This window comes from Anser cygnoides, chromosome Z, assembly GCF_040182565.1.
Source record: "Anser cygnoides isolate HZ-2024a breed goose chromosome Z, Taihu_goose_T2T_genome, whole genome shotgun sequence".
Lineage (NCBI taxonomy): Eukaryota > Metazoa > Chordata > Aves > Anseriformes > Anatidae > Anser > Anser cygnoides.
The window spans coordinates 81,319,624-81,438,595 of NC_089912.1; the positions used below are offsets into that span (position 1 = coordinate 81,319,624).

General features: G+C 40.3%; 1 protein-coding gene and 1 long non-coding RNA gene across 2 annotated transcripts; both read right to left on the reverse strand.

Annotated features, from left to right (window-relative positions):
• Positions 1–6,919: 6,919 nt before the first annotated feature.
• Positions 6,920–79,692, reverse strand: MAP1B (microtubule associated protein 1B). Its single transcript, XM_066988815.1, has 7 exons — positions 79,396–79,692; positions 74,625–74,726; positions 30,133–30,215; positions 26,185–26,325; positions 14,675–21,302; positions 12,389–12,627; positions 6,920–11,652 (listed from the first exon to the last, which is right to left on the reverse strand). Exons 1-7 carry the CDS (start codon positions 79,571–79,573, stop codon positions 11,497–11,499), a joined length of 7,527 nt encoding a protein of 2,508 aa, XP_066844916.1. The 5' UTR covers positions 79,574–79,692; the 3' UTR covers positions 6,920–11,496.
• On the reverse strand, positions 66,675–74,592 carry LOC125180608 (uncharacterized). Its single transcript, XR_007159321.2, has 2 exons — positions 69,147–74,592; positions 66,675–67,346 (listed from the first exon to the last, which is right to left on the reverse strand). It is a non-coding gene; the product is annotated as an uncharacterized lncRNA (long non-coding RNA).
• Positions 79,693–118,972: the final 39,280 nt, after the last annotated feature.

Consider the following 118,972-nt stretch of genomic DNA (forward strand, 5'->3'; position numbering starts at 1 on the left):
GAAGCTGAAAACAAAAACTAACAACTGCAGCTTGGAAGGGGACTAGGGGGGGAACTCTTCTTTCTCGTGGTCTCTCTTGCCTGCTAGCTTTAAGCCAGGTGAACAGTGAAGCAGGCAAATTGTGAGACAAGGGCACTTGGAGACCATTTGGGACCAGTGCTCTGCAGGCTCCTGCTCAGCTTCTCAAGGGAGATAACACCACAAATGCAACAGCATGAAAAATGAACAGAATAGCAACTGAGCTTGCCTTACCTACTTGTCTCCTTCCCACTGCAGGAAAAATAGTATAGAATTGACTTCCTCCCCAGCTCCACTTCATAAATCACATTGCACGCACACCTGTTTTTCAGCTGCTTCCTAGGGTAAGCTTAACAAGGAGATTGAATAATTCTGTCCAATTCTGTCATGAATTCTGTCACAAAAGTGACTCGGGACATTCTGCAATCTCAGATCTCAGTCTGTCTCAGCTCACAGCAAACTGGAAATTTGCATTTGTTTTGTCTGTTTCCATAAACCAGTAGCATTCATCTTTGCCTTAATTCTCAACAATGATTAAGAATTAACAATAGCACTGCTAGTAGTGAATACAGTCTTAACAATATTATGATTAATGTCAAATCTATTTTATCTCGAACCACATTTTATTTTTTTTTCAGTCTAATTTTTAACAGATCCTTGATTTCTTCTGTCCTGGCAAGTTTCACGTGAGAATGATGTATCCAAGTGTTTTTCCCTGTTACAAGTACTGGAGAAAAGGAAGTTAACAACACCAGAAAGAGTCTTTCCCACCTTGGGCTTAACTGGCTTTTCCTTTCATGTACTTTAACCTGCACATAATCTGCTGGTTCACAGAGGTGCATTTTCCCTTCTGAGGGCACTGGTTGCTGTAGCTGAGCTTGGCGTTGAGAAAATTTTATCTTCTTCTGGATCTCTACCACACTGAGTTAACCTTTCATCCCCTTCCAACAAGCTGGTCTTTGTTAGAACGTAAGCATTCAGAATCTGCAAATTTCTCCCAAATGATACCTCAGCTGGAGTTAATGCTCTCTGGTTTGGCTTCTGTCTTCTGTGCATTGAAGTGACTGGTAAGGCATCTGGCCACGTCAGACTGGTTTCTGCACAAATTTTAGACACAGTGCGGTTCAGGCTCTGATTCATTCTTTCAATTTTCCCTGACGATTATGTGTGGTAGGGTTATGCAGTTGTTGGGTGATACCTGATGTTTTGTGTAAGCTTTTTAAAACCTGGGCTGTAAAATGGCTGCCCTGCTCTGAGTTGATGTTTTCTGGAGCTCCAGACCTGGTCACCACATCTTTTAATGGGAACTTGACTGCTTGCCATCTGCATTGCCAGCTGGAAGAGTCTTCTCTTCAGTGTGCACTGCTGGATGCATCACGCTTCTTTGGGAGGTCTTTTCTGGGAGGCTGATAGCTTCTAACAAATCCTTGATCTGCTCAGCGTTTGCTCTCCAGCCACTGCTGGAGGTCTGGAGGTCACAGAACGCCTTTGTTTCCACAACTGTCCTGTCCTGTAGCGTGGCAGATAGGTACAAAAGCATATTTCAGGTCCATGTAGCTGTTCACATCGTTCCCTTGTGCTTCCCTGTGGGCTTCCGCCAGGGCTGCCAACTCAGCTGCAAGAGCATCGTGTTTGGGAGAAATAGGCTCTGCGATTAGCACCTTGTGCTGAGTCAGGAGGGCGGCATACCCTGTTAGTCGCCTTCCTTCTGATCCTAAGGTGATCGGTCTACAGAAGTCGGGAGTTGGCAGGGCATGTCTGTAAGGTCTGCTCTTACCTTTCCTCAGTTTTGGGTGACCTCTGTGCTGTCATGGTGTGGTTCCCCATCATCCAGGTTCAAGGTGTTGCTTCTCTGCTGTCAGCAACAGCAATTTGTACTTCTGGAGTCTCTGAAAACTCAACACCTGCGATGATTTAATGAACCTCAGTTCGACATCATGTGGGGCGATTACAGTCAGTGGGTGTCCTAACACAATCTTCCCCTATTTTTCTGCCATCAGTGCTTCTGAGGCTATTGTTTATATGTTTATGGAATCAGACAAAAACAAAAGCAACTTTCCAGTTTGGTGTGAGCAGAGATGGACTGTAAACAAATACAGAATAATGATTGGGTTAGGCAAAAAAAAAATAACAAAAAAATCCCATCCTATTATTCTACAATCAAGAGCTGAAAAAACACTGTGTAAAAAGCTGTTTGAAAAACAAAAAAAAATTAAGTTCAAAACTGCCCATTAATCAAGCCAATTTTACAAAGCACCACTATGATGTCTTTAAGAAATATTCACCCAAAGCCATTGTGATGTTACATTTATCCACACATCCTATTGTAACTCTGTTAATTTTGTTGTAATTCTGTTGAATTTAGTGACCCTGCTGTTTCTGTGTGCTGCTTGCTCGCACATGAAAACGCAGCACCCATTTTCAAAAAAGTGCTCATGCAGTGATATTAAAGAAGATACAGGCCTGGATGGCCACAAGAGAAGTGGGGACTGCAGGGAGGAGGCGAACCGCTCTGCTCTGCCCTGCTCTGTGTGAATTGCTCTGCAGGGAAGAGCTGCCTGTTTCACCTGGAAGTTTGGCACCACTTGCTTTGTCTCTGCCAGCGCCACAAATGGAGGTGAGCTGTGGGGCTGGGGCAGTGGTGGGACCGCATGGGCTGTGGGGTGTCGGGAAGGGGATCAGACAGAAGGCACCGCAGGTTTTAACTGGGGCAGGGGGGGCGCTCTTTCCCATCTCCCTAATGGAGGAGGGGTCCCACAATCATGGCTAAAACTATTTTTGTGTTCTCTACAAATGCAAAAAGCTTCTGAGTTCTTCCAGTCTTTCACCCTGGTACTCGTTAGATGCAAGCTCACAAACCAATTAGCACTTCTTAACTGGGAGACATTTTTTGGAAATGTTGCTGCTCCTTGCTGCAGCACTTCAGGCAGCTGCCTAGACATTTCATGTCTAGACACACATGGATGGGACTGTCAAAATATTCCCTAGAGGAGAGAGACCACAATCTTTCTTGGTAGTAACACTATGTCCTTTTTATCAATATCCTCTTCTAGAAATGTTCCTTCACATCCTGTTTTCTTTTGTGATTACAGATGTGATTTGAATTAAAGCTATTGCAGTTTCTCCCTTGTAAGTATATTTTAAATCATTGTAGTACATCTTCCTTCATAAAGGTTTTTGAATAATTTCCCTGCTCATTATCCTGTTGCCTATATAGCTGAAGGCACAGGAAAAGCTCTCAGTACTGAAAGTAATACATTTACATGCACAATCACAAAGTTGTGAAAGATGGTGACTACCAGCCTAAATTCCACTTGCCTGCACTGTCACCCATGGTACAGCACTGTCAGGCTTGCACATGCTTGGTAGTGCTAACAGCTTCCCCATCCTTCTCCAGGCGTGGGAGAGAGCCTTCTCTCTGCAGCCATAGCCAGAAGAAACAAACCAGTTCAAAAGCAAAGCCTGTTTGGTATGTTGGCATGAATTTAATTGCTATTGGGAGAAACACCAGCACTTTAAGGGTTAAAGCTCTCCCTTTGAATGCAAAAAGCAACTTCCAAATTCAAATCCGTGGCAGACAGCAAATACACTGCTGATTAGGTAAGCAAATATGTAACTCTTCCTCCCACAAGTGTCACTGGCAGAACACTTCCAGCAAAGCATTGAAGGTCATTATACATTATTCACAAGAGGAAAATTACATATTTATTCCCTTGCAGCTCAAATAAATGTTGCCTGAAGCCTTGCGCAGATGGGCTCTATTTACAGTAACACCCGACCATGTCAAAATAAGGTTACCAGATGCACATGGGGCTGTCCACACTCTGTTCTATGCATGGTGCTGGTACCGAGTCCCTCCTTAAAGTTGTGGGACCTGGTCCAGGACCTAGTCCCAGCTGCAGAGGAGGGCTGGCTGGTACGAGGGGGTTTCTGACCCCATCTGTCCATAGCTGTGCCACCGACACAGGCAGAAGACATCCTGGGACACAGGTTAGCAAGTGTCCTGCTTTCCCCCACCTCCTCAGAAAGCTGGAGTATTTATAAAAAGGAGTTGCACTGTTGACTTCAGGTGATGCAAGTTCTGGTTTGCAGAACACCATCTGATCCTGCAAGTGCTGCCGCTGTTTTTTTGCTGGGGGTGTTTATGCAGAAACTGCAATTTAACTTCACAAAAGGGTCTAGCAACTGCTTGAGGACATTTGTGGAAAGTAAAGTTAAATTTAACTTCCTAGAAATGTAATTGTAGGAAACGTTACTATCAGGACATGTCTCTTCTGCTGCAGGAGAGAATCTACTGCTGCAGAAGTGACAAATGACTTTAAGTTGGGACAGTGATTCCTTCAGAACAAAACTTTTGAGAATGAATTGTAGACCAAGAATTAGTTACAAAACATCAATTCAAGAGGAAAGGTAGTAAATGTGATGCTATCTACTCTAGGTCAGTCTCCTTATGGAAATACACACAGCTTTCAGTAGTTACAAAGCTTGGCCCAGTCTGCAACCACCATGGTACTGACTGTTACTGCTCTTAAACTTTTCTGATATATCAAGACCACCCAACTCACCATAAATTGCAGATATCCCAGGCTCAGTAATAGCGCTGCAGCCCCATTACACTTTAGATTATCAGGATAAAATTCAGCTTTCAAAATATCTTGTTTATTGCAAATCCTGACAATTCTTCCCCTAAATGAACTGGGAAAGAAACTATCAAGTCTATTCCGCTCTAACATACAATGTAGCTGCTGCTATAATTATATCTTTGGAAACTGTAAACTCTTGCTGGAAATACTGAGTTGCGGTCCAGGGGGTTCACATTAAGTATTGAAGTGGCTCAGTGGTTTAGCTTACTTTACTGTTCAAGCTCAGTAACACAGCTGGGCTGGGATAATGTGAGGTTCACTCAACATGGGTCTCTGCACCTTCGCATGTACACAGGATGTAACCACAGTTTACCCAGAAATTGCCAGCTTTGTTTATATCAGGATATACGTTCCACCTACTTCGGTTGTCTTCTCTGTGTAATTCACAACCACGGGTGATGGGCAGAGCAGCGGTGCGATGTGTGAATCGTGGCATATGCAGCCGTTTTGGCAGCGAACCTGGCAGCAGATGCACAGTCACACTCCACCTCCTCCTTGCCAGCTGTTCACACTGGGGACAGTAATGCTGGAGTCGCAAGGTGGGGAAGCAGCTACATCAAGTGGCAAGGATCTGTGAAAAGCAGCTCACCAAGCACAGGCAGCCTACAGAGCTCGCTGATTTAGTTCTTTAGTTCTCCTCAACATTTAAGGGAATAAAAATACTTTAATTTCTGGTAGAAAAGGTGCTGAGCATGTGGTCAAAAGCCAGTAAATCCCCTGGCAAGTGCTGAGGAGTTTGGCTTTCCTCTGCCTCTATAGGGTTTGGGCTGAATATGAGGAAAACACACACAACAGAACAGAGGACAATGCTCTGTGGGAGCATTCATGCTAGCCTGGACTAGTCATATCTGTTGGAGGTGGAGGTAAGGAGCTCAGCAGCAGTCAGCAGTGAAAGACTCTTTGCTGGGTGAAGGCCATGGGCAACGTTCGTGTAGCAGAATCACCGTGAGCCTGGAGACACCCCCTAGGAAGTCAAAGAGCTTTGCTGTAACCCTGGGAATGAGCTGGATGTGCCACCACGGATATTACTCAAAGGACCCTTGCACACCTTTTTTCATTCCATTCTAGGAACCAGGAAAAGCTACAATTTCCTCCCAACCATAAAGAACTAAAAATTATTATTAAACAGCCTACAGGTCTGGGGTGCCACCAAGCAGATTCCTCATTTTTGAGAGACCCAAGTGGCCTGAACCATCATTTTCCTCTGTCTTCCATAATACTTCACAAGCTGACTGAATGTGTTCATTAATAACACTAGTGGAAATCAAGTGCTTTGAAGATGAGTTTTCATTTGGCCCCTGGAACCAGCAAACCAATGCTAGAGACCGAGCTGGTGTACCCTTTTGACAGGTACAAGGGGTGGTCCCACCAGTGTTAAGCCTTACACTGCAAGTATAGATGAATAATTGGGATTGAAACCTGACCTGGCCTATTCTACATGTTCATTCTAATATATTTTAAGGCACATATGTAATATTTAATACATCTTAAGGCATTTTTTGAGCACAACAGCTCAGAAAAACTTGACATAAACATACTTGAGGTATAAGATTCATAGCATTCGCTCCCCTCATCTGGTCTTCATTTTCCTCTGGTTAGCTGCAGTCAGCCCAATTCAAGCCAAGCACAACATTTCTTATTAATATCATTGGAAGTTATAAATGAAACCGTGGAAGTTGGAGACAGAAAGGGGTGCACAAGCAGGACTGCCGTCTGAGGGGGAAGGAAACCACTCAGGGACACAGCTTCTCTGGGGAGCCAGCACCCCCTGCTCCCCGCCGCCCCAGCCTTGACCTGCTGATGGCCATCACCTACTGGCTCACTGCTCACCAAGGAGAAAAATGGGAAGGAGCAATTCACTCTTGTTAAACTGCAACAACTCCCTGGTTTGGAAAAGATCTCTTTTCAAACCAGGGACGGTTTGGGTTGATGTAGCTTTATTGGGTATCATCTCTGACACAGCCACTTGAATGCGTACTTACTGAAAATGAGGTGTTTTCTCATGCTGCTGGGGAATACAGAAATGAGAACAAAAAGAAGCCACATCATGGTACATCATGGTAATGTTTTACACCACGAGAGATAAAAGTAATCTTCATTTATTTTCAAATTTCTAAATAGAGATTGGTTCTAATCTAATACTTAAATAGTCACTGATATTTTGAGCAAAACCCCATATAACAGGCCATCATGATTGAAGGAAAGGGGAAACTTACAAATGCGTACACACACAAAGACAAGAAACATGTCAACACCACTTTACCACTTTTGTATTTTATTGTGGAACTGAGTTTGTTTCCTTTACATCAAATATCCTCAATGGAAGAGGGGATATTGCACACAAATATCATAAAAGCACTACATATTACTTTCACTGGAAACTAATTTTCTACATTAGATATGACTGGATAGAATAGAAGTGATGCAGGATTATAAGACATAATACCATACACAGCTGCAGACTGACACAAACACCATTCAGAACAAGAGAGAGGAGGTGTGTGAGGTGCTTCTCAGCCAGCAACAAGACTGTTTCTTTCCATGATTTGGAAGATAATGGCTGCATGCAAATGCGTGAAAGCATATTTCAGATTTGCTCTTTTACAGTTGTGATTACAGCCCAGTCTTGAAGAGGTAGCTCCTGTCATTTGGAGCTCCTAGCAAGTCTAGTGCAGAGAAGCTTTGTATTATTTTTCTCCCTTTTTTTTCTCTCCTTTCAATATTTTTATGCAATTGTTTTATTTAGTTATTTAATTTTTAGATTTTTTTTGTAAAGTCACAACAAACAGACTATTTTTTCTTTTTTTTTTTCTTTTATTTTAAATAGCAAACATTTTTAAATCAGGTGAATAGTATAATTGCATTCTAAGAAATGCTTACCCTTAGTTGCTTTTAGTGTTTTGTTCAATTATTAAGTGAAAAGATGAAAGCTTACAGTTTCTTTCAAGTGTAAGTATTATACTTTTTCCTTTTCTAATAAATCCAGACCAACAAAATTACTATTTCTCTCAAAACATCATTACTGAGCAAGAACCTCTGGCGACAGATGAACAGAGAGAAGCATATGACGTAAATGTTCCAAATGCACAGTAAGCGCTCTTTGGAGCTCACTTGCTTGTGGCGGGAGGGACTGAAAATTCAATTAACAAATCAATTAAATCTTACTAAAATGAGTACTGGAACTCTCCTAAATAGCGTAAGCTATTGCAGGCAATTAAGAAAAAAAAAACATTCACATATACGGTTAGCTCCATTCACCACAGCATGTAAGGTAATTAAAAAAAAAAAAATCAAAAGTGAATTTTTGAAAGATGGGGTGAAAAGTAGAGGTCAATGAAGTCAGGCCCACCACAGGACTTTGAAAAGGCATGCAAGAGAGGCCCTGTCCAAGTTCAAGAGTGGGAGGCGATCTCTAAAGTTAATTCTTCATTGAATTTTATTAAGCAGTATACTTAGTAGCATAAAGATCATGACTGGGATGCTATTATGGATAACACCATCATTTAAATGGAGTGTCCTTTACACTCAGACACTGAATCTTTATAATTAGAGTAATCAATAACAAACCATGCTCCTAGAAATCTATGCCAATCAACAGCACTCATCGTTAATGTACATGGTACATTTTGATGACTGTTCCTAAGCTAATTGTGTAGTATTACAACTAGCACAGTTAGATTAGTTCCACAGGCAGGAAAGACATTAAGGGCAAGAGGAGCTAATGGAGGAGGGAGTTCATCATTTTGTTGCACCCAGGGGTGGTTGCCATTTAAAAGGGAATGGATGGAACAGGCATTACAAAACCTCGGAAGAGCCAGGCTGAGCTTTTAATATTATTGTAGCAGCAAAAAAAACAAATGCACATTTTAAGATCAGCTGTAACTACTTTTTTTTTTTTTTTAAGTAAAACAAATGCTTGAGCCATCACAAACTTGCTTGGGGAGATTTAAGGCTTAATTCTAATTTAATTTACAGTAGGATTGAATGACTGTAACTTCCCTGATTGTAGTGAAGTTGCTCTTGATTCACAGTGGTGTGAGATTTATCTCAGGACCACTGCTGTACTTAAAACAGATTTTCTACCAAAGCAGAGGTACAAACTGTTTCAGATTTTGTCATAAAATCAGAAAATCTGTTAATCTGTTCCCACTCAAAATGTTTGAAATCTTACCTATATAAGAAAGTAGACAAAGCAGAAAGAATTGTAGAAACAATACAACTATTCTGCCAATATTTTGCCTATAACTTCGAAAACTATGTATTACTAAAGTAATTTAAGTAAATGATTATGAGCCCAGCAAACATGCTTGCTTTCACAATACATTTCCACCTGCCTTTTGTGCCATAGTCATTCTGAGTTATTCTTAACAGCTTAAAAGGTATAGCAATAAATAAAACAGCATTGCTAGAGATACCTAAAAAAAGAAGACATTAAAAATAAATCAAAAACCCCAACAGTTGACAAACAGTAATTCACAGCATTAAATGGGCCTCAGGAGCCCATATTTAAAGGGCCCTAAAGCAGGATAAAAAAAAAAAATCATAAAAATTAGGAGTGCAAACATATACCTATTAAACAAAAATATCCTAACTATGTAAATTTGAAATAAATTAGAAGTAAAGAAAATAAAATGAGGTCATAGTTCACTACATTGTGAAAATTAATATCAGCCATAACATTGAATCATACAGACCAGCACATATCTCCATTTCAGAGGCCTTTATACCTTCTTTAAATTCTGATTCGCAAACCTTCTACAAAGTAACTTTTTTTTTTTTTTTTTTTTTTCCATTGGGGTAAAACTTCTGAGACTAAAAAATCCAAACTGTCTTAAATTATGGAACTGTTCTACATGCTGTTCCTCTGCAGGCAGTCTAGAGAAGGAAAGAAAGGGGAAAAGAAGGGAGGAAAGGAAAGGAAAGGAAAGGAAAGGAAAGGAAAGGAAAGGAAAGGAAAGGAAAGGAAAGGAAAGGAAAGGAAAGGAAAGGAAAGGAAAGGAAAGGAAAGGAAAGGAAAGGAAAGGAAAGGAAAGGAAAGGAAAGGAAAGGAAAGGAAAGGAAAGGAAAGGAAAGGAAAGGAAAGGAAAGGAAAGGAAAGGAAAGGAAAGGAAAGGAAAGGAAAGGAAAGGAAAGGAAAGGAAAGGAAAGGAAAGGAAAGGAAAGGAAAGGAAAGGAAAGGAAAGGAAAGGAAAGGACTTATTTTAGCTTATTGCTTATTCTATCTTTTCTCAAGATCTTGTGAGGGTTGAGAATGTAGACACTTGTAAATATTAGGCAATCAACATTTCAAATTCTATTTTCTTTCAACATGAATAGATTAATTTTATCATTAGGGTGCCCCCTCTGCACCTATCCCCAAAAAAGGTTTTGGCAGTTGACTATTTTCAATAAATTTTAGCTTAATATCCATTCTCACTAGAACCTTAAACAACATTATTCATTTATCTTACAAAACTACTAAAAAAACTGCCTTCACCTGAAAAATTTTTCTTTGCATTTTCCTGTAAATGAAAACTTTTGTTAAAAATTCATCTATTAAAAGTTCACACATTGCTAAAAAAAGGTTTCTGTACATTTGTTCCCATATTCACTCTTAAATTAAACAAATAAAATAATGTAAGACAAAGGAAGGTTGAATACTGTACAGACTCGCAGGTAACCTTTTTATCATTCTGAAAATTTCACTAAGTTTTGCAACTCTGATACTGGACACCACTTCAATCCTGCTTCCACAGTACAAAAGAAGCTTTCAAAAGAAATGCTCGTCTTGCCTTCTTCAGCTGTCCAGGTGCACCAATGAAGTGTTCTCATGACTAAGATATGTAATTCATAGCACCAAGCCATTTGACCAGTCAGATAGGTTTCTAGTACCACACATGCACACTCACACTTCTTTACTGGTGTAACTGTGATCCTACACTGGTGTTTATAAATTTGCTGTCTCAACAGTAAAAAATAAGTGCATCGAGTTTCTTTGTACATTCAAGTCACTTCCTAAGGCAAATTGTCTACTGTATGTACTCCCAACTGCTTTGGTATTTTGCTTCGGTCAATCAACAGTTGACATGGGTGTTTAAGCATGTGGACTGGTCAATTCTGAGTGGAGTAAGTGAACTTTTGCTGGGAGTATGCCTTAGACCAATAATTCTGGATGTTAAAAGGAAGGTTTTAGAGTTCTGGATGGGGTTCAGACAATGTGCATATTTGGCCTATGATTGTTATGGTATGTCAGTATGCAGAGTTCAAATTAAAGTGGAAAACTGCTATGAGAGTTTAAGTTTTATGTCGTTTCCTAGCCACGTTCTGTTTCTTTACATTTTCCAGCTAACTTAACTCTGTAAAGTAAGGACCCCCTTTGCGATAGCTCGGATTGATACAAATTTAAAACTTTCTTTTCATATGAGAGCATAAGCAGACTGCAGTAAGCGATACATCTATTGCCATGAGACTAATGCAGATCTAATTATTTATTACTTTCTCCTCCTACCCCTCTCTCTCTTTCTCTCTTGTTGTGTTTCTTTAGAGGGCAAATGCCTCTACCTGGCAGAAGTCAGTTATGGTTGCTAGTGCATGGTTTCTAAACGTTCAGCGGAGATGAAACTGGATCTGTATTTTCGCAGTAATTTGAACCCTACTATAGGAATACTGTTACTTCCCTTAGCAATCAGCAAAGACTGAAAAATATTAGTGACTTGCATCACCGTGACACAGTATAGCATTTGGCAGGTATATAGTTCAGCAGTTGAAATAGATGGGTTGAATTTTTAGAAAAGGTGTTTTCAAACTGAAGAATTTCTGGAAACGAAGTTTAACGTTGTGGTGCGTGGTCTTGTTCTTACAGTTCAATCTTGCATGCAGGAAAAGATTCATCTTGCATAACAACCGTGCTGCTGCTTGCCAAAACCATGATGTTGAGGTCCTGCTGTTTCTCATGGGTCTCTTGGTACCATTCTCTCATCACTTCTGAGTCATGTGTTGGGATTAAGGTCACCTATAACATGAAAAAGGAGAGCTTCTCAGGCATGAGCAACAAAAGAAAATTCTAAGAAAATTGTCTTTGTTAAAAGTGCCAACCAGCAGTTACATTTCCCTTTTGGAAAGATCAGATCTTTATGCAGTAAGTAATAAGATAAATTTATGGATAAAAAGAAATAATAATTAAAAAAAAGTAGATAAGATAAAATGACTGTAAAGAAGCAGTTTATCATAATAAAACCTTAGTTCTGTAAGGGGCTCAAATACAGCTTTTCAGAGAAGGAGCAAGGTATAGTCTGCACTGATATCCCTTCTGATTATGGCCTATTTATTTATTTATTTATCACATTGGAAATGCACAAGGAGTTTCCAAGTGTACGTGGTTGCTGTACAAACAACAGAATGTTAATTTTTTCTTTCCTACATGCAAACTGAAAGGTTCTCAAACCCAGATCATATATGGTATAATAATAACATGAAACAGCCAAAAGGCCCTGTAAATAAGGCATTTTCAACCATATTATTCTTCAGGACATTCAGTCAGAAGGGCGAGGAATAGAGGCGCAGCTGACCACAGCTGTACTTCACTCGTGTGTCCTCTCACTGGTTTCATCACTGATGAAATGAGGTGCCCTGGCTGGGAACCTCCTGTCCACAGCAGCGGCTGTCCACTCCACAGGTGCTCTGGCTACCCATGGTTGCTTCTCAGAAAGGTTTTAATTTCCAGGCAGAAATACTAGCAAAGAGCCTACCTGCATGTTGCTCTCCCACTGGGCCTTGCCCTCCAGCAGGGAGTCCAGAACAGCCCTGCTTGGCTCCTCGGCTGCGGCATCATTCCCGCTCACCACGTAGTAGGATGACCGCACCCTCTTGAAAAACTCAACGTCAACATTCTTACTATTGCTGTGGTTGGGAATGTACACCAGATCCAAATACACTGGAGGTCCTGGAGGCACTGCCGTAGATTTTGCTGACTTAGTAGTCCCAGGTCCTTTGGAAATTAAACAACAAAAGAATACATCCCGAGGTGGTTAAAAACATGCATTTATTAGTGACCATTAAAATCATTGAGGTGATACTCCTTAAAATAGCTACTGCTGGTTAAGTGTTACAGCTGTACTTCTGTGTCTTGTGAAACAATTATGGCATTACCCTCCTACACTTAATGACATGCTCGAGCTTTGTTGAATCCAAATACTGATTGTACTAGGAGGAAAAAACCTGAACACATGTAACTATATATTACAATAAAAACTCACTGCCACATAACCAACAATTGACTGAACATTTCCGAGTAATATGCTACTATTATCCAACAATTACTACACAAATCTGTGATTACTGAATTACCATTCAATAAATGGCAGCCTTAATTTTTAAGTTAAAAAGCATAGCTTTTTGAAAGTCTCAGATCTGCGTGATGATGAAACATAGGGTTGCATAGGGAACCATGCAGATTTGAAGCTATATTTATTTACATACACAGATTGGCCCCATCACAAAAAGCAGGGGGAAGAAGCTGCAATGAATAGTGCAGTGGCTAAGATGAATTTCATTCAAAAGGAAGTCCAAATTTTAAACACTCACATACTTACAAAAAAGCTGCTTTTGCCACACACTGGATCACAGTGTGAACTGGCAATCAGGGTTCAATCAGTAATCGTATTCAGATGATGGCCATTTATCGATTACTAGCCTCCTCATGATGTTATAGAAGATGATGTTCGGTAAACTAAATTATCTGAGCAGTACACTTTATTTAGGGTCACATATTGAAAGGCCAGGAAAGTCCATTACAATTGTCTAGCTTGATCTAGCTTGATTCATCAGAGGGCAATATGCCAAACAAGCATCATAATGTGAAAATATTTCCTGATTTAGAGCATTTTTAACTATTGGGTATGTTACAAAAATTTTTACCATCTTTTATCACACAAAAAATAATAATAATAATTAAAAAAAAATCAATGATACATCTGGAATTGTGGACGCTAACTTTGCATACAATATTGGGCATTATATTTTAAACCTAAATGTCAATATCAAATGAGTCTTGTCTTAAGCTCTAGCATATGCCTGAGAAGTATGCTTCAAGGAAAAAAATCTAATATAGAGGTAAAGTTCTGGAGAAATGTACAGTGTGAGGAACTAAACTGCTGTTTTGAAAGGCATCTACTAGCAGAGACATGCAAACTATGGTATAAGAAACGCACAGTGGACTACTTCAAATGGGAGAGCTACGGACATGAATGTTGGTTTGCTTGTACTGAATCCCAGACCTGCTGGGAGTAAAAAGCTTTCAAGAGAATGTCAGTCCTGTTGATAACAGTAAAATCGGAGTATCCTCAAAACTCTGTAATAAGATCTGCTGGAAACAACATGCACAATGCCTTCTTCAGTAATTTAATTTGTATTTTATTACTACTTAGAAGGCACAACAGTCATTCAAAATGACATTAACTTTCCACATTTTGAGTCACCACTGATGGCATAAGACTAACCGGATTATGTGATATATATGCTTAGCTCACTGAAAGTGCTCTTACTACTGTTATATATATTTTTTAAATACTCTTTTTAAAAATAATCCAGCAAAGTAATAAGAGCATACAATGTCCTACAGCATCTTGCATCTCACAACATTAAACTGTGTTAGTTTTTGTTAAGAGCATTGTGCCTACATGATTCTGGAAATGAATAAAGTGGATCTCTCCACTGTTAATTTCACTTCACCCACAAGAGCAGTACTTTTAATTCTATTAGTCGGTTAACAATTTAGACAGGTGGTATTAAGCTTTTTTGTACTTGATGTGCTTGAACTAATTCTTTACATCTCTGCAAACTGACTCATCAAGTTGCTCAGATTAAAAGAGTTAATTCAGAGAATTTCATTCATTTAAATTTGTCCTTTACATCCTGTATTTGTATCTAAAACATGGACTTTCTTTGTGGGGTTGCTGAAAACCACATTCCCAACTGATATAAAGGCAATTTAACTTCCCTGTCTTAACAACTAGAGAGTTCCTATATGCTTTTACCTGTGGTTGCAGTCTTTGCTGACTTGGATGCTGTTGTATTTGCTGCATTCTTGGTATCCTTATCTTTCTCTTCCACTCGGGACTTTACTTCTGGATTAGAGATATTTTTGGTTGCCTTCTCCACAGACTCCTTCTTTTTTGGAGAAGCTGTTTTGGAATTTTTTTCTAAAGATTCTTTCACAGCTGGCTTTGGTGAAGCCACTTGTTTCGATTTACCATCACTTTTTTTGACAGGAGAAGATGACTTGGTCTTAGTACCCTGTTTTTTTGTTTTCGTCTTTTCCTTGAGGTCCTTCTTCAAAGGTTTACCCAGATTCTGGTCAACAGGCAAAGCCTCTGGATCAACCATGGAGACATCAGGGTGCCTAGGGGAAGGGCTGCGATCCTGCATCGGGACCGGCGGTGGGTCAATGTGTTTGTATGTAATTGTCTTGTCTGTTGGAATGGTTTCTGACTCATCTTCTGAGTCAATGTTAGCATCTGCAGTGATGGAAGGGCATTCCTCAGTCTCGGGGGGAACATCTGAATCCGTCTGAGATGGGGCAGACTCGCTCACTGAAGTGGGAGGTGTTTCATCGCACTGCCGACCCTGCTGCTTTCCCCCGGAGGGTGGCTGGGCTCCCCCAGACTGAGTTAATGGCTTTTCTTGATCTTGAGACTGCTCTTCACTTGCAAACCACTCGAGGGGATTAGGGTTGATAAATGAAGGTGAAAGTTCAGTTTTAGGATGCTTATATTCGCAGGAGGACACAAGGCATAAATCAACATCTTGACGAGATTCTGCTAACGATTTTCCCGGAGTAAAATGTGCGCTTGCTTCATAGGAGTAGCTAGTAGGTTCAGGTGACCTGGTGGCTTGCTCAGTTGTCTCAAATGAATAATCTGTGGCTTCAGGTGAGCTAGTGGATTTCCCAGTTGTGTCATAGGAGTAAGCTGTGGCCTCTGGTGACCTGGTGGTTCTCCCAGTTGTCTCATAGCAGTAGCCCATGGCTTCTGGTGACTTAGTGGTTTTCCCTGTTGCTTCAAATGAATAATCCATAGCATCAAGTGATTTGGTAGCTTTCCCAATTTTCTCATAGGAAAAATCTGTGACATCAAGTGATTTGGTGGTTTTCCCAATTATCTCATAGGAATAATCTGTGGCCTCAGGTGATCTGGTGGTTTTGCCTGTTGTCTCATAGGAATAATCTGTGTCCCCAGGTGACCCGGTGGTTTTTCCTGTCATATCATAGGAATAATCTGTTTCACCAGGTGACCTGGTGGTTTCCTCTGTCATCTCATAGGAGTAATCTGTGGCCCCTGGTGACCTGGTGGTTTTCCCCGTCATCTCATAGGAGTAATCTGTGGCTTCAGGTGACCTAGAAGTTTTCCCTGTTGTATCATAGGAATAATCTGTGGCTTCAGGCGATTTAGTAGATTTTCCAACTGCCTCGTAGGAGTAGCTAATATCCTCTGGTGATCTAGCAGTTTTTTCTGTGGCCTCATAAGAATAACTAAGGTCCTCTGGTGACCTGCTGCTTTTCTCTGAGTCTTCTTTTTCTGGGCTGAATAAAGGTTCTGGGCTGTGCTTTGCTAGGGGTTCCTGTAATGTCACAGCCTGGTAACCAAAGGCTTTGTCAGAGGACATTTGCAATGACAAAGAAGATGCATGACTAGCTGATACTGCTTCTGTGACTGCAGGAGGTGAATCTGGAAAACTAGGAGAGTATAGAGGAGAAGATTCCCTTGGACTTAATGGAGATAGATCAGACTTTGGTGACAGCTTTTCTCCTAGGCTCTGCACCTTTTCTGAGGTAAGAGGAGAATGAAGTGACATATCTCTGGGTGGAACGGCACCTGCAAATGTTTCCTCTGGCAGTGGAGAAGTTACCTGGGAAGGAGTATGAGCTGATGAACTTGAAGATGAAGCTTCAATTTGAGAAACTGAAATAATTTCTGAAATATCCTTCTCTTGAGAGTAAGATGTCTGCTCCACAGGGGAAATCTTCCGTGCAAAAGTAGGCTCCTGTATATCTGAAGGGCTATAATCTACTTCTGTTGGTCCATTTTCAGATATATGGTGTATACTAGTGCCTACAGGAGGATATTCAGGAGATTGCCTACTGAAGTCCATCGCTAAAGACTGCTCAGGGGATTCCTGACCAAACTCTACTGACATAGTTGACTGTTCAGGAGATCTGTGATCATGCACTGGGGTTCTTGATTTTGCAGTTTTAGGTGAGAAATCTGGTGGAGAAATTGACATAGGTCTTGGGCACTCCTCCTTAGATGGAGACATTTCTGTTTCCTGAAACGTCGTTGGTGTTTGTACAACTGACACTGAAAGGGAATCGTCAACTTCTGTAGAGTGGGGTGATCCAACCTCAGCATGCAAAGAGGGGGATACATCATCAGTAGTTGGTTCTGGAAATGAACTAGTAGCAACAGATGCTGTGGAGACAGAAGCTACTCCTTCAATATGGGAATACGTGTCTTCTGCTACGACCTCATCAACAGGAGTTGCAGACTTATCAGAAACAGTGCCTTCAGAAATTGACATTTTTGTGTCCTCTTTTAAGGAACCAAACTGACTGATATCTATTTGAGTAGGTGAGAGATCACCTGTCAACTTTCGCTCATCCAAGACCAGTGAAGACTGGGAGCTGCTGGGTTCTGTATCCTCCATTCTTCTCTCTAGGCTGAAGCCTTCCTTAATTACCATAAACTCCATGCTTTTTTCATCTTGTTTTTCTTGGAAAAGCCCCACTGAGCTGGCTTCAGAAGCTGGGCTCATTTGAACTGGTGATTTTTCTTTTTCAGGTTTCTCCTCAGAAGGACTTCCATAATCTCTGGTGGGAGACTTTACATCAGCACTCAAAAATGTATCATAAGTGGTCTCTGAACCTATCAGTGGTGGACTCCGTAGAGGTGAGAGAACCTTTTCAATAGGAGATTCTGAATCTGGCACAGGCTCATCCATAGGGCTTATTCTGGGTTTTGCAGACTCATCTTTGACTTCACTGAATTCAAAGCTAACTGGAGCTTCTGTTGACTTTTCACTTGTTTCAGAGGGAAGCTGACTGGATTTTTCATCAGTGGGAGACTGATAATAAGGTGTGTGACCAGCACTACCAGCAGCAGACTGTGAGGGAGATGCTACTTCTAATGTTTTATCTTCAGGGCTTGCACAGTGCTCTTCAGCAACTTCTTGACGTACATTGGGCAATGCAGCAACGGGGACAGGCTCAGCCAAGACCTTGATCTCATTAGGAGTGAGTGAAAAGTTGACACTGCGTTCACCCAGTGGTGTTTTGGCAACTGGTGATGGAGGGGACAAACTATCAGCTGGACTCTTGGCTGGACTAAGTTTTCCAGAAACATCTTCTGGACAGGTTTCTTTGATTTCTAATTTGGCAGTGCCTTGGATTTCACTTTCTTTTTGCCGGTACACATCCTGGAACACGGATTTGCAGAATTTGTCTTCCTCTAATGAAGAAGGTGGTGAGATGGTAGAAGCTGAGGCATTATAGTCTTTACCTTCTGTGGCCTCTGTTTTGGATCCTTCTGATAATCCATTAAGAGCATCTGGAAGTGGAGAAAGTTTAGGCCTACCAAACTCTTGAGAGTACAGTGATGTCTCATACTTGGTAATATTCACATACTCCTGAGAAGGTGACTCACTTTCCTCGTTGTTAGTTTCATCACTCATGACATCCCGGGGCGTAGACATTTCATCCATTGGAGTTGGTTCGCTAGATATTTCAATGGTAGACTGTGTATAACCCGAAGTAGCAGTGAATTCCTCAGGCTGATCTTCTCTATTTTCTTCATCAGAAACAGTGGCTTCACTTTCTGAACCACCAGGTAATGTCTCATCATGGATTGAAGAGGCTGGTTCAACAGCTGGAGACTGAGGCTCTGAGTGTTTTGTTGGTGTAATGATGAGTAGGCCATATTTATCTTCAACTTCACCAGCTTCTGCAGCTTTGTCTACCACAGCCATCACATAATCTTCTTCAGCTTCTGTTTTTTCAGTCTCCTCTTCATCTCTGATGTCTTCTGCTTTGTCTTCTTCCTCTTCTTCAGTCTCTTCAGTTTCTGCCTTTTCTACTGCTTCTTCCCTGTCCTCCTCAGCCCGTTCATCTGATGCCTCATAATCTGCCTTTTCAATATATTTTTCATCTTTGATATTAGCATCTGTTTTGGCCATTATTTCTTCTGCACTCTTACCCACTTTTCTAGCTTCTTCCATGTATGGTTTTGTGGTGTCAAATGGTGTCTTTTCTTCCTCATCTTCACCTCGTTCTTCAGCTTCTTCTGTCTCTGCCTTCTCCTCATAATCTCCTGCTTCAGATGATTCTTCCAAGCCAGTTCCCTCATCTTCAAACTTTTCATTGTCATCAACCCTGTGCTTTTCCACAGGTTCCAATTCTTCAGGTGTCTGTTCACACTCACCCTCAGCCTCTGTGGTAGTTATGCCTTCATCAGAGGACTCAGCAGGTCCTTCATTGTCTAATTTTTCCTTTTGGATATCAAAGGCCTCTTTTTGTTCTTTGCCAGAGAGCTTCAGTTCATCCTCTATGAGTGCAACCTGAGGTTTTGTTGCTTTTATTGTTTCCACTTCTTCAGCTTTTAATTCTTCAAAATCCTTTGTTAAATCCTCTGGTGAAGACATAAGGGACCTCTCTGCCTCAAGTTCTTTTCCACTAGCTGTAATTTCTGCAGCTGCTACAGCAGCTACAGTTGTAGCAGCAGCTCCAACGGCTGCAAGGGCAGCTTGTGCTCCACTGACTTTGATCTCCTTCTTCACAGTCTTAATTTTTCCCTTTTCCTTTGGTTTTCCAGCAGGTACTGCTTCTTTTTTAGCAGGCTCCTCCTTCTTTTGTGGTTTAGGTTTTGCTGCTGGCTTTTTGGTTTCAGCTGAAGGAGTGGGTGTCTTCTTTGTTTCTTTAGGAACCTTTTTGATGTCCTTTTTGGCTTCTTTTTCTTCCTTCTTAACTTCTTTTTTCTCTTCTTTTTTAGCTTCTTTCTTCACTTCCTTTGGTGGAGCTTCTTTCTTCACTTCCTTCTTAATTTCCTTCTTCTCTTCCTTTTTCACCTCTTTTTTAACTTCTTTCTTGATCTCTTCTTTTTTGGGTTTTTCCTCTTTTTTGATGGGAGTTTTCTCCTCTTTTTTAGAAACCTCTTTCTTTGTTTTTTCTTTTTCCTCTTTCTTTTCTTCAGGTTTTGCTTTGACTTCCTTTTTCACTGGCTTCTCCTTTGTCACTTTTGGTTTGACATCTGTAGCTTGTTTTTCAGGAGTTTCAGATTTCAGTAATTGTTCTTCCTTACTTGTTATATCTTTTTCTGCCACTATAGGTTTGGTTTCTGGTTTTGCTGGTTTCTCTTTTTTAACTGGAACTTTTTCTTTGCTTTCTAATTTCTGAGGCTTTTCTGGTGCTGGACTAGGCTTTGCAGGCTCTGGAGTTTCTTCTTTAGATTCTTTTCTGACAGTCTTGCTTGGTGGTGTCTTTGCAGCAGGCTTGAGACTCTCTTTGCTGTCAGTTCGCTGTTTCAACTTTGATTGTTTCACAGCCGGACTAGCAATGTTTCCAAGTAGGTCTTTTTGTGTAACCATTGGTTGTTTAAGGAAGTCCAAGTGTTTGAGTTTTTCTAGTCCTTCTAGAATATTATATTGGGTGCTGTTTCCAGGAAACAGAACTCGAATTATTTTTTCTGAAGGATTAGCTGGATGCCAAACAATCAGGGATGAAACAGAAGTGAAATAGGATAATGGAATGTCTAGTTCTTGGCCATTTGGTAGCAGAAATTCAGCTTTATCTCTGTTAGTACCACTCCACTGTTGCATAAAATATTGCATCTCTTTGCTACTTTTGACAGGATTAAGCACATACATCTCAAGTTTACCAACTCCCATTTTCTGAAATAAAATAATGGGATCAATGGTATTTCCCACATTTCTGAAAAGAGGTTCTGGTTTCATAGACAATTTATTTAAATACTGAAGAGTAAAGCAAGCTTCTTCGACACTCCTTTTAACTCTGATGTTAGGATCCAGATTCTTCAGGTTCTCAGGTACATTAAGGAATACAACTCCTAAATCCGGTGAGATCAGATTTTTCATCCAGTCACTGTTGGTAGTAGACCCTTGAGACTGTTCCTCTTCTAATTCAGCTATTTTTCGCTGAAGCATGCTATTGATTCCTGGCAGGTTATCATCTCCGATGTGAGTGAGCAGAATAGAATCTACCCTGTCCAAATGCCGGATAAGCTTCCAAAAGCAAGATTTTCTTTCAGATCCTCCATTGATAAGCATGTTGAATCCATTCACTGCAAACAATGCAGAGTCTCCTCGTCCACCCGGGAAAATATAACAGCAGGGTTTGGAGAGTTTCAAGAAGCCTCCTGAGGTTGGAGGTTCCAAAATGTCAAAGGGTGATGGCACTTCTACCGATTCTGACAGATACTCTGTAAATTCAGAAAGTCCTTCCATTTCAGGCAATATGGAAGATGAGTTGAGTTTAATGTTAATGAAGTCTTGAAGGTTGTGTCGGTCAAGATTAGAATTTTTCCAGTCCCCTTCCTCAGGGCAGAAAAGAGTTAAGCTGGCTTTGTTGGCAGGGTGTGTGGTGCTCAATAATTCACCAATCTAGGGTTGTGAAACAAAAACGCAAGATACACATAAATTAATTTTTAATGATAATTAATGACAGAAAATAACATTAGCTAATCAGATAGATAAGACTTTTGTTAGACCTTCTGCATGGGTGAGTACTCATCCTAGAAGCCAAGGAACTTGTTTACACTATTAGTTTACTACTGTATTATTATTATTATTATTGTTATTATTATTTTAAATACAAAGGAACTGCTTACTCCTGATCCCTTCCTCTCTGCCCAAAGGAGGAAATTACCCCAAGGTTCTCCCTTCCTTCCTTCACCCTTTATAGTAGGATGGTAGAAGCTTTTATATTCAGAGGGGATGAGAGCTATGAGTTTAAAACTGCAAGCGCTGCCACCATCTCTACCACTGGCTCATGAGCCTCTGTGCTGCCCCAATCGATCTGGAAGAGCCATGCAAATACCTATGGGAAACAGCACATCCTCTGAACAGGCTGTACTGGGCTCATTTAGCAAGGTTTTGGTAACAGAGTGCTGCAGGGGTGGCCTCTGTGAGCAGAGCCCAGCAGCTGCCCCCATGTCAGATCAGAGCCATCTCAATCTGGTTCCAAGAAGGACCCACCACTGGCCAGACCTAAGCCAGTGAGCAATGCTGGTTGGGCCTCTGGGAGAGCAGATTGAAGACAGGGAAAAATGGTGTGCTACAGCAGCTGAAAATGAGGAGTGAGAAGCAGCCCTGCAGCCCCCCAGGTGAGTGCAGCAGGAGGGCAGGAGGTGCTCCAGGCAGGCAGCAGCAGTTCCCCTGCGGCCTGTGGAGAGGCCCCTGGTGGAGCAGGCTGTCCCCCTGCAGCCCACGGGTCCCACACGGAGCAGATCTCCATGCTGCAGCCCGTGGAGGAGCCCCCGGTGGAGCAGGTGGATGTGGCCTGGAGGAGGCTGTGACCCATGGAGAGCCCCCGCAGGAGCAGGCCCCGGGCCGGAGCTGCAGCCCGTGGAGAGGAGCCCACGCAGGAGCAGGGGGTCTGGGGGGAGCTGCCGCCCGTGGGGGACCCGTGCTGGAGCAGTTTGCTCCTGGGGGATGGACCCCGTGGTACGGAGCCGTGTGGGAGCAGTTCTTGAAGAGCTGCTGTCTGTGGGCAGCCCCCGCAGGCTCAGTTCGGGAAGGACGGCATGCCGTGGGAGGGACCCCATGCTGGAGTTGGGGAAGAGAGTGACCATGAAAGAACAGCAAAGATGAAGTATTATTGTAACCCCCATTTCACTACACTGCTCAGGGGTAGGAGGTAGAAGAGGTGGAAGGGACGGAGGTGTTCTTAGTGTTCTTAGGTGTTCTTAGTTTGCTTTTGCTTTTTTTTTTTTTCCACTGTGGTAATCTGTTAGCAGTAGGCGACAATATTAATCTCCTTTATGCTGAGTCTGTTTTGCCCGTGACACTAATTGGTGATTGATCTCCCTGTCCTTATCTCAACCCATGAGCCTTTTTCATCATATTTCCTCCCCCTGTTCTGTTGAGGAGAGGTAGTGAGAGAGCAGTGCTGAACTACCTATTGATGTTAAACCACCACGTGCCATAGTATGAAAGGCTATTTTTCTGTTCCAATGTGATCTAAAAAACAACGTTTAATTGTTCCAGATCAGTACACAAAAAACATGGAAAAGTATAACATATTTTAAACCTTCTGCCAGTTAGGCAAACACAGCCCATCTCTATTCTATTTATTCTTAACAAAGAAAACACCAAATTATGTAAAACTCTTCTTTAAAGAAGTAATTCAGATATAAAACGTTGGTGTAAAATACGCCCACACAGTATCATGGAAAATACCATAATCTTCTTTACAGACACTCAACTGTCAGTTGAGCTATAAGAACAGTGTCTATTATGCCACAGCTGAACAATTTGAAAGTCTTGGACCACAAACTGAATCAGCGGAAGAAATTAATATATGTAAATTAAAATGATGTTTGATTGCAGTGATCTCTGTGGGTCTCTGTGTGCCTATGTCTAACTTCCTTTCTTTGTGTTACATTATTTATTTTCAGCATTTACCAAAAATAAAACTCATCAAAGATGCAGTGGCTGTTATCCAAACAAAAATAATCCAACCAATACCTAAATAAAGCAGAAAATAAATATTTTCTATCTTCCTTTGTCAGCCTTACATAGTATCCGAACCATTTGACAGGAGTCTAAAGAAATTTCACTTGTATGTCAGACATGGTTTTGTCTGAAAAAGAACAAAGAAAAAGGCAAAATAAAATGTGTAAAGATGGAAGAGGGTAAATGACAACGAAAATAGGAGATCCATTCCTGCTGTTTATCACAGAAATAAGAGTGGCAGCAAAGACCACAGCTCTGAAATGGATTTAGGATCTTCAGTATAGTCCTTATGCTGTCTCTAGTCAGGGTTGAAAATACATTATTAGGGAGAATTAAAAGTAGTAAAAGATCACTTCCTTTGGGTGAATAATTCAAAGCCCTTTGCATACATAAGGTGATAGATAACTTGTGTACAGACTGTTTCTCATGGAGGGCCAACTTTCTGGATAGACAGAAAATCATGTAGTAATACAGTGAGCTAATTAATATACTGGCCCAAGGTTTGCAGTTAGTCCTGTCTAGTTTATATAATACCTTATTTGGATTTCTGCTTCATACCACTAAATTCAATCTCCGTTTCCTCTTAAGAGCTGGCACACGTAATGCAGATACTGTCAAGCTATTGGTAGCACAGGCCAATGAAAAGTTGGAAAAAAAAAATCCAGGCATAGATCATATCTGTTAGGAATAGCAAGCTCAGGAATGCCCCAGTAAAGGCTTTAATGGATTTGTATTTCCAACAATGACACAAAGGGCATTGACAGCTTCACTGCTTACATGATTTTATAACACAAGAATGTAAATGCTCTTTCTTTCCTCTGGATTGAAAGTCAGTCTGCGAGCAAAGAAACATATTTATGAACCTGGACATCTTTAAAACACTGGGATACCTCTTTTGAAGAATCCTCAAGTTTTAAAGGTGTTGTAGCTATAGAAGGCAGACAGCAAGGTGGTTGCTCAGAGAGCATACTACATTGCTTCATACCCTGGACCACAAAGGCAATAACAAAAAGTTTTTCCTCTGATAGCTGTTGTTGCAGAGGCAGTGGAATAAGACATCTTCAATGCTCTGGCACAGGAGAAATTGAAAACAATGCTTTTAGGCATCGCCTGCAGAGAGGTCTGCAAGCTAGAGATGGATTACTAAACTGGACTTCGAAAGAGTATCACCCTGGTGAAGGGAAATACTTCTTTATTTATTTGTAGGCACATTCCATCACCATAGTTCAGGTTTGGTCCAGTGAAACAAAAGGGACAGAAACCAGAAACATGAACTTCACACAATATTCATCAAACCTTACATGCTTACGGGTCAGGACAGCATAGGAATTCTTTCATTTAAGCACTATTTGGAAAATCACTAACCACTTTTTTTCTAGCCTTTTTTTCTAACCATTTTTCCAATTTGTAGACTCTCTGAAAATTTCCCATTAATGGGAGCATTGAAAAAATGTCACATTCACAGGCTGCTCTATGGGAATCAGGTTCTTTCTTTGGGTTTCTGAAACGTGTAGAAGCAGTGAGAGCCCAAGGCTCAGGGAAAACAAGCTGGATGCCAATGCTTTAAAAGAGTCGTGCTGGCTGGTGAGCATGCTACCACCAGCAGAGATGAGCCATGGGAGCCTCCTTGGGGCCAAAGGAATATGTCCCACATGCCCCACAGCAGTCCCACACTGGCTCTAGCGTGTTGCCAGACATCACCACTCTGCTTTCCAGCCAACTGTTGTTGGCTTATTAACTGTAACAATAGGATTTGCCCCTGGTTTTGCATGTAGTTCATGCATTCCTACTTAGCCAGAAGCGCATGGAGCTCAGTCTTGCAATTCCATAGAAAAGTAACTCTGCAAACTGACTTTTAGGGGCCAGATGCATTTCAGAGAGCAGGAATCCAGTTCTGGAATTCCAGCAGGTATCCCTAACCCTACAACCACATGCAGAACAAAGAGGCTTTGAGAACATGATCAAATAGATACAGTAAGGTCACACCGGAGCTAATGCAAACTTTGCTTTTTCAGCACTGAACTTTCAAATATCACTCCACTGAAATTCTCCTAATTAATTTTGGAAACTAAAATCCTATGGATGCAGCCATATAGTTTATCTAAATATATGTTTTACACAGCAGCCAAATTAAGTGTGACAGCTTGTTTACTATGGGCTCCTGCCCTATGGGAGTTTTCAGACACAGCACATTAAGCAGGACAGCAAAATAACAAGCCATGAAACAAACAGCATTAAATACCGGTATGTATGTATGTATGTATGTCGTATACTTGTATTTTTGGTGCATAAAGATCACAAAATTTACAGATTTCTCTGGCCAGATTTTAAACACTACAGTAAAGAAGCCAAGTGGGTAGGTGGTGCAAAATTCTCCAGCTGTTCCAACAGACAGTCTCTATCTTATTTAATATCACCTACTGCTCAGCTGCCAACAGGCAAGAACCTTTGTCAAATTCAATTTGCCTGCTTTGTATGTGCACCTTAGATAAACAACCTGTACACTTCAGAAGCAACACTATCTCCTTCCATTGTCAAAAGGTTCGCTGGTTTCCCATTTCTCAAAGTTAAAACTTAATTCCCCAAATTAAAATGCAATTCTTTAGTTAAGCAACTCACATTTAAAAAAAAAAAGTAAATTAAATAGATGTTTTTAAAGAAAGCATATGTTTTTAAAGAAAGAAGAGTAGAGAGCATCAGCATCAAGCTGCCAACTCTAAATTCAACCTAACACAGAGGGCCATTTTTGGTCTTCTAGAAACCTGTGCCACCACATGACAATAAATGGAAGATACTTTTCTGAACACACCTCTTGATCTGTGAAGATCTCAATGAAGTTCTGGAAGGAGAAGGACCCTGACTGAAGAATGAGTTCTCCTGTGTTTTCAAAGCACTGTCCAGTTAGTACAAGGAGCTTGTGTCTTGCAGCATCTGTGATCATTAAACGCACCTAGAGTGAAGGAGAGAAACACAGCAATAATGGGAGTTACCATGTGTTTCTGCATTCCCATGAGAATGAGCAGTTTACCTTGCTTAATTTAAAACATATTTTGCAGCAGAGTCTCACAGTACTGGTGAAACATCAAGTTATATTTCTGCTAACAAGTAACAAAAAGAAACAAAGGAGGCACAAAAATCGATTAGGGAGAAGGCCTGATAAATAAGTCGAAGTAAAGACTTGGAAAAACAAGCAAGAAGCAGAAGAGAATAAAATTGGAACGACAAGAAATATTTTCAATGAACAAATATATTCCTTGTATAACCCTTGGTAGGTTTTAATAGCAATATATCGGGACAAATTTGGTCAACTGTGCCTCATATGCTAATAAGGGACAACTACACATATCAGACTCAGTTTTTGGAAGGCCATTCTATTTTTTCTATTTTTGTTTTTTTCCCAGTATACAGCATAACTTGCCATTCGGTTGAAAAAAAAAAAAACACTGAAAAGTAACAGTCACAAATCACAATTCTGTTTCACCAAAATCATAAACTTCACCATCAGGCACTCAGATACAGTCATATGCACCATTTACTCCTCATGATGTCACTAACTATGGGCTTTTTATAGTGTGCCTGTGAAAGATCTTATTTCATACACATTAGTAAATTATGGGGATGCCTGATGGCTTAAAGGAGCTTGTTATTCAGAAATAACTTTCTTCTGCATTTTGAAATAACTGCCTTAAAGTAGATTCTCATTACTTTGCTTGACCCTCACAACAACTACTAGTAATTCCTGTTTCCACCTCAGGGAGAGATTTAATTGTATCCTAAGAAATATTAATACGTTCACTATCATTCTGTTGGCTGATCTCAACTTAAATTGAAGAATAAGAGTAAATAAAACCTTCATAAGATTCTGTACTGTTGAGTAAACCTTTTGCTAATATTTCAAAAAAGTTTTGTTTTTTTTTTTTTCCAGCACCAAAAAATCGATTCAGATTAAGGTAAGGCTTGAATTTCAAGTGTGGTAATTCCTCTGTTCAAGAAGAATTAAGTTAAAACAGAGTAGGGATTCCAGAACAGTGCTATCCAAACTAAACTAAATGAGAAGAGTCCATTTGGAACAACTCCACATGTAGATATCCAAACTCCATCTCCATGGAGATGACATAATCACCTCAGCACTCCTAGCAAGCCATTCTTTCAAATTTGTATATTGATTGTTAAGCAATCAATTGTTCTAAATAATTCCCTCTCACGCCAGGGAAGCTGAGCCAGAAAGGCTTGACCTAAATCTCTGCTGAACTCATGTTTTCAGTACAAGTAGAAAAGAGTCACTGAAGAGCTTGTATCTGCAAGAAGATGCCAGCTCTACCACATCTTCATTGTTATTTTATTAAATAAGTGGCCTTGACTTTAAACAACAGTAAGTTCCTTTAATTAAGCACAAAAGTAATGCTGGTTTGTCACTAATTGCACTTAGATGATTATAAATTCAACAATATCCTTGATAGATAGAGTCTATTTCAGATAAGAACAGACATAAATGCAGTGGTCTGTCTGATGTGTGTCTTGAAACCCTGTCTGTGCCAGTGGTATTAAAACCATAAAAAAAAGATGGTTTCCTCTGCTGTCTTTTCTCTCATTGCTGGCAGCAGCTCTGGGCAGTCTGCCAACTTATGTATAAACTTACTAGGTTTTCCAACAGCAAAATTATTTCCTGATTTATGAATCACTGATATGCGACTGTGACATAATTCCCCTTTAACTTATTTTATTAATCTGTGGTTCTGCAGAATAAATAGATTCTGCAGAGCTAGAAAACTATGGCAGGGGAAAAAAAAGGTAAATATATGGTTGCAGATTGTAGAGGGTAACATATGATACACATGAAAGAACTTCCAGAGACACATAAATTCTGTGTCTGGCTATAATCAAAGCATCCTGAGGGACTACCAGAATTTTGTCTTCTGATTTCAAGACCACTACATTTAAGAAGAAACATTGCAAGGCGATAAATTCTGTTCAGCTTTACCCTTGGTTGAAGTCCCAAATTGTTTGAAGATAGCAAACAGCAAGACTCAGCCAAAACTGGGTTACTTATTACATACACAATTGGAGGAGTATTATGGCAATGGAGTGGAGTCTTCTTAAAAACTAAGTAACTGTTCATAAGGTTTTCAGAAATTTGTTTTCTTAGGGGATATGTGGTCTGTCTGCTTTTGGACTTCTCTCTTTTGGGAAGTATTTGGCAGCTGACAGAACATGACAGGAGCTTTGGGCAGAACCATGTTCAAACTACCACCAGTATGGCTGTTACCAGACAGATTAGAAAAAAATTGTTCTAACAACTTTTGCCTTTGTTTTTCCTGAACTGATAGATTCAATTTCCTCTTCTGATGAAGTCAGAGCTCCATGGTATATCACCGTCTCCTCAACTGCAACATGGAAAACTACTGATACTTAAAGCTAAGTTTTCTATTTGCCATAATGCACAAGGCACGTCTCTTCTAACCTCCAATTTAATTCTCCTAGCTCTTTCTTATCATCTTTTCTGGCTTTTGTCCAGTGAGGGTCTTGCTTAGTCAGCCAAGGTAAAGACCAGCTTCTAACTTCTGGCTGTGACTAGTTTGGCAAGATGAAAGCAAAGTAAAGATTGCCTCCCACAGCCTCGTGAAAGGAAGTTGGCAGTAACCTAGCCAAACATCTTCCAGAGCCAAAGGAGTAAAGCCAGAGTTCAGAAGTCATTAATTGGCCTCAGACAATGTTCTTCCTTGTGGTCATCCATCCAATGAAGACAAGAAACAGCAACAGAAACAGCATTTCCGTACTTTTGGCAGTTTCTTCTACTCTCCAACCCCCTCACACACACTTTAAAGCTTTTTATTTTTACTCTGAAAGCCTGAATGTATTAAAGACAATCCTAAGAGCTGCTACCCAGCTGCCCTCCTTGTTCCTTACCAGTCACCTCTAATGAATGTAAGAGATTTTCACAAATAGTTTTTCAGTCAATGAGCTGCTGTTAACTGAGTAGTTATTTTAAATAAAATAAAATAAAATAAAATAAAAGTCTACAAATTTCATTTGCTTCAGTGTGTTTCTTCCTGTTGGTGTTTAATATCATTTTGGGTTGGTAAAAAATAGATTTTTAAAAGTATTGAAAGTAAAACCACTTCATTTCCCCACAGAAATCTTACCATGTCAGTGCTCCCCAGCACCAGCTAGCAATGCAATTATCCCTATTTTTTAAACCTTCAGTCTCAATATCTAAATTTCTCAATTTTCTCTTTAAACTATATGCTCAGTTCTTTAACTCTACTCTACAGATTTCATGAGGAACTGGTGCTTTCCAGAGTCCAGTGATTATGTTACATGTTTTTTGAAGGACAGATCACATAGATCAAACTAGAGTCACCATCATACAGCAATTTTCCTCAAAGATCTGAATTTTTCTCAGGGCACCAGTTTCTCTTCAGGCACATTTTCATGTGTAAAATAGACATCTAGAGGTACCAGCAATGGAAGAGCCAAAGAAAAGCAAGTGCAGTTCTATCACAACTGCCTCCATTTCATCAAGAAGGGAATTTGGTGCATTATGAGGAAAGGATTGCTACGATCAGAGATCTGCTTCTGTTTACACCTTTGGCAGTTTACCAGGAGTCTGAGAAACTAGTAAGAAAATCAAGGGAGGGTTGATAATGTTGATATTTACTACTAACATATGCTTTCAGCCACAATCAGGACCTGCTCTCCTTCTGTCCACTTAACGGAGCTTTAATAACGCATCCAGTGAAATATTTCTGTGACTTACCTCGGTACTAACTGCTTCATCCGAGGGATTGATCAGGACTACAGTTTCTAAGATATCGCTTCTGTGGTGAAGAATTTTCTGACCTGCAAACACAGAGAGGGGAAAAAAAAAATTAAACCAGCTGTGCAACATGGTTTAAACCAATGCTTTCCATGAGCTAGCTATGTGTCCCACTGTGCAGCAGCTCCCTGGTTCACCACAGCTGCACACAATGGCCACAGCAGCCAATGCGTTGGCTCATGTCTTCAGGAACATCAAATGCCATGAGGTACTGTATGCCAAAAACTGGAGAAATTCAAGGTAATGGAAATAAACTGTCAATAGCTGCGGGTTCTGTGCCTTCCCTTCCTGTTACTCAGCTTGGTCTCACTGAGCTGGTATGATCAGGGAGTGGGGTAACTGCTACCAGCTGAGCACCTGGCCCTGTGTTTCTGTGGACATATCTACACCGCGGATAGAGCAGAGAGACTACACAGTCCTCTAGTATGACCAGGTGATTTAAAATGAGCTTTCTCATATTAACAGCTTAGCTGCAGCAGTAGGAAAGTCAGCAAGGCTGCAAACTTCCCCTATACAAGAAACAAAGTGCCGTACATCAGTACTGCCTGTCAAGCACAGTTTGTGAGATGAGCAGCGGAGGCCAGGGGTTGTCCCCACTCCACACCACTAGAAGCACACTCACTGTGGCAGTGCTTTAGAGCCAGGCAGCATCCCACATAGATCCCAGGTCCCCAGCCACACTAAAACAACCGGGTTAATTAAAGCTAGGACAGAAGTCCTCTTCCAGCCTTCCCCTAATATTGACTAATACCAGGACACTGTGAAAAATTCCCTTTCAGGATGGTCTGACACTTGCCCTGCTGCCCTGCCATACTGCTTCACCTCCGTCCCATTTGCAAAAACTGTAACAAGCAATGTTAGGCAACAAGAGTGAACAAACGTGCAAAATACAGCTAGCTCCTGAATGAGTAATGTCTGGGCAGTTTTGCTGCAGCCTCACAGCCCGCTGGCTTTCATACTCAGTAGTTAGTCTGTCTGTGTATTTAATAGTGATATTCATCTGACTGGGAGTGAATGCCAGAAAAACACAACAGGACTCTTGACATTTTTTTTTCTTATGGTAATTGGCAAATGCTTATCAGCATCTCTTTCTGTGAGAACTACAGAGAGATTAATTAGCAGCTGTATTGTCATTCAGAAATGTGGACTGGTAATTAGACCAAAACCAGAATAGCTTTCCTTTCCAAGCAAACTGCTCGGTATAATATTAATTAATTAAAATAATTAATTGTACTCACAAGGAAGTAGGGGGGAAACAAAACAAGTCACCTATTTGCCAACTTAGAAAAACTCCCCTGTAAAGAGACTTAAAATAACAAGGCCAAGAACTGTGATTGTGAAAAGAGCTCTGCATTCCTGAAAAGACAAGAGCACCATCAAGGCAGTCTGAGAGGGTGGGTTGCCAGCCTTTCCCACACAGCCCCTGGCCCTGCCTTCACCCATCCTGCACCCGCCTCCTCCTCACCTCTCAATTTGCTGCATCTTCTGCTGTTGCTTTGGGGAAGCTCTGCATTCATAAATGTAAGAGCTTGTAATCAAAAGATAGAAAATAAAGGAGAAGGAGAAAAACAAACTAAAAAACCTCAAGAATGCTCTCAGTTAAAATGTGAGATGAGGTTGCTGTTTATTGTTTTGTGTGTGACAATACCTGGAGACTTGTGGATAATAATAAAATCAAGTTAAACTTGTTTTCATAACACCTATTCTTGGTGCACTTATTTGCAAAAAGGAGAGACTGCATATGACAAAAGTGGAGGAGGGCAAGTCTCCCTCTGCAGCATCCAGTTCTGGCATTAGCCTTTGTAATTCAGTTTATTTTAATAGCTCTGCTTCCTGGCCTAACAGGAATGTATACATGAGGTTGCATTCAGTAAAGCATCCAGATAGCTCTGTTACCACAGACTCCTTCAGAAGATGTTCTATGATCAGATATTTTAGTTATTCTGCAAGCTTCCATCAAATGAAGAGATTAAGCAGCGTATTGAATCTAGTCTTTAGTGCTGGGAAGGAAATGAAAGAAAGTGTCACCCTGGAGTTGCCACAGAAATTTCTCATGTAATAGTGGGTGACACAGAACACACACTTTGCTTCAGGCCAAACTAAGCCTCATCTATGATTAGATGTTAACACATTAAACGTAGCTATAGAAGAAATGCATTCAGCCACATGCGAAGTTAGACAAAGATGCATGGTATCCACATGACTTCGCACCTCACTCGGTAAGCACCGACTTCGGACCTCACTGATGCTACTCCAAGTCATCTCTGTAGCTGAGATGAATTCAACCAGAGGGGCCTCAATTCTCACTGACTGGCACAGATGGAGGTAACATACGACTTATACCCCCACGGTGCAGACACCCATCTCCAGTGGTTGCATGGTTCCATGCAACTTGAGATTGATTTCCAGAGGCAAGTGTGGCAGTCTGCACCATATACACATGCCTGTTTGGAGCTGCAACTGGAGCTGTGACTGCCCCCTCTTCAGCTCCTCCATGTGGGTGTGTGTTACTGCTGACCACACAGGGTGGGGACCGAGCACTGGCAGGGTGCAAGACACTACAAGGGCTTCCCTCATGTAAAATTCTAGGGTGGGCTCTATTGCTATTAACCATAAAATGATCCTATGCCATTGCTTGAATAGTAAAAAGTACATCCTTTATGGACGTGACAATTTTGTAGGAGCAACACAGGGTTGCTGCTCAGGTTGTTACTTGGAGATGCTTGGCTGTGATGAAGGAAAGTCTCCCAGGGGGACAGTTTTACCAAAGAGAAATTAAATGTCACAGGGTAGGAGAAGAAAGTAGCATGACCATTTCACAGCTTGGCTAGAGACTGTGACTTCCTAAACTATAGATGGAGTAGGAGGATTGGAGATGTGTATAGAAGACCTGGAGATTCTCTAAATTAACTCTACTGGATTTTTACAGCCTATCTCTACACATTTAATGGAATGTTTTTATGATGTGACAGAGGAAGAAAGGAAAAAATTTCCAGGTTGCACAGCAGCAATTGGGTAGCCATATTTTACCCAACTTTAGTTTCAGAAAGGCGAGTCAAAGTCTTATCTAACAACTTCAGGAAATAAATATTAAATATTAATTCTGTTTGGAAGAAATCTAAGTATCTCCTCATTCCCAATTTCATTAAGTAAAGCTTCAAATTTAAACCAGTTATGAATCATCTTGGCAGTTGTCTGATCCAGAAGCAGTCCAATAGAGAGAAGAAGTAAACTGCGTGTGATAGTTCGTTAGAGAGTGATTTCCACCGTCATCCCAGTTCCTATGGCCATAGAATCCCATCGACCAATATCCTAGGATTATTGAGACTGGTATTGCCCGTAACATTGAGAAGTGACTAAAGAGGTTTCTAACTTACACAGTTGGTCTTTTCAGGCCAACCAAGCACTATGATCGTGGGATGCACTTCTAACTAACTATACTGCAGTTAATTTTGTGCAAGCACAAAATGTAAATGAATGGCAAGGGAAAGCAAGCAAGCCTTGTTTTAAGTCTTTTTCACCAAGAACCACTGCTGACACACACAGTATCACAGTATCACAGATTTCTAGGTTGGAAGAGACCTCAAGATCATCGAGTCCAACCTCCGACCTAACACTAAGTACTCCACTAAACCATATCGCTAAGCTCTACATCTAAACGTCTTTTAAAGACCTCCAGGGATGGTGACTCCACCACCTCCCTGGGCAGCCCGTTCCAATGCTTAATAACCCTTTCGGTAAAGAAGTACTTCCTAACATCCAACCTAAAACTCCCCTGTCGCAACTTTCGTCCATTCCCCCTCGTCGTGTCAGCAGGCACGTGGGAGAACAGACCAACCCCCACCTCTTTACAGCCTCCTTTAAGGTAACTGTAGAGAACGATAAGGTCGCCCCTGAGCCTCCTCTTCTCCAGGCTGAACAATCCCAGCTCCCTCAGCCTATCCTCGTAAGACTTGCTCTCCAGACCCCTCACCACCTTGGTCGCCCTTCTCTGGACTCGCTCAAGCACGTCCATGTCCTTCCTGTAGCGTGGGGCCCAAAACTGAACACAGTACTCGAGGTGCGGCCTCACCAGAGCCGAGTACAGGGGCACAATCACTTCCCTAGCCCTGCTGGCCACACTGCTTCTTATACAGGCCAGGATGCTGTTGGCCTTCTTGGCCACCTGGGCACACTGCTGGCTCATATTCAGCCGACTATCAACCAATACTCCCAGGTCCTTCTCTGCCAGGCAGCTTTCCAGCCACTCACCTCCCAGCCTGTAGCTCTGCTTGGGGTTGTTGCGCCCCAGGTGCAGGACCCGGCACTTGGCCTTGTTGAACTTCATACAGTTGACCTCAGCCCATCGCTGCAGCCTATCCAGATCCTCCTGCAGAGCCTTCCTGCCCTCGAGCAGATCGACACACTTTACTCTGCCTGTGCAACACCAGCCCATGGGGATGCATGCTATAGGCAAAAAGCTGTTCAACAGAAGAGTTCCCAGCAGCCCTTCCCACCACCCAGGATGAACACCAGCACTCCCTCACTCCCCATCAAAGCCATTTCCACACAAATTAAATTCAGAACAGCCCATCCATTGAGGAAGCAGGAAAATATTTTCTGTGGTGTTTCTGGCAAAGAGGGTGATGGGAGAACACCTTTTCTCTGAAGATGATGACTGTTTAGCAGCTGAGCTGACGTTCAAACAAAATCCTTTATCAACTTTTAACGTTTTTTAACATTTTTTTCTATGTCATTTTAAAACAAACAAACAAAAAAAAAAACCAAAGAAAAACACACACACACAAAAACACTAAAGTATTTTCTCTCTTTCAAAAGGCATTACCACCTTGTTCCGCCAGTCACCATGCTGGGTGTCATTAGCAGTTTGTGGGTATTACTGATGTAGTCACCCCTTAAAAGCTGTAGTGGCTTTATGCCCATGGAAAGCCGGAGCTGGATGACTGAAAAATATTACCAGCTAAGGATTTCATACATGTGAGTGCACAGGGCTTGGCAGCAGTGGGGTGGTCTGAACCACTGAAGGTCAAGGCATGGGCAAGTCAGACACTCTTTTGTATTTAATTATTTTGATAAAACAAAATACACCTTTAGCAGAAAAAGAAGTAATAGCCTGAGGCACACAACAAGATGTCAGTCTGAGCACACTACGTGAGTTGCTAGACTCCAAAAACGTACTGGGGTACATCAGACACTATGCTAGAAAACAATAACTGATGTTCAAGAATCATCACATTGGTTTCAGTTTTGCCATGCCTGATGAAATTATTGGAAGATTATCATATCCTTTGCATGTAATCCGTTTAAAGTAATAAATTCCTTTTGAGCTTCTTCCCTAGCAAACAATAGTGCAATAGCCCTTACCTTTTAGATAACTTCAAACTGCTACCTGTTTCACCTTATTTTTCCAGTAGGGATTTCAAAAATGTCATGGTAACCTCGTGGTCAGCATGGTTGCCTTGTGCTATCAATAGGGTATTCTGAGTTCTGGATGACTGGTCATTTGGTGGCTGTTATTTTTTAAACTAACTGAATAAATCTATTTTTTTTCTTATTTTCAACACAAAGATCAACAGTCATAAATTATCATATAACACCATAATTGTGACCAGCCCTTAAACTTCCCCACTGTCAGTCTGGAGGCACTACATTGCAACAATTCCAGACCAAGGAGGAAGGATCAAGATCCTCCTTTACAGCAGACTATCTGTTATCTGAAGAAACCTTGCATATATGACATGCAGAGTTCCATCCCCTTTACCTTCTCCAATGAAATGCGGTCACCAGAGGCTTTAACTTTTTCTGGCCTGAACTGTAAACTAGAGAAATAGGTAAATTTACAGCATTAAGCAAAGTAGAGGGTTTTACAGAGCTGCCAAAACAAATTCTGATGTTGTAAAAATTTAGAGTTCCCTATCTGCAACTGAGAAGATTTGCAGACTTGTTAGAGAGATGGCCACATAACGTCAAGTCACTGGACAGTGGGAGAGGAACTTCAGAAAGCCCCTCCAGGCACTCTCTGAGATCCCCGCAGGTGATGCAGGGTGCTGCAGAGGCTGAACAGTCAGTCTTACAACTAGCTGACATGATGGGGTGTACATAACAGACATAACTGCATTTACATCAGAGAAGATAGATTCACTGCCTCCAGGGCTCAGTGTGACCTAATGACTTCTTACATTTTATCTGGGTGCAAAGAAGGAATAATATATATATATATATATTTCCAGCAAGAACTCTTATAGATATGTAGGAATATCGCAATACTTTACACATTTCTGAGTGAAAATAAAACACATAGTGGCTAGGATGCTGAGTTGACATGACAGCTGTGAACTAAAAGTCAGCTCTACTAACATTGCTGAACCCTCTGACAGTGACAAAGATTTGGAAGAGCGACACTAAAGCGTTACTCTTTTCCCTGTAATTATTTAAACCTGTTTGCCCTGAACATAATGGTTAGTTCAGATTCAAATCAAACACAATGTACTTTTTTATAGAGAATTATGCATCACTTCTGCAGTTAGATTATCTCTTGCATCTGATCTGCTGGAGTCTAAACTGTGCTGTGACTCTGTGGGAAGTATAAACCCCTGCTTTACCTTCTCCTTCTGGATACAAATGGAATTCATATTCAAGTTTCATATGGTTCAGCTGCAGCCTGGTGATAGTTAAAGGTTTTTCCTACTCACACCTACCTAGCAACTGCAAGTCCTGAGAGGTGATGTCCTGCAGCATACTGTATTTTAAGACTTTTAAGCTCATTTTTATTTAATGAAATAAGACTAGTTGGATATAATTCCATTTTAGTTCTTGGATAAGTCCTTATATATCAGTTTTAATCTGAGTTTATATTTCGAGATAGTAACAGATCCCTGAAAATATATGGCTAGACAGAAGATGATGATGCAGCCTGAAAAGAAACTGCACAATTCAGCCCCCAGTTACTCTACACAAAGCCAGTCCATTATCCTTGCTCAGAACTCTTGAGCAGCAGTCAGGGAAAGCAAACCAACCCCTTTACATGAATATTCATATCTGGGTTCATATCTTCTGCCTCAAATGTTAACCTGTAATGCTTGCAGACTTGAGCTGAGCTGCACTAGGAGATGCTGTAAGTGCTGCCCCCCTATCAAACAACACAGGGGGCTCCACAGTTCACATTGAAATCTGAAGTGAATTCAATGCATTAAATCACATTTTCACATACCCTGTTATCAACAGACTAATTGTATCAACTTTACACAATAAATATCAATTTCTTGCACCCTTCGCCAACTTTATGTGACATCCAATTTGCTGTCAAAGTACAGCCATTCATCAAGCAGAAGCAAACTGCTGGTCTTTCTCTCCCATCTGGTACTCTCAGGAGCAAATTATTACCCTCAGCTATCATCACTCACCGTCAGAAACAGCATTTTTCACATAATTCTTCATGTTTTACAATTTCAGGGCTCTAAGGATGATTGCTAAAGAGCTAAAAATTTCTTCTGAATGAAGACGTATTACAAAAAGTACTCTGAAAAAACTTGAAGCAAATCAGTCTAAAGCACAACAAATAAAAGTTTATGTATTACATTTTAACTGCCTACAAATCCAGTGTTTTTTTTTTGTTGTTGTTTTGTTTTGTTTTGACAAAAAAGGGGTATGCTTCAGAAACTGAACCAAGTCACCTGGAGTTTTCATTATTGATTTCACTGAGGTGACGGACAGGAGTGAAACTTAAACATGGCTGAAGACCTCAATAAAATCACTGCCAAAGAGAATGAAAATACACTTCCTGTTTATATACTGCTCTTGCAATTGTAATGGATTCCAATGCTCCTGATAAATGGGTTAACACTTGAATTTGCTAAAGGAAATATATAACCAGTAGTCAGTCAGCACCACCAATCCATTCAATGAATTCACCTGCAAGTTACTGTTGTCATGCATTAAAATTTGCTACCAACAGGCAAAAATACAAGCCTCTTCTTGAAGAAAGCAGCATTTCCTTGCCAATTTTAACCAACAGCTAAAGAACACCAAAACATTTTGAGAAGCAGTTGAAGAAAAAGGTGTTCTGTGGGTGAGTGACAGTCTTTTAATTACTGAAATCCTTCTTTGATTACAAGACCAAACTTTCCTTATCTGTCCTAGGATAACCAATTATTCTGAATGCTTAAGATTTCTTATTTCTGGGGAAACCACCTAGTATCTCAACCAGTTGTTACAGAGATATTGGACTCCTGGCAGCAGTCATTGCTTTCTCTTTTAATGCCCAGTTTTTGCTATAGGCTAGCATGGCTGTCCCTGAACTCCACCACTTCTACTTTTTCAGAAGTCTCAGTGGCAGCTAGAAGACTGCAGCACTCATCAACATAAATATGTACATAGGCATCTTTATGTCTTATTCTTAAATTGTTTTGCCCCTAAAACCATTTTACATAAACTGCATAGTCTTTTATTTTCAAGGCAGTAGGTGGCACTTATAGGTGGTTCCACATAAATAAAAATTAGGATCTCCCCCTAAAGTATTCACGGTTCCCAGTGGCTTCCTCAAATACATATTTTGATCTTGCTTAGGAATATTCCCATATAGTGTTTTTTGTAGATTAGAAACCTAAAAACACTGTGATCTCTGAACAACTGCTTTCACAGTTAACTTTATCTTTTGGGTTCAAAAGATAATCTGGGTTCAAAAGATTCATCTGGTAGGTGTGAAAGCATTTTAAACTCATAAAATAGAGATAAGGAAACAATTTCCAAGGTCATACAGAAACCTGAATCTTTAGAAGTCAGGCAGAGTGCCTTAGCTACACAATCCTTTTGGTTCTGCTGGGTGGATCAGTATGTTGTGCATTATAAAATACTGAATACTTAAAAAGCTATCCATAATGGATTATTTTTTAGAAGATCTCCTTAAGTCACTGTTAACTACTGTCCATGGATGAAATTCTTCCATAAACCATTTGCCTGGCTATTAAGATATCTATATTATTTAACAAATAATACCTTCTGCACTCCAGACACTGAAACTCTATCTACAAATGGCAGTAGAAAACTGAAACCAGCACCCACTGAAGTTACGGAGAGATTTGGCCAGGTCTATCAAGCAAATGAATTTAATCTTTTCCTCTCCTAGAATTTGTACCTCATAAACTTGATACAGGTAGGCAAATGTGAGATTCTCTGTAAGCAGTGGTCTTGAGTTACACATTTCCATTACAAGTAATAATCTTAAAATGCTGCTAACAGCTAGTGAGGAAGTTAATGGCATCCATGCTGTGGTCAGCCCTGTATAATAACATAGGCTGTAATCCTTTCATTGCCTCATGCTAATCTCTCTCCTGCCCTTAAATCCCAAATGCACAGAAAATGGTAAAGGCAGCTCTAAGATATGCTGCAAAATTGATCCATGGATCTGGAGTTTTAGTTTTCAGCTGCACAGTGCATTACCCTGGTACTGCATAGAAATTGGCAGCCAACACGCACCGCGATGGGAGACTGCAGTGATGCAGAGCTGACTCATCAGTCATGAAGGTCACAGAAAGTCCTCATCTGAGCCTGCATTTGGAAGTATTACTAACCAGGGAAAAGAAAAGAGAACTGCACAAAATCAGACCTCTTCTGGAAATGATCTCTTCTGTCTACAAGGAAATTTCTTCTAAAACCAGAAAATATCTTGGACCCAGAAACCAAAACAATCACAAGCAGAGCAGTCCATTCCCCAGTAGAATTGCTTCTGTAATAGTCACAACAATGTGATTCTCGACTTTGCTGACTTGAGAAAAATAAACTCTCTTCCATATCCCAACTTGGAGTAACAGTCAAATAGACAAACAAAATCTTGTTTGGAATATTCTCCCCCAATATCGCTGTGTCTCATTACCTCACACTCCAGAGTTTCTCAAGCAGCACCCTATATCATAATATGGGATGGTTAGATGCATATTTGTTCTTTTGTTATAACGAGTGCCCGGTACACTCATAGCATTACAAGCAAAACCATTTACTGGGCTGTTAAAAACATTAAGCAAATTCATGCATCAAAGGGAGAAAGCTTGGGACTATTTCCAAGGGCTGCTTTTTACGGAGAAGAATCATCAGATTAATTTTAACAACTTCTTCCAATAAAGAATGATTATGCCAATTTGTATTAAACAACATGGTGTCTAACACAAATACAAATGAACAAGGAAAATTGCCACTGAGCTCAATGACGACTGGAAGAGTTTCTCTGATTATAACTATCTACTGCTAAAAATAAGACAGAAAACATCAGCATTATGTTTCACCTTAATGGAACTTAAACAACTAGACAAGATCCTTCCTGTATTGAAAAACAAAACAAAACAAAAACGGTTACATGTATTTTACTTCCCTTCCAATGTTGCTATTGCTAAAACCTTCTAACATCCTTTCAGTTTTACCTCCCTGTGCTGCAGTGCCTGCCTGAGCCATTCTGCCTTTACCTTCCTGACTGCTGGGGAAGTTTCCCAACAGTTTTCCTTTTCCCTGTAGCACTCTGTGCAAATGCATGCTTGCACTTCACAGCAAATTCCAGCTTTGTGTGGAAGACAGCACAGTAAATATCAGGGAAAAACACGTAATGCAAAATGTGTAGCAAAGGGATGAATACTGAAACGAGCATTTCAGAAAAAAAAAAAAATCAGAAATCTGCCATTTCCCTTCCCAGACATCTCTACCTGAATGCAATTTTAGTCTCCTTTCCTTCAGTGAGAAGCCTCTGGATTTTGATCACTTCAGAAGGTCTCTGTTAATGTTACCAAATTGCTTTAGCTTACTTACTAATGGGCTTTCATCACTGTGGCAGCTGAAGCCAAACCCAAAGCTCCAATTAAAACCCTCTGGGGGATATTTCTGGTCTTGGGGTCATTATTGCAAATGCAACTTATTTTTAAGTTCATCTGCCATCTCTGTGAAAATCAGAAAAGTCTTAATGCAACCAGTAGGGGTTTCACACATGGGGAATCCATTCTCTCCCTCAAGCAGATTTTCTTCGACACATATTTATTAAAAAATCAAAGTTTCTCAGTTTATATATAATTTCTATCCTTCCTCCTACTTCAGTTCAGAGAATAATTTCATTGGTTTGGCAGTCCATGAATAATGAATGACAGATATGTTCACAAGCACTAAGGGCTGTTGAAGCAAGCCTTGCACTCCAGATTTGCACTTAAATTTCAGTATAAAAATTATTTATCCTTGAATCCTCCTTGAGCCTGGAAATCAATAAATTTTCTTGGGGAACAACCAGACAAACAAACAAAAAACAACGGTTTGCAACCTACCCTTGATACCTGTAATGTAATATTTATTACATAAATTAAAGATCCCAGGCTGTTAACCAAAATACCTCCTTAAATATGATTCACCTAATGATGCACTTTGAAAGGAATTTATGTTTTGGTGAAGTTGTTTCACAAGTAACATCACAGCTTTTTTGCTGTTTCCTGAATAATTCATACAACCATAATAGCTATGTTAAGCAAAAATTTGTATTTTTAAAAACTTGTTTTTACTTTTATAACTATTAGAAACTTCCAATTCTTTCAAACATATATTACTACTATCAACTAAATTACCAGCTGTGGAATATCTCTCTGACCCTCTGCAACCACTGTAAAACCTAACAAGATATTTTGTTTGTAAGCCTTTAATAAGAATTTGGTTTAGTCTTTTCCTTCAGTAACCATCCACCTTCCCAGCTCCATGGGATATCTTGCCCAAAGCTTATATTTTGCTTTATATAGCGAGAAAAGAAAATCAATCAAACATCAAAACAACAAAAACACCATGAAGATTAACAGTGCTATTAGTGTTACTAATCAGTTTCTAAACTTAAATTCACTGTCATATTCTAGTAACACAAGCTTTCCTGGTCTGAAAACAGAGATCAACTGCTCTACACAAAGGTGGAGATCTTCCTCTTCCAGACAAGAAACTCACTTGAAAACCTCAAAACTCTTTCATCTGCTAACTCTTGATTGGATGTGTGCAATTCTCTTTGGTTTTATACAAACTGCAAATGTAATATGAAACAAACTGCCTCCAAGTACAATACAGGCAAGTGCTATTAATTAATTCCAAGTTTTCATAAAGAGAAAATGAGAAAGCATATCTACCAGCTACATGTTTCAGCACAAAGTGAACCTTCTTTTTGCTTTCATTTCTGGAATTAATGCTTAAAGTAGTCTTTGTTCTTAAGTTTTCCTATGATATGTTTAAGTACAACCAATTGGACGGTATTATAAAACTGAAAAAATCAATGCTATCCTGTAATTAGAACATCATAAACAAGGATGGAGGGGGAAAAAAGGCAATATATTCAATAAATACAAACCTGTATCCAAATATTATCTTCAAAAGTCAGTGTCTTTTAGTACCTAAAATCTAAATTTTCACAAAGCAATTACACTAATCACTTGTGGAAACTGCAATATCAAAAGCAATATATAAACAATGATGGTAGCTCATATCCGCTGATACAGTAAAAGAAAAAAATACCCTTTATCAGAAGTCAAAGGGTTCAGAAATCAGAAATCAATGAACCAGCAAGTGTGGCAGCAAAAGCTGGCCATCTATATGACAAAAGTGGGCAGACTCCAGAGGCCAGTCAAGAGACCAGCTTGGATTGTTTTTTTCCTTTCTGTCCCTGCACTAACGCGAATATGGATAAATAAGTAAAGAAGGAAAGAGAGGAAGAGATCTATTTCTAAAAACACCTACTTTAATCTTCAAGCAAGCAAAGAGCTCACCCTGTCAAGAAAGGAAAAAATAATTAATTACGAGCTCTACCTTAGGTTCAGTGTTTTGCAGCTAGGTCTTCCTGCCTTTTCCTAAATCTTCTTTGTTATTTAGGAACCTCTAAATCACCCTTTATGCCTCAAAAATACAAATCTCTGAAAATACTTAATAATTTCACCCAGTGGGAATAGTCATCCAATTTTGGTCTGGTTCTTTGTGAAAGTGTTAGAAACCTTTAGCATACCAAGATTGCTTAAACTTTAAGGTCTATTCTTCCTTTTATGTGCGTGTTTAACACCTATTAATGCCAATGAGAGTTATGTGCATACGGCAATGAAAGATTAAACTCTTCATTGTTTAAGATGTGGTGATCAGCCATGTGCTGCTTTACGAAAAACCTCCAGGATATTGCAAGTACTATGGGGAGTTAATCTCATTACACACTACTAATAGCATTTGTGGCAGTGTTTGCTTCTTAAATCAGCCATAGGTGACCACCTGGTGCCCTGTAACTGGAAGACTGGTCCCTCAACACATGGACAGACCAGTCTCTGCAGAGGAGATTAATCTGTAAACTGCTACGATTCTATTCTCCTGACACTTTCTCCCCCACTGAGAACAACATGTGTTTTATTTTCAGTTTGAATATTTGTAACTAAACTACAGAGCATTGTAAATTATTTTTTAACTGAAGATAATAATAATTTTTTTTGGAGGTTGGTATAGAATCATGTATTCAAATACAAAGATGTTTATTTAAGAATGAACTGCAGGCACTGACTGAGTAATTAAAGCAGGTTTCATCACACAAATTTCACCATGCCATGAAAAAAATAATAATAATAAAATAAAAAAATATTGGTACCCTCTGTTTTTCTATCAAGAAATTTAGAAAATTCAAACTTTAGTAAGAGACATTTCCACTAGGCTCAGGATTAGAATTAATTTCTCTGTCTTGCATCCAGTTGTGATGCTTTAGGGTGCAAGCAGGATGAACAGTGATCACCAACTTTTTAAACAAACTCCATCTTTCTAATTACTTTTGGCAATTGACACCAGCTAGCCTCCAGCAATGAATTTCCAAGATGAGACATTAAATACAATTAGAGAAAAATATCCACTTACAAATGTGTCAAAAATGAAATCTGGAGATGTATTGGCAGAACATTATTAAAATAACTCCAGCTAACATGGAAACACTGAAGAAATAAATGTACAGTATTTTTATTTTGCATGTTTTAAAAGATGTTTTGTATATGTATTTCATCTGGAGATTTCATGATTCACACTGATAATTTATCTGAAGTGGTAAGCTCTTAAACAGTCCTTGAGAGATCTAGAGATGCGAACATTTTGTTGAAAAAAGGTATTTAGAAAAGTATAGATTTTTAAAGAGATTCAGTCCACCTTCTCATTATAAAGATAGTCCTCCCACTTGTCTGGTTCTCCTACTCAGCAGGCTCCAGACTTTGCCATCATCTTGCACTGATTGCCCCTGGAAACAAGCTCCATCAGTCCTCGTCTCTGGAGGCTCTAAGCAGTAGCCACAGGGGTCATACTGTTGAATTATCTTCATGCAAAGTTTCCCCAGATAAAACAATCAGTGAATTTGAGAGCCAGAAAAAAAAACAACAAATGAACAAACAAACAGCACTTCGGAGTTAGGTAACAGAAGGTGATATGCACACAATACAGAAAACATGAAGAAAAACTCAGCTCTCACATGGGTGAGAAGAAAGGAGAGTGGTATATTCTGCAGACAGAGTAAGGACAGTTTTATAGACATTTTGTATGTATAAATCATTTATCAATAATCAACACCTTTATTTTGATATCGCTTGTCTCAAAAATTCTTGCAGTCCTCCCTTCTCTCCCCCCAGCCCCCCCAAAACAGACAAACAAATGAACAAACAAACAAACAAAATGCAGAATCTAGAGCTGCAAAAATGGGAATTTTGTTACATTTGGTAAGACTCCATGAGAATATTCATAAGTTTTAATAGTGTGCCCTTGACAGGCACAAAAAAAAAGGAGGTCTATTTCAGGATCCCTTGAAGAAAACCACTGGAAAAATCACAAGAAATACATTATCCTTATTCAGCTACAGTGGTGTAATTCTGTGTGTTGTCTAAGAATTGATAGCTACACAGTAAATGAAGAAAGTGAAATTCAAACTGAATATAGCTCTTATGCCACATCTGCCTTAGGGCCAATAGTATGCATTAGGTCTGCACACACGGCATGAAGCAAGGCAGCATCACCTTTGCACAGTGAGGTTTCACCTCGTTCTCTTAAGAAAAAGGATTCTATACTACCTGAATTTCTGAACTTAAAGGTAACTTCTGGAGGGCTCATCTTCAAAGAAGAGCTAGTTTGCAGGATTTTTTTTTTTAACCTGATACATAAAATGAGTCTCTTATGCAACTTGCATCCCACACAATGACGCAGGATGTGCTCCGTGTCCCACACCCTCATTACTGCACAGTCCAACCTTGACTGAAGAAAACCTCTCACTCAATCCTGTTAGATGTCTACCTTTCTCATCTGAACTGTCATGGCTCGGTACTGAAATAGCCCTTCAGACTGTTTTACACGAACCTGGAAAAAATAAATACCCAGTGATTATGAAATGAGCTGTTGGTTACAGTGGCTTTCTCCACACAAGCCAAGTAGTGTGGGCCAAATCCCATACGCTGTTACCCAACTTTAATAGGTCACTGCCTGGGCAAAACTTTATTCATTATACCAGCTGGTATATGACTGCTGGTGAGCATCGGGTAAATAATTGTATATTTACATACAGAGACTATTTATTTTCTTCACATAACTTAGAAAGAGGAAAAGAAAAATATATGTTTATAACTATCTCCACACAGGGACTGTGCTGCTGGGAACACTCAGCACTTACCCTGAGGCTGCTCGTATATATCCAGTTACAGGAGAGAAAGAGAAAAAGACCTGTGTACTGATCTGCCAGGCTTGGATGGTTTAGAAGCAAACAAAGGTCACCCTAGAGAAGAGCAGATTTCACCTGGACATGAGGGAGACCTCTAACAACATCCCTTGTCACGATCCCAGTTTTAGGACCCATCCCCTCAGGGCTGCAGTGATGGGTACAGAGCTCGTCTGTATGCAGGTACCAGAGAGGTTTGCTGAGGTGGGTAAATCTGTATCCACATCACCTCCAGGAAAATACTTGTGAGTCAAAGCCATGCTTTCCAGTGCTTTAAGTAATGGCCAACAGTGTAGGAATAAATCAGATTTAGATTTCAAAATAATGTCTCTGGCACTCTCTCTAGCATCCCTTATTTCCCAATTTGAAGTCCTCAGAAAGAGGTTCCAGCATTTCCAATATTTTTCCCTTGCTCCGTTTTCCCCAAATACTGTAAGACACTGCTCACATTGCATACCCATGCTTTCATCCTTAATTTAAAAGACAACAAAGCAAGGGCTACTATCCAATCAATTTTTAATCACAGATATGGTCTGGTACGAATATTAGACTGTGACAATAATGTTTCATATGTTCAACGGTAAAACTCCCATAATGATAGTTACAACTAGGGAAATATTTTCTTTTTCATATGCCAAAGAATAAAAAATAGAATCAAAGAATCCCATGAAAATTGGCACATGTATTTACAAACTGTCCTTGGCTTGGTTGCTATAAAATGAAAACACAAGTTCTTTGGCACAGCTCTCATTGTATACAGATTAAATCTATTTGCTGTTAGTGAATATTAAATCTTGATATGCAACTGTAAACACATCTCTGCTGTTCCCCCAGGTCAAAGCATGTGGACTTACACTTTATAAATGTACCACCAAACCACAGCATGTTTACTGTTATTTTAATACATTTATAAAATGTCCCCTGCTGCTCTCATCTGAATGCTATATATTGCTTTCATGATTTGCTTAGAGATATGAAAATTCAGTTGACATAGTAATATTTCATTTTATGCATGAAACACTCAGAAACACTCCATAACATTCAAAAAATTCAGACCATACAATCCTTAAAAATATTAAATGCTCATTTTTATCATCAGAGTATGGGGTTGGCCTCTTCTCACAGGTAACTACTGATAGGACTAGAGGGAATGGCCTCAAGTTGTGCCAGGGGAGGTTCAGGTTGGAAATGAGGAGACATTTCTTCTCAGAAAGAGCAGTCAGGCATTGGAACGGGTTGCCCAGGGAGGTGGTGGAGTCACCGTCCCTGGGGGTGTTCAAGGAAAGGTTGGACTTGGTGCTTAGGGACATGGTTTAGTGGGTGACATTATTAATACGGTGATGGTTGGACCAGATGATCTTGAAGGTCTTTTCCAACCTTCGGGATTCTATGATTGTAGATTCTATGATTTTTCAAGCCTCATGAGTTGTCTACACTAACTATGTTTGAGGGAAGAATACATATTCACAAGCTTAAAATCAATTAGTAGGTCTGAGTTAAAGTTTTAATTGTACTGAAACTGTTCTGAGCACCTTACATCAGAGCTTCTTTTTCCCCAGCTGGCTTCTCCTGTATATTAATGTATCTATGAGGTGGTATTTCATTCGTATATGTGAATATGAGTTATGCCAACAGTAATATGCCCACATTTTCCCTATCCACTGCAAACCTTTAATATCCAAGGAAAACATTAATTGCCCGTCTTAGCATCAGGTAATATGTTAAACAACACGTTCATTTCAGTGACTTAACCCTAATGGACTACAATACATTTTCGGTTTTTATAGCCAGTAAATTCCAGACTTTCTGAATCATAGGAGATATTAACACTGGCTCTGAACAACGTACTCCAGTGCTCTGTTCTTCCCTGTTTGTAAACCCATCCCCAAGGTCTGGAGACCGTCAGAGGAACTGCAATCATTCAGGCAGTCTGGTGGCTTACAAGCTGTCTTCCTTGGCCAGACCCTTTCTCCACTTGTTCCTTGTCTCCGCTCTTCCTGAACTGTAGTTTTCAGAGCAAAAGCTCTCCTGAGAAGTAGATGATCCAATACAAACATGCAAAAAAAACATGAAATGCATGAGCAGCGTGAACCCAGCATGCACCAGCTGAGTCAAGGTGATGCCTCAGTACACCCAGGACACCCTCCGGCTGTAGCACCCTGGTGAGTGGACATGGGCAGCATCAACAGCACATCAGGCCACAGCACCCCTGCCTTGGCTGTGCAGACCTTCCTCTCTCACCCCTTTTCCTGAATAAACAGGTGAAAAAGAAGACATTGTGTGAATGTCTTCAATAAAGCTAGTTGTGCACCGACTGGCAAACAAAGCTTTTCTGACAATGCTTTTTAAATGAACTGAACTTTTACACCATGTTCAACTTGGAAATTGTGGGGGCAGCAAAAAGAAGACAAGATAGGATGCATTGGCTTGAATCTCAGTATCTCAAAAAGTCCTCACTTAACAACAACAAAAAAAAGTCACTTTAACAGAATATAAATTTTATTTAAAGGGAATTTTCAATTAAAATAAGCTTAGCTTAAATCTTTGACCAGCTCCACTATCTTCATTTCTAATGATCAAATTTGAAATTCTCCTTTTGGTTTCCTTTCAGCACTCCTTCCAGCTCACTTCCCTAGCTCTTGGGAGCACTTGCTTGCTTTATTCCAGACACACACCCCCAAGCCCCAGGGCTGCTGGGTTTCTCCCTGTGTGCTGCATTTACATTTGGCGTGAGTGCCATGTTTCACAGCAGCAGCTGTCGGCCTACCCTTTTTTTGCCATTATTTGCATTTCAAATAGAATCAATGGGAGCAATGAACTAAAAAATAAATTGAAGCTCTTCATAGAAGTTCTTTTATTAATATGACTCAGCTGCTGAAGTCCTGAAACAAGAAAAACGTAGTAAGATTGCACAGTCCCTAATTCCAAGTACCTTGTCAGGTGAGATCAAGAGTAACTATACGTCAAAAACTTTAAGTTAAAATTGAAAGCCTTTCTACAGCTGATGGTAACATAGTTTCAGTAAGTAATCATTTCTGTTGCCCAGTTTAAACACATTGCAATAGGATTCCAAAAGTAGTGTAATAGAAAATAAATTGATGTTTTCTAATTCTTCCTCTTTTCTTCTCCTGAGTACCTTCACTGTAAAAGTTTGTATTTCCTAGCTGGAATTTGCAATTCATAGAATCATAGAATATCCACATTGGAAGGGACCCACAAGGATCATCAAGTCCAGATCCTTGGTTCCCAAAGGACTACTCAAAAAGTCAGACCATGTGTCTGTGAGGGTTGTCCAAATGTTTCTTTAACTCTGGCAGGCTCAGTGCCATGACAACTTCCCTAGGGAGCCTGTCCCAGTGCTATTCAGAGATCATTACCTATCTCGGACCTATTCTCGTATCCTTTAGGTAGTTTCTCACTTGCACTTGTGAGAAAATTCTCAAATAATTTTCTTCAGACAGGATCTTCTGTGAAGCTATTTTATTTTCTATTGCAATGGCGGGCGTCCTGCCAATTAGGAGCACATTTTAGTAAACAAATCATAACCTTTTATTTCCTATTGTCCGACACCTGATTGCCTCCCCTGTTACCTCATTGGCTGAGTATTACAGGTTCACAAGCTACTCGATGCTCCTCTGTACCATATATGTAAAATTTTTTTTAACCCTTTAATTTCTCCCTTTTTCTTTTTTTTTTCTTTTTTTCCCCTTTCTTATGTTTTGAGAACCTGTGATCTTTGTTTTACTATTCCCACTCTGCTCATCCTGTTTTTTTTCAAGCTTCCACCTTATTTTGGAATAGTGAGGCCTACTACTGTCCACTTATCTACTTAGCATTTCTCCTTATTATGACTACCCAACTACCTTGGAATACAGAAAAGTAGTTCTCTACTGCAAAAACACAACTTAGTTTCTCACACACTGATCCAGGATTTGGAGATGTATTTGGAGGATAGTGCCAGATATAATTGAGTAAGTGAAGACAGTGTAATAAATTGAGATTTTAGGAGGAAGTAAGGGAGCAAAGCCAGAGAGGAACTCTAGCATACCCATACAAACTCCATGCAAGTTTTCTACAACAATGGTTGAACACAACCCCAGTTTATACACTTCTCTGAGACATAGTAGCATGTCTTCAAGGTGTTCCTGCTGTGCTAGCATGACTGCAAGTGGGCAGATCTGTGGGGAGCAGAATGAGGGCACGTTCTCCCATCCTTACAGACACTAAGTGTGCCTGCCACTCCTGCTGTAAAGACAGTTTTCAGTCAAGCTTCTAATAAAAGCCATGAGTGTAATTTAATCCCATTTGTTCCTCTCTGCTTCCAAACAGCACTGTCATCTGTGCCCTGCTGTACCTCCAAAGGATATACATCATTGCCTCCAAATACCAAAGGACATTACTGGCAAAAACTGCATATACCCTGGGGGAAAGGGCAGGAGGGGAGCACTGGGATTAGAAATGGCCATACTGAGCCCCTGGCTATGACATCAGACCTCTTAAACTGATGGCTGGGACACTAATAACAAGAGTTATTTGTTTCTTAATGGACCTCTGGGATCCTCGGTGTACCTTCAGTGTGAATAATTAGGCATTAGTCCTCCCCAAGCTCATTTCCCTTTTTATTTTCCCCTCTTCAGAGCTGAGATATGCCTAGACAAACCATCTCTGAAAAGCAGTGGCAGAATCAGGGTCACTATTCTGCATTCTGAACTTCTTCCAGTTCAGGATGGGAAATGGTCAAAGGATGGCTAGATCATGCAGGGATTCATCTCATCCCATCTGAATATCAAGACACGCTTGCAGCTGTGGTGGCTCAAATACACACAAAACCAAGGTCCTGTCCACAAAGTATGTCCTGGCACCTTGCAGAATAGTTTGTGTCTCACAACCCAATACCCACCTAAAGGTAGTTTGTATTCTACCTGCTAGTATCTCCCTGGCTAATACACTTACCAGTTTTTGTGATAATTTTCTGTGTGCTTGCTCCACCACTGCACTTCAAATAAGTCTGTTTACTGTGTGTATTTCTGTTTATGAGGTTGTTTAATGAACATTTTGGAAATATGTGGATTTTGTAAATTGCTGTGCATGAGATCTACATTCTGGTTATGGCTACTGTACATTTGTAATAACAGAAATCCTATGAAGTATAAGTTATTTCTCATGCAACATCTATCATAAATGCTGGAAACAAATAAACAAAAAATCATAATTGACACAGGACTGATCCAACTGGTATTCAGACAGCAGAACTTTTTCCACTGACTTCAGTGGGAGTTGGATAAAACCACTGGAGACAGATTCATTAAAAATAACTGTCTAGAAAATATGATTTACAAGATAAAAAGTACAGGATTTCACACTGCCAAAAATATATTAACTTGCTAATTAGTAATCCCAAAGAACATTGATGGTGACAGATTTTCAATGAATTAATACATTCACCATGCACCACAACCTAAATTTTCCCATGGCTTCAAGAATAAACTAACTGTGGATTTATTCTATAATATTGTGAACTCAGTCATAAATTATTCATCCTCTCTCATATAGCTCTACATCCCATCTGCAAGTTAGATGGAAATTACCCCTGGCTCAGATTCCAACTAATGTAAATTGGCATAGCAACAGTGAATTCACAGTTATTCTGTCTTGAGCAAGCACTTAACAATAGGCTGAAGAAATTCTACTTGATAGTATCTTTAAGAACTGAGTAGACTTTTTGGACGGAATTTTGAGATATATGTGTGCAGCAGCAATACTAGAATAAATTCTAATCTATCAGAGGACTAACAGCTGTTCCAAATTGTATGAATAAAAACCAGTATTTCAGTATAACGCTCAGTTGCTTAGTCCTTTATTATTATTATTATTATTATTGTTATTATTATTGTTATTATTATTACTATTATTATTATTATTTTATTTATTTAATTAAAGGATTGATTTTGTTTTAGCAATGTAGGTCCAACCATCTGCAGATATGTGTGTCCTTTTTATCATCTCATTCAAGCTTTTCTTATTGAAATCAGACAAAAGAGACATACCAGAAGACAAAGGGAAAGTTAAAAAACAAACAACAAAAAAAAAACCACAACAACACAATTTAAAGTGCTGTTTGTTTGTTTAATCTAAATGATTATACTAAAACATAAATAAGTGCTTAAATCTTTAAAGGATAAGATCCAGCCAAATCCAAAGGTCCACTGAATGAGTAACCTAAGAAGTTCAGAGTATGCCCAACCATGCTGTATAGCTATTGCAATATGAAGGCTGTTCTAAACATTGCAGAAGATAATCTCTTGCTTTCTTACTTATTCACCCTACATATTAGCTTTTTATTGTGTCTTACTATTTTTAAAATATATTTTTAAGAAACATATTTGTGAATCAGCTGTTTTAAATCACTATCTTTTAACATTCATAGGTACTTATCTCTTCACGCATCCATGGAAGTCACCACCCAAATTGCCACCCTCCTTTGGTCCACAAAGAACCAGCACCTTCTAGTGTATGTTCTCTTTTGCTGTTGAAGACAAGTCCTATCATATTAGATAGGACAATGACAACTTAAGGACGAGTGAAAGATAAAAAAGATTTCCCTTCTCTCTCTTATCCGCTAGCATGTCTGATTTTATTCTGCCTGTCTTTTGTGATCTCTTTTTGTACAGCACACAGCTTATCAACTGACACAAAAATGAATGCATAATAAATATTCTACAACAGCAGGAAGAGATGTGCTAAATATAAACTGCCTGGTCAGACTTTTACCCTCGTCCCTAAGGGTAGGTACAGTTGTCTTCTGACATCTCTCAACTTCTTGCAGTGCTATCTCAAATGCTACTAGCAAGTAGTAATTAGTTTGTTTCTCAGGTGCCTTGAGTAACTGGGTGATCCCTGCAGTTTCAACAGAAAAAAGAAGGCAACATTTTCTACACAGAGTTATTTTAAAATCAACAACTTCAGCTATTGCATTTAATAAATTATTTATAAAGTTCTAATATACTTAATATGTTTATAACATTTTAATAAGCAATTGCTCCAGGCATGGCAGAACGCTGGCCAGGCAGAAGCCTCAAGCTTCTCATATGCAAGTTGGAGGCATGAGGATCAAAAGATGTCTGGGAAGGGAGGAGAAGATGTCCAATTCCAGTGAAAAAAAAAGAAAAAAGAAAAAAAGGAAGGAAGGAAGGAAGGAAGGAAGGAAGGAAGGAAGGAAGGAAGGAAGGAAGGAAGGAAGGAAGGAAGGAAGGAAGGAAGGAAGGAAGGAAGGAAGGAAGGAAGGAAGGAAGGAAGGAAGGAAGGAAGGAAGGATACCTAAAAGGGTATTAACATTCTTTTTGTACCATTAAAACACATGAATACTGACTGCAGAGTTAAAGTCCCCAGTTTCAACTTTTAAGTGGGTTTTTCTTACCCTAACAATGACCAAAGGGCACCTGTCTTTGCCCTAGGGCATGGGAGAAACACTAGAAAGAAAAAGGTTGAGTTGAAGAATTCAAGACATTTTGTCATATTAGCTTTTTGTGTGTTTTCCTATTTCTTGCTTTCTTTTTCTACCTGGCCTTAACAAATATGAAGAGAAGAGGTTCTCTTCGGTCTGGCTGTTAGTAAGAGGTGAAATCTGATTTACAAAGAAGCAAATTCAGCATATTTTGCACACGGCTGAGATAACAAAAATACATCCAATATCCTTCTGAAAGCTTTCCTTTCAGTTTATGTATTTGCACCTTGCAATGGAGCACACAGTCATTCAAGTCCTTGGACGGTGATGTTAGTTATATTTCTGGAATGGGAACAGTTAAAAGTACCATTTTCCAAATAACTGTTTGAAATTATAAGACCAATTTTTGCCCATTAGCATATATGTGGCTTATGTTACATTGAAACAAACTTCATTTTTCTAAAATTAAACAAGAGAGATTTAGATTTCTTACAGAAATCATATGCTGGATTAGGAATTTACTCATATGCATTATTCTGAATGATAATAAGTGGGATGAAATCACTGGGAATGTTACTTTTTTTTTTTTTAAAGAAAACATAACCTCAGATTTTATTTTGTGATTTTCCTTTTATCTATCTTTTTTAATCATTACGAGAAAGTTGTCTGAACTGCTGATTCTGCACTGCTGATTAACCTTCAAAACAAACAAACAAACAAAAAAACCACCACCAACAACAACAAAAAGCACACTTTAGAAAACACCTTGTAAAACTGCTTTTGTAAAATGAAAATACTTCATTTGGTCTCATTGACTTTATGGTCATTATTTGTTCTCATGTTCTATAGAGAAATTGTTGGAAATTAGGAGACATTTCTTCTCAGAAAGAGCAGTCAGGCATTGGAACGGGTTGTCCAGGGAAGTGGTGGAGTCACCATCCCTGGGGGTGCTGGACGTAGTGCTTAGGGACATGGTTTAGTGGGTGACTTTGGTGGTAGGGTGATGGTTGGACCAGGTGATCCTGAAGGTCTTTTCCAACCTGAATGATTCTATGATTCTAAAGCAGGGCTACAAAGTCCAAAATGCCAATGCTGCAAGAGACTTCAGAAATATGAACACACTGTATCCATAGCTTAAATAAAACAATTAGCAACATTTATTCTAAAAAGCCCTGGGGCTGATGGCCCCTGTGCAATTAGCCAGAAGAAAAGACTCTTTGGGGCATTAAATTATAGAATCATAGAATATACCAGGTTGGGAGAGACCCACAAGGATCATCGAGTCCAACTCCTGAATACCTCCAAGTAGAGAAGAGAGCACTGTTCAACTTTCTCTAGTATACTGACTGCCACTATTTGAGGTCAAGCATAGTTCTGAATGGGTTCAGGAATGTGTGAGAACACATTGCTTCTGGTCCCAAGCTGACCACTGGGACAATCTGTGAAACAGACAAAAGAGACTTCAGCTACACTACAGATTTCTCAGATAGTCGTGCCTCAGATGGGCAGCCGTCAGCAGCAGATAAAGGATGACCATTCTATTCATGTGACTGCTTCCTGGCAGTCTGAGGAGGAGTGGAAAGGACCTTAAAATTAGTGAGAAACAACAAGGCCTAGAAAGCCTTGAGTGTCTGATCGTGGATCTTTCACAACTTCAGAAAAGGACTTTTAAGTGGCAGGGGAATAACATTTCAGTGCATCAGAATGGAAGTACTTCAAAAAGAAAAAGACACCTGATCTTCCATCCTGTTTGAAGACATATAAAACCAAACAAATAAACCAAAAAAATAGGGGCTGTGCAACCATTTTTGAATTAAAAGACCTGAAACATATTGCTCTGCAAAAGTTTCCTTATTCATTAATACACAAGACAGTTTTTAATTACCTATTCCTACTATTATAGTCATTTGCTTCTTATTGACTCTCACCTCACGGTCTCAGCTTGCAGTGCACTAAATCTCTTCAGCTAAGGGTACAGAATTTTGCACTGTGTAGCTAATTTGACTAGTTCAGGATAGTGATAAATAGAAAACTAATAAACACAGTCATCAATGACAGTAGTATCACTATTAACTTCAACTTGGTTATTCAGCAGACAGTGAAACAACAAAAAAATGACATTTATGTTCATGAACTCTGAGGAGATTTTGTCCTTTGCAGCCTAGGGACCTGGTGTAGGCAAACGGCTCTTCTCACGTACCATTGTTCTTTTGAACATTATGACTTAAGGCCTAAAACTAAGTCAGCACTTTCCTAGTCAAGGATGGATTTAAGAATTCTTTTAGTGTTCCCTTGACACAAGGCTTGAGTTTCTCATGTTGTTTTCTTATGTTCACTGTGTATCATACTATTGCATGATTATTCTAAAAAATCCTGGCAACCTTTTATAATAATACATTGAATACTAGGACTGACACATAGACCTTTCATCAGCTGCCCTCTCTACTTTCCGTGTGGAGTAGAGAATAAGCGTATGATGATGTCTGGACCCATGAAAATCTCTGTGAAGTCATCTAATCTGGCAAAGGAAGTTCACAGAACCAGATATAACCATAATGTAGTTTCCTGACAAAAACTTGTTTATTGCATTTCCTCCTGGAACGTAGGTATATTTCTATTCAGAAGACATCTGACAGTGTAAGATCCTTTGTAGTATATCTGTCAAAGCTAGATAGTAACCTCATAACAGGAATGGCCCAGCAGTATAGCTACAAATAAGACATTGTCAGCACTTTTTTCACAAACTGCTTGTTGTGAATGGTTATAACTTGACTATTGTAAATTGCTCCCCTTCAAAAAACACATGGGAAGAAATAGGTCGATTGTACTGTTTTTAAATGAGTAATGAAAGTTCACAAAAACATTGGGTTTCCATTACATTTCCAGTGCTGAAGTTGTTTTTGTTTCTTCTATAAACAAAGACAAAAATAAACTCTCTTTTAAAATGATCTCTTTCAGCTTAAATTTTCCCATTGAATCATCTAGTTTTGGCCTTTATAATAATTTGGTGGTCTTCTCTTTTATGAAAATTTTAGGGTTTCCTATGCTGACAACCTTATAGTCTAAATAGATGGGAAACCCACAAAGGAAGTGGAGTAGGATAAGAAACATATGAGAGAGTCCAAAGAAGCATTTAAAAATGGTAATTCAGAGAGTATCTCTCTGCACTGAAGCAGAGGATGATGAGGATCTCTCTCCACTGAAGAGAAATTGGGCTGGCAGCCACCTGGAGAAGGACTTGGCAGGCCTTGGAGTATCAAGGGTTTCTGACAGGACAAGCATACACCATGGGTCCCAGGCTCCTGCATCCAGAACAAGGGCACACTTGGATGCTCAGTGCAGGAATCAACTCTCCCATATGCCTTCATTTCTGTTAGCTTGCACCATGCTGTGGTCCATGTGGGTACGTGGGCCAGAAGACCCATGTAACGTCTGTACAGCAGAGCTTCTGTAGTTATAATGGCTTTTTATAGCACTAACTTGTCATACATAATAGTACAAGGACGAGGACTTGGATCCAAGGACTAGGATAAGTACAAGGACAAGGACTGAGTCCTTCTGATATTAATGACAATTTTCTCAGCCTTCTTCTTTGTCCAGAATGGAAATCTGTTTAAACACGGCACAAAGGGAACACTTGGCTTCCCATCTCTTGTTTCATTAAAGAGGAAGGGAAAGCAAAATTATCACTAAAATCATTTCTCAAACTGTCTTGTGTCAGCTTTGGTTTATGCAAATTATATATACACATATAAACAGCTAACAGTTTATGCAGAGTAAGCATTCCTTTGCAAGATTAGTAGCAGCACGTATGGTTTCCCAGTTGGGGACTTATTCCCTGTTTCTGCATTTTATTACTTTGTTAACAAATGCAGATTTCTTTGTAATTAAACCAACCATTTAAAGTTCTGAAGTATGTGACCACGTCAAGATTTGCTGCAATTTCTTGCTAATTATCACGTTAGTACAGTGGAAGGGGTCTATTAGCAAAGGAATGGGATAATAATAAAAAAAAAAAAACACCACACCACCAACAACACAATACTGAACTATCTTTTCACTTGATTGTTACTGCACTGAGAAGTGCTCTGAACAGCTTGTCTGGCTATTGAAAAGCCACTCACCTAGTAATATTTTGAAAGGCTTACGTTTGGTAATAATTCTCCTTTAGTACTGATTAACCTGAAAATGGTGTTTGAATGGCAACATAAAACATGGAGTATGTACCGCACTTTTTAATTTTTTTTCTTGAGAACAAAAAAAGCAATTTCCAGGTCTGAATGTCACTGTAGGTTATTAATAAGTATTGCCCCTTGGGAGGGGGTGGAGGGTGGGGAGGAGAGGGAAGAACTATATTGCTTTGAAGATATCGAGATTTCCCTTGGGCTACTATAAGAAAAATAACAGACTCTTTGTAAGGTCTATATTCAACAGACTTTCTTTACAGTTTTCTTCACATAAGAATAAATTGAAGACAATACTAGTTACATTGCAGTTTGATGTAACCAACAAATATTTCTCCTGGAAAGGAACAAAATCCCACTCAGTGTGTCTCCTAGTAATATCCAGAAAAAGAAAGTTACCTCTAGTCTCTCCCATCGCCACCTTCTCTTATCCTTCTCAGCACTAGCCTAATTTTCTTCTGGGTCTGGTACAGGATGGAGAACATGACAAGTCCAGTGTTCTGGTGACCTTGTTTGAAAAACTCTCAGAACAAAGTTGGCACAAGAAAAAAATCCAGCTCTTCCCTATAAAATCCAGACTGATTCAGGGGCTCTTTTCTCTCAGCTTTACCTGGACCTTGCTCAATCATATAAGCAGTGGACAAACTTGGCTGCCATTTTACTGATCTACTCATCATCTGGCAGAGAACACTCTCACAAGCAATTCTATCACCAATATCCATCTCAAAGATAAACTACATCTTTTACATGACTGGTTTCCAACCACAGGAAAGTAAAATGTTGCGCTGGGCACCTCTTTTTTGACAGTGGAAATCCCTGATCCAGTGCAAGTTGTGTTTCTCACCCATTTTCTTTCAGTCAGTTGGGTTTTTGCCTAAAGAATATCCCATAGCCTTTGGCAATAAGTCCTTTGATTGAACTAGGAGAACTAGTAGCAAATATGCAGCTTCCCAGATATGGAAAAAAAAAAAAGAAAAAGAAAAAAGAAAAAAAAAAGAAAAAAAAAACCCTAACAATTAAAACACACAGGTGTTCAACTATCTATCTAAAATATTGATCTGACTTTGAAATCTGAAGCTGCATATTAAAAGATGAATCTTTCAGAATTAGGTAGAGAATATTGTGGAAGGACCCTTGCAAGTTATTGGAGCTCTGTGACTAACTTTACATTACTATTGTTGTTTAAATGAGAAAAGTAATGCAGTAAAAATTAAATGAACAAATTTAACGTGGATGCCTCTGGGCATTATTAAGATTTGTAGTACTGTGTCATGCTGTTTCATAATAAATTGATCTGAACAAGGTAGTAAATGTCTACTCCTTTTAAAATGGAGAAATATTTTTCAATACCAGTGTTTCTGAAAGAGAATGGCTGAACTGATTTTTCCATAAATACAAAGCCATAGGTTAAATACTTCAGCATTTTCCAGTGGCATCACCCATCCTCCTACACTTTGGCAGCAAGCAAAATAACTGTGATTAAACTAATCAGTTTCTTCAGCTACTGTGTGTGCTTATTATCTACCCGCTAACACTGTATGTTCTGAAGATTTCTTTAAGTTAAGTGGAGCAATTGTAGGCATTGGCTCATTAGCAAGTATGATCAACATGGGTTATCAAAAACGTTTTTTTTTCATGCATAACAAATACAGCAAGTTACTAAAACAATAAAAGAAGTATCTATGATCTACAGTAGTTTGATCTACATGATGCAATACTTTATCAGCACAATTAGAAGCAAATTTTTAAATCTTAATTTTCCACCCTCTTTTGTCTAAAGGAGACCAGAGATACTTTGCTGTTTCCTGCAGAAAGCTTGTGCCCTGGCTGGCAAAATGTCAGGTGAAATTGGACTGTGCAATGCAGAAAATGTTATTTTAGATATGATACACCCCTTTTAAAAATCTTGCTGATTACATGCAAGCTGTGTAATTACAGACATTCATAAATTATACTCCATTAGAATGACAAAGTGTCAGCATTGGTGAGACATTTGACGCACCTAATATTAAATGACTATAACTCAAATATACTATAGGATCGTGATCAGTTGAAAAACCAATGCAGGAGTACATGATATCACTTTGTACTATCACATGTACTTTAAGGTACATGATATCACTGCAGTTCCATTTTGTCTCCCACAAATTAAAGTAATTCAGTATTTAACGTATTTTCTCATCCTTAATGTGTTCACTTACCCTGTGAATTTTAAAATTTTATCTTGAGAAAGAAATCTAAAGGTTGACATTAGATTTCTAATGGAAGCTTTCACTGCATTGTATTATAGGCATTATTTTATTTTATTTTATTTTATTTTATTTTACTTTCATATGAAGCACAATTCAGGTTGTCTGACACACTTCATTTTCTAAGGAGAATTCTTCTTAGATGTTAACCAACCCACCTACACCTGATGATAACCTGAAACAGTAAAAATGCACAAGAATATTCTTAATTTGAGAAAAAAAAAAAAAAAAAGCACTTACCCCTGGAGAACGGAATAATAAACAATGTTGGGGTAGATCCTGCGTTTATTGGAATTAGTAGGAAAAATCTGACTGATTTCCAATAGAAGAAATTTCAGGTACAGGGCTTTTCTTGTTAAACAGGCTTCCTAAGCTACAAATTCAATTTATATTTGAAGATTCCAGCAAAGTAAAGGTCTTTTATGCTGCACTTGTCAAATTAGCCATATTTGCCAGTTTAGGCATACTTTCTAACTTGGTGATTATAGTCCTTACTGCATTTTTTATAGACTGATACATTTCTACAAAGTTATGTTACTGAGTAGTTCATAAGAACGTTAACCTGAAAAGTGCAATTTAAAAAAAAAAAAAAAAAGAATATGTATAATATACTGTTTTATAAATACTTATAAAATAAATGACCTGAACATGTGGTCTCTCCTCATGTAACATGTACTAGATGGCTCCATAGTGATGGCTGCTCACGTGAATGTTTAGAAGACTGGACCACTTTAGAAGACCGAACCTTGCACTTCCAATTTGGATAACCATGACAAGTGCATGGAATTGAGCTATCCAAAATTCTTCTCAGCACACTGGTTGTATATTCCTCTACAGCTCTGTGTTTCTGTTTGGGATTGATCATTTTTAGCCAACATCCTGGCCCATTTTTCTTCCCCCATTACACTTACACTGCTGCAGGGAGTGGGAAGCTGTTTCTGAACACACCTTCTTCCATCAAGCCTAAATATCAGATTAGAAGAGCAAGAAATGGGAACGTAGTTTAAACTAGCAAGAAGCCTTGCCCTGTCAGTGTTAATCCTTTTTAATATTCCACTTCACAACAGAGAGGATTTAATTGTTTCTCAAATGGCTCTAGGGCCCTTGAATGAGCAAATCTGTGTTAAGAGAACAGACATTTATTTGAAATAATCTTTGTAATAAATATTGATCTACTATATCAGTAGATCATTCTGGAAATGCAGCAATCTCTCCTTGCTTAATTAAACTGTGCTAATATGAAAATGTGGGCCAAGCCCATAAGGCACAACAGATCTGCAGAAGTGTGAAAATGCCTGGAAGTCATGGGCCTCTTGGAAGATATGTGCTCAAGCCCTGTCTGCATGCTAATGAACTCCACCAGATCGAAATCCACACAGATGGAACTCAAATTATCTTCCACAACTCCAGCCCCGAAGTCTTCTCATTAACCCTCTGCCACGAGATAAGCAGCTGTGTGAAGGCGGGGATGGCTTCACAGAGGTGACAAAAGGCATGGACCCCTCCTTGCCACTTCTCTTCCCCCAGGATTTGAAGGTTGTGTCAGTCACTAAGCCAGGCTCTGAGGGGTAATCAAAATGTCATTTATTTCAACCTCCCATGACATTTTTACTTTACCTGGTAAGCATTTCTGGATTTAGGACTGATAAGAACATCTCTGTAACCACAGAGCACACATTTCCATGGACACATGGCACTGCTTAGAAGCGTTTCACTCCCACTTAACTTAAGCTTTGTTAGAGATGGCAGGCTACTTCACCAGCTTGGATTATGCGTCACACAAACATTCAGCTTCCTACAGAAGTTTAGGTCTAATGGAAGTTAGCTGATTTATAGCCAGCCCCAGCAATGCCCAAACTATCAAGGATTTTAAGTTGCTGTGGTGCCACAGCAACTCAGCAGTGCTGCATTTCATTTTGTGTGCAACCCTGTTACAAACTATAAATAAGTTCTTCACTACCAATTCCCTCAAACCATCTATAGATAAGCTCTACAAATATCAACTCTTCAAAAGCACTCCAATGCTGTCCTAATAAATGTCTGGGTTAATTTAGAGCGACCCTTCTGCTGTCAGTAAAATTACTCAGAATTTACAATTCTTAAAAAAAGAATTTGTCAAAATGGTATAGTTATCACAATTTAAGATAAACATCTGGCTGTGTTTGTTGTTGTTGTTGTTATTATTATTATTATTATTATTTGTAAGTGATAACAGACACCTGCTCCCTATGAGAGTCCAGAGTCCTGGTACATTGTCCACAGATAAATCAGCTAAATGGACAAGTATATGAATGTCAATTTACTAGTATTTTCATAAATTGAAAGGTTTTGCTGATGCAGATGTATGCAGGTGTTCAGTCTCATAAAATGTCCTTCACTTTTTTTTTTTTTTAATACAATGCAGAAATCTGAAGGAGTTAAATTGGTGAATGGCTAATCTCAGCTTTTCATCGTTTGTGTTATTCTCAAGCCAAGCTGAGTGATCGCTGGAGTGATTACTTTCAAACATCTGGCTGGTGGCTTATTTGAAGAGAGATGGTGGCCTCATTTTGAATTCTAATGAAGACCACACTGCATAAATCACTGACATTAGATTCCCTACTGGCACAGTTGGCAGAGCAGTCCTTGATAGAAAACTGAAGCAAGACAAAAAGAATCAAATGTTATTACATCCCTGCAACCGAACAAACCAGATCAAGGTTTGTCTACAGCATCTGAGTGACACAGTCTCAGACAGTCTTTATACTCTACAAAGTTAAGAACTAAGTTCCATATCTCTTAATTTGGGATATATCATGTTCTACAGTCACTTAGAAAGCCGTGATTTATTTATTTTTTTTTCTGCCCTTAAGGAAGGCAAAAGGCTACACTGAGATTTAACTTGTATGAACAAATATTTTTAGATAGACAATACTGAAATGCTTTGTCAAACTACATGCTACTGTATTGCTCTACTCCTAACAGACAGTCATACCACAGACTGAGACAGCGGAAAAAAAAATGAGATATACTAAACTTGACAAGTGAGTCAGAGTCTACTTGATTAGGTCTCAGGTCTTCTATTTCATGCCATGCTCTGAATTCAGCACCAGAGAGGAAGCACTACTTCATGTCTTGCTGTAGTTATATGCCAGCTTCAAAATAGGAAGAAGCGCAGGTCTGTTAGAGGCAACTTGACAATACACAGAATACATCATCTGTAAGGCTAATGTAGCAAGTATTTCCTCGGATACACATACAGCATACACTAATTTATGCACAAATACAACCATTTGTATAATGGTCTTTCTTTTTTCCTTATTGGCTCTGCAGAGTTAATTTAATGTTAAGCATTTTCATCATGATCACTACCTGTGGTCTTCAAGCTGTGACAGCTGTCGCCCTGCATAAGCAGTATTCTCCTTCTAAATCTAAAGTTTGCTGAGCTCGTTTCACATTGAGGAATTTGTCCTTCACAGTCGACAGATCTCAATTGTATGAAATTTGAACTCCAAGCAAGATCTCAGAGCAAAGTAGAAACATATGTATCACATTAAGTACTATGACCTAAAAGCTGTAGAGAAGTATTCATACTGAGCTTGGTCCATGCCAGTTTGCTGCATTGCAACAAGTATGGGCATTGAGAATGCCATCTACTGGCAAAAAAAAAGCATGAGTGAGCATTAATTTCACAGCAGGCTATTTCCAAAAAAGGGAAAGGGTAAGAAAACATGATGTGGAATGCTATTTTTTTTAATTGCTCTTGTCAAGTTTTAAATTTGATAGTTTTGACTGTGTGATATGATGCTGAATTTTATGTACAAAATTTGGTTGGAAAGAGTTTTGCATCTGAGGGTTATTATTACAAATTAATTCTGTACCAGAAAAAGGTAATGTTTGAAAATAGTAACAATTTAAATGATATGAGAGATAATCATAAAATATGAATAGAACTGAAAGATTGAGATTCCTTTTACTTTTCTACCATTCTTCTCATTTCACAGGCTTGCAAAAAACAAGTCTTGAAAGTTCTTTAAATATTTGGTGAGAATATTCAGAGTCTAAGCCTTTGACACTTAAATCTGTAACAGTGTCAAATTCAGCAGTGAAACTGTTATTACACTCTGAGCTATAGTAACCGCAATTCCAAACTTTACACAGCCAGTTTGTGGTTTGATCACAAACAATCAACTTGGTGGAGAATATCTGCCCTATTAATTACACTTACAAAGCAATAATTATTGTTCTAGTACTACAGCAAGGCAGATCCACTTAAGCTACACCTCTGCTGCTCTGCTGAGAGTTTGCGTTATCCTTTTTTTTTTTCCTTTTTTGATTATTGATGGGATCTTTACTGTGTCCAGTCCACACCTAGTCAATGACCCAGAACAACTAATGAAAAACAGATAGTCTAATATCGAGCCATTTCTGCCTGAGTTTCCTACCTTTGCAAGTAAGTAGCAGATACGGAATAATACAGGGAGTAATATTTGCTGAGGTTGGGAAAGGACTTTGGTCTAAATCTGATCTGATCACTATCCAGACTAAGATAACAATCACTGACAGGGATGGCAATCTCCTCAAAAGGAACATCAGAAAAAGAAGTTGGAAGTGCTGGAAGAAGCCTCTAATATATTTAGTAGCAGAAGGAAGGTAGAAGGAGGAAGAATTTAAAAACATTATTTGTGATCTGAGACATTCCTAACCACAGCTTTTATAAACTCGTATCTTAAAAAAGTAAAAAGTTAATTTGTTGTTAGCTGTGGTGTGGCTCCAAGAGAGGGAGCAAGCCTGGAAGTCCCAGTAGTAGCAATGTGCCGTTTGCATTTTACCACCACATTACCTTGACTTACTGTGACATATAGGAAGATTTGAAGAGGAACTGCAGCAGGGAAAGGAAGAAGAGTAAGTATGATCCACATTAGCTTCTCTGTCACCTTGAAAACATCTGCTAACATCCAAACTCAGCATTTCACACATTTTAGGAAAGCAGAAGGGAACAGGATATAATTTTTAAAATAGGGTGACGAAATACCAAAGCAAAACAGGGAAACGGGAAAAAAAATTAGGTGTGAATGTCATCAAAGAAAGTCTCTGATCTATGGTTTGTCCAAGCAAAAGCTGCCCTTGCAGAGACACCATGTCTCTGAAACATGGCAGTAAAGCTGTGCCAAAACAGTGCTGTAGCAATACTGAATGCTGATGTTATGAGCAGGATGAAGGTCCTCTGAAGATCTTCTGAGAGGCCCCATCTGTCACTGATAGGATCATTCTACTCCCACAGAATAAAGACTGGGGCTGCACTCCATGGAGTTGCCCTGTATTGGGCCGAGGCAACAGCTCATCAGAACCTGGTAGGGTAGCTCCATGGAGGGCTGTCTGCACCACTGCTCTTTTAATTCTGACAGTGAAAGAAAGCTTTTGGAGTGGCCCCTTCTTTTGAATTCAGCTCTACTTTTTTTTTTTTTTTTTTTTTTTTTTGTGACTACAGGGCAAGACAGCAAGGGAGAAAGTGTTATTGTGCCTGACTGAACATTGCCCTGGGTTGAACACACCACCTCCCTCAAAAGCAGAAGGCACTATTTTAAAAACTTGACTCTCAGAGTACTCAGGAAGGCCTTAACCAGGATTGCAGGAGGCTGGTAAATTCATAGATGTCCAGCTGTCTCCAATATCAGCGGGAAAAAAAGAGTCAAGTTAGAAATGGACTGAAAGTTTAAAAAAAAAAAAAAAACTGATCTGTAAAATAAAGTAAGTATCTATAAAAATTTTCTTCCAGATTCTCTGCAAGAGATGTATTCCTCAGCTTGGAATCTGTTTTCAGTTTAAACCAATTTAATTGCAAAGGGAGCACACAGGCCAATAAACAATCTAGAGGATGAAACTATAACTTTTTTTGGTAAGTACAGTTATAATACATGATTGTATTACACTGTTCAACGGAATGAAGAGTAAGCCTGTACTGTTCAAGGAAATGGGAATGTTTTCTGTCTCCTCTTTCCTGTGATTATTGTCAATAAATGGTTGCAGAAGACCCACACCCAATGGCATAGTCCAGTAAATGGGTTTCTTCCCCACTGTAGAAAGGCAACGGCTCCTCCCAACAAATTAATACAATCAGATCCTCCTGTTTAACATGAAATATGAAAGTCACAAAGTTCTCCCTCCTTCCACATGGTAACCCCTACTTGACATGAAATGATGTTATCCCACCAAAGCTGGAGACAAATTCTAATTCCTCTTGTTCAGGCTTTAGTTGGTACAGAGGGTTTTTAGTTGCAGTGCAACTATTCCCATCAGGGACTCTCCAGGAATACAATTGGTACAGCCAAACTATTTATGCATCTGAGACAGTGCTGCGATCAAAGCATCCCATCCTTACTTCTAAGGAGTCACATAAACAATACATCATTTCCATTTGGATTTCTTTTTGGTGACTTCCATGACTTCCATGTGTTCTGTTGAAGGGTGGTTTGTTTTTCATTTGACTCAGCAACTCACATTGAAGGACACAATTATATATATATATATATATATATATATATCAAGCTTTTGTATGGATAGTGGATTGAAATGTAAGAAGAGTGGCTTTCTGTAATACAATCACTGAAAAAGTAGACAGAAAAAATAAAACTTAGTAAGTTGTCAGGAAACATTAAATGTACAAGATCCTAATTAGCATTGAAAAATATTTAAATCTTCCAAGCCTAATGAACTGTCAGAATGTAAGCTTTGCAGCTAAAAATGATAAGTTTAAAAAAATCAATAGCATGAGACAAATAATTATGACTAATACCATTAAATTAGTAACTTGCTACAGGCATTAAATCCTACTGGAGATATTCTTAGAGGCGTTGCCTTCTATATCTAAAGTCCTGTTCATATAGAAAATAATTTTCCATTCCCTTTTTCTGTTTGTCTAAGGTCCATGGAGGTCTTGGAAGACTGAAAAATTCAAGACAGAACCTGAGGCTATTAAAGCATGCTGGATTGCTAAAACACCTGTGTCAGGAGGTGTCCTAGCATCTTTCATGTCCTGTCTCTAGCTGGACTCTCTTTTTAAGGGACTGTCGGATGGCATCATGTATTTGTTTCCCAGAAGTTCAACAATGGTGCCAACAAAAGCATGACTCAAACACAAAAAAGATTTGTTTGCCTTTCACTATTTTAATACTTTTCTAGTCTGTATTGTCTGTCCAGTGTTGTCAGGACAGTTTTCATGATGCTGATTTCCTCACACTAAAAGTGATCCAGGAAGTACCAGTCCTTTTCTGATCATCTTTTGAAAGGACTCATACACAAATGAATATCAGGAGACAACCCACCTTAGGAGAGTGTACAGGCTGTGGCTGGGATGGACTTAACTTTCTTCACAGCAACCTGTATGGTTCTTTGTTTTGGATTTGTGCCTCAAACAGTGTTGATAACACACCAATGTTCCGGCTTTTGCTGAACAGCATCTGCACAGTGTCAAGACTTTCTTTTTCCCACTCTGCCCCCAGTAGGCTGGGGGTTGCCAAGAACTTTGGAGGAGAGAAGGCTGGAACAGCTGACTCACACTGGCCAGAGATATTCTACACCATATAACTCATGCTCTGCAATAAAAGTTGGGGTCAAGGAAAAAGAAACCGTGGGTTTTTTTTGTTTCCAAGGTGGCCAGTGTTTAGAGACCAGATGGCAATTGGTCTGCCTTTGTGAGGTGGTGAATGATTTCCTCTGCTTTGCTGTTTTTGTTGTTTTTGTTTTGTTTTGTTTGTTTGTTTGTTTTCCTCTCTCTTTTACCTAACTGTGCCAATTTTGACCAATGAGTTTTCTTGCTTTTGCTCTTTCCAATCTCTCATGGGAGGGGTGGGGAGAGTGAGTGAGCATCTGCGTGGATGCTTAGCTGCTGGCCAGGTTCAACCCACCACAAAGAGCTTTCAAGAGCCTATTTGTGCCTTGAGACTGGGGAGGTGAAGCTGGGATCAGTCTTTTTGTCAGAGGAATTACAGAGTTGCCATTACACTGGAACAGCTTCCCAAGGCTGCCTATCTTGTCATGGGGGAGTTGACTTCCAGCCAATGGTCTCCGTATCACATTAGAGTCACTCAGACATTACACAGCCTGAGATAATACCGCAAGGATGTGGTCTGCCTCCTTGGATGGATTTCTGTTTTGTTTGATGTTGTTTTGTTTTGTTTTTAAATAACACCCTAAGCTTCTCACATACAGTTATACAGAAGACACACAGGTCAATGACTCATCTCACCATTACATAGAAGCCCTCAACTTCAACTCAACCAAAAAAATACTGAAGTTCACAAAAATTCATCTCTGAATGCAGTGCTGGGTTTATTATTATTATTATTTTTTAAACTTAATTTTGCCTTGTATCAGCAACTAGTTTTGAGCCATAAACAGCCTAATTCCAACCAGTAGGAATGCCAGGAACTAGAAGAGTCATGTCCTTAATGCTTATGGGTCTATGCTGCACACACATACCCCACACAAACAGCATGCAAGCCCAGGCCATCAGGAATACAGACTTTTCTGCTTGACTCTAGGAATAGTTTGCAACCAGTGAATATAAGCCTAAAGGACCCATCATGTCTTTTTGGAGGAACCATCAGGAAGTTTGATGTAAGTACATGGGTGTCTGCTACAAAAATACCCACCTTCTTATTTGTGACTAACATCAACTAAAGCATGTAGATTCCCTACTTATATGCCCCGTGAGGTACTAAGGTGTAGTCTCAGCAGTCTACAGACAGGAGCACCTGGATCTGTGGCCGGCACTAACACATCTCTTGCCATGCTTTCTGCATTTGTCTCTATAAGGTGCACCAGGACTGAAACTCTTCATGCTGTTGTGAGGCTGATGGAAGCACTCATAGTGGCGCTTCTCATGCAACACTGGGAAAGAGGGACTGATAACATGCTACCCTTACCACTCAGCCTAGAGACAAGGAGTGTCTAAACTATTCTTCCCAGCGCAGGCTGGGTTTGGTCCTACTGGTGAACACAATGGTAGGCAATTCACTGCAAATAAAGCACCGCTTTGGGTCAGACAAGAAATGGAAGTTTAAATTTGGCTTTTCACCATTTTTACAACACACCGTTTGGTCCTTGTTTGACCTTTAAAACACTAAGATCAAACTTTTTTTCTCCATTATAAAGTCCAATTACAAACATAAAATATTTCTCTCTAATGACTGATAAACAGTTACAGAAATAAACAGAAAATTCAGGCAATTAAAAAAGATAAATCTTGGCAAAATCAAGAAAAATAGAGATCTGAGAAAAAAGTTATCTGTTACAAAATAAACAAACAAAAACAAGTCAGTGATGCTCTGGCTACAAATTTATTATGAATCCATAATGGAGGAGACAAGAGGCAGTTCATCTATAAAGGATACTGAGCAAGGGCCAAAAAAAACCCCAACTGTTGAAGTCTTCAGTTTCAGACATCTGAAATAGACAAACCACTAGCAAAGAAAGATTGAGAGGTCTTGTAAAAGATGAATTAAGTATAATTCTGTAAGTATTTTTAAAATAACCATAACAAAATAACCCTTGTAAATATACTCTTAGGTATGCTGAATTATCCAACTAATAATGAGGAATGGGGATAAAAATTTCATAATGGTGTTGAAATTCTATCATTATTCACCATTAACTTAATCCTATGCCTCTGCTAGCCATCTCACATAGGCCAAAAACCTGTTCCTGTAAAATATGGACTAGTCTGACACAACTCGTTGTATGTACTTGTGATGCAAGGCATTTAAAAATAAACTCCTAGCTGTTTTGCTGATTCATGTTAGCAGCTTAGCATCAGCAGGTACTGGTGTTGTGGCAGTAATGTAAATTCATGCTAATTTTCTTTGAGATCATTCCTAAAAAAGCAGGAGTGGAAGTCAGTGCCAAAATGATTGTCACATAAGTGCAAGAATTAATTCACTGAAAAAAAAAAAATAGAATCACTTATTAGCCCATCTCTGGCATTTTGATTAGTACTAAAAAAGAAAGGCTTTGTCAGTTCGTGTACCCAGGCATGTAGGCAGTTGCACTGTAATCATCTCCCGAGCCACCAAAACCCTAGCAGTGCACACAAAAAGAGCTCGTGAGCAGACAAGAGCGCCACGCGCGCTACCCCACTGGTTGCCCCTGTGCTCCCAGTGCTGCCAGCAGCATCACCACTGCACCTTTGCACCATGGGCTGCAATGCCCTGAGGGGACACCAGCCACTGCCACAGCAGTGTGAGTCAGCTCAATTCCCTATGCAAGTCCTATTCCACCTCCATTTTCTTTCTTCTGAGACACAAATACTCTAAAACACAAAACAAGTTCGGTAGCCAGCTAAAATTAACCTCTCCAAACATATAATGAGCTAAAATGACTCCACTTGATAGCTATTCCAGCTATCACAGCCTCTAATAGCTGTAGAATCATATTTATAGATTGTCCCTAAATATGCATACCAAACAACTTGACTTTTTAGTCTGAATTAATTCCTGGGCACTTGGTGACAGTGCTGAGATGCTATCTGAGTCCACCCCTTTCTCTTACCCACAACATGACTACATCATCTTCTAGACAGATCTTGTAGCAGAGGTGGGCAAAGAGCCAGGCTGATGACTGCTGTCCCTCTATGATTTAGGTAGGAGTAAGCAAAACAGAAATTTTAATTCTTAGCTTTTTTTTAAAAAAAAAAAGTTTTTAGTAAGCGCAAAACCCTCGCCCTTTAGGATTTCATCAGCAACTCCACGAGCTCATATTACAAGCTATTAGGTGTGATATTAACTGGATGCAGATCTGCTTTGACAACAGCAATGGGAAACCCCATGCTACAGGTGTTGAAAACCAAAGCCCCCCCCTCCCCAACCCAAAATCTCACCACAGGACTCTAATAATCCTTAATTGTAACTTCTGAAATGGTACCTTTCAGAGTTAAGGGTGTTAGGCTTTTAGGGGGCAATGTCAATCAGAGAACAAGAGCCTTCCCTAGGAAACCTGAAGAAGGCAAGTCCAAAAACCTCTTGCACTTTGACAGGTTTCTCCTAGCCACAGGCAGGCTGGTAAAAATAAAGTCTTGTGTACGGGTAAGGAAGGACTCACTTAAGCCAGTGCAATCACCAGCTGCTGACTGGTGGGCAACAGGACCTTCTGGTGTTGCTCAGGCAGGAAATGCATTTTCCACAGACGCATGCTCTTCATGAAACATGGTTGAAGGATAAAGTAGCCACTGAACAGTGCTTGAGCAGCAGTTCTTCACAGAGACCAAGAAGCTTAGAGGTGGCTAGGTACTGATCAGCTATCTCAATAAAACTGATTTTATCTAGACAAGGGCTTTAATAGACACCAATATAACATTTAAGTGTCCACAGGTGGAAGCAGAGGGACGAAATGGCAGGTGTGGAAGTCTTGCAGGGAAGGGCGCTCAGTTGTTCCACCTCCATGCAAAATTCACTTACTTGGCCTTCTGTGAAGCAGGATACTCAGCTTTATGCAGTTGAAACATATATACATATGTATATATATATATATATTTATTTATTTATTTTAATTGAGAAAGGATTGCTAGCTACAGCTGCAATTTCAACCACCTCCATTTGCTTTGCCTCATTACCAGACACACAGTTCCTTTTCCAGCATATACATTATAACTCATTGTTTGAATTTTTTGTCCTTGTGAAGCTAACCATAAGATGGAAGTCATCACCAGTATCTGACAGAAAAAACAGAGGCAAACACCCATTTTAAGTCATGTTGCCTGTTGTCTTGGCAACCATTTAATAAGCTCTGTTACTCATTTTTCACCAGCACCTGATAACAACATTCCTGGAAGATTTGATATTATTAAGGAGTCTGCTAACTCAGCTGCTTTACAAGGTATCAGAAAAGATCTGCTACCATTTCCATTCTGAATCCTATTTTTCAGGGAATCATAAATCATCCACAAATTGTCATGCAACTGAGTGTAGGATGTGCAAATACCATTGTGACAATCCATTCCCTTGGTAAGAGCACAAAAAGAGTATTGGGACCCGGTCATGCTCCCTTCAAAATCAATATGTACATGGCTATTCACTACAAACAGAAGGATTACACCTCAAATTCCTCAAGTGAAAACACATGAATGCTCTGACAGACATCTTCTCTCACATGTCTCTCCTTCAACACTGCAGGCATATGGCATGGGGACAGGGTTGGCCCAATTTCCTGCAAGCTTCCTCCTGGAGAACGAGTCATACCATTCACATTACTGCTGCGTGTATCCTCAAGCTGCTTTGAGAAGCATACAAGCATGTACTGAGCCAGCACTGCAATTATCATAATTAAACATGATAATCAAACAGGCTTCAGTCAGTATTCAGACCTCACTGTACCAAGGGCTGTGCAGACTCACTAAATGACTCTACCCTTCCTCAAGAGTAAACTGTCCCTATGTTTGAGTCACACAAAGAGTTCAGTCTCAAAAGACTGAAAAAAAGGCTGTTTAATTACATCCCATCTGACATGCCACACACAATCCCATCACCTTGGATGAATACTTTCCTCGGACAACAGGTCACCTAGTTACCCAAATTCCACAGAATTTCTGAAGCCATAAAGGAGTATGTCCTTACAATCTCTTCAGTATGTTTGGTATGAGTTGCCAGTTTCACAGTCACTGAAATTCAACATTTGTGCATTGTAACAGAAAACAAATATTCTGTAACTTTATGACCACAGAGCAAAACAAAAACAAAAAGCACCCCTCCTTGCTCTCAAACAGTTGAGAAGACACAAAGGAACCTGAGGCAAATTCAGCATCAAAGCTGAAAAAAACTCAAATCTTGTCCTCTGATATGTGCTATGGGACTGAAAAGGAGCCAATGGGTTTCCATACAAAATCTGAGAGAAAAAAAAAATGGTCAAGAGGGCTAGTTTTATTCCTGGATGTTCATTTTTTTTCTAGGTTTTAGTCTCTTTCAACATGGATTTTGGCAGCTTACTGTTTAAAGATTGAGCAGTGCTGAAAAACACATTCATTACCGCTTGTCATAGAGATGTTGATGAATTCCAGTCACATGCAATTAAGCTGTAATTCAACACAATGACAGACTAAACAGGCAAGTCTAGTCAAACAAAAAAAAAATAATATATATATATACAATTTCTAGAGAAAGATTCCTAGAGAATTCTATAATCTTTTTTGAAATTGAATTGAAATTCGAATTTGAAAAAAAGAGGTGCATAATCTTCCTTCATTTATCATATGAAACTGGAGTATTTGCTTTATTTTAAGTCATGCAATGCTATCAAGAGCAATACTATCAAATGCTCATCTTAATATGATAACAAACATATCAAAGTGACTGGAATATTTGTGCTGAAGGAGAAGCACAGGTTTCTTTTTTTTTTTTTTTTATTTCCCTTGTTTTCTAAAGTAAAACATATATATGTTAAAGATATATTCTACTTTACAGTACACTTCTTGAAAATATATTATGCTAATTTCATTTATTAGAATAACTTCTCTGTAAAATGAAGTGATTGTTGTCACTGAGTTAAATTTCCTTCCGGACATTTAAGATGAAGATATGTATTCTAGCCCTGAGTTTAATCCCATGTAATTCAGCCCCAAGTATTCCTGTACCAGTCCTGTTGTTTTTTAAATCAGGTGAAAAATCATAGAGGTACATCTTTTTCTTAAACCCAGCCAAATCTCTATAGATATGGGGACATGACAGCAAAACCTGTTATAACCAATCCTGGAATTAGTTACACAAGACATTTTACTGCATTATTCAAGACCATCAGGCCAGTGCTATCATGCTAGCAAGATATCAGGATCTCTTTGTCAACAGCATGTAACAACTGACCCTTAGGAATGTGATGGGGTAGTATGATATATTTCATACCCTTTTTCACTGTGTTTAAGAGATGTCCCTGAAACCAGAATTTATAGTATTTGTCAGTTCTTGGTTGTACTAGTCAATATGCACACCGCCACAATATGTTCACCATTGAAAGCAAGCTATACGGCTGTGCAAAGGTTATATATTTTTATATGAAAGCCAAAATTAACTTCATACATGCTCACTCAGTGTTTGCATTCAAGAAACAAGATGGTAAAAAAAAAAAAAAAAAGAAAGAAAAAAACTTACCAAACATTTTGATTCCCATGCAATGAGAACAAAATCAAATTTTATACTTAAAAAACTTTTTTTTTTTTTAATTGTACGAATCTTCTAGAGGAAGGAAGGACAAGCTTGAATAAAAGGCAGCAGAAGAAATGATTGAGTCTCATAAGCCCTGTAAAGTGCTAATTTCTTCATAAAAGCCAATGAAAGTTCCTGTGAGCCAAGGCAGACCCTCCACCCCTCTGCTTTTTATACCAAGAAAAAGTACCAAGCTCGCTGGGGAGAAACACAAAGCTTGAGCCACACTTGCACAACAGCCGTGAGACCATTTCTGGCTCTATTGAACTGTGGAGCTAACCTTCAGGTTATTTTTTGTATGTGTTTTGCCTACCGCAGTAAGGAGCAGCTTCGGTCTCTGGAATCACCAGATTGTACTACAGAAACAAACTGTCCAGTCAAAAAGTAAGCTTCACTTAACTTTAATGGGGACCTGACATTAATATCTATTACCAAAGTAATCATGATGATATACATCAAACTAACCTAAAGGTCTGATTAGTTTAACATTTCAGACATTTTGTTTTGTCAGAAAAATAAATATATATATATATAATTTTCAAGCTATGTATTAAAAATACAGAAAAAAAGTATTCATTGTAAAGAACAACAAATGAAAATGGGCCATGTAATACCCAAGTGTATTTATGAGTTCTGTTCTTAAAAACAAGCAAAACAAAGCATTCTCTGACATGTCCAAAAGCTCACCTCGAACATCAGGAGAAAATCGAGCTGAATGGCGAGATACGAAAAGTTTCAGTTCTTGATCCAAGTTGCATTCAATCAAGTTTGTGTCCCATGATCGGATTCCTAAAATTCAAAACACAAAAACACATCTAGCTAGATATATCAGCATATATAGACTGTTCCTCAGTTTACACTCATGTTATTTGCATATTCGTAAATTCCAAAACCAGCCTCCCTTCTGGGCGTGCCACACAGCCATCTTTTGCAAAGTGTGGAGTGCTCAGAAGAAGCACTCTGGACAGGGATCAGCCAGAAGAAAGAGGAAAACTGGCTTTCCAAATGGTGGCAATCCTTAAAGTCCCTGCTTTGTGACTGCTGGTCCTACAACCTAGAAGCCACATTGTGAGAAGCCATTGATGTCCCTGCGTTGACTTTAAATTAGCAGTACACTTATTTACAAAACTGAAAGAGATGGACAATGTTACCTCACATGTTGCAAATTAATATTTAAATAAAAAGTATTACATTGCTGACTTCTTCATTCAAAAGCTTTGAAGCGTCCCACATTTTAAATTAAAATTTAAGTGATCTTTTATTTATAAAGTATCAAAATTCTACTTGTGAGATTTAGAAATGCTACATTTGATCTTTTTTCTTTTAATAAACATCACATCTCTATTTCCTCCTCAGCTACGATGGAAAAGATACAGTTGACACATATGACCATAAAAATGTATTTTGGAATCAAACATTTTAAGGACTGACATTTGACCAGGGAAAAACAATCACCATAGCCAAAACACAAGTTTAGTTTCCTACCATAATATTTTGATGATAACATCAAAAAAAAATCCAATTAACAGGAGAATATGTTTTAGTATTTTTCTAGTTTTGTTGTTAAGTTTTCAAAAACAATGAATAGACTGTTGTAGTACAGGTAAGTCCAGACAGTGCTGTGGTTTTGAGCACCAACATCATAGTGATTGATTGATTGATTGATTGATTGATTGATTGATTTTTCTTAGGGGAATGTCACTAGACTTATACAAATTAGCTGGCAAATGCAGAAGAGAGTGCACCTAAGGAAGTGTCTGTTGGCCCCTTCCCACAAACCTGGCCATGTCTTTGCATGAAATTGTTGAGTTAAATCCCTTAGGGGTTTGCTACCTTTGGGTTGGAGGAGAACCCTGAAGAGGTGCGTGGCCAACCCCTCATACTGTGCGACCAGCAGTGGCACTTCTGCTGGTAACTGTCAGGATTTCAGACTGCTAACTTTCCTGTCAACGCTGGCTCCCATGCTTTCTCAGAAACATCAAGCCTCCCTCTGGCAGAGGCCATGTTGTAGGGCTGAAGGATGAGGGGGAGAAAGAGCAGAGAAACAAGATCTGCACTGCTGGTCTCCCATTGCAGCTCTGAGGAGGTTCTCCATGCAAATATGGGTATCTGCATTTCAGGAGCCTGAAGACTGCAGAGATAATTCATCAAGTGCTTTTTCCTTGTCAGCAGTCCAGTCAAGGTATGAGCATGCTTCTTACTGGGATATGCTACCAGTTATTAAGTTGTTGCACTATTAAACTCTAGAGAGATTTGAAAATACAGCATCATCTGTATGTTTCATAACCACTCCAGAGAAAAATAACTGAACTATAATCAACCACCTCCACTTCCTGACTTATGCATCATTGTTCAGAGGCATAGGCAGTGACTCTCTTCTGCAAGTCTCTTTATTTTAATTTCTCAAAAATCTCTTGGCCATATGGTACATTTTTGGGGCGTAGTTTTGGCAGGCAACCACAGCGCAGCAAGCTTTAATATTTTCCAGGTGTTGGAATACTTGAGAGCAAGAAAGTAAATATGATATAATACCACGCATGTACTGTGCATATGAAAAGTATGATCAGTAATGTGATGCTGATCATGAAGCTGAAGTGTGTTGAATAAGTGAGTGCTGGACCTGAAGAAGCGACAAGATAACAGCTTGGTGGCCTCTGACAATAAGCTTGTGTGGGAAGACTGCGAAGCTTTCTGGAGGTCAGTTAAGCAATAGGGACTATGATTCAGCAATGCTGCTAATGACAGAGCCTGTCCACCAGCCCTAACCACTTTTGTTGTGGATCCAGATTTGTGGTAGGGGAAAGATTCTAATTAGGCACAGTCAGACCACTGAGCCAGTCAGTGTCCAAAATACAGTACTCAATGAAAAATAAATAACTGAAAACAAACAAACAAACAAAAAACAGCTTAGACATACTATGCACACAGAAGGTGAAGTTTGGATTCAGCTAGAATATACCAGATTTGCAGCTGCATGATTCAGCATTCTGGATGCAAAAAAAAATTATACATGCACATTATAACAGAATATAATGTATTATGTACATTATAAAATCAAATCAGGTTTGAATACGATGAAAGTAAATCTAGAACTAAAATCCAAGGTCAATCCAATGATGTATATCATTAACAGCATAGAAGTAATGACTGGGAGGATGACTGAGCTGGGGCTCTCTCTTTCTTTCTGCAGTCTTTGGAGTGCAATGCCACTAGACACAGGGATGATCAGACAGCAGACAGGGCACACCCAGTAGCATCTGCCAAATCAGTGGAAAGATCTTGAAGCTTTCTCCTCACTCCCCTCTTCTTCTTTGTTGGACGGTGGGTTGGAGGATTGCCCCCTCAGCAAAATGACATCCCAAATGTAATTACTGAAAATGCAGGTTGCCAAGCCATTCCCACTTCATGATATATTAAGAAATGACTCGGCATTCCACTGGGTTGCGTAGCATCACGCCACTGATGTCTTATCAGCAGATGTTTTCTTTGACACGTTGCTCTGCAGTTCAGTGCGTGAATCCACACTTTTCTGTGGTGGTACTTCGGAGACGTACCAGAGAAGACACTGAGGCAGAGTGATCAAGAACCCTACACGCATTTAAGGCTCTGGTGAGCACAAAGGATGAAGGAAGACAGTTTCTCCAGACTACAGTGTACTTTCCAATGAGAAAGATGAGTGAAGCCCATATTTGCCTCACACAGACAGGGCTTCAGACTCCCAGTGTACTCATCCAGAACAATGCACCTCAAAATTTGGTCAAGTTTTTTTTTTCCTAGCAGGCAAAATCCCAGTCAGATCATCTGACACCAGGAGCAGTGAGGTGACTTCTAATCCAAAATGATGAATAAAAAGGCCAAAGCATTTCCTCTGAACATCTAAAACTGCAAGTGGGTGTTATGCTTATTGGCAGGAGGTAGCAGCAACAGAGCTATGCAGCAGCAACTGTACAATAGAAGCTTCAAGAAGAGGCTGAAGAGCATTTCTTCAGAGGAAGGATGACATCAGATGTCTTGAGGGGAGAAGTTTTGTCCATTTGCTCAATAAATTGTATTAATTTAATTGAAATGCAGCCAATTCACTTCCGACACAATCAAAAATTAGACGGAATTGGGCAAGTGCAGTGCTGAAGAGGCTCTGAATGACAAAGCATCTGCCTCAGTAGTTCTCCCTAGGAGACAATGGTCGCGAGAAAGATGAACAGGTCACGGTGAAGCTGGTTAGCCGTGATGAGGCAGCCCTTTACCACAAACAGCCATGAAAAAGAATCGAGAGAAATCGCCAACTACAGCAACAACGGTTGGGAAAACAACAATAGAGACAAACGAAGTCCTAGCTGGAGTGCTGAACCACACCTACACGGCAAGGCTGCTACCAAATCCCTCTTTTTCAGGGTCTCTTTCTCCTCTCTAACAAAAGCAGACTTCTGATATCTCCGCTTTTATCAGCCCAGAACAAGATATAGGTTAGAAAAAACACAGATCAGTAGAGTTTAGCTAACTATAGGGTCCGGCAACAATTTCCTTTGTGCTTCACACCACCGTTACGGCCGCGGGGCTTTCTGCCTCTCCGTGCACACTGCCATCCCTTTCACTGGGAACCGCATCGAGAACTTAACAAAACTCGGTCCTTTCACTTGCGATACCTTCGTGCATCGCCGTCTTAAGGGAAGGGCGAACAGGCAGCGAGCTGCGGCAGCCTGAGCTGGACAACAGCGAGGCTGGCCGCTCGGACACCGGCCTCGCCACCCGCGTCTCGTTTTATTATTCTCGCTACCGTTTCATTACACACGGATGCGTGCGTCTGCAGAGCTCGGGCGGCCAAAGTCGGGCACAATGCGCAGAGGAGCCGCATCCCCGCTCCGGGGGAAAACGCCCGCCGGGCGGCGGGGCGGGGGAGCAGCCGCAGGAGCCGCCCCGCAGCCGCCCCCCGGTGCCCGTCCCCGTCCCCTGCTCGAGCCCCGGCGGCGGGGCGGGCGCCCTTTGTCCGCGGCGGGCAGCCCCGGGGACCGCAGTGCGGAGCGGGCCGCGCCACGCCCACCCCGCGGCGGCCCCGGGACGGCGGCCGACAGCCGCAGCCCCCACAATAGCGCGGCGGGGGCGGCGGGGGGCGAGGGGCTTTGTGCACGGCGGGAGGGAGGGGCTCGGACCACCTCCAGCACCCCATCACCACCAGCACCCCATCACCACCACCACCACCCCATCATCACCATCACCCCACCATCCTCATCACCACCACCCCATCACCACCACCCCATCACCACCACCCCATCACCATCACCCCATCCTCACTCCCTCCCCACCACCACCCCATCACCACCACCCCTCCGTCACCACCCCACCACCACCACCACCACCACCCCAACACTATCACCACCACCCCACCACCACCCCACCTCCGCCCCGTGGCCGCCCCCGGCCCCGTTTAAGGGACACGGACGTCTCGCCCCCCCCGCCCCACCTCGCTCGATGTTGGCGATGGCCCGCCGCAGGTGCTCCTCGGTCACCAGCTCGCCGATGACCACCAGCAGGTAAAACTTGCTGTCCAGGAAGCGGTGCGAGAGGCTGGGCGAGGGGGAGGTGGGGTTGGGGATGCTGCAGGAGGGCTCCGAGTCCACTTCCACCACCACGGTGGCCATCGCGGTCCCCCGCTCCGCCCCGCGGCTCCGGGGCGATGAGGGGAGAAGGGCCGCTCGGCGGCGGCTCCGCAGGCGGCAGGGAGTGAGGGCGGGCGGGGAGGCGGCGGCGCTTTTATACGGAGACGGTGCAGGGCTGGGACCTGGCGACGAGGAGGAGGAGGAGGAGGAGAAGGAGGAGGAGGAGGAGGAAGGGGGGGAGCCGGCGCATCCCCGCCGCCGCTTTTCCAGCATCCACGGCTGATGTCATCTGCAGCAAATCCTCCCCGCGGCGGCCCCCGGAAGCAGGAAGGACGCGGGGTGCGAACAACGCCCCGGGGGCACGGGGCCGAGCCCCCCCAGTGCCGCCGGGCAGCCCGGGAGCCCCGCGCCCCGGGGACGGAGGGCAGCGGCAGCCCCGCCGCTCGGGGACGGCAGCCCGCGCCTCGCCGAAGCACTGCAGCAAAATCTGAGCCGTGGTTTGCATTTTTTTTCCCTTTTTTTCTTTTTCCCACCTTGCGGCTGGCAGTCTAAACATTCTTCTCACCTCAACTTGTTTTTTTTTTCTTTTGTTTGGCTTTTTTTATTTGTTTGTTTGAAAGGAGTTCGCTCCATGAGGTGCTTCAGACACAGGTTTTCTGCCTGTATTCAAGGCCTGTGGTTGTATGACTCACTCCAGAGTTTCTGGACAAGCTGTTTCTGGCACTGTTTCTGGATGAGCTTCTAAACCCCATAGTCTTAACGTTCAAGAATTTCAAAGGGTTTCAGGTAACTAATTTGGACCACGCTTGAGCAACTCTAGGGAGCAGTGGCATCAGAAAACATCTTCAATTACATATGCAAAGGATGGGCTCCTCTGGATTTCCCTGTAAAAGTTAGACAGCTGCTCTGGATACTGACAAAGAGAGATAAATCCAATTACCTCCTAAAAGTGTTTTATCCTCCCCTAAAATGGGATGGAGCAGTCTGAGATAAATCAGCCTCCCTGGGATGTTCCTCTTACTTTGCTGACAGAAGCCAGGCACTGGTTTACACTAAGCATCTCCTTTATGTGGCTAAAGTGATGGGGGAGATATCTCACTGTGACCCAGGAAAGGATATAAACTTTTATAGCCTGGTTTATAAGGTAACCTCTGGTCCCTGACAGAGGAGACATTCTTCCTTCGGTGTGCAGCTCCTTCCAGTACCGACTGCTCACGTTCCCTGTCTGCTCCTCAGTAACACAGAGTACTTGCCTGGGTGAACGAGTACCTCAGGTCTGCTTTCCTAGAATATGTACTTTGCTTTGAGTGCAAAACACTAATTCTAATTAATGTGCATTTCAGATGGTATTTGCACACAGTCACCCACAAGGACTGAAACCCCATTGTTCTCGGTGCTGGTCCATAACATTATCTCTGCCTACAGCACCTAGAGTTTTTAATATGAATAGCTCTTCTACATAAATTCAGCACTGAGATCCTTGGCTAACACGGTGTGGTGTGCTGGGATGTTGCATCTAAGGCAGACTGTTTTTCTGGTCTGCTGCTGCACGGAAGGTTGTCGACTGCGGGCAAGCCTTTTTACAGCCATTGTCAGGTGGCTGAGATGTCACGGTGATAAAGAGCAACAGCTCTCCTTCTAAGCCAGAGCTGACACTGCCGATGGAACAAATGCAATCACGTAGATGCTGAGGAAGTAGTAACAGCTCGTCTAAGCCCAGCTATGACTTTGGTGTTTCCTTGCTGAGCCTGGCAAATTCCATGAGACAGAGAACACAGGCCCATATTAATATGGGTGCAGATATCAACCTAGCAATAATGCCCACTTCCCTGGGCCATGTCCTGTGTGACCCCCACCCTCATAGTCTATATTCTAATTATAGATGTCCTCAACACTTGCCTCATGGTGCCTGTTGGAGGAAGCCAGCTTCTGACTTCTCCCACTGCAATATATAGCTTTGAGGTATGTCTTAATTTCAATCACCAGCAAGAACATCTGGTCTCTGGAGTGTGGAAGGGACTTTTCAAGGGGTCTTGCTCACTGGTTGCAAAATAGAATCATAATGGTACCCAGACATAAAGGTAAAATGATGTCTCACAAGCTTCACAAGCACAGCAGGTTAAATGCATTGCCCTGAGAAATGCATGCCAGTATACAAAAGGCATTATACCTGCTTTTTAGTTCTTCCTTATTTTAAGAAAAAGAAAAAAGAAAAAAAAAAAGAAAAAAAAGGAAGATGTATCTAGAAAAATGCTTGTTATTTGAAGAGTAAAAGGCTAAATGAGTATATTGCGTCAATGAAGAAAATGCTTACATGCAGGTAGATAATACAGCTATGCTTGAAATAGCCTGCTGAGAGAGTCCTCTATTTTATATTGTGCTGTTAAAGAATGCGCAACTAGAACATCATGTGGTAACAGGTGAACTGTTGCAGCCAAATTCTGTGGTGATGGGAGATGTAAAACCCTAAGGACCAGAGGCTGCCTTTGGAAGAAAATGGTTTTGTGCCTCTTCAAGGGACAAAGACTTCTGCCCTCACATATTCACAAGCTTATGCCACTCCATCTGAGATGAAAGTCAGACGACAGAATATGCTTTAACCTCATGGATGTGTCTCCAAGAGCTGCAGGTTCCCAGCTCCATGCTCAGGCTGTATCTGGCCCTGCTGGAGCCCCACTCCAGTAGTTCTGTTGTTGTCTTTATGCTTCTGGAAACCCACTGGTATGCAGCAGTATGGAGCATATCAACAGATCCTCTGCTGGGTGAAATGTGGAGGTGTGCTGTATAAAGCTGACTCAGTGTCATGTGACCCTCAGTGTTTGGAAGGGATACCAGCTTTCTAGCTGCAGCAAAATCACATAGATGTGCCACTCCAGTGGAAGAAACAGCAAAATTCATGTGGACTATGGAATATGTCTTGCTCTGTTATAGAGACGATGATTGATATCCAGTGCTCCATCTTTCTGTTTGCTTTGTTTTGTTTTGGTTTGGTTTCTTTAGTGCATTTAATACCAAATTGGTATCCCACAATTGAATATAGTCGAACATTGCACATAAAGCTGTATTTTTCTTGTGGATATGGTGTTTTTTAAAGTAAACAGTCAGTTTTAAATAAAGCACTTGGAGTCTAAAACTAGAACATACTTCTTGGTGGTGCATGCCATTTGTTACCCACTAATATCCAGGTTTTGTTCAAGTCCTGTCTTCAAGTTTTAAATGAGGTTTCAGTGATGCACAAAGCCTTAGGCTGACCCTTTGTCCACAGCCAGATGTCTACACTAGCATAAAAGAAATACATATCCATGTATGCTACTTCAGACCAATTTAAGCTCTTAATGAAAGTAAAGTGGTTCAGAAGGCTCGTACATAGTCTCTCTTCACTGAGAAATGTCAATCTGAAGACTGCACAACGTGTCATGGAGCAGGTTCATGAAGAGTGTGCCAGTGCCCACACAGTGAAAAAGGGTTTCCCGTTGCATGATAGAGTCAAGCATATTCCACCAACGTGATAGCAAACAATACCCATCACTTTTCATACCCCGCCTGATGCCTTCCCAGTGTTACCCACGGTTACTCCCAATGTGCACACTCCCCGGTATGTGACCCTACACTCCTCATTTCCTAAAAGCAGCAATGCTCACATGGTCCATCATGCCCACAGGGTACAGCTTTCACCCCCCAGGCTCTCCTTTGTGTGCTGCTCCAACACAGCAACTCAGCAGAGCACGGGCACAGAGCGGCACTCTGCAAGTCACAGTGACCCTAGCAGAGCAGATGTGTCATTCTGCGGCCACTGGGCATGACAAGATTAGTCATGGAGCCTGCATGTCTCTGCAAGAATCAGCTCATAAAAACAGATCCTCTTGTCTTCCCTCTTTTTGTTGGGCAGGGAGGCATCCCTAACAATCGTCCTCAGACTGGCAAGGCTGAAGGAGCTGCTCCAGCAGCATGAGAGCTGTGCCTGGGACAGCAGCAAAGGGCTTGGACTCAGAGAAAGACATTTTGAGAGGGGAAGTACTTAATTTGATGTCAAAATTTATGTTTAATTACGTAGTAAATAAAAATTACTTGTCTGCCATACATTTCAAGTATTTTAAATTATATTACTTCAGTTTTAATTACTATTCTCTAAACACCAAAATCAAAAGAGTTTTTATTTTCTTCTGGTGGTCTTCCTGCTGTTTCCCTTTCCTCCCACTTTCCCTATGGAAAAGTGGGAGTTAAATATTAGGGAAAAAAAAAGTGAGGAAAAGCAACACTATTGCTTTTAAAAATAACATTTTCTCTCACTTTCAACTTTGTCAAAGTGAGAGAAAAATAACACCAAGCAACACTCTGCTTTAGTTTCCAATGGCATATATACATATACATATATATATTTCTAATTCCCCCCTTTTTTTTTCAGTGGAGAAAGGAAAAGTTAGAACTCAAAAAGGATGGAAATGAAAATATACTTTATTTCACTAGTGAGAATGAAATGAAAAAAAATGAATTTCCTCTTGACTATTAAAAAAGGACAAATAAGAAATCAATTATTTTGAATAAAATTATCCTCAATTTTTGAATGAAAAACACATAGTTTTGCATGGAAAAAAATGATTTCATCTCTACAGTCAGAGAGAAAATAAAGCAGGTTTAAGCATTTGGACCCTGATATAATTAGGATGACGCTTAAAATTCAGTGATAGATGATAATAAGGACATCCATTGTACCACAAAGCTGGAATTAAAATTAAAACGTCATCAACAAAACTAATGGTGAGAGAATGTAAATCAGCGTGACAGAGTAGATTTTTAGTTTCATTTAAGCAGTTCTGATCCCTCCTGAACAAGAGAGAGAAAAATGATCTGTTGGTATGGGGCATAGCTTGGATTTAAGGGAGTGAGTTTTATTGTTTTTTAAATTCTTGTCAAAGGAATTCAAATTACAGAATTGTAGCTGGCTCCTAAGAGCAAAATATGATTTTTCTCCTATGACACCAACCTGAGGAGTGTTGCAGTCCAGAGACCTAACATATGCTGCCTTTCAAGTTGCTTTTAGAGATCGTTCTTGACTTAAGAGGGAGGAGAATCAAGCCGCGGGTACTGAATGGCGACATTTACACCATCATCTGCTTAATTTTGGGGCTGGCTGGAAGCTGAGAACTCCTGCAAGGTGGTGTTGGCCACCACACCGCCTACATTCAGCCTGGGTATGTGCTCATAACCCATCTGCCCCCACAGCACATCCTACCAGCGGCACGCCTGGGGGCCCTCAGCAGTCTCCTGTGTCAGACATTAGTCATGTTAGTCACCGTGAGCACAGGGGGGAAAATGCCAGTGGGCTGTCAGTCACACACTGCTGTGTCCTAGCTACACAGATGACAAAAACATGTGGAGGTGCTGTAGAGCACAGGACATTTTTTTGGTTTTCCTTCCAGTTAGAATCATCTAAAGCTGCCTCTGGGGACCCAAGAGCAAGCAGATATTTTACACGATATTCTCATCTAGCTTCCAGTCCTGCTTTAAAATACTTTTCAGAGGTAGCCTAGCTCTACTAGTTCTGTAATATTTAAAATGAATATTACTGTTTTACAGTGTCTATTCCCATATTCTCTCGAGCATGCTACAATAGAAATGCCATATTGCTCCTGTACAGAGAGGAATAGATGGCAAAAAATCCATGCAAGCATTTCTTCATATAGTGCACTGTCATGTTTGTAAACATGGAAACTGGGGAACTGCTGGATCTGCATGCTGCACGGGTCCAGCAGATCACAGTCCTGCACCAGGAACATGCCAGATCTTCAAGGGCTCTGCAGTTTTCATGTAACTCACAGCTGCAGCCAGGGTAGTGCACTGTTCTGCACACTGGCACAGGGCTTATTATGCACACAGACTACATTCCTGCAAGGCTCCTGATGTGGCCTTTCATTCTCGTTCTCTTTCAAGGTCTCTGGATTTCACTTAAAGATGTGTAAAGTTGCAATGAAATGTGGTGTATTCCTATCCAAATAATTTGGGACTCTGCCTAAACAGGTTTTAACCTTTCTACTAAAGTACCCTTTAGTCTTTCTACCATAATAATCCAGTCCTTTGACTGTTGCAGTTGCAAGATAAACTTGTATTTTTTTTTCCCAGAGAACTTGATATGCTTACAGAAAGAACAGAAGGAATGGTTAACTTCACTTTACATGTCTCTGAAAACAAAATATGAGAGTTGTTTATTCGGACCACCTACAAGACTAACCATCTGCTTCCTTCCCATCTCCTTGTACTTTCTGTTGTGGCTTAATAACAACATTACTATCAACACAATTTTGCAGCATCATTTTGGCTTGGTTTTGTCTTCCCTTTGTTTTTTTTTTCTGCTATTTATCTCCCTGTTCCATGCACTCCCAGTAGGCTGATACCAAGTGAAGATTATGTAAGGATGTTTTTCCTCTGATCTTTCCTTTCTTTCTACTTTATCTGCTGTTTAATTTAGTAAGTCATTCCTAGCATTTTGTAGTAGGTTGAGATTTGCTTAGTAAGGGTCACACTGCAGAATTTAGTCAATGTCCTGAGTATGCAGAGAGGGTAGCAAGCACAGCATTTTGCTCAAGGGACCCTAATTTGGGAGTGGGTAGAGACCACCACCACCATGTGCTGTGATGTAGAGGGGAGGATCTGTCCAGCCACTGTCTGCCTTTGCACCCCGGGGAGTCTCTGCTGGTCCTGACACTGCTGTGCCCAAACAGCCCTTCTGGAGCTGGAGCCGTGCATGGGGAAGGAGAAAGGCTCCCCGTGATTTCCCCCTAAGAATTGTCCCAGTTTTGTCTGGCACCTATGTTTGACAAATGTCATATATTAACTTCTTTGGGTAGTGCTAGAATGCTGCTGTCATATTGCTGAAATGCAGAAAAATTTTCTTCTTCATTATTTGTAAATGCAGTGTAGTGGCGATGTTAGAGCTGTTGCCGAAACTGTGATTTGCAATACATAAATATAGCTTTGCTACCAAGCAAATTTCATAATGCAGAAAAGGAATATTTTTTGTTGTTGTTTTCCAAATATTTGGGGTATTTTTTTATTTTTATTTTTTTCATTAGCTGTTCATGTTTATTCCAACTCGTTTAGTCTTCAAAATTCAAGGAAGGCAAGATTTATATTAGCCATATCTGATATATTATACTGCAACCACCTTGCACTATTTTACCATGGCCACTATTATACTGTCATTATGTGGCACAATAGTATATTTTTAAATGCCATCTGTTATATGTAAAGCTTCTTTATCCACCCGTTAGTTCTGCAAATACAAAATTGTACATATAGGAATGATTTTGTCCAGCACTGAAATGCTGCTGTTTCTGGGATAAAACACAGCACGCTGCAGTTGCACTCAGTTTTGTGAAGGGATGTGAAGGCATATATCCCTTCCAAGCAAAGTCACGGAATTACATTGCACAGGCAGAATGTAATCCCCATTTCTGGGTAATACAAAGATTCCGTATTCTAGCAACAAGTAGTCAGAGCTCTGTTTTCACATTTCACTGAGAAAATCACAGTTTTGCAAACCATAATATACCAACTCTCTATTAGGATATAGATTTACTAATAAATTAAGGGAATGGGGCTATTAGTTTGGACATGCGTACCACAAGGACTGCATGTTTTCTTTGAGGATTTGCACTAGGTGAGTCACAGAAGCTTTTGTCATCATAGAGAAAACGTATCATATGTCCTAGTGGCCATAATCATTGCTATATATATACCTTTCACACATTCTATTTTTAACAGCATTAAAATAATTGTAGAAAAATTATTCAATGAAAAGTTTTGCTTGTCTCCAGAAGAGTCTCTGATTATTTTTTTATTTTGGAACATCTCAAAGTGCTAGGTACAAACTTCCAGTTTGACCACAACATTTTCCTCGGGTTCAATTAGTGTCTCAATCTTGTTTGATATTAACAAACTGAGTGGGGAGTATTATGTAGCTGCCCATGGTCACTGCTATGAAAAACTAAATTAAGACTGTGGTGGAAGGACCAGTGGAACTATATATAGAAGCAAGCTGTTAAAACCATTTTACAGAGCAAAGTACTGAGAGGAGTCACGAATAGAAAAGGAAAAGACTGGGCCACAAAATACAAAGGAAATTGTGAAATTACATCAATTGGTGAAATTATAGCAAAATGGTCAAAGAGCTATTTTCTACTTCAGAAATGTTCTCTGAAGTCTGGATTTTGGCTCTCATGTTCCAAGCATGATCAGGGCTGACAAACTTTTCAGAAAGTCAAGTTAGTCAGCTAGCATGCTGCTCTGCCCTGAAAGGCTCTGCTGATGGCAACACCCATCTTCTGTCAGCACAGAATGGGGGCAAGCACCAAAGATTGTGAAATATCATTAAAAGGAAAAGTTTCTGACTGAGAACAACACTAAATCAAGAAAGAGATGTGTTTAGCTTGACTGAGAAAGATGTCCAGATGGTGTGCAACTTTCTGTGATAAGAGTGGTTAGTGCCTGCATGCAGACAGCAGGCACTGGGGAAAAAGCAAAGAGGAAAGAGGTGAGTAGCAAGAAGGCAGTGGCATTGTCAACTGAATTTGGAAAGTAAGCGTCTAAGTAAAGGATGAGCAGCTGAAGCATGAAATTTGGACAGACATGGTAGGAATCCAAACATTGAATCTGATCACTTCTCTTCCCATGTTCTCTCCTCAGGCGAGTCAGTGTCCCAGACGTGGGATGGGAATTCATCATGTGGAGAAAAAAATAGAGGGAGAATGTTGATTCTAGCATGATTCCCCTTCTGCCTCAGCACAGCAAAACCCAGGGGACTGGAACAAGGGTAAAACAAGGTGAGCACTGGCCAGAGGATTTGCCTCATCCCCTTGGACTTGCAAAACGACTTCTTTCAGCAGTGGTTGTCTGTCTTCCCCATGAAGAGGAGTGCCAGCCACAGGCAGAACCTCTGCAATCCCCTGGCTGCCAGGATCCCTGCAAAATCTCTCATTTTCTCCTCTGGGGACTTTGAAAGGTGACCGGCTACTGATTGCGCTCGTTAACTACCTCCAGCATTTTAAGGCTGATCAAACAGCTCCCTGTGATTTTAATCCAACTCCAGCCTTTATCAGATGTGCAGACTGTCCTATGGAGGTGCAGATTAACACACAGAATTTAAACTATTGACAACAGACTACATTTTCTGATTTACTTTCCACAGTCCCTAAGAAGACTCCTGCAGATTCCGATGGGCCTGCAGACCACAGCAAAAAACCCTGCTGCAATCAACAGGACTGTTTGTCCAAAGTAGGAGCACAGCATCACATTGTGGGACTGCTATACAGCATGCTGCTCTTCAGATTCTTTTCAAGCAATGCCAATGTGCTCACGCTCCAAGTCCGAATGCTAATGGGATGCTCTTGTGAGTAAGCATTTTCCAGACTGAACTTACTGTGATATCTCTGAGCTCCTCTCATTTGGGGAGATGGTTCTTGGGGTTGCTTACAGACCCCTGCCTCCCTCTGCCTCTCCACCATGCCTCTGATAGCTGGGCTTGTCCACCCACTACTGCACTAAAAATGAGTACACAAGCACTGATAGATGGATCTCCAGCTTGGCATTGCCTTGCCCTCTGATTAGAAGTAATCACTAAAACTTTCATTTCATATGAGTTGTTTTCTAGTGGCTTCCAGGGCACATTTCAATTTAAAAGCTTTTTTAGGGGTTGGTTCTCTTTGTATTGTTTGTCTTTGTTTTGTTTTGTTTTCCTGAACATGAGGAGGAAAACATACTGTGGAATCTAATAAATACTGAAAGTCAAGCTGGGTTATTTTGGGTTGATGCATCTACAGTGATATTTTGTACGGAGAATTTAATTAACATTTCTTTTGATGGTAAATAAACTAGAATAAAATCCTTCTCATCTTCCAAGAACTGAATTTTTTCTCTACTGCTAATAGCAGTAAAAATTAGTAAAATCTTGTTTTAGTGAGTAAAGTAAGCTTAGGTAATTCTGAAAGAATGAGAGGAGACACTCTGCCAAGGGAAAAGATGTATTTCATATTTGTCACATAAATGCATTTATGGTAAATCACATCTTTAACCTTCATTAGTCTCCTGTTTTCCCATTTATAAAATGCAGATAGGAACACTTGCTCAGCTTTAGAAAGCTGCTTGAAATATGGGGGAGAAAAGGTAGATGTAACAAGGATAAACCATTTTTCAAATTTTAGGCCACATTTAGCCATATTCTGCCAGAAGGTACTCAGTTCTTGGAGAACAGCAAAACCAGAGGTGTGTCTTCTTGGGATTTTTCTGTTTACCTTTGTTTTCCTCTGCTCAGTTTCCTACCTGTATATTTTACTTTTAAGCAATTTTCTCCTAGTGTTACAGAATTGTTTTCTTTACCTTAAGCTTTTACTTTTTGATGTCATTGATAATTTTTTTTTCTTTTAAAGGAAGATGCTGTCTCTATGCAAATGAGTGAAGTTGAGATTTCGTAGCATGAAAGAACGATCATTCTCCTTTTGCTTTCCTTTTTGCTGTCTCTTAGCCTGAGGGATCTGCTCATATACTCTCCAGAGGCACTTTTAGCTTGCTGTGGTAATATTAACAAATGGAGTTTATCATATCTCAGAGAATTTAAAATCCAGGCACGCTGGAAAAAAGTCTACTATAAACAGGTTTTATTTCTAGTCAAAATATAAGAGATTTAAAAGTTTACTATGTTGGGGCAATAATATATACAGTACAATACAGTATAGTTCTCTTTGTATTTGCGATACAATGCCTCTGGCTTCGTATAACCTCATTATGCAGTATGTTGAGTTTACTGAAATTCTGGAGGCTGATAGCAATAATTAAGCAATAAGGCATGACAAGTAGTATTTCATTATGCACTCCCAGAATGCTTAGGTGAGTTGTTAGGCACACAGCCAATTGCTTTGAACCACCTGGAAGAATTATTTTTATACATAATGTGGATAGAGATGATCTGATTTGCTTGCAGCTATGCAGTTATCACATCCTAACCACTTCGATAAAAGCTCATCTGCTTAGTAACTAGACTGATATTGACTTCAGTAATAATGATCAGGGGTGAACATTGCTGCTGGTTTAATGACTGACAGGTATAAACACATGGCCCAAGGCACAGCAATAAGCTATCAGTCCCCAGAGCCCTGAAATGCAGCTGTGGGCGTTATTATAAACTGAGACTGATGGCAGGTATTTCAGGTTTGGATGATGGGCCAGAATAAGGCATAAGCAACCTTGGGTATGTCAAGGGAACAAGGTGTGCATGAGCCATATGATTTAAATGGATGTTCAACATTTCATAGGGGTTCTGAAAATGTGGAAGTGGCCCCAAAAAGCTTCAAGTCTTCATTATGGAAAACTTAATATACTTGTATTCAATTGGCTTAACCTGTCCTGAAAGGTTACATGACTAGAAAAGTGGATATCCTTAACATTTACACTTTGTCCTCTTATGTCCAGTTTATTCAATTATTGCCTGGCTTTTCCAATTTGCTTGTGCATCTCTCCAGGCCTTAGCTCACATTGGGTCTAATCTGCGGCCTAATGAAGTCACTGCAAAAATCTCACTTGTTCGAATGGGAAGAGAACTGAGGTCTGGTGGTTCTGCAGCTTCAGCACTTCTCTAGTCTACATCACAATAACTGCATCTCTTGTCTTCACCGCAGCCATAATAATGAAACAGTCTGTCCTTGTGCATTGCTACTTATGCTGCATGTGTGTGCATTAAGGTGATGATTACTTTCGAGTTTCCCAACAATGACAATTACAAGTTACTTTTCAAAAATGCACTGCAAATATTGGCAACAGCCATTCCCTCTAAGCAAGATGCCAAACTTGGGTGTCCAAATTGGGAAGGAAATCTGTTCAGCTCCCTGTGTCATCAGGAGAGGATGAGATGGTACTCAGAGCTGTGACAGCACCCAGGGACAGCATCCCTTTTCCTCCACTCATTGCCATGGGAAGTGAGGGAGGTGAACCTTTGAATTCAGGCCACTAGATTAAATGCCTGAAAAAATAACTGTGGTAACTAAAGCTTATAATGGTAATGGTAATGTGGAAAGTAACTGAGTGATGTAATTTTGGGTTCTCAGCTGATGGCAAGTGAAAAGGGCATTGGTTATTAGAAGACACTGCGTGTCTACTGGTGTTGGCTTGTAAAAGTGGAATGAGAAGTCCTGCAAAAGTGAATGGACACTTTGCTGCTAGTTCAACACACTCATTGTGGTGTTTCATCTAAACTGTCCAAATAAAATGGTAGCTAAAGATATAACTGGAGATGAACCTCTTGATTTTACTTCTTGAAATATTCATTGACTGCCAGGATGCCCAGAGGAAACAAAAACAAAACAAAATTGATGTATACTTTAGATGAAAGAAAGCTCATTTACTTTGCCTCTGCCTCCATGTCATATTGGTAGATGCTGACCCGTAACCTCATCCTACAGTATTGATTTGCATTTGTTCTCAGTGAATATCACCTGGTTCTCTAGCAGCACAGATGTCACAACCATTTTGTAATGCAGATCATTTTACAAAAGGTTTGTTTTCTATCAAATCAAATTCACTGGTATTAAAATTTAAATTTAATGAAATACATGAATGTACCTCAAATGTGCAAGCAATGACTGAAATATTCATTAATGAATAAATGTCCCTTCAGTACAAATTCTTACTGTCATAAACATCAGCTCTGTAATTTAGTTCTTCCTGTTTTCCAAGTGGGATCTGCACCACCACTCTCATTTTCATGGTGCAGAAGACAACTGGAGGAGCAAGAAAGCTTACTTAAATCTTATTTTTAGTTGGGGCAGTCAGAGAATTGAACTGAACTCTGCAAGTGTTCCCCTGCTTTCTGCTGTGTTGACTTTAATGGAAAATGAAAAAGAGAAGCTTTCCAGCTGAGGTCCCTGATATAAATGGCTGCAGTGGGGTACTGTGAACCTGTTCTGAGCAATATACAAATTATGCTGGATTTCTAAAATGCTTGTCTTCAAGCATGGAAGGCAAAGTCCCAGAAGAGGAGGAGATTGTGCCATGTATTCTTGCTTTCTCAGTGAAAAAAGCTTGGTGGGACTTTGCTAAGCATTCAGTTCTCTCCAGACCTGCACAACAAACCAGTGAGTCACTGTACAGAATAATTAATACCTTCCATTATTCAGATGCTTACAAGTACTGTCGAATAAGGTATTCTGTTCTTAAATATGTCAAGGGCCTACAAGCAGTTTTGCCCTGAGTGTTGCCTCTGGAGCATCATTTCGTACTGCTTTCTTTGTGCCTCAGAATGCAAATTGAGCAAATGAATTAACAAAAAATTCTATGGGCCAGTTAAAAACAATCAGTTACAATTGAGGTTTATTTTCTTTAAAATTATTTCCAACTAAAATTGACGTGGATATATTTTGTAAATTAACAGTGTTCATGGAGAGGCAAACAACCGCAACTCTGCTTCTCCTGTCCACAGTTTTATCCCTTCATGCTGTTTTCCCATTTTTATGCTAAGTGCTAAATGAGAGCACTGATCACCCTTACCCAAGAGGCCTGACTGGGTCCAGTATTGACGTTAGTCCCTTTGTGAGCCTGTGACTTATGGTGAATATGGTAGGTTCTTTAAAACAATGTATTGATCAACTTGATGATAGGAACAAGCAGGCTATAAGAGAAGGGCAAAGCCTCTAGACAAGCTGTCTAATTCCTGAAACAGCGTACAACAAAACAATACTTGCAAATTAGTCACTTTTTGCCTAGCAAGGCTTTGCCTTGGCCGCTTTCTGCTCCTTAACATGTTGCTCACCACCTATTTGCTAAACTTCGCAGGAGGTCAGACCAAAACCTTTGGATCAGCTATTCACCAAACTCCTAAGTTCCCAAGAATTTGCAGGAAGGTCTTTTAGTCCCATGGCAACATTTTCCTTCATTCTTTCTTCCCTGAGAGTTCTGCTGGCTTGTGCTAATATAGTTAAATATTCCAAGGTCACAAAATGTTCCAAAGTCACAAAACATTAATAAATTTCAGAATACATGTACCAAGACTAAACCATTCCCACTCTCAGGCTAATGGGACTGTACTCAGGCACAGCCACAAACAACCTATTTCACATGCTCATTATAAAGTTTAGGAACCCCAGTGCCAGATGGGGCTGGCCTGGCTGATCTGACTGGCCAAGTACTTTTACTGCACTCACATCAATATTGGTAAAAAGGACAATGTTTTCTGAAAATGTTGCTATAAACTGATGCAAATCATATGGTCCATACTTTGGAGGCATGAGAGCAAAAATTTTAAAGGGCGAGCTCCTAAATTGAGAGGCTCTTATCCGTATTTAAAGCACAATCTAATTGGAGTTTCATTGCTGGATTTCTATAGGCAAAGAAATCTTATTGTAGACACCTATAAAAGAAAATAAAATATATAGCATATCCCAGTGCCAACACAGTTGTGTCTTTGCATTATATTCTTCAATCTTTTGTGTCCTTGGAGACTTGTAAATCTGTTTTTCAGGTTTAAATTAACACAGCAGTAAGTAATTGATCAATTATAAGTATGTCATCCACAGAGAAATGTATAGTAAATCAACATAATTTCCAAACAAAATGTAAAGAAATATAAATCCAATCTCCAGTCATTACATACTACAGTGCAACTGGGATGCAGAACAACTTTACAACCATTTTAACTCCCAATACTTTCTGGTTTAAATGTGCACCAGAGCATTTTTGCAATTGTCCTCCATTTGGTATACATCCTCCCTGATGTTTAACCCATAAGGTAATAACATACCAAAGTAGATAGTTGCTGACTGAAGCCCTGGTTTTCTTACATATTCTCTGTATGCTTAACTTTCTGTGTGGTCAGTGAGGCTCAAGTGAAAAACCCTACACATGTTATGTCACTGGCAAACCTTTGTGGGACCATGGCCATGAAGGAAGCCTCAGTGAGCAATGAAGCAACAGGTTTCTGTCTATGGGTTTTATGCACCTGCAGTGTTTTGGGAATCTGACTCAGCAGCCTTCAAGATGTTAGTAAAAACTTCACAGTTCAACTGTACTGTCAGCAGAGATAATGAGTAGTATACTTGGTTCTTGCTGGCAGCAATGCTTTTCTTATGATTTTATTGCTCAGTTTGATGTGGTTGTCTAAATCTGAATTGCCTTATAAATTTTCTTCTTCTAGTAAAGAAAAAAATTAAGTAGCAAAAAACAGAGGAGATACCACTGGAAAAAAAAATCTTAAATATGAAAGTTAAAAGGAAAATCCCTTTTTTTTTTCACTGCTTCTAAACATATATGTACTTTGTTTTTATCAGTGGTGGTTCTCTAGTTGTAAGCTTATATATAAACTATACACAATATATACCCTTTTTGGTGTCTTCAGTCTTGATATAACACACTATGAAACCTGGGAAAGCTTTTAAAATTTGTAACTTAAATACAGCCCATGTGCAAGAAAAATATTGATCCCAACCTTGAAGTTAAATGAAGATTAAATACAGTAAAATATATTTTTTTCTAGCTTTAGAGCCTAAATTGCTCTTCTCTTAGTTTATTATTACATCTATATGTACTATTTGGTAACCACAAGCATTATACCAATCTTTTATGTGTAAGGCTATTGACTTGCTTTCCCACCAACCCATTAAACTGATTTTTTTCTGGGAGAGAAACACATTGTCTGAAAACCAAGCTCACTTATTGCTTTAAATTTTCTCTTCCATATAATCAGCCCCTGGGATATCAATTATTCTACTTGTAGAGCAGCTCACAGGGTTGCAGAATTCAGCTCATGGAAGTCACTGGGCAAGCAACTTGATTGCAGATGTATTACCATACTGCAGAACATTTGATAAAGTTCCTTTCTTATGAAGTTAAAGCAAGTGTATTGCATTAAGAATAAACTGTCTTCTTAATCCAGATCATGTGGGTTTTTTTTTGAGATTAAATTTTTTTTCTTTGAAAATCTTTTTAATTATTTTCTTTTTGAAACTCATGGGTCTTGCTTCAAAGCTTTCATCAAAAGCCTGCAAGATAGAAACTGCTGTTGTATAAAAGCAGTGTCTTATATTCACAGAATTCCAGGAACAAACATTTTCTTTTAAAAAATATTAAATATCTAAGAAGGGTGATTTCAATAACTTTATTAAAGGAATTGCTATATCCCTTTGTTTAGATTCTGCTGCAGTAAGCCCAGCTTTCCTTCCTATGTTTTCTGTGGTAGCACCACATGCATACGCATACTAAGTTGGCCAAGCATCACACACAGCTCAACAGGACATGACTGCTGGCTAGCCATGGATTACTGCCAAATCATGTACTTATCACATTTTACTGCATTCTCTGAAACAGTGGTGCTAATTTCTCTCTCTTTTCCCTGTCTCTAGTGCTTACAATATATGCAAGAACTTAATTGTATTTGTGACATTGTACGCTTTTTTCAGACTTATTTGAAACCTGTCTACAAATTCAGAAGTCACATAGAGGAGAAGGAGGGAAGCTGACAGACAGACAGACAGTGTGATCATGCAAATCCCACACTCTTTGAAACCCAGCTGGAAGCACAGATTGAATTCCATGAGTCTCTGCAATTTAGTGTAAAACAGAAAGGAATTTGTAACATGTGATGGTGATTTTGGTTGCCCAGCTCAGCAGCAGACCAGTTTAGGTGGCCATCTAATAACTACTTGTTCTTGCACATGGCTTTGTTGGAGGGACCGGATGGGGACAGAGAATGACATTTGATTTCTTACCTGTGACCAGTCGGTCTGTTAGTTTGTTTGTTCTTAATGTAGCATTTAGTAAAATAACTATGTAAGAGAAGCAAAACAAAAACAAAAACAAAAACCAAAACAAAACCCACCAACAACAACAACTAAGAAATCATCATAAGAGTGATCAATAATTAGGCTGTAGAAAAACCAGCTAAGTGCTACAGGCAGGGACTTGTGTGCCCAAACATAGGGTGGGGGAGCATAGTGTTAACCTGTCATTTAAATCAATCTTGTGAAGGAAAAAATTCAAGCAGAGCTGACAAGCTGCTTTGAGAAATCAGGAACCTGCATGATTTCTATGTAAAGATTAATAAGGAGAGTGTCTGACTGCATATTTGTATGTCATTCAAGACCTCCATCTTGGAGAAAACACTTAACAGAAGTCTTCTGGCAGAGTTTATTCATGCAAGGTGCTGACTGCAGTAAAACGGCAAGTGGCACCGGGCATTGTCTCTATAGTAACACAGTCACCAGAGGCTTCTGCTCCGTGTTTCCAAGAGCTGAGCTACACCAGATAAATGGAGCTATCACTGTGTTCCTCAGCCCTGCCCCGAACAGTTACACTGCCTCTTGTTTTCTTCCCTGGCAGCTTAGAAGAAAACTGGTCTGTGACTATGCTGCTGCCAGCTCAACACAGCTTCTGCAGCTTGCTATCAAAATGTTCAGCATGCCCTGTAATGCTGGAGAGCACAGGCACAGCAAATGTTGGCTGTAAGACATATTTTTCTGCTGCAAGCCCAATGTGAATGCCATCCATGGAGTTTTCTATAAAACATAAACAGAAAAAGGAGTGAAAAAAAAAAAAGCCAAGTGAAGATTTACTATTTTTTTTTTCACTGTGCTACTCTCCTTGGTGCTCAAAAGCTGGTTTAAAACCTGAGCTCTGCAGGTGGCTGCTAAAGACAAGTGCAAACTGTACCACTAGTCTCTGAAGAAATTTCCAGTTTGACTGCTCAGAAGCAAGCTACCCTGAAAGGTGCTACACCATCAGCAACTGCTGCCAAGTGTGCTCCTTCTCTGGAAGCTTCAGGCTTTTAGCTCTAGGATCCAGTCCAACTGGAGGTTCAGCAGTGATGATAAAGCAAACCCTACAATCAGCTGAGCTACAGAGATCGATCTCTTAAATACAGGCAGGGAAGGTTGCTTCTCTCAAACAATAGCACTTAAGGTTTTCTCTGTTTTTATTTTTTTTCTTTTCTCACATTTTATTTTTTCCAGTAAATGGAAGACCTCAAGGCTTCTCACATATATCTTGCTATGAAAATAGGTTAGCATTTCATTCCAGCATCATCAGTCTCATGCAAAGCAAGGGGTTATATATTACAGTATTACAGTATATCACCTCCTAAAATACTACAATCTTTTCAGCTCTTTCTACTGCCTTCAGCCCTCAGTCTTCATTAGTCCTCACTCCTATCTGAAGGCAATGCTGCAGGATGGCTGAACTCCCTCGCACAGCACAAGGAGTTGTGCCAAAACAGATTGCAAGAGAGTGATGCAGCACAACTCTATTCCATCTTTCCCTCCTCAAGATAGAAACTGTGTTTTGGAAAAAGCAAGCCTCCACACTAGGCATGCTCAGAAGCCACCCACTGTCTACTAATTACTGTCAGCCTCCATTTACGGCCTGAAAGGTGAAAAAGGAAGTCAAGCTTCAGTCTTTCTCTGGGGTACAATAAAGTGAAACACTGTTTTCTTAGTCTTGAAAAATATAAATAGTTGATAAACTGAAGACTACCATTCTCTCCTTGCCTCTTTATCCACACTATATTTATCTTGCAGGAATCAATCTAAAATCCACCTCCATACAAAGATTATTTATCTGTCCCTGTGAAATGAGTTGTTAAAGTAAATGCATTTGAGTGAAACCTAGGTGATAATTAAATTCCCAATATCCTGTACTTTGAATGAAAAATGCTTTGCTGTGAGTTGTATATCCTCTCCTGCAAGAGCCGATTTCAGCAGTCCTTTCTCCTATCTTTTTCAAATGTCATCATTTTAAGTGTTAGTAGTTTAATCCACTGTTGTTAAAAATCTCTGTGAAGTGTTACAACGGTGGTAAATTTTGTCACCTCCACCAAAGTACTGGAGAACCTGAGGGTGGACAAGTAGCCCCCAGGTTACTCCTGAACGCAGCAGAGTGTCAAGCTGAGAAAACAGAGGCAAGGGTAACTGCGAGAGCAAGGTCACCAGTGTCCTGGCTTCAGCTGGGATAGAGTTATTTTTCCTCCTAGTAGCTGGTATGGTGTTGTGCTTTGGATTTAGGATGAGAATAATGCTGATAACACACTGATGTTTTAGTTGTTGTGGAGAAGTGCTTACACAAAGCCAAGGACTTTTCAGCTTCTCATGCTGCCCTACCAGAGAGGAGGCTGGGGGTGCACAAGGAGCTGGGAGGGGACATGGCCAGGACAGCAGGCCCTAACTGACCACAGGGGTGTCCCATAAGAGTGAGGGGACTTGGCCAGGGGGCTGCCATTGCTGGGGGTCTGGCTAGCATTGGTCAGCAGCGGTGAGTAATTGTGTTGTTCAACACTTGCTTTGTGTATTTTTTTTTCCCTCTTCTGTATTAAATTGTCTTTATCTCAACCCACGAGTTCTCACACTTTTACCTTTTTTAATTCACTCCTCCATCCCACTTAGGGGGAGTGAGCTAACAACTGTGTGATGCTGAGCTGCCTGCTGGGTTAAACCACAACAACCCAAGTGTGAGAACATTCAGAGCAATGCAAAAATCTTAAGGCAACAAATTAGCTGAAATTTTGAGGATACACTAAAAATTGTCACATATATATATATATACATATTTATATAACTTCTAATTTTTTAGTTCATTGTAATTGTCTAAAGCAGAATTTGATCAAAGGACATTTATTAGAAGGCTTATTCAAGAAGCTTGTAGCTCCCTCGTACTCACTAGCAGACAGGAATTTTTCCATTTATTTCAACACATGGGAGAAATGAAAGCAATCCTGACATCAGGGTCACTGTAAAAAGAGGCTTGTCTGGTCGTTCAATCTATGCGCTTTCTGACAAAGAGCTTTCACAGAGCCTGATAGGAAAGTTTGTTCCTCGTTTGCTCTACAGCAAGAACAATTCTCATGGTTTATCGTACTCCTTCACTGAAAACATTTTTTTTTCTGTAAATTTCACAAGTCCCCAGTTGCATTAGAAATTCCCATCCAACACTGTTATGTTACTCCATGAAACCCAGTATTATGCATCTTCACAGCTCACACATGCTTGTAGCCTGAATGGCTTTATTTAGATTACTGCAGCTAGCACAGGAATAAAGGGTTATTATAACATCTCCTTGACGAGGCATACAGCATCTGCAGCTCGCAGTGCAATATCATCTCTCTTGAGCTGTTTTACAAGCAATACCTCAAAGATGGTATGTGAACCTCATTTTATACCTATGGAGGTAGTACACAGCTTGGAAGTTGCGTAGCTTCTTGTGCTGCTAAGCAACAATATATAGTATTCTAGCCAAAGTCATGGATTACTCCAACAGGCTAAACAGTCTCAAATCTATGCACTACCAAAATAATTACATAAATTCCAAATCCCATCACTTAGGAATATCCTATCTGTTTGGGGACAAATATCTGTCTTCGGTAAAGATCCCATAGCTTCTTGAATTTCACGGATACCACAGGGTCAAATGCTGCCAAACTGATCAGGAGAATGACAACAGTCATAAATTAAGAGCCAAATAGTTTTTTTTTTTCCTATTGTCACGGGCCCTTTCATTCCCAAGAAGGAAGGAATAATACCTTTAATAATACCTTTAACTGTGATCCTTGACTGTTTCAGTAACTGGGTCTTATATTCTTCTAATCAAAGCACAGCAACCAATTTGATGAATCAACACTTGGCTAAGAATCAACTTTACTCAAATAATAGCTTTGAGTTTCTGAAACATGGTTCTTGTAGGCTTGGGTAAGTACAAGTATAGATGAGGACCGGGCTTATCCCCAGGTCCATTAGTGAAAACAAGAGCAATGCCATGGCAATCAATGGAATTATTTTGATTCAGATGACAGTGGTTTGGCCGAGGCATTGTAAAGGGACATTAACTTAAATGTTTCATATGGGACAAATGATTAGAATGGTTTCTGTATTTTTTTTAAATGCATGCTTGTTCACTTCTATTTTCTAGTGTAATACCCAGTAGATATGTCTCTAAACACTTGCCTGAGCATAGTTTCTGATAACCAGAACAAGTTATATCCAAACAAGTGATTCAGTAGTCTACCTCTCACCGCTGGCACCAGAAACTGGAAAGTACTGTAGCAATATAAATACAGAAGAAATATTCTATTCCTTCTTCTGCCAACACTGCATTTACCAAACAACAGGCACATGCTACTGGTATCATTTTGCCCTCACTTAAGCCTGTCTTATTCATTCTTCCCTCCCTTCCTCTCATAGAAACAAAATATTAATGAGATATGCCAGTGATAGCTGAACTAAGATATAGCTTAAGATTGTCTGCATGTTTGATAAGTGTGCATAACAACATTCAACATTTTTTTTAAAGAAGTTGACAAGAAGTTTGCTTTGTGTGAAGACAGGCCTTTAACACAAAACATTGGTCTAAGGTTCCATAAGATTTTTATTTTTTTTTTGACAACTCCCCTTTAATTTGCAGCCTCGGTGATGCTGGGGCCACTGGATGGGTGTTATCAATATGACCCTGGAAATGACTATCCAGACCATTTTGATCTTGTCCTCAATCAGTTTAATGATATCCCAGGAGGCTGATGATGGGATTTCTTCTGATTGTGGCACATCACTCCCTGCAATTTTGACTTTTATACCCTGCAGTCATAAGCTTATGATCTAGGGTCCCGTAAAGGAACTCCTGCCTTTATAGGTCCATTTTTTTTTCTTTCCTTTTAAGACAGAATCATGGTCTTTCTGTAGTCATTTTACATGCATTTTTTGCATGTCATTTAACAGTTTCTTGCATACATGTGCTGGAAAAAGAAACTACAAAGGCACAGAGATTTCTTTCAAAGCACAGAAACATGCTTTGTATCACAGTAGTGACACAGTGATTCACAGCAGATACAGCTTCTGTGCCACGCTTCTGGACTAAAGTAATAGAAAATAAATATAGTGATGTAGTTCCAAAATATTGCCCAGATCTTCTATTCATTCATTTATCTACTAAAAAAAAATGCTTTTCAGTGGATGCAGGAGACTGGTGAGCATTTGCATGCACCATAAGAAAACACCAGGAGCAGAATTACAGAACTGCCTTTCTTCTGTCAGAAAAAAAAAAAAACATTTCCACTGTCTTATTGTCCAGAGCCAGTCACATCAGTGTGAGACTGGGCACTGCTTTTAAATGGCATTGCACTCATCTATACTGATTTATTAACTCCATTGCTTGAGCAGGCATTATTTAATTGCACACACAGGCAAAGTTAATGGCAGTTGGGACAGAAAATTCGTGGAGGAATCATGATGACTGGATCTGTTCCTAATATTTACATCTCTTGTCAAATTCTTATTCAAGAAATAAGAAACAGCACAGAGTTTCCACTTTGCAGTGCTATTCTGAGACTATATTGAGCTGGTTCAGCAAGGTTTAGCGTATGAGGCAGAGAAAATCCAGCTGCCAGAATTTTAAAAAAGGGGTCCAGAGGGCTCTGAAGTGACTTAGAAATTTTTGAAGAGATGACTCATCCCTGTTCTTCAGAATGTAAAGTTTTCAGACAAGAAGGTTTTTTGTTTTTTTTTTTTTTTTTTTTTTTCTGAACCATCAGGCAAGATAACATACATATAGCTGTCTGCTGTGTTAAAATCTCTTCTACTTTGGTAAGGAGCCTTTTCTGCTCAGTGCCTCCCATCAGCCCAGCAGTCTGAAGGCTGCCCTACAGCTTTTGCTCCAATGATGATTTCCCAACCCACAGGGGGCAGGACTGCTCTGGGCAGTTCAAGAAGCCTCATACAGGTAGAGCAACTCATTCTGTCATGCTACATGGTGCATGTAAAATAAAAAAATAAACAGGGTGGTGGGGGCATGCAACCAACAAGTCATAGGTGGCAGCTGGTGAATGAATGAGAGAGCTGTGCTGTCAGGTTCTCGTTGCCATGCGTTGACATCAAAGGCAGAGTTATTCTGGATTCCTACCGACAGAAATGAGAACAGCATCCTGCCTGCTGTATGAGAAGCTGCTGCAACTGGAGAATGGGGTGGCATATTAAAGTGAAATATGTGCCAGCCTTTTATATAGAGTTTGGTTAACTTCAAAGATTTTTCTATAGCACAGACACCATTTCATTTACAAAAACAACCAACCAACCAACCAAAGAAACAACAGAGAAGTGAGCTCACTTTGACTGGATCTTATATGTAGTGTACTAACTTAAAATAGTCACAGTATGGCTCTAAAGATAAGAAAAATGACATAAGAAAAAATTCCTAACAGACTTTTTTTCCCAGCATATACTGATCTTCTGCACTAAACATGTTTTACTCTGCAGCCTTGCAAGGATATCCTATGTTCCCCCACCCTCGGAGCAGTTATATCCCTGGAGCCACACATACTTCATTTTACAGCATGATGAGGAGTGTGTCCTGTGCCACCACCACAAAGACATACACGCTGTCCCTAGTACATGTGAGACCCCAGCATCCATGCAGCCCCCTGCCCACCCCCCTGGCATTGACCATGCAGTTGCAGCCAGGCTGGATGACAGCCTTTCTTCCCCCCCACATCCCTGCTCAAAATCCATCAGTGAAAGAAATTAGTGTCTGGCAGAGCCTTGGTGGTGCCTTGGTGTATTGCGGGGTCCCTGGATGTATACTGGGGGCACAGAGGAAGTTTGGAAAAACGCCTCCTCACTGTGCTTTCCTGGGTTTTGTTTTTGACTATATGAGGCTGCAACCAGGCCCAGTTCCCAGCCTAACATGTGTGGAACAGAGGATGCTCCCCAGGCTTCAAGAAAGTCTGCGAGGATAAAGATGTAAATTTCTAATGTAACAAAAAACCACATAGTGCTGTACAGAGCAAAAAAGACACACTCATACAGAGGCCACAGGCTCTCACTCCGCCTTGCTAGACGTATAAGCTTTTCATGGATTTTTTTTTTTAATGAATTATTTAGTTTTGCTTCACGTACACATGGCAGTACCATATCATTATTAATCTGTATCACATCATCACCCACTAACCCAAATCCAACGTGAGTAATTTGGTGCTGAGTGCTGCAGATATCTGAAAGAAAATAATAGTAACTGTTCCAGACAAATGAAAACATCCTTCTCTGGCTCTTACTATAAGAGCACTTCACAGTGTTCAAGGACAATATTTTTCCACCAAAAAGAGAAATAAACAATTGCCTGAAACAGATGCATGAGAAGGAGGATAAAGCAAGGATAACAAGAGTGTGTGTTTGCGTAGATTAGATGTTCACACAGTTTAACCCACCATCTGCCTCCTCACTACCTGCATGTTCAAGATAGCACTGGGTTTCACAAAGGAGCAAGAATTTGCCTGATGCATTTGGCTGAAATTGTTGTTTCCTGCACAATGGTTTGCTAATTGTCCTCCTCCTTCCACCCCATAATGATGGCTGCATTTCAGCCATGCTAAAAATATACACCACACCCCTGCAGCACTGTTGTTCTTTAAATATGTATAATGTATACACAATGTAGAGAGATTAATCTGTTTATCCACATGCATATGCTATCTCTACATTCATATACAAACATACATGCACACACACATCTCATCCTAAAGAACTCTAAGTTGTACATGCATGTGGAGAACAGTCTTTTGAAGTTACACTAAAAGTGTATACCCAGCCATTCTTGACAGAAAGCCAGGAGTAGAAATTCAAACTCTGCTTTCAGCACATTAGTTATTTATTACTATAATAAGTATCTTGTCTATAGGGAAAATTCTCTTTTTTCAGAATCAGTGGAAAATTAACAAGTCTTGATATATTTCTTGTATGAGTTGCTTATTCAGCTTTGTATGAGAAGGAAACAAACACATTGACCAACCCTTCTTAAAATTACATTTATAAGTAACCATTTAAAATAAGGCAATGGCTAAGAATATAACCAATGATGTCATTTTCACTTTTATGTCTGCATCTCTTATTGGCAGTCTTCTGACCTGGACTGATGTGTGCTCTCTGGTGGGGAGGAGCCTTGTGCTGCTGGGCTGTAGGGAAAGCCGCTTTTCCAACCCCAAAGAGCCTCCCGTCCCACCGACATGTCTCAATTTCTTCCCACTGAGCTGTTGTAAAGTCTATTCCCTTCCAAGTGCAGCAAAGTGCCTTCACAGTGCTGAAGCAGGAATGAGCAGGAAGGGCCATGGGCACGTGAGGGTCTCCCAGCCCTGCATATACCAGCATCCCAGATTTGCTTCCAAAGGCACAGATTGGCCAGCACTGAAAGCAAATTGACTTCAAGACCCCATGGTGTCCCAGATCTCCATTCTCACTCCGTCAGTTTTATATTTTCTCTAAGCAAACATGATGCTCTCCTATCAGATTTGAAGGCAAAACATAGAGCTGAGTAATTCAGGCCCGATGTGTTGATCATTATCCTTCAGAATTGGTCCCATCTCTAATTTACATTCTCTAGGATAAGGAAAGCATTAACCATTCTGCAGGGGAAAAGCTGGCTGTTTTGCCTGGAAGTTCGGCAGGGTGATAAAAAATACCAAGGTCTGAAAGATTACAAGGGACCATACCCCCTCACAGGTCTGTGAGGATTTCAGGCAAGCTGTGGGAGCTGGGCCCCTGCTCATCGCTTAGCAGCAGGAAGGGAGCAGAGTTCATTGCTTGCATATAGATACACAGACAAACTCCACGGCAGACTGCAGGGACCTTCCCCTGGTCCAGCAGCCTCCTTGAAGCCCTCTGCCTGCAGCAAAGCCTTGGGCTTAAGTGGTACCTTCCCTACCTCTGTTGCTTTCTTTTGTCTTACTATGTTTGATTTTTACTTTTTTTTTTTTTTTTTAATACATCTTTCCTCTCAGTGCTCTTTTCCTCTCTTCCCCCTTTTCTTTTCTTTTCTCAACTAGAAACTTCCAAGAGTCATTTTTTTAATGTCCTTAGACATTATCTTCTACTTTACATGTTTACTGTAAGGAGAATGTAAACACAGTGTAAACACAAAAACATTTGTTACAAATCAGGGACTTGAAAAATTGACTAAACCTCTCTCCCCATTTTTATTTTTTTTAAATGATTTACACCTTTATTTTCATATTTCTGTTCTGCTAAATGAGCTTTTAAACTTAGTTTTTGCAGTTCATGCTTTTTGATTACTTCGTAATTGCCAACATTTGTGGAGGAAAATTTGTTTAAAAAAGCTGATGTTTTCTTGCTCGACACAGGAGGATACATTTGCTAGTAAGAGGGCATGTAAATAGTCTGCAACACCACCCCCAGGAGCAACAGAAGAAAACAGGAAACTGCAAGTCACAGTGGATTTGCAATGAAATGTTAACCTCTATCTAAGTCCATGCAAGAGAAGCACCTGAACACTACAAAATCAGGGCAATGGATGTTCTACTCACAGACAGCAAAATCAACAGATAAATAGCTTCTCTGGAAAAGCTGGGAGAACTACTTACTGAAGGAGGAAGACCTTAAGCCTGTCACTGCAGCCTTTCCCATGGTAAGGGCATTTGTACTGCAGGACAGAAGATACTGCCCCAGCAGCTTTTGCACATTACATTCAGTGACACGATGAACCCTATTTCCTGGGTTTCCAGGTCCACTAACGTGTAACAGTTTCTCAGATCCTTCCCCTCTTATTTCAAAGCAGTGTTCTCAGCTCTCTCCATCGATGTCTTTACTCTCATCTGCCAGAATCCTTGGAGACCCTTAGGTTTGCTTGCTTTGTATTGTTGGGGAATCTTAAAACTTAAGGTGAAGTCCTTCCTCCAGTCTCTCTCACAGAGACCTGAAAAATGATAGCAGCATGGTCTGAACCCCAACATACCTATTTCTGCCTGATAACAAAATTTTATGGTTCTCCATTTCTAATATTTTTTTGAGACACTGCCACCTTCCTCAGAGCCCTTGGCCATCTGCCATCACCCTGAAAGGGGAAATGCCAGAAAAGTGAATGGGAGATTAGCATAACATTTGGTGACAGGTTTGGCATGTTGCATCTCTAATACAGAATTTGCTTCAAGGGTCACAAGATTTAATCACTGCTCATATCAGTCCCCTTTGGCCATGTAATAGTATATCTCACGATGGATGAGGCATTAAAAACTTGAAATTCATTACTCAGTGAACAACACATAGCAATGTTGCTATTGAATACCCTTATGCAAGTCAACTTTGGTACTGTGGACACTGTTTCCTGGCAGCTCTGGCGTTCATTATAGGCATCATATCGAATTGTCTCCAGCCTCTAGCCATTCTCCCTGTTTTAAAGTTCTATCTTCAGCAACAATTTTGAACTCCCGCCTCTAAGGCTGTAACTGGAGCTGATGTAAGACATGTCTTTTTGGATGCAAATGGGTGTTCATTCATTCAAATTTATACATTCATTGTGAGATGCTTATTAGTCGGCCTTTGCACACATACACAAATGCTAATTCTGAAAGCAGAAATAAATGAAAGTTCAGCATATGTACATGTGACCTCAAATAGCAGTTTGAATCTCACTGGCATTTTGACCTTTACCTCTTACCAGCTAAAATTCAGAGGCAGAAATGTGCAAAAATGAGAAGAGTGGGAGGCTCTGAATTGATCCAAACATGAGCAGAAAGTGATTCTACTGAAGCTCGGCCATCATTTTAGCACCAGGAGAGACTTCAGACATTTCAGACTTCTTCTGGATGAAAGAACAAAGTTTTATTAATCCCAGCTGAAACACAGCATCATTTGGAGAGAGACAAATAGAAATTCGCCAGTATTTTTAAACATAAAAAGAACAACCAATAATTCCACACTGAACTTTTTGTAGCTGAGACCAAAGGCTCACAATGTAGTACTTAATCCTCTACTTAATACACATTAAATAATCTCTAGATCAAACTTTAAATAAACTCTAAACATGGCAAGTGAACATCCTCAATGAAAAAGGGGGGCATTAACCCAGGGAAATATACCTCTGCCACAAGGCAGCAACAAATTAAAGCAGGTCTGGCTCTGCATGGCATGGTCTGCAAGCAGGTTTCCTGCTCACCACCTATTATCCCACATCATTTCACTCCTTACTTTCAGAGAAGTCCTTGCTACACCTTCCGTTCTGATTTGCCTCATTGTTCAAAGTGCCCATGGAAAAACATGCATGTGATGCCTTTCACAGTCCCTGGCAGCATGGAGATGAAAGACAGCCTTTCTAAGCGAGGACCCCTGCTGCTACAATTTCAAGCCATAAGGGCAAAACAGAGGCTGACAGGCTTAAAACTCTCCCATAGTTTCAGTTCATCTTTCTGAGTTGTGCTAGTTGAAATGCGGTTTTTCCAGCTTTGTTGCTGGGCTTGCATCCAATGTTTACATTGCATTACCAATATCTGCTTTATATTGTTTCTGTCAGTGTTTCAGATAGCATACGTTTTCATTTTATAGCTCTCCTGCTTCCCTTTAACTTATGACCTTTATTGAAAATGAATGCATTTGTCTGCAGACTGTCAGGCAAAAGGGCTGAATCACAGGGGCTTTGCAATCCACTGCAGCTGTATTCAGAAAGCAGTGATGGAAAACCATAAACTGGCTGAGATTAGAAGTTTATTCTGGAGGACCCTACATTTCCTTTGGAAGGCAAAGCACTTTGCAAACCCTCACCAAAACAGAAACAAAGGCCTGCTGGAAATGGACATTTTGATACTTCCCTAACACTTTTCTGACTTTTTATTCTCCCAAAAGCATTTCTCTCCTTTTCGTCATACTGTTAATGTTCATGTAACTCACAGTACTCTTTAATGGATCCTAGGTACTTGCATGAAATGTTTCAGAAGCTGAAAGGGAACTGGGTGAATTCCAGCATTCAGCAGCATTTGGCAGTGGGGACCTGACGGCAGTGCTTGGGCATTGCAAGTTACAAAACAGAGGCAAGAAGCTATTTTGCTTTTATTTCAACAACCCATTCAAACCTAACCACTCAAGTGGTTACAACATCAGCATTGTTTCCCAGCAAGCTAAAGGACACTCTCTGTTTAAAATAAATAAATTATTTTATTTTATTTTATTTTATTTATTTTATTTTCTGCATTCATCTTATGTTCACAAAAGTGTTGGTGTGAGATCTGCAACAGTGCCCCTGACAAGGAGAAACACTTGCTAGAAGGAGGATTGGATGGGTATGTTCAGTTTCCCTTAACAAAAGTTCCTTCACAGCCAGATTTGGAGCTAAGCAAACTATAATTGAGAGCACCATTTAAGTAATGTATGGAGAGCAACAACAAGTAAAGTCAATCTTCTGTCTAATGTCTCCCACTCCCCTGGTAATGTTCTGGAAGTGTGTGGCAGCCAGGCCATCTGCAGTTGGTGGCATTATGGCCCACAGCTCCCTATCTTCTGTTCTTGACTCTTCAGTCTCTGAGAAGTCTCTCAGAAGAGCAGAAACCACTTGGTAGCTTCCCCAAATGGGCACATTTCAGGGTGCAAGGGCTGAAATATGAAAACAGACAACAAGGTCAGTGGAACAGGCCTTCTCTTATTTACTTGGCTACTGAGCTGGTGCTTGTCCTCTCTTGTTAGCTAAATGCCACGTATTGACAACTCATGCACATTTTAATGGCCTTGGCACTGGCCAGAAAAAGAAGAGCATCTTCACCAAACTGAAGGTTTGGAGTTGAAGGGCTTAGAGATTTATAATAGTAACTAAAAAAAAAAAAATCAACAACCAGAGTGAAAAAGTTATCAGGAGCATGTATGTGTGGTCCATACAAATGAGAGTTAAGGTTACACTTCAGTAAAGCACTTAATTCATGCTTGCCAGAATTTATTAGAGACTCGGAGGAACACTGTTTCATCAAGGTGAAGCCGGGGTGGGGAGAGGAAGGAGCAGGGTAGGGGTGTCACTTGATTCCGCACGCAGGATAAGAGATGTACAAAACTTGGATGACAATCATTGTAGTTATCAAAGACAGAAGAAAAAAAAAAAAGAAAATTAAAAGAGAATTGCTTATCCATTTGTTGGCCACACACCACTACTCAGGCAACTTTATCTGTTATGATATACCATGGAGGGCTACCATTTGTAGTCACTGTTCCTATACTTGAGTATTCCCTTATTGTGATAATTTTTTTCCTAAGGCCTAATCTAAAAAACAAAAACAAACAAACAAAAAAACACTAAACCTCTAAAGCTCCATAATAAACAATTATAATTAATCTGCTTTACCTATGTTCTTACCTCTGAGATCCTTAGATGCAGCCTTGAGGGAGAAGGGCAGCCTGGTAGGGACTAAGACAAATCACCCAGACTGGCCCACTAGCAAAGAAGGACTGACATTGCAGTATTAGACAGGATTTCTGAAATGTGTAAGCTGCACGTTGATGTGGAAAATTCATCCACAGAACTCAGCTGTGCTTTTAGGGCCTGTGACAGTTTTCCATTGGAAAACTGCATTTTTTATTTTTCATTTTTTCCTTCTGGCACTGCATGAAAGAGAAGGGATACTTTCTTTCTCTTTGCTTAGTTTTATCTCGTTTTTATTAAAGTGTGCTATTTCTATGGTATCCTTGCTCAAAATTTTTGTTTTCAGTTGAACAAGATTACTTGTAGACTGTGGCATCTTTTGTTATCTCTTGTTGGAGTCTCAAAGAGCTGGATCACCTTGTAAGGAAATTAATCTCCAAAGCATAATTGTTTCTTGTTACGCAACTGAAATACCTAACCTTGGTCTCTCTCTTTTTTTTTTTTTTTTTTTTTTTGGTCACTGCATAAACAATGTGCTTCTGGGATGGCTTGTATTGATCTAAAAAGCCACTATAAATTTTCCAGGTTCAGATTCAAGTTGCATTAGCTGGAAAAGGCAGATCACTATAAAATGTAATACTCTCAGGATTCAATAAATCTTCCTTTTGGAACTGGAGAGGGTTTTCACCGCTGCCCCCTCAAGCCCCCCTGCTCAGAGGGAAGCAGGAAATCACGCAGTGCAGGAATGGTCACAAGCCGAGAGCTCGCAGCTGCATCAGCATTGCTTCTTCCCACAGCAGCAACATCCACACTCTGGCTACTAGACCTGGTGTCATTGCAGGAGCAGAATGGCTGGGGTTGGCAAGTTAATTCAAGGAGCACTGACAGAGCATTTCAGGCTTACAAGTCATCTCACTATCTTAATAGAATTGAGATGTGCCAGGCCTACATCAATCACTTGTCCAATTTCCTTTAGCATGACCCTTTTTTATTATGGTCAAGTGTTAAAATTTAATGATGCATTTCAGTATTTTCTAATTTAATTTCCACAAAGGATTTTTTTTTCCGTCTGAATATCCTTCAGACACCAAGAATAACAGTTTTTTGTTTTGTTTTGTTTTTCATCCTCTTCTTGTATATACTTCATTACAAAATGGTTAGCATGGACATCTAGTCACAAAACACTTTGATGTGTTAGACTTGTTGCTGTCTGTTTTGCCAGGGACAGCTTGTCATGGAAGTGTCATCTTGTGGAGCATTTATTCCAGGTCATGGAGCTATTCCCAACAAGTGGACATGAAGTTCTGCTACACTTGCTACAGCTACTGCTTTTCTGGTGCTTTTCACCAAGCAGAGGATTCATGCAAAGTCATTTGTCATGTGGCCACCATAGCCAAAGTGTCCTGGACAACTGAGACATGATAAAAGAACCGGTGACCATTCAGAGAGAGTGGTCAGGGTGAATTCACCAGTTCAAGTTCCTGAACTCTACTGTCTTGCTTCTGGGTAGGATTTTAACCAAAACTGTCAAAGCCACTTTTATTCTTAACACAACAAAATGAGAGAAATCATGTTCTACCAGTGCCATCAACAAGAGAAGTTAGATGTTTAAGTCCTGTTCCTTTGGTCCCAGTGAGCTCAGATGTGGTTGTACGAGCATGTGCCTCCCTAACAATCACAGTAATTGCTTAGAAATCTTACTCCATTAATTCCTTTGCAAACCCTATAATCAGCACCTGCCCCTGAAGAATGGTACATGTCTGTTGACAACAGAGAGCTCTGAATTAAAAGCAGTGTCTGATTTTATTCTCCATTAGACGTTTTTATATTTTATTATTCATTATTAGTAAGGCTAAGGCCCGGCAGAGCGGGGTTTCAGCAAGCACCAAGTGAGCACCGAGCGGCAGAGCAAGTGGGCCTCCAGCTGGAGGGTGGGCTCAGCCAGCAGCAGCTGTGCTGTGTCAGGGACCAGTGGCCTCCAGCAGCACCCCTCTCCACCTCTGACCCTGCTTCTGAGGTACGAATGAAGGCTGGGGGCAGGGAGCTCAGTGAGATGTCCCTGGTCTAAAGGGGAGCATCGCCCTCATTTTATTTTCAGCTTCACCAGCCTGGTCTGCCTCAGTTTCCCTTGACTTCGAATACTCTGACATGTTTCTTAAGGGATAAATAAGATTATTTAATTTTTTGATTGTTTTACTTTAACCTGCTGTTTTCAACATTGAAGCTTAAAATACTATTTGTCCCTTTTTCAATTGCCTCTTTAATAATTGTTCATTAAAAACAAGTGACAGATCCTCCTATCAAATCTATTTCTGTCAAAAAAGAAAAGAAAAAACAAACCAACCAATGAACAAACCACAACAAATAATCAAAGACAACCACAACAGCAGCTTTAGAATTCGGACAAATGAGTCAAAATATCAAGGAGGCTTGCTGGCCTCTCCACAGATTATCCAGTCCCACCCCCTGCTCCAGCAGGGTAAGAGACAGCAGGTTGCCTAGGATGGTGTCCTTTCAGGTTTTGAATATCTCCAGTGATACAGAATAATACTATTTCATTACTATGGAATTAAAAGTCTCTACAGTCAGCTATAAAACTTTGTTGCTAATTCACTGTGTAAAGTAGATTTGGAAGTATGATAGACTGCCCAAATAAGTTTTCATCAACAATTTGAGAATTCCCTCTTTTGATACCAAAGTATTCTCAGGTACTGCATCTTTCTGCCTAATCCAAGAGAAATAGTTCTGCTTGCTGGTTTGGGACAGAACATTTTTCCAATGCTATACATTCTCTTTCTGTGGACAGAGAATTTTAACAACCTGCATGTTGTAAATGCAACTACCTCAGAGGGGACCAATGCTCACCTGTGGCTCAGGGAAGTGCTCTTTTATCAAAACTTCCTCCCACCCACCAGACATATATCAGTCAAGACCATGTATAAAACCTTCACCTGCCTTTGCCTGAAGCAAGCACTGCTGGTTTTGCATTCCACCTGACCAACCTGTAAGGTCTCTGAAACCTTATTACCCAGTGAAGTGGCATATCTGCACTGGGCAACGTCCAAAGATGCACCTAGTAAGGTGAAAAACTCGTCTTTTTTTCTTCTCATTTGAGCTTGTGACTAAGCCTTGTTAGTGGTTCAAACCACAGCTCTGCAGAAGTGTTTTTTGTATTTGCAAAATGAAGCACAGACGTGGAAATGCAATGAGAGGGGCATTATCTCTGGCAGAAAGAAGCAGACTCCAGACCTAGGAAGATGCAAGTGTTTAAAGCACTCCTCCCCTATACATCAGAAATGTGTGCATCCATTTGTCATTAGCACAGCCAGGCCCAAATAGCACGAGGAAAGCCAGCTTAGTCCATTGCTTGCCTGGGCACAGGTGGGTGATAGAGCACCCCTGGGAAACCCAAATCTATACCACCATAGAAAATGCTGAAGCAACAGCTCGCTCCCAGGTAGTGTCACAGCAGCAAGGTCTGTCACTGCTCATCTCCTGCAGAGACCTGACATGCATCGGAAAGGTGATTTCCAACACAAACATGCTGTTTCATACAAAAGCCTGTTTGTGCATCCTGTAAAAAAAAACAAAACGCAAGGTCTCTCCAAACTCTTCTCCATCCTGCCTGGTAAACGCACAAATACGCCTGTGTTCAAATAAACTCAACTGAGGTGAAAAATGTTTTGATAAATCATGTGTCTGATTTCTTTAGCACGCCCATTTGCAATTTGTAAACAATCCCTGGCAGGTAGTAAACCAACAAACTTTAGTATGAAATTATTTACATAAACTATCTGAATGCCATTACAATGGTGATAAAGAAATCATGGAAATGGTGGGGATATTATTTTCTGTTCCCACTGCAACCAGACCAGTTAGTTCTGAAATGACATTGCAGGGCTCGCTTTCCAAAACCATCTTGCGCTACCTTGACTCTGATCCCACTGAGCTCACTGAAGAAAACTAGGTCAGTCCTATGAACTACTGAAAATCCCAGCCACGAACACTGCTGCTCATACCAATAAAGCAGATACCCCTCTGAGGAGGTGATAAACCATTCCAGAATAAAGCACTGTATGCTGGCACAGCTTTGGGCCTGGCCCTGTGGGCTGCAGCTCACAGCACGCCCAGACTGCTTCTTGTTGACCGGCTTTCAATGGCTTGTGCAAGGTTTCAGAGGAAGCCTGTGGCAGACTCAGGGATTAAAATCAGCTCTTCTAATTTCTGGAACATTTCTGCAACCACTATATCGACCAGCCTGTCACCCTTTCTACGGTATTTATGTATGGACACCATATTAATTTATCATGCTTCTTTCTGAAAGTACATCTACAGCAGCTGGACTTATCACAGAGGCTGAAGCAAAACAATGCATCAGACTGAAGAGGAGTACCTGAGATCACAATCACATACACAACTCAGTCTCATCTGGTCAATTTAGAGAAAGTTAAGGTCTGCTTTAATAGAATACTTTTTTTTTTTTTTTAATTAAAACATTATCTAAGTTCATTGTATGTTAAGAACAACAACAATTTTGGTAATGTTTGTCTTGCCAAAAACCAACCCTGCCGTACCCTTTTGTCTCTGTTCTGTTTTAGAATATTAATCCATCAAAAACATTAAATTGTCCTTCCAAACACAAACTCACAGCATAATTGTACTCTGTTTTAACACCATAACATCATTTAGCAGCAGTAAAGCTAACTACCACAAGAACAGTTCATGGTCAATGTACCATCCTGTCTTTTAAATGGCCACTAGTAAAGGTATACACACTTTTTTCTGACTATTCATTGAAATACAGTCTTTCCTTTGAAATAATCATTTCCCATGATTACTGGTGCTAGTTCAATCTATTCCCATGACTCCTGCAGAAGCAAATTTTAAATTTATAGATTTGATACCCAAAACACTCCTCTATGAACAGAAACATCTCCCAATCTTTTGATCACAAGCTATAGCCATCCAGAAAAGGTAAGAAACCCGAAACACAACAAAGCAACTCCACGTGATTGATGCTTCTAGTCAATGTGCCTCCAGCCTTAAGCACTGAATTCTCACTGCAGAACATTTTCCTTAAATCCAGAGTTAAGAAAGAAAGAGGAAATTCAACTGAGAAACTCAATAATAGGAAATTAGGATTGCCTCAATGCTATTCTGTAAGAGAGCTGAAATGAATCAAGTAAATCACGCACTGCTAAATTATTTACTCAGAACTAGCCAGGACATATCTGGAGCAGTATTTCTTTAGAGGTGAGGTTAAACTCAATGTTACTGCAGCTTGCACTGTCAGGTGAGTCATACTTCTACGGACACTGAGTGGTGTTTGTTGTTGTTGCTTTTCTCTTTGTTTCCCCATGACTAAAGTGCTTACATTCTCTTTTGCAGTCAGCCGCTGGGGATAGTCTGCCAGCTCCTGAAGCACTGAGTGACAATGTCAAGAGGGAAACTACTAATATAGTAGGAGCAGCTGCAAGGAAAAAAAATTAAACTTCTCTGGAGCCTATCTCTTATTCTCCATTCTCTGGGAATTAGTGCTCTACAAGGCATTCATAAGAATCAGCTGAAAACTTACAGTAGGAATCAAGCAAGCCATGTGATTTCCCTCAGTGCGCTGCCATAAAGCACGCAAGGCAAAAAAAGTGTTGCTGTTAACCCCCTATCAAATAAAAGTAGGGCAAAGATGTTGGAGGAGAACAAAAGGCTTCCAGAAATAAAGGCAGCTCTTCTTTTCTTTTTCCTTGAAGTTACCAGCATGTATCTTTCTCCCAAGGTCTGTAACCGTGCTCTGCCTGACCCTGCAGCACTGCCCAGAGGTTTCCAGGAGGCTCAAGTACAACAGCCCTCTGCTTCTGGTGATTTTTTTCTTAGCATTATTCTGCTTGGTGATTCACCTCCAAGGACAGAGAGGCTGAGATGGCCGCAATGCCCTGGAGGCACAGAGGAGCTGCCGTGGGGAACAGTCCCACCGCGGGTCCCGCTGGAGCCAGCCAGGTGCCAGACCACAGCCAGTGGAAAGACGAACAATTTTCTGCTCTCCACGCCACTGCTGGGCTCCCTCAGGAGCCTCCCCCCTCCTTTCCAGCATGCAACAAAGGCTCTTTCACAGGGAGGGGCATTCCCAATTCACAAGCAGAAAATCAGTGTATTCAGTATTTGGAGGAGGGGTGGAAAATAATCACACTACACCTCAGCCAGTTGCTCCGGGTTTTGTCTGACTGCTTAGTGAGCTTTCAAATGAAAGCAAGTAGTCACTATAGAAACTGCCACATCATACGCTTATTTATGCTGCCTCTGAGATATGGAATATCTTTTTTAATGAGGCATTTGTATTTTCTGCAGCTTTTAGGAAACACTCCACAGTAAGTAGTCGTCATTTTTCGGTTGGTTGGTTGGTTTGTTTGCCTTTTAAAAATTATTATTTATTCGGTCTTTTTTTTTTTTCTTTTTTCTTTTTTTTTTCCACTGAATGGGGGATGATACACAAGCCTTTGTTTGGAAACTCTTTTTCTTTTGTACCACATCCATTGGTGATAAACAAACAGTCATAGGAATAGGAGATCTTTATTTTAATGGCCACAAAATTTCTTGACATTGTGGAAGAACTCTAATTACAGGATAGAAAATTAAAAAAAAAAAAAAAAGACAAAAATAACTGTATTTAAGCTGTCAATCCACATCTCATTGAGAAGAAGAGATGAAAACGTCAAACACACAAAAATCCAGCAGGTCCAAGTTGATGGCCAGTAATTTGAAATTAAAAGTCTACAGAGGAAGAAGACCTAACTCTTTGCACTGACTTTATAGATTATTAAGCTATTACGTAAAAGATAAGACCTCACAAAAAGAACTGATACATGCAAAATGCCTACAGTCAATGAAGCTTTCAGTAAATAGCAGAGGTAGCCTCCCAGTGATCACTCACCTTTAAACTGTGGTCACCTATTGATATTTTACTATCTTCACCACAATAAAGCTGAGAACTTTGTATAATTACCTGATGGCACAGGAGCTTGCAGGACTGATGACCACAAACCCTTGAATCTCCCCTTTGTTCAAAGGCTCACCTCCTAGTAACCAGGTCTAGCTTTTCTTTTATTTCCCCACCACTGAAAAGATGGAAGATTTATGGCTGAAGCACGTGCTGCCTGGACTTTCTTCCCTCGAGCAGTGAATACCCTTTTTTGTCAGGTGTTTTCTGGGCCTTATTTGCATGAATAAACATGTTACATATTCAGAGGTGCAGAAATCATTCGTGAAATGTTCTGGATGTTCCCCGCTCCTCCAGCACAGCCTCCCACTCCATGCAACCTCTTGCACCAACCCCTAAGCCTGTCTGGTCAGCCTCATGTCCTCCTGCGCCCCTATACAGCCTCAAGCACCCTTAATGCTGTTCTCCCCCCTTCGCTACCTGTTCATTTTTCTTTCTCTCCCAACCCTGAAACTCTCCGACATACCATCTGTTCTTGCCTCAAAGCAGGCTTTCATCTGCTTAGCTCTGACAGAGATACCGATCCTTTAATTTCAGCAAAAATTAAAGGCTTCCTTGTGCCTCATGTACCCTCTGTGCACGGAGTAGGGAGCAGCAGGCAGAGGCAGAAACACACCTGGGACCCACACAAGAGCTTCGTGCCCACATCGTGGGGCTGTGGTATAAAACTAACCCTGGTGGCAACAGTCCTGCGAGCTGGACAAGGAGCTCCAAGCAGTAGGTATAAAAACAGAAAATCACCACACAGCTGGCAACTGCTGGCCTAATGAAATGCAAACTGATTTGTGTCCCTGTCCTGCACACAGCCTAGCATGCCTGCATTTCTGTGTTCAGGGCTTATGTGGAGTCTCCACAGCTCTCACTCCAGGAAGGACTCCAATAAGAGGGGGCAGGAGGAGTATTTGTTGTTGTTGTTTATTTGTTTTTATGTTTTTGTATTGTTGTGTTGATTTTTTTTTTTTGGTTTGTTTGTTTGCTTGTTTGGATGGCTGTTTGGTTTTGGTTGGGTTGTTTTCTGTTTGTATGTTTGTTTTTTCTTTTCCTTTTTTTAAGATTTCCTTAACATACAGGACATACTTCGTAGTTTAACTCCTGGAAAATCACTGTTAATCAGTCACAGGGGACTAGCCATAGACTGAAGACTGGAATGAATTACGAAGCACAGATCCTGGATCTATACCAAACATTACTTCAGCAAAGTTTTCAGTCCAGTTTTTAGTCAGACAGTGGATAAACTCTACCCACCCAGTATCAAGCTGGCCAGAAGATACCTTCATGTATCAACCTGGCAGACCCACACTCATATGTCTGCCTGCTGTTGGATCTCAAAATTACAAAGATAGACAATAAATAGAGGCATTTCTGGTGGGCCAAAGGAGTCAGTTCAAAGTCCAGTGCCATTTGATATATTTTAAACTAGATACTAACAAACACGCAGCTAGAAAAGTTGGCAGATTAGACAAAATTTGTGGAATGGAATATCACATTGGTAAAACAACTTCTTGTTGACGTGTTGAATTATTCTTCTATTATTATTGCTCTATTCCATTCTCATTATGCCTACAAATATGTACGTAGGAGTGAAGGCTACAGGACAAACGAATGCAGTCGTGGGTTGGAAAGCAAGGATTCAAAAAGATTCGGGGTCAAGCAGATTAACCTGCTGACACTGCCCTGTGACTGTACCTAAAAAAATGTTAATAAATACAGGACTGCTGCTAGAAGTGGAGAGGTGTCATCTTGCAGCTATATGTGGTATTTATTCAGCCACCATGGAATCCCACGCCTCTGTTTGGAGCCCACAGCACTGAAAAGAGCTCAGAGGAAAACAAGGAGAATGATAGGAGGACCAGGAAAAGCAATTTACCAAAGAAGCATAGTCTAGTCAGTTAGCCAGGGAAAGGTTAAGAGGTGACTTACTCCCTGTCTAGAAGCAGCTGCCTGTGAAGGCTATTACTGCTAGCAGAGAGCCCTTTAGCAGACAGAGACTTAATAAGATCTAATGGATAGAAGCAGAAGCCAGATGAATTCACAGTCAAAAAATGGCCGTTTGAAAAACAACCACAACAACAAGAAAAATCAGTAAATATAATTAACCAACAGAACAGCTTTCTAGGCTAATTCTCTCACCTGAATGTTTTATTTCAACCCCCCTGTCTTTCTCTGAAGACGTGCCTGGAGTTAAGATCTAGAGGTAGGAATATTTCAGTTAATACCTATGGCCTAGTTACAAAATGGTCACAGCAGCTGCTCCAGGCATGACTTAGAGGTCCATGTAATCCATCTTCCTCCAAGAGCTATGAGAGGGGCCAGTTGCAGTGCAG

Excerpts from the sequence above, each read along its gene's own strand:
- MAP1B (XM_066988815.1), bottom strand. The coding sequence starts at position 79,573 with ATGGCCACCGTGGTGGTGGAAGTGGACTCGGAGCCCTCCTGCAGCATC. Across the intron at positions 30,216-74,624 it reads ATTTTCTCCTGATGTTCGAG|GTCAGAAAATTCTTCACCAC; the intron begins GTGAGCTTTTGG and ends CTGTGTTTGCAG. Across the intron at positions 26,326-30,132 it reads ATGAAGCAGTTAGTACCGAG|GTGCGTTTAATGATCACAGA; the intron begins GTAAGTCACAGA and ends CCTTCACTCTAG.